This window comes from Equus caballus, chromosome 5 (genome assembly GCF_041296265.1).
Source record: "Equus caballus isolate H_3958 breed thoroughbred chromosome 5, TB-T2T, whole genome shotgun sequence".
In the NCBI taxonomy this organism is placed as follows: domain Eukaryota; kingdom Metazoa; phylum Chordata; class Mammalia; order Perissodactyla; family Equidae; genus Equus; species Equus caballus.
In genome coordinates this window covers 2,320,485-2,423,395 of record NC_091688.1, presented here as the reverse complement: position 1 = coordinate 2,423,395, position 102,911 = coordinate 2,320,485, and the positions used below count along the sequence as shown (strand labels likewise).

Below are 102,911 nucleotides of genomic sequence, written 5' to 3'. Positions count from 1 at the left end.
ACAAACAGAAGGCCGTTTTGTTACTAGCAACATGACTGGCAATGACTGTGAGGGTCGCTTCCAATTGTTAGCTGGCCCCAGTCATCCGCTTAGTGGCCCAGACTCTTCAGGACGTGACCCCAGCTCTCTTTAATCAGCAGGGCATCTGAGAAGTCATCTGCCCATCAACCGTCAATTAAACCTCTGTGAGCACTTGGGGTCACACTTTCAACTCCATCCTTTTTTTAATTTTTTATTTTATTTTATTTTATGCAGATTCCCAGACCCACTGTTTCAAGATTCTAATTCAGTGTGCCTGAGGGCCCAAGGGAATCTGTCTTTTTCTTTTTTTTTTAAAGATTGGCCCTGAGCTAACATCTGTTGCCAATCTTCCTTTTTTTTTTCTTTCTTTCTTCTTCTCCCCAAAGCCCCCCGGTACATAGTTGTATATTCTAGTTGTAGGTCCTTCTAGTTGTGCTATGTGGGACACCACCCCAACATGGCCTGATGAACAGTGCCATGTCCGCACCCGGGATCCAAACGGGCGAAACCCTGGGCCACCAAAGCAGAGCACGTGAACTTAACCACTCGGCCACAGGGCCAGCCCCTCAACTCCATTCTTAAACAGCATGCTCCAAGAATGCCTTCCCCTTGTAAGCAATCAGGGTGGCTGCTAATGTTAACCTCTATGATATATGTGATGTAAAATGTCATACCTTTGCAAGCAATCACAGCAGAGTTCGTTATGGACCTTAATCAGAAGCTCATTGGCATCCAGATCTCTGTTTTTGGGACACCCGCTCTCTGCTCCAGAGTGTCCTGGCTGCCTCGGAGTCCAGGCACAGACGTTTCCCCATGCACTTCAGTTAGGTCAGTCCCTGGGGCTTCGACTAAGAGCCTGCGTGGGCTCAGGCCCGCTGCCTTTCCTTCTGCCTCTTCCCCATCGCTCGACTTTCCACCCTGCTTTCTCAGCTGAGGTCAGAAACCCTCTCTGTCTGGGATCTTTTGTCTGAGTCCACCTGATCCTAACATTCTTGGACCCAATCTGCCTAAACGTCCATAGGGTCTGGTTTCATCGCTGTATGTTCATTCCCCTTTGTCCCATGGTATTTCGTATGTGCTCTTCCTTGTCCCCACAACCAGGTCATACAAGCCTCGAGCCCCCACCAGGATGCTCAAGTCTTCTTTTTATGTATCCTCCTCCCACTCCCCCGGGCCCATCCAGAATTCTGCAGCAGGTGCTGTGCTGGCTGCTGCAGTTGTCCCCTCTCCTGGTGTAGGAAATGTCTCAGCAGTGTCCCATGCTTCAGAGTCTCCAGGGTGGAGGGGGCCCAACCCTCGAACATCACCCTGGGGCGGCAGATGCAAATTGGCTATAGTCAGTCCCCATCGGGGCTTGCTGCCTGGCATCCCGGCATCTGCCAGCCTTCAGGGCTCCCAGGTGTCTCTTATGAAACAATACCTGGGCCAGCCCCTGCCTCCACGCTGGTGAGGCTGCGCAGTGAGCTGTAGCTCTGCTTGTTTAGTATGTGCATTCGTAGGTTAGGGCTTGGAATTGGACAGATGACTTGTGTCCCCGAGATCCTGCTCCTGTGGCCCGGCTTCTCCCCACCCCTTCTCTGCTCCAGGTCCTGGGCTATCTTGACCTGCATGACCCGCACATGTGCAGTTCCCACTCCTTCAGCTGGCCTTGGGCACCAAGCTCCTGCAGGCTGATGGAGGGTGGGCCTGGGCCTGACCACCTTCATAGTCTCCAGTGTGGATGGGCCCACCCCTCAAGCCACCCAGTGGCAGCTGCAAATTGACAATAGTTCCCATTTGGACTTGCTACCTGGCGGGATCTTGGTTGTCTCATTGAGACTGCCCAAGTCAGCCTGCCCTGGCCACGCAGCTCGGCCTCCAGGGGAGACGTGCATCTGTGGAGGTCACGGCTTGGAAGTGGGCTCTCGGGGCGCTGTGACTTGTCTGAACCTCTTCAGCTCACTCGTTGTATCGTCCTTGGCAGATGGGACCAGGGAGCTCTGTGCAGTCTCCTTCATAAGAGACTAATCTCTCGGGGGGCGCCATCCTCGTGACCTGATCTCCTCCCAATGGCCCCACCTCCTGAAACCATCACCTCGGGTGTTAGGATTTCAACATGTGAACTTAGGGGGGCACAAACATTCAATGCATAGCAGGAGAGGGACAATAATGGTAGCTAAAAGGTGGAGGGACATGTAGACTGGCAAAATTTTCCAGCCCCACAAACCCACACCAGAACCATTTCTTGAGGTGATCTTGGGGAAGAGAAACCCAGGAGTCAGATGAAAGCCGTCCACCGCCCTCAGTGCCGGGGCTGGAAAGGTCGTTTACAGCCAGCGGAGGAAGCTCAGCTAACCAACCATCTCTAAGACCTGAGTGCCATTCATCTGGGGTTTGAATCTGGCTAGGAGTATTCCTAGGGTTCCTGTTTTTTGAGAGGTTTGTTTAGCTATTGTGAGCAAAATTTTATTCACTTCATGTTTTAATTAGCTGTTGGAAAATATATATTGTATATTTATCTAGACACTGCTTACTGAGTGTTATCAATTTTAAAACATTTTAAATTAATTCTCTGAGGTTTTCTAGGACCAGGACATCTGCAAACAGTGACAGATTTTCTCCTCCTTTCCTGTAGTTAAAGCCCTTGTCTTTGTTAACTGTTTCATTGCGCTGAACAGAACCTCTAGCACAGTGTTGGACGATCAAGGAAACGACAAGCTGCCGACGTTCTTCCTCTGCTCTTGATTTAGGGCTGCATCCGGGATCTTACAGATAAAAGCATGCAGCCTGCTGATTTCAGATAGGCTATTCTTAATCAAGTTAAGAAAGTGTCCTTTTATTCCTAATTGGTTAAAACAAAGAAACAAGCAAACCAGAAGAGATACTGAGTTTTATTGAGTTGCATTTGGGAAGATTTTCCTTGGAATAACAGCTTGCTGTGCTGGTTGGTGTTTGCCAGGACTCTGTCTGTGACCTTTTGTTCCTAAGAAACAGCAGATGCGGGGCCGGCCTGGTGGCGCAGCAATTATGTTTGCACGTTCTGATTTTCGCTGGCCTGGGGTTCGCCAGTTTGGATCCCGGGTGCGGACATGGCACCGCTTGGCAAGCCATGCTGTGGCCGGCGTCCCATGTATAAAACAGAGGAAGATGGGCACGGATGTTAACTGAGGGCCAGTCTTCCTCAGCAAAAAGAGGAGGATTGGCAGTGGTTAGCTCAGGGCTAATTTTCCTCAAAAAAAAAAAAAAGAAAGAAACAGCAGATGCAAAGGATGAACGATGGCGAGCTTTCTGGGTGGACTATTTAAAGTTCTGAGGGCAGAACAGGATTAATCAGCAAGATACAGCACTAAAAAAGGGACAGAACACTGGGCTAGGCCAGAGGAAAGAGAAACTAGTGGTTGCCATTTTATTTAAAACTCGCAAAGATGTTGTTTATCTTCAATAATTAAAGAGCTCAAAGAATTATTTAATCATAAGATTGTTGAACAGAACTCTACTATAGCTGATTAAAATTTTTTTAAAAATTTTCTATGGAGAGAGACTTCACCACTTTCTCTTCTGATATGCTCCAGTATTTTCATCTTAACCTGGTGTTCTTTCTCACGTCTGATCTCAATCTTTCCTGCTGAGATACAGGCCACCTCCTGCACCCACTCATGCCTTGTTGAAAAAAAGAAAAAGAAAAAGAAACTCTCCTACAAAATCGGTGCAGGAATTCCTCGAGAACTGCATGCCATTAAAAACCTCGAGCTCACAAGGCCACTTGAGTGTATTCCACCTGCTCAGAGACAGCAGGGTTCACAAAAGTCCAGAGGCTGGGTTTGTGGCTTTTGGGATTGACATTGACATAATCTGTGGCTTCCTTCACGTTCTCATAGTCCAGGGCAGAGTCATTTTCCAGTCCTCCAGGGTCTGAAAAGGTCACTTGTGTGTAATTCACATGCTTGGTGTCCTTAAGGAAAAAAAACCCAGAGAAATGTGGGTCAAGATTCCTCTGACATTTGGAGGAGGTAGGACCCCAGGACTGAACTGTCACTCAAAGAGGCTCGCCCTAAGCTGGATGGGAAAGAACCTGGGTCCCAGGCAGCTGGATCTGAGAGCAGGGCCAGGGCAAGGAGGAAGATTGACAATGACTTTGTTCCCCCCTCTGCAGAGAATGAAGGGGTTTAAGGAAGAAAGAGGTGGAGACTCAACCCAAGTGAGGTCAGGACTCAGAGCAGACTTTGGCCCAGTGACTGGGAGATGGGGAGAAGGAGGTTTCCCATTAGCACTTTAATTTCACAGCCCACTCTCACCCACTTAGTTTGGATGATCCATGCTGATAATGGGCGTGTGAGTGAAAGCCCGGCCACCCTCACCGAAGAATGCTGTCATGACTCGAGAAGCCCCTCCTTCCTTGCTCTCATCCCTGTAGCTGAGGTGGCCTGAGTCCCCAGGGTCTTACAGCAGGGACCCCAGACTGCATACTGAGGGCTGGGATCACTAGGCGTGTCCATTACCTGGCGGGTCGGAGGCGAGCTGTCGTTGCTGTCAGAGCTGTCAGAGGATGGGTTGCTGTCATCTAGAGAGAAATAGAAACTGTTCGTCTAAAAAAAGCCAGAGGGTGTTAGGAAAAGATAGAGACAATGGAAGGGAGATTGAGACCAAGACAGAGGCAGAGCCAGCAATGCAGAGGAGTAGGGAGGACAGATACAGAGCCCCCACAGAGGAAGAAGGCATAGAACAAAGAAAGGGTTGGGGGGAGAGCCTCCAAACATAGCCAGGAACATGTCTAAGTGTGCCAGCGTTGCCGCTGCATCCAGCTCCATCTGAAACCAATAGCAGACACAGGAGGCTTGACCGTGCTTGGGAGGAGCAGGCCGGGGGGGACATGCTGAGACGAGGTGGCCCAGTGCAGACAGCTCTGGTCTCAGAAGTCACGGGCACAGGTTCTAGTCTCACCCCGTCACCAACTCTAGGCAGATTACACCCCTTTTCGCACCCTGGTCTTGTCCTCTAAAAACAAGACGGTTGCATGATGCTCTCTGAGGTCCCTGCCAACCAAAGTGTCTCTGATTCTGGCCCGGCTCCGGTGGAGTTTGATCAGGGGTCATGATGAGGCCGGCGCCTCTCCCATTCGGCTGAAACTCTGAGTTCATGTGAGCGGCCTCTTCTGTTCCCACATGCACTGAGGCCGTATCTCAGCATCAAGGACGCCTGACAACCAGATTTCCCCAACTGAAAAGATAAAACCAGAAGCACGGAGCAAACTCGAACCAATGAAAAAAGTGCGATCTCTAGTGAGTGAGTCTCCAGGGCCGGTTGTCTTGCCACAGAAACAGCAGTTTCCACTGTGTGAATAGAGACCTGGTGGGGTCCCCAGCCCTGGGATGGAACACGAGAGGCTTGGGTTCCTGCTGGTTCACTTGCCAGAGGGGGACATGGATTTGAACCATCACCAAGACTCCTATTTATTACAATGCCCAGATACCCATGAGGATCTAAGACTGTGCGGAAGGGTCCTCTGGGAATGTGGCTGAGCCGGCTTCTGGATCAGCCAAGGACAGCGGCCCGTGGAGGGAGGTAGTAGCCACAGCTGGAGGCAGGCAGCTGAACTCTTAGCTCTACCGCTAACTGGCCCTGCAGAAGAAAAGCGCCACAGAATTACAGAGACCGGAGCAGGAACAGGCCCCAAGCCCCTCTACAGTCTCTCACACATGACCAAACCTGGAAAGAACTCAGACCCATACAGACCCAGTGAGATCCGCCCCACGATGGGAGGATCAACTTGCTGGAAAAGCTGGGAGCGAGGCCTTTCCTGAGGCGGGTGTGAGGAGCCCCTGGGCTGGGGGTTGGGGCTGGCAGGGACAGACTTGGGCTGCTGCCGGAGGCTCCCCGGGTGTCCAGACAGAGCAGAATAAGCTTTATGACAAGTTCTCTCCCGCCCCATTACTCACGCCTGTGACGGGGCTCAGACGCAGGGGTGCTTCTCTCCACCCGAGTCCCCTTCATCCCCTTGGCAGCAGGTGGGTGCTGGTGGGTGGGGCTGGGCCTGGGGCCCTGGTGCCTGGCCCTTTTCAGATTCCGCTCATTCTTGTTGGCTAGGCGGGACAGGGCAAAGGTCAAAAGGGACAGTTTGCTGGGTTAGGCACATCCTACCTCTGAGCACAGCTCTCATGAGGGCACCACTTTCAGAGGACTCTTCGAATCTTGGTACTGCTCTGCTCAAACCCTGCAACGTCCCTGCCCCCCTTGGAGGAAAAGCCAGGCTCCCAGCTGGGAAGGCGCTCATGGCCTCACTCCTCCTTCTTCTTTCCCGCCCGCTCCTCAGCTCCAGCTGCCCGGGCCTCTTTGCTCCTGCTCTTCTGTGCCATACACTCTCCTGCCGCAGGGCCTTTGCAGATGTAGCTCATGCCCTCACTGCCTGCAGATTTTTACTTGAGTCTCAGCATCTCAGGGATGCTGACCACCATCTACTTCATCTCTCCTCGCCTCGCTTCTTTTTTTTTCTCCCTAGCACATTCCATAATCTAACACAGATGGTTTCCTTTATCTTGTTTGTTGTCTGTGCCCCCACGGAATGTAAGTTATATAGGGACAGGGATTTTTGAGTTATTCCTTATTGTATTGAATGAATGGCAGAATGAATGTCTGGAGAAGCCTAGACTTCCTGTACTGGAAAACCCTCTAAACATCGCCCTGCCAGACCCTGTCTTTGCACAGCTGAAGCAGGAGTATTTTCCTTCCCTCGATTGTAACACCGAGCCAGAACAGAGCTTCTCCACTTTCTATTGTAAATCAGGAGAATTTAAGCTACTTTCTTATTTCCCTTCCTGCTCAGCCCTTTGGTGGCCGTGGTGAGGAAGAAAACCAGTCGGGCTGGGCTGAGGGACCCCACCCTTGTGGGCAGAGCTGTCTCCAGGCGCAGGGCCTGGGGAGTGGAAGGACTAGCCATCAGGCCCAACCAGAGTGGGGATTACACTGTGAGCGGTTGGCAGGGTGAGGGGCGATGGGGCCAGTGGATCCACAAGGAAGTTTTCAAGTGATATTTGGGGGCCCCAAGGGGGCTCGTCCTGGGGCAGGCTCTAGCAGGTTTCCTGCGGGTGTCTAGGAAGAAAGAGAATGCTGAGCCAGCTACCCATGTGCCTGCCAAGCAGGCAGGTGATGGCTGCAAGGAGGCAGGACTGGAGGATGAGGGACACCCCTGCGATCACGAGGCCGTGCCAGAGCTTCATGTTGCTGTGGGGAAGGAGAAAGTTCAGAGTTAGAGGTTGCAGAGATGCTCACACAGCTGCCAACCCATCCCTGCCCCCAGCCAGCAGCAGCCATCTGGTGTCACAGTGTGTCTCAGGGCAGGCCTCTCTGGACAGTAAGGCGTGGGGAGCCAGTGCCCGCGACCAGGCTGGCTGGAGCTGTACTCACTCATCCAGCATGGTGAGCTTCTGCAGGGCAGCTGCACGTTGTGAGCGGGGCTCAGGCTCTTTCGGGGGCAACAGGAAGAGCCCTGGGAGGAACCACCCTGGGCACCTTGTCTCCACTTAGTGCCACTCGCAAGACCGTCCAGAGACCTGCAGGAAGCAAGGCGTCCAGTCAGGACTCCTGGGCTAACGCCCCAGTCCCACTCGGGCACATTTGGCTCCCAGGGGTCGCTGCTTTCCTCTCTCCAGAGTTCAGTTTCAAATTCTACAAAAGAAGCAGCGACAGTCTTAGTACCTGACAGCCAGTGGGCACTCACTAGGTGCCAGCCACAGTGCTGAGCCCCTGGCACGCCACCATCCTACGTAACTCACACAATCCTGACCTAGGCATCATCACCCTCCTTTTATAAGGAGCTCTGTGGGGTTCAGAGAGCTGAGGGACATGTCTGAGGTCGCACAGCTGCCAAGTGGCCGGGCCTCGATTTGATGTCTAAGCCCCAGCCCACATGCTCACCCCTCTGTCTCTGCTCCCGGAGAGCCTTCACCTGCTGCTGGATGCACAGAGGGTCCGACTTCAGCAAATACGCTGGAAGAGAGTCTGTGAAGAAGTCCAAATCTTAAATAGACACACACAAACATACCCTACAAGCCTTCATTGGGTTTTAGGACCGAGACTGTGGATGCTGTTACATCCTCACAAATGTGTCTGTCTTAAAAATCAGCTTATGCATTTCATCAGCTGCATAGGGAGTTTACCCTAAGACAAAGGCAGGATAATTCCACAGCCTTTGAAATGATATTTAATCAGCACAGAGATGGGGCCGCAGAACCGCCCACTGGCCTACTGCAGACTGAATCTTAAAACCTTTTACAGCCATTAAGGCTTATTTTCCCAATCAAGGTTTTCAAGCGCTAAGGGCAGTGTAGAAAGTCTTGAAAATATTGTTTTTATTTGTAGTTCTCATACTGTGGCTTTCTAAACTCGAAACTTGGACCAAGAATCAAGAGAGAAAGGCAGAGATGGGGAGGGTGGGTAAGGGCTGTGGATGTTGGCCAGCTGGAAGTCTCCAGAGAGAAAACACAGGCACACCTCATTTTATTGCACTTTGCAGATACTGTGTTTTACAAACTGAAGTTTTGTGGCAACCTGTGTCCAGCAAGTCTACCTGCTCCATTTTCCAAGAGCAGTTGCTCACTTCGCATCTCTGTGTCACATTTTGGTGATTCTTGCAATATTTCAACCTTTTTTCATTGTTATTATATTTGTTATGGTGATCTGTGATCAGTGATCTTTGATGCTACTATTGTAACTGTTTGGGGCCCTACAAACCACGCCCAAATACGGTGGTAACTTAATTGATAAACATTGTGTACGTTCTGACTGCTTGCGGACGGCCGTGCCCCGTCTCCGTCCCTCTCCTCGCCCTCCCTGTGCCCTGAGACACAGCGATATTGAAATTAGGCCCAAATAACCCTACAACGGCCTCTAAGTGTTGAAATGAAATGAAGAGTCACACATCTCTCACTTTAACTCAAAAGCTAGAAATGATTAATCTTAGTGAGGAAGGCATGTCGAAAGCTGGGATTGGCTGAAAGCTGGGCCTCTTGCGCCGGTTAGCCAAGTTGTGAACACAAAGGAAAAGTTCTTGATGGAAATTAAAAGTGCTAGACCAGTGAACAAGCAAACGATCAGAAAGCCAAACAGCCATATTGCTGATCTGGACAAAGTTTTAGGGTCTGGATAGAGGATCAAACCAGCCACGACCTTCCCCCTAGCCAAAGCCTAATCCAGAGCAAGGCTTAACTCTCTTCAGTTCTGTGAAGGATGAGAGAGGGGAGGAAGCTGCAAGAGGAAAGTTTGACTCCAGCAGAGGTCAGTCCGTGAGGTTTAAGGAAAGGAGCTGTCTCCATAGCATAAAAGCGGGAGGCGAAGTAGCAGGTGCTGACGGAGAAGCTACAGCAAGTTCTGCAGAAGGTCTAGCTGAGATCATTAACGAAGGGGCTACGCTAAACAATGGATTTTCAGTGTAGATGAAACAGCCTTGCATTGAAAGAAGATGCCTCTAGGACTTTCCTAGCTAGAGAGCAGAAGACAATGCCTGGCTTTAAAGCTTCAAAGGACAGGCTGACTCTCATTAGGGGCTTATGCAGCTGGTGACTTAAGTTGAAGCCAATGCTCATTTACCATTCCAAGAATCCTGGGGCTCTTAAGAATTAGCTAAATCTACTCTGCCTGTGCTTTATAATTGGAACAACAAAGTCTGGATGACAGCATCCCTGTTGACAATATGGTTTTCTGAATACTTAAGTCCACTGTTGAGACCTGCTGCTCAGAAAAAAGATTCCTTTCAAAACATTGATGCTCATTGACAACGCACCTGGTCACCCCAGAGCTCTGATGGAGATGTACAATGAGATTATTGGTTTTTTCATGCCTGCTAACACGGCATCCATTCTGCAGGCCATAGATCAAGGAGTAATTTTGATTTTCAATTCTTATTATTTAAGAAATACATTTCATAAGGCTATAGCTGCCACAGGTAGTGATCCCACTGATGAATTTGGGTAACGTAAATTGAAAACCTTCTGGAAAGGATTCACTATTCTAGAAGCCATCGAGAACATGTTTAATGTGATTCATGGGAAGAGATTGAAATATCAACGTTAACAGGAGTTTGGAAGAAGTTGATTCCAACCCTCATGGATGACTGTGAGGGCTCAAGACTTCAGCGGAGGAAGTAACCGCAGACGTGGTGGGAACAGCAAGAGAACTAGAATTAGAAGCGGAGCCTGAAGATGTGGCTGAATTGCTGCCATCTCACGATAAAATTTTAACAAACAAGGAGTTGCTTCTTCGGGATGAGCAAAGAAAGTGGTTTCATGAAATGGAGTCTACTCCTGGTGAAGATGCTGTGAAGATTGTTGAAATGACAACAAGGATTTAGAATATTACTTAAAGCAGCGACAGAGTTTGAGAGGACTGACTCCAACTTTGAAGGAAGTTCTCCTGTGGGCAATGTGCTCTCAAACAGCATCGCATGCTACAGAGAAATCGTTCATGAAAGGAAGAGTCAATTGATGCAGCAAACTTCATTGTTGTCTTATTTTGAGAAATTGCCACAGCCACCCCATCCTTCAGCAACCACCACCCTGGTCAGTGAGCAGCTATCAACATCGAGGCCAGACCCTCCACCAGCAAAGGCGTTATGACTCACTGAAGGCTCAGATGATGGTTAGCATTTTTTAGCAATAAAGTTTTTTTGTCTATTTTTTTGCTGAGGAAGATTCACCCTGAGCTAACATCTGTGCCAATCTTCCTCTATTTTGTTTGTGAGTCACCACCACAGCATGGCCACTGATGAGTAGTACAGGTCCATGCCCAGGAACCGAACCTGGGCCACTGAAGTGGAGTGTACTGAACTTAACCACTAGGCCACAGGGCTGGCCCCTAAAGTACTTTTTCCTTTGAGAAGGAAGATTTGCTCTGAGCTAACATCTGTTGCCAATCTTCCTTTTTTTTCATGTGAGCCACTGCTACAGCATGGCCACTGACAGACAAGTGGTGTGGCTCCGTGCCCAGGCACTGAACCAGGGCCGCCAAAGCAGAACACACCAAACTTTAACCACTAGGCCATCAGAGCTGCCTCAACAATGTTCCATTTTAATTTTTTTATTTGCCTTTTTTTTTTTTTTTTTTTTAGGAAGATTAGCCCTGAGCTAACATCTGCTGCCAATCCTTCTCTTTCTGCTGCGGAAAACTGGCCCTGAGCTAATATCCATTCCCATCTTCCTCTACTTTATATGTGGGACACCTGCCACAGCATGGCTTGACAAGCAGTGTGTAGGTCCACACTTGGGATCCGAACCGGCGAGCCCCGGGCTGCCGAAGTGGAACGTGCCAACTTAACTGCTGTACCACTGGGCCGGTCCAACAATGTTCTGTTTTTAAGGTTGCTCTAGTGCTTTAGTCTTATCTCCTAATTAATGTCTTATTTGTCCTTAACCACAGAAATTATTCTCCCTCTTCCACAGAAGGGGACAGCCAGGAAGCCACCAAGACTATGTTCTGAAACCACACTCAATGTTTTAATTATTTAGGCTCCTCTCTCTCTTTATTAAAAACTGGGCAACTAATAGATACTTTTAGTGGAAGAATTAAAAGTGCAAACTATCGAAGCATTTCACAAAATCACTCCAAATTTCATTCCACAAAATTTTCTATATATTTTCCTATACATGTGTGTAAATATATGTGCACACATATGCTGTCTTTTTTAAACTTGGCATCATGGTGACTAGCAGCTTTTTCCTCTTCACTTACTATATCATAAACACATTTCTAAATCAGAAAAACCTCCATTAAAAAGCTCCGACCTGGGGGCCCACAGGCCACATTCAGCACCTAGATGATTTTGTTTGATGCATGCTTTAAAGATTTGGATTTGGCCCTAAGAAGGCACATGTACTCTTCGGTCCCTGTCTCACCCCGAAGGCACTTGAATCTGCCACCCTTCAGCCCTAGAACGTCATTTTAAATTACCACCACTCCACCGTATCAGCGTTTCTTAGCACTCTCTGACGCTGGGAGCAGACAATTCCTCGCTGTCTAGAACTGTCTTGCCCACCGCTGGACGTTCAGCCTCCTGGGAGACCACCAAGACCACCAAAACCAACAGGTAATGTGACAACCAAAATGACCAAAAATGACCCCACACATTTCCAAATGCCCCTTGAGGCAGTTGCTTTTGCCCTCAGTTGAGAGTCACTACATTAAATAAATGTTTCATTATTTTAAAACCAATACCTTATTTTGGCTCTTTATACAAAATCATATTGCCTACCCTTCCTTCCGTCATTTCACTGTATTGTGAGCACCTTCCCAGCCAACGACACTCGGTGCCTGTGTCAGTATAGAGCATCAACGTCAAACTGACCTCAATATGGGTCCAAGTTCTCTTCCCTTCTAGATGCGAGCCATTGAACTTCTCAGTGCCTCAGTTCCTGCACCTGTGCACTGAGGAGGATGACAGCATCTACAGCACCAGCACAGAGGTCTTGTGTGGGCTCAGCGAGTTACGCTGTTGGTAAAGACTGTCATACGGTGCTGGGCACGTGGGAAGCCCTCAGTAGTTGGTAGGTATTATTCACCCTAAAACCCTTCATCAACATGGTGTTTTGAGTAGAGCTATTAAAACAAGGTTGATCTCTTCTAGGAAACTTAGGCATTTTTTTTTTAGTACAGTTTGAAGATAAGATCTGGGACAGGATGAGGTATGAAAATTATGGCAGACGTCATTATTTGAGTGGCTAATGGCCCCTAACCACATGAGCAGGTCCTTCCTTGGGGTCTAATTGCAGATTGCTGATCAGGCAGTTGCCAGAAATATCTGCTCGTTTGCGCACACACACACTTAGTAAACAGCCTGGAAATGAGCAATTTATGGTAATTATGTTGTGAAAAAATGCCTGGACCATGGGAGAGTGTGGTACGCCTCATTCCATCATTAAAATCAGGACTGTCTGCTGCTGAGTTTCGATGCCCAGCCCCACACTGATGAGCCTGCCAGGCACCTCAAAACCTCTCTTGAGCAGAGTGCTGACAGCATTTCTCCTGTTCGCTTCAGACCCCAGCGGAAATTCTGACACCTCCAATCGGGGCTTGATTCCATTTACTGCTTCCCCTTCTGCTGATGCAGGAGCCCTGGCACAGCCTTTCCAGTAGGTGCAGCATGACATCAGAGGTGAATAATAAAGATGCACCTTTTCCTGCCTGACACCAGGCTTTCTTCGGATAGGTTCATTTTAGAAAGAACCGTTTAAAACAAGGGCACAATAGAAGATAATTTGTACCAAAATCATGTGGATTAAAGTAATCGCAATCAATATTGCTACATTGACCTTATTCATCTTTTAAAATTAAATAGCTTTAAAGGTTTTTTGAGAGATTTTTTGTTGCCACCTTCATTCATTTATTGCTTTTAAAATTAATAATTTGAACTATAACAAAGCTGTATGGTATAGTGGAAAGAGAACAAGACAGGGAGATGAGAGCCTGGCTCCTCCTCCTGGCTCTGTCACTTGTTAGCTGTGTGACCTGGGACAGATAGAAGTCTTTTTCAGGCCCTAAGGGGCTAAAATTAAGGGGCTAGGCCCTAAGGCTCTTGCTAGCCCGAAGCCTTCTGTTCTTTAAAGACTGAAGTAGGGAAAGGAAAAGGGAAGCAAATTTGGATGGAAGTGGAATATTTTAAAGGAAAAAAGCATTATTTTCCATTTTATAATATCATCCAGCCTCCTCCACACGTCTGGACTTTTCTCCCCTAATTTAATATATGGTTTTGAATAATCAAGAAAAGGAAGAAACATAAATAAGCCAAACTCAGAATGAATATAACCACAGAAAGACAGGATCTCAAAAATTGTCAGACGACTAAGATTTTTGTGATGAAATCTCAATAAAATTAACGATTTCCTAGAAAAAGATAAATGAGCAAAATTGATCCCACGAGGCACAGAAAATTTGGACCAAAAGCAAAACAAAATAACAGGAAAGAAGTTTGGGGAGCAGCACGGTACCCAGCTGCCAGAGGCAGAGAACTTGGGGTCAGACGGCCCGGAGCCACATCCAAGCTCATTCTCTACACAAGCCTCATCCCATATCTAACTTCTCAAAGCCTCAGTTTTCTTATCTGTAAGATAGGAACAATAGTAAGTAATTCTCAGGATTAAATAAGATGAATATAAATGATACCTACTTCTGAGGATGAAATAAGGTGAGGGGGTGTGAAGTAGTTAGTATAGCTTTTGTCACATAGTAATAAGCATGCAGTAAATTATAGCTATTATTTAGAAATTAAAAGCATTATTGGAATTATGTACTCAAAATCTGTGTCCAAATAATTTTACAAATGAATTATTTGAAACGTTTAAGGAACGTGTAATTTTTGTGCTATGTAACCTGATTCAGGCCGCAGAAAAAGGTGGAAAACTCTCCAGGCTCATCTCCTTACGAATTCAGAGATAAATATGATAAAACCAAGAATTTACTCCAGGGATGTCCAGAAATCAGTTATTACCATAATGAAACTTGCACTGAGTGTTTCCCTTGATCCTTTATTCTCTCGCTCCACAAGAATAAACGTCATCACCGTTTCCTCCACGAGGACGCCAAGGCTCAAGAAGTTGAGTGACTTGCCCTGGCCCCTACCTCCAGCTGCGAGAGTCAGATTCCAAACTCAAGACCATCTGACGCAAACGCCTAACTCTCAGTCATCACAGGGAACTGCCTCTGACACAACGTGAACACGACGGCGAGAGATCAAATTTGAGAAGTGATGATCTCAGTAAAATGCCAAGAACATCTGGTGACAAAGAATACTCATTTCTTTTTTTTTAAGTTAACACAGTAAGAACATGAGGATTATTTCTTACTGTAATAAAGGCTATCCCTTCTATATCAACAATCAACATGTACTGAACGGTAAACTGTTTGAGCAGTTATTCGAGAACAAGCATGTCTGCTGGAACCATTTTTAAAAGTTCGTCCTGGAAATTCTAGTTCCTGGAAGTTGGAAGTTCCTCCAACCGCCGGCCTATAATAATCATAAGGGTATTGAATATTCATTAAGCATGTTTTGTGACACTTTCAGTTATGTAACTCATCTAATTCTCACAATCACCCTAAGAGGTAGGTGCTATTCCTCTTTCCATTTTACAAAGGACAAAAATAGGATACACAGAAGCTGAGCACATCGCTGAAGACAAGGGAAAACTTGATGGGGCTTTGTGCCCAGGCGGCTGGTGCCCGTCGCTGAGCCAGTAACTGACACATGAAAGAAGTCAAAGTATTGTTTGGGGCGAGGAGAAGTCAAATTCATCCTTTTTTGCAAAAGATGTGATTTTATACCTAGAAATCCCAAAAGAATCAATTGAAAAACTAGTGAAGTTAATGAGAGTGCTCAGGAAGGTCCTGAGGGCGTGATAACTATTCTAAAATCACTGGCTGTTCTTTCTATTCTATTCTATTCTATTCTATTGGGGGGAGGTGCAACGTCAGCCTTAGCAATCGTCTCAATAGATATCTCTAAAAATAATTTTAATTACCAGAAAGTTATTTTGAAGAAAATAATAAAAATTTACTGAGCAATCTAAAAGATTTAAACTAATAGAAAGACGTGATGTTTCGGATCAGGAAGCTAGAAGACTAAAAAAAAAATCACTTTAAAATTAATTTGTTGATTCGGTAGAATTCCAATCAAAATTACAATGAGAATTTTTTATGACTCAAAATTATTCTAAAATTCATCTGGGAAAAAATAACAATCAAGAAGAGTGGAAACGTTTGAAAAGGAATCGTGGGTGAGTTCCTGACATACTACTTTTTAAGAGTAGTGTAAATTTGAAAAAATATGCCAGTATGTACAATAAATATATCATAAAACTGGTTCACAAAGCAGGAGGAGGAAAGGAGGGGGTTATTTAACAAATGTTGTACACAGGATAATGAATTAGCTACCTATACAGAAAAAAAATAACTTACATCCCGATATGATATAACAAAATAAATTCCAAAAGAATTAAGGATGTAAATATTTTTAAATTGGCACATTAAAATTAGAAGGAACTAGGATTGGATATTCACATATTCAATGATATTTGTTATGTCCCCAGATGAGAGAAAACTTTCTCAGCTTATATGCGATGGAAGAAATCACAAAGCAATTCAAGAAAAATAGATAGATTTGGCTCTAAAAATATTAAAACTTCATATGTTAAAATAAACAAATTAAAGGCAAACAGACAAAAAATAGAACAAGTATGCACAACAGACAATTTTTAAAGATTTTACATTTCTTATACAAAAATTGCTGAGAAAAACCCTAGCACCTCGAAATGATAAATGGGTAAAAGGCGTAGAAGAGATCATTCATAAACAATCCCGAACGGGACCAAAGCTATTATTGCGAGGGGGCTCTACCCACTGCTGATCATAAAAGTGAAAAATGGGAAACAATCTAATTGAAAAACAAAAGTTAAATAAATTAGGGTGAAGGTATAGAATGGAATATTACACCAGACGTTTTAAAGACTGTCACCTGAGCTAATGACTGTTGCCAATCTTCTTTTTTTTCCCACTCTTTCTCCCCAAATCCCCCCAGTACATAGTTGTATATTTTAGTTGTAGGTCCCCCTAGTTGTGGCATGTGGGACGCCGCCTCAGCGTGGCCTGATGAGCGGTGCCATGTCCGTGCCCAGGATCCAAACCAGTGAAACCCTGGGCTGCTGTAGCCGAGCGCGCGAATTTAACCACTCTGCCACGGGGCTGGCCTCAAGCACATATTTTAAGAATATTAAAACAAGCCCAGAGGCTGGCAGCAAGGCCAAGTGGTTGAGTTCACTCGCTCCACTTGTTGGCCAGGGTTTCGCAGGTTGGGATCCTGGGCACAGACATGGCACCGCTCATCAGGCCATGCTGAGGCGGCGTCCCACACGGCACAACCAGAGGCACTCACAACTAGAATATACAACTGTGTACTGGGGGGCTTTGGGGACAAGAAGAAATAAAAAAGAAGAAGATTGGCAACAGATGTTAGCTCAGGTGTCAATCTTTTAAAAAAAACAAGCCCAGAAATTCTGTGACTTAAATTAGCATAATATCAAATTTGTCTACATAAAATATTTATTTACACCTAAATCGTATCTCACCGCGTTAATAGAACATTGAGATAATCAACTAAATGTCTGAATTTCAATCAATCACATTTATCTATTAATTTTGTGGTCTGCGTTCATGGTCCTGTGTGCAATACTCCGATGGACGTGAAGAGAGAATGCCGTCTGGGCTTTCAAGAGCTCTTATTGTCCTTGGAAAATCAAGACACAAATATGTGAAAAATCAAAAAGCAAGAGATGCCACAATGGAGTATGACAAATTGGTGCCAATAATACATAACATTTCAGAGGAAAAAAAGTTCCCCACGAAATAGAAGATTCAGGGAGGCATCCCTGAGAGGGAATTATTTGAAGTCCAGGCAATGGACGGACGCAGAGTGGAGGGAACAGCAAACCAGCAACAGGTGTCTGCCACCCCTGGCTGTAGGGGACTGCGTCTGTGGAATCGATTGTCTTCAACCAAGTTCTATAGAGATTTGACCACGTGGAAATGTGATGAAGAGGGAAAAAGCTGAGGACACTATAAGGCAACTTCACGAGTAAGAGCAGGAAAATGGTGAGGAGCAGGGGCTCAGTGGCTGGGGTGACCGCGTTTAGCGTTTCAGCTCTGGCCTTCCTAGCAGTGATTTGCTTTTTCTCTCCAGGCCTCAGTATTTTATCTGAAAAATGTGGAGGGTACCTGTTTCATGTTTTCAAAGATTTTACTTTTTCTTTTTCTTCCCAAAGCCCCCCAGTACATAGTTGTATATTCTAGTTGTGGGTCCTTCTAGTTGTGGCATGTGGGACGCCGCCTCAGCATGGCCTGATGTGCAGTGCCATGTCTGCACCCAGGATCCAAAACAGCGAAACCCTGGGCCGCCGAAGCAGAGTGCGCAAACTTCACCACTCAGCCACGGGGCTGGCCCCATGTTTCATTTTTTTTAACTCAGAAACGTTGTGTGTGTACTATGTGTCAGCATCAGGCAAAACCTGTTGCATAGATTATTTTATTTAATCCTCAGATCAGCAACCTTATGAGGTAGATACTATTGTCCCTATTTTACCTAAGAGAAAACCAGGCTCCCATGCCCCGTGGAGGGGACAGAATTCAAACCCAGGCTGTTTGGGGCTGGGGCCTTCACCGTGCTGCACACAGCATTTAAAAAGCTTAGCTGACAGCCTGGCATATATCGGTGTTCAACAGGGGGTGATCCCCAGACCAGAACAGAGGATTCAACCCAAAATCAGCTTTCCTGTATAAACACACCCATTTCCACAGGGGCCTGTAAGGAAACTGGGCTCACTCACGGTTTTCAGGTGGGACATGTAAGCAACCCAAAGTACAGAGCCATATGGTCTTGGGAAGCCCAGGGCCTGTGACTGTCGCTGTGTCCACACACCAGGGGACAGACATGGTCACAATCCCCAGCCGTGAGAGGGGAGGAATGGGATCTGCCAAGGACCACGGGGAAGTGGACAACAGAGGGCCAAGGCGTCACCTTTGTCCTGGGTGTCAGAGAAATCGCCTCTGGATTCCCTTCAGCGCTGGTCACCATGGCAGGGCCCTTGCTCCAGGTGGTTGGGGCACATCTGGAGCATGAAATGAGAACCCAGATCAACATTCCAGCTCGCAGCCCCCCTGGGCATGTCACTGCCTCTTTCTGAGCCCGTTTCCCGGTCTGTGAACTGAGAGGATGGCTAAGTAGATCCGGCTCTGACATTTTGTTGTTCTAGAATTGCATGAGGCCAAAATGGACATAAAGGATGAGACTCAAATTAACCATAAATAGCTGCTTTGAGTTTCAACTAGATAAGCCAAATCTCTAGTAACACGTATTTAAAGGTGCAGGCATTGCCAGGTTTTTAGGGAGAAAACAACTTATCCCAAATTCCTAACTATAGTAATTTTGGGGAAAGTGATTTTACGAGCAATTACTTGAGATGAACGTGACTTGAGGGCAACTTAAGTTCCAGCACTAAATCAGCGAGTACATCGCAGGCTTCGAGCAGGATACCGGATTCGTTTTGCTAGTTCCCACAAAGCTCCAGGTGAATCGGAAGGGCCAACTTACTCTGTTTCACAGATTGCCCAACTAAATTTCAGAGAAATTCAGCACCCTCTACAGATTACGCTCAGTTTGTGAGTGCTCTGGTGGCTGAGGCCATGTCTTGTCCGTATTTCACACTCCACAATTCCTGGCACAAGACTCAGGGACAACGTGTGGGGAAAAGCGCTTTGTAACCTTCTGTACACATTGCAATTAAATCAATTTGCATATAATAAACACGGTTTAACCTTGGGGGAGCCCCTTAATGTCCCTGAGTCTTAGTTTCCTCCTCTGTTAATTGGAAAGTCAAATGTCTCCCTGGCCGAGTTTGTCGAGAGGGGTAAGTGAGACCGCGGAACCTTCCAGCACCGTTCCTGCCTCCCTGTTGGGTCTCAAGGCAGGCCCGGCTTCACGGGTGTGCCACCTATGCAGCCTAGTGGGGCCCCATGCTCAGAAGGGCCCCATGCTCGGTTCAGTGCTCTGCTGTTGCCATCTTTAAGTTCTTAATAACTTTTTAACAAGGAACCCCAGATTTTCGTTTGCACCGGGCCCCGCCAATTACACAGCCAGTCCTCCTCAAGGCACTGTACTAGGCAAAGGTGCCAAAGCTCACGCAACAAAGTCAACACACAGAGCAAGAAGCAGGGCTGGCCAATCACCAAGTCTTCCTGGCGTGCCCATTCCATACTTCCGAGCTCCCCGGCTGCAGAGATGGTGGAGAGAGACCCGCTCTAAGGACGCTCTTCTGTGCTAAAGTTCTCCAGAAGAGTTTTCTTTCGCTGTTTTCACTTCGGTCAAGTCACTTAACACCTTTGTGCCTCAGTTTCCATAAAGAGAAGCTATTAATAGCACCTACATCTTCAGGGTTGTTGTGAGGATTAAATAAATTAATCTATGTAAAGCTCTGAGGCCAGTTCCTGGAACATAGGAAGCTCTCTGTGAGGGTCAGCTGTTACTCTTCGCTGTGGCCGTTGCTGGCTTTTCCTTGCCAGGATGTTTGCATGACTTTTCTCTTTGAAGCATGCATTTTCTGACTCTCATTCATAACATTTTTATCTGCCAGGCCGGTCCCCTTCCCTCCACACACACCAGTCCTTGACCACTCAGAACGAATCTTAAAGAAAACGCTTCCGCAGGGAGCTATTCTCTGGGATCTGGTTCCCTGTCGACTTTAAAAGAATTACTTAATAGCTACTGTTGACAGAGCACCGTGCCAGGCACTATAAATTCATTGTCTATAATCCTTATAGCAACACTGTAAGGTAGATGGTTTTATACCCATTTTACAGATGAGGAAATTGAGGCTTACGGTTTAGTAGCATTCTTTGGAGCAGTTCTGCCTGGATCCAAAGCCCACGCACCTTCTAGCCGGAGCCCTGATGGCCACGGCTGCTACTGCAGACAGCTCTCAGGAGCAAAAGACTTAAGTCCACAAAACGCCAACTGCCAGATCTTAGGCTCAGCGCAAGCCGACTGCATTGAATGCCACACCCTGGTCCCAGCACAAAAACAGAGCATCCCCTCTGAAACCTCTACACATTTATGTCCACAAACAGACACACACTCCTCAAACTGGTTTAAAATCCTACCTACCCAGATGATACTTACCCCTGGGACCTTGAGCAAGGTCTGATCCCAGCTTGTGCTTCAGCGATGTCCTGATGGAAACATCTCCCCCACCACCCCCAGCCCCACCCGGAAACTTCTCAGCCACTGGAGGTCAGTCACAGAGGTTTCATCATTTCCAACAGGGTGGGGCATACTGCTCAGGAGATAATCATCTGGCTCGGTGGAGCAGAGCAGGCTGAAGCACAGATAACCCCTATCTCTGTCAGCACGGCTCTGCCCTGTCCCCAGGCACACAGTTTACTCAGATGGGGAGATTAGTAGTCTCTTTCGCTCCATACGAACACACACTTAAATACTACGTGCATTTAAGTATGCACACAGCCTGCTGGAGTGGAAAGAGCACTGGAGGAGGAGTTGGGAGGCCTGGGTTCAAGTCCCAGCCCTGGCACTAACTTGCTGCATGACCTGAGACAAATCGCTTTCCCATCAGGGGACTCATGTCCTTCCTCTATAAAATGAAGAAGTAGATATCTAGATATTAGCAAAAGTCCCTTCGGACTCGGCTCGTCACTGAGTCTGCATGCGATGTGGCCGTGGGCTAAGAGAGCATGCGGGGTACGTATGACAACTGACGAGGATAATTTTTCAAGGGCGACTTCTTTGCCGTTAGGCATTGAATGGTGCCAACCTCAGATGGCTGTTGCGTTTGGTGTGATAAATAGCACCAGGAAGGGAAGGACGGGCGATGCAGGCTTTTCAGGGTCTCAGGCTGAACCCCCAACGTCTAAATTTGGGAGTGAAGAATAAGAGGGGGACAAAAGGACCCTGACATAAAACAAAGAAAGCAGAACTTTACAGGACTCTGTGATGTCATTTCCCTGCTCGGGACAAGTTAACCGGTGTAGAATAATGGCTTCTGAGTCAGAGAAATTCAGATTTGAATCCTGCCTCTACTACTTGGTGGCTGGGTGACTTGGGAAAAGTTACTTAGCCTCTTTGATCTTCAGTTTTTTCATCTGTAGAATCAGGTTAATAATAAATACCTAATTTTTAAAAATCTCATAAAGTGTTTAAAGTTAAACAATGTAAATAAATAGACAAAGCACTTAACAGAAGGTCCTTTCCGTGGCAGACAACAAATGGTAACTATTTACATTTATATTCTCTAAATAAGAGTTAGGAAGCTGCCCTTCCGGCTGAGTCCCACGCAGTGTTTCCGACCCGCAAGGTGCCATTAGCTCACTGTGGAAATATGTCTGTGGCTGTCGCTACAGTGTTCTTTCCTTTGCGTAGTGTAATCTAAGGATGTGAAGCCTCATTATCACTCAGGACTCAGGCATGCAGGAGAACGCTGGAAGCTATATTGAGTGACTTCCTAACCGGGCTCTCCACACCCTCCAGGTTTGCCCGGCCGGTGTCAATGTACACTGCTCTCTGCTCCTGACTCTGCCACAGTCTCTCAGGAATTAGCTCCAGCCACAGGTGACCCACAGGAATCACGCCAGGATTCTTGACTCAATACTTTGATTACCCTTTTACACGAACCCACTGCAGACATGGCAGCAGCCAGAGTCCCGCAACGTTTCTACTGCTCTGGTCTTCTGTGTGGACCACTCCTGGATCAGAACCTTCCATGAAGCCACTCCAGGGCTCACAATGTCATGTAGTTGTAAAGGACCTTTGAACATGACATATTTTGGATCCTCCATGTGTTCATTTTAGAGGTCTCCATTTGGGGATTAGGATGGGGCATTTTTATCACGTCAGAGACCATGCACCTTGATTTAATAGTTACGCTTGTGGACACACTCAAACTAGGACAACGTTGCAACAGTGGAAAGTCTGTTTGACTTGGGCCTCAGTGACCTGGAGATCTGAGGCATTTAACTGACCTCTCCGGACTACGTTTTTCTTACATACAATTGTAAGGAGTTTTGCTTAGATCGTCTCTAACATCCTTTCTGCTCTGAAATTCCAAGGCTTTGTGTATTATGTGTCATTCATGGCTCTGTGCTAAAGAGCAAAGTGAACATTATTGAGGGTCTATGTCGTATCTTCTTGGCATCTCCAGATGTCAGATCTCTGCCTGCACCTATTAGGTCCTCAGCAAATGTCTGCGGCATGGATAAAGGAGTGCGTGATTAAAGCGTGCTGTTACACGGGCTTGGGGCAGGCACCCGTCGCACACTCCCTCCTCCGTGCAAATACTTGCTGAAGTAGACAAGAGGATCTGCTCACAAAGGACCTGGGCTGCTCTTGCCTGGAGGCCACTGGAAATGGATTCTCACTGGTTCTCCTTGGGGAGGCCCATGTCCAGGGCTCCATCTGCCAACCCCTCATCTTATGGCCCTCCTATCTCTGCTTTGAGCTGTCAGACTCCAGCCCCAAAGACAGGATTCGAGGGGAGATCAGAACAGCGATAAATGAAGTTATATCGTGTGTACATCAACAGGAAGCTATTTTTGATAGTGTATCACCCGGTGGCAAGGCAGCGGCAGTCAATAACACACTTTCACCTCCCACCCCCGACACACTTTGTAAGACCGCATCCTTTCCAAGCCTTTTTCCCCTTGCACAGCATCTCCAGCATCTGTGGGACACAGTGTCTCCCAGAGAACACAGGTACTCTCTGTGGAAGAATTACCTTTCTCTCTCCATTTTTATGGGAGGAGAATGGTGTGTCAACAGGATTAGGGAATTTTTGACAAAGGGAAAAAACCCTGCTCACTATCCGATCACCATAACACATTTTTGGACAATGGTTTCCCTGAACACTTGCTTTCTTTTTTCAAAAATAATTTTCCACATTGTTTTCCACATTATATGAGCTTTTAAAACCCACAATTCTGGTTATGTCACTCTCTGCTTAAAACCTTTCAGTAGCTTCCCACTGCACTTAGGATGAAATCCAGGATCCTGCACAAGGTCTGCAAGACTCCCACTCTCCAGCGGCCGCCCGCCCTTCTGGCTGCATCTCAGGCACTTTTCTTGCTTTTCTTTCTTCCTGCTCTTCCAGGCTCCCTCCTGTCTCAAGGTGTCTGCACTTGTGGGTCCCTCGGTGCCCAAACAGTTTTCATGGTATTTTTAATGGCTGCCTAATATCCCACGTTGCTGGTATAACCCCAAATTCCAAAGCATTCCTCAGGTCAGCAGTCGGTTGTTTTCAAGGTTTTTATTATTGGAGACAACACCATCACGGATAACTTTGTACATATGGATTTTTCTTTTGTCGTTTATTTTAGACTATTTCCTTAGGATTAAGTTCCAGGAGTGGAGATCTAAGTCAAAGGAAAGTGACTTTATACAGGGCTCCTGCATCACATTGACCTTCTGTTTTCAGAACACGTATTCTATCAGCAGTATGTGAGCACATCTATTTCGCCACAAGCTAAATAGCAATGAGTTGTCATTTTTCAGAAATTATATAGTGTTATTTCCAGGGGTATCTTGATTTTTTTCAAATCTGTTTATTATTAGTAATCAAATGTTTTACTATTTAATAAGCACCAGCAGCTGGACCAGTTGCCTCATGTACACTAACTCATTAATCCTCACAACAAACTTCCAAGGAAGACGCTGTGGATACTGTTTTCAAACAGGGAAACTGAAAACTGGGAAGGTTAACTTGCCCAAATTCTCAGAGTTGTATTAAATAGCAGAATCAAGATTCAAATTCAGATCTTTGACTGTTATTTCAAAAGCCATTTGCTTTATGCAGCGTTTCTCTGCGTTCCGTGTCTGCTGACTTTTTGTATCAGTGAGCTGCACAGGCATTCACAGGCCATGGCCGAGGCCAGCGCCGCACCCTCGTTCACGTGACATCACACAGGGAGCACCCAGCCCCGCGCCTTCCAGAGTGGGCCATCTACAGACAGGAGATTTTTGCCCCGGCCACCTCCGCCACCCCCGCCCTTTCCTTTCAGACTGAACTTTTTCTTGATTAAAGGTCTCACTCCATAAACAGAATTTTAACCTCAGTGACAAATGTATTAAAATGCCTGCCTCACAGAATTGTTCAAGATTCAATGAGCCCACATGAAGTACTCTGTTAAGTGTAAAACACTGCACAAAAGTGAGGCTTTATTATCTTTTAAAAATAGCACAGAGGGGCTGCCCGCCGGTGGCACAGTGGTTAAGTTCGCACATTCTGCTGCAGTGGCCAGAGGTTCGCTGGTTCGGATCCCCAGGGGAGGCGGGCGGGCGGGCGGGGGGATGGGGGTCGGGGGGGCGGCTTGGCAAGCCATGCTGTGGCAGGCGTCCCACATATAAAGTAGAGGAAGATGGGCACATATCTTAGCTCAGGGTCAGTCTTCCTCAGCAAAAAAGAAGAAGATTGCCAGCAGATGTTAGCTCAGGGCTAATCTTCCTCAAAAAAAATATAGCATAGAGGGAATTGGAGAGTGACTGCTAAAGAGTGCAGGGCATCTTCTGGGGTGAGGAAATTTTCTAAAACGGATTATGGTGATGGTTGCACACCTCTGTGAATATACCAAAAACCATGGGACTGTACATTTGTAATGAGTGAATTGTATGGTATGTGAATTCTATCCCAATAAAGCTGATAATCAAAGAGAATCATATAAAATATCGAGAGCTTTGCTACTATGGCCACTGTGCTATTCCCTCCAAATGCTGCTGCCATTCATTCATTCATTCACTCACTCTGCAGATATTTCTTGATAACCTGCTATGCACCTGGCCCTGTGCTGAGCACTTGCAATACAGAAGTGAAGGAGATGGACGTGGTCCCTATCCTCACGCAACTGGCACCATGTGCTTCAGACGAGGATTTACCCTGAGGTGTGATGAATGTTATGGAGTGTTAAAGGGAGCCAGAGAACACACAGCAGAGATTCCCCTCACACAGTCTCTGTCAGAGACGGCCTCAGCTCTGACCTGGGGAGTCGGGCGAGGCTACAGGCAGAGGAAAGAGCATGAGTGAAGGCTCAGTGGGAGAGAAAGAGCGCAGTGCATTTGAAAATTGAGAGCCAACCATCATGAAGGGAGGCCGGGGTGGGAATGAGAGTGATGAGGCTGCAGGTGGCGGGGTAGGGGCGGGATACACAGGGCCTTGTAGGTTGGATTGACAAGTCTGGATTTCTGCAATGGACAACTGAAACCCATTGAAGGTGGGTTCATGAGCCAAAGAGAGGCAAGATCTGAGTTTGTTTTTAGAAGAACCTTCTGGTTGCAATGTGGAGAATAGACTGGAGGAGAGAAAGACGGAGGCAATTAAACAGATTTTTAAAATATGTAGGAGGTAGAAATGATAGGATTTGGTGGTTGAACTACTTGGAACAGAGGTGGGAGGAAGAGAATTCCAAGGTCGCTCCTAGAGTTTTAGCTTGGGCAGGTGGCTGGGTGGTGGTGAGGCAGAGAGTGACGGCGGAGCAGCGGGCCGCCTCCTGTTCCTGAGGCACCGAGTGTGAGCACACAGGGCCAGTACACACAGTGCTGAAGGGCCCGGGCCCTGCAGCCAGACTGGCTCTTCCACCTTATTGCTACAGGGGTTACATAAGCTCTCTGTGACTCAGTTTCTTGGAGATGAGAGTAACAATAGCTCTCTCAAGTGCCGTCGCGAGGACTCCACATGTGAAGACTTCCAGTGTGTGTGTAAGACTATAGAAACGCTTACACACTGTAAAGACGACACACTTTTATCATTATTATTATTGTCATTACACACCCAAGAGGTGAAGTCCAGTTGGACGATGCGTCTGTCTACAGTTGGAGATGTGGCTTTCAGTGGCATCAGCACGCAGGTGGCACTGAAGACTCTGGGGGCAAACTGAGAGGGCACAGGGCCAGGAGAGAGCCCTGAGGTGCTCCAGTTCAGAGGGACGGACGGAGCCAGCCAAGGAGACCCCAAACGTGTGGCAAAGACACAGGAGGAATGCAATGGGAGTGCATGGACTCCAAGCCTCACGGAATATCCATCTAACATGCCAGGGTCTCTGGCTGTCCCCCCACTTTCCTTGTGTGGACAAGATTGTCCCAGCTGGGGTGTTTCCAAGGGACATTGGTGAATTCAGAAAAATTAAGTTTTTAACATCTATGCCCAGAAACATATTTTCAGAGTATATTAGAAGAGTACACTATTTTTACAAAGCCTGAAATATATCCTCTTATAAAAACTTGAATCCTTTTGGAATGAGCGCTATCCCTCAACACTCGTCAGTTTCATAAGCTTGGACCTCTCGAGTGTGTCCTTTCTTCCGTCTGCGCTAGCCTACTTTGCACACAAATTTCCTTCCACTGTTTTGTGCCTATTTTAACTCCCCACCTAGATGATTGGCTCCTAAGGAAGTGAAAAATTAGGGGGCCACGTAATTTAATTATTTCTTGAGTTCCTGTTTAAGAGGAGCTGTTGCTAAATGGTAGTTGAGGCAGGTTCTCAAAAAAAGAAACGTAACCGGTAATGGCCACTCCCTTCTACTGATGGCAAAATAGTCCTGCTGATCCAGTGCATTCAACTAATCAATGAGAAATAACTTCTTATAACATAATCAACTGTAATATAATCAGCTTTTAAGAATTCTTCACATTTTCTACAGCATCTTCTAGTTTACAGAATATTTTCATATAACATCATCAGAAATACCTATCTGCAAAGTAGTCATAGATTATTCCAATAATCTTTGAAATTACTATTTCCATTTTACTGATGAGAAAATCTGGACTTAAAGAAATTAGTTAACCTGCCAAGCGTTGTACACGATAAGTGAAGGGCCAAGACTGACAGCTGACAGGAAAGTGGTGAACCCAGTGGGGGGTGGGGGCAGGTGTGCAGTGGGACTGTCCATCCTGGAACCAGGCATTAAAGGGGTGCATTGTCTGTAGAGAATTTAAAAATAATAAAAGCCAACTAAAGGCAGTCTGCTTTTTATCATCACCGTGCGCCCGTGATTCCTAATAATGTCAGTAACAAACTTCTCTTTGCAGGGCTTTTTCTATCCCGTAACAGAAACAGTCAGAGAGCAAGCGAGCCTCATTTCCAGTCCCGCGGAGAGGATTTCTCTCGGGACTTTGCAAAGCAGCTCTTCTTCCAAATGCCTGCCCTTGTGAACACAGACACGTTTTCCTTGGGGATGTTAGAGCCTTACAGAATTATGCCTTCCCGGGAGAAGTAATCACCGCCATATGGCCAAACGTCTGGAAGCGCCTCGGCCTACTTAACAAAATTTCTCAAGAATCTTCTAGATGAGCAGCACCCATTCACTGATTCAGCAAAAGGCGCTGAGCAGCTCCTCTGAGAGCGCTGCCGTGCGGGAGCCGCGGGTGCGGGTGGGGAGCAAGGAGAGGAAGCCAGCGCCCACCAGGCCGCTGGACTGGGAACAGCTTCTCTGGAGGAATTTGTCTTAGTGTCTGAGACCCGGGCCTCCTTGGAGCGTAACTCACTTGCCCTCTGGGCTTTGGCTGGAAATGTCCAGAATTCTCCTGTCCTCACTGAGAGGGGCAGCTGCTTGCTCCAGGATCACAAAGCTAGCTCAGTAGTGGAGAGTTCCAGCTGCTGGCAGCCCAGATCTGAGGGGTTTCCTGGAACCTAGAACTCTCAATGATAAACCGGGACAAATGAGGATGGTTGGTCATTCGTCCTAGTTGCTGAGACTTCCTAATCATTATTTGGTGCTCATTTTACTGTTGGAATCACCGCGGGGCCCAAGCTTGGGGCGTAGACAGCCTGGACGACATCTTCGTTTTGGGTATCTGCGGGAGCCAGCGTGGCGGCAGGCTCACCGTGAACCCAGGGAGAGCTCAGGGCAGGGCTCTCCATGGCAGCAGCACGGACATTTACGCAGGATCATTCCATTCCGGGGGGCTGTCTAGGGTGTTATGCGATGTCTAACAGCAGCCCTGGCTTCTACCCACTAGATGCCAGAAGCACACAACACACATCCCCTACCCCACTGTGACAATAAAAAATGTCTCCAGATAGTTTCACAAGTCCCCTGGGAAGGGGACCAAAATTGTCCCCCGCTGAGAGCTATGGGTCTAGAGAGACGTCTCTTGCCGCCTTGCTAAGAATTTGGGGCTGTTGTGCACAAATCGAGGCTGGTAGAGGGGGCGTCCTGGCTCCAGCCTGGGCACAGCACCCCCTTGCCCACATGAAGTTCTAATGGCTACACTGAAGCAGAGTTAGGCTGGTGGCCGGGATCCCCCGTGACAGCGCACCTGGGCAGGTGCCCTGTAAGCACGCTCTTCCCACAGGGTGTCACAAGGAACACTTCCTATCCTTTGGGGTGCTTCCTGGGGAAATAAAAGGGAGTTGAAAGACGACCACAGGGCTGCTCACAAAGTGCCCTGCACACTGAAGGCTCTGAGCAGTCTTGCAACAAACAAGCCTGTTTAAATTTCACAACCCAGAATCATTCTGAGGTCAACCCATCCACTAAGATTTAAATACAGCCGGCTCAATCTCCCAGCTGGAGGGTTTTTGGAAATTCTGGCGCCCTCCCTGAGATTTCTGAGAATTCCGGAGGGTCTGTGCCCTTGTGGTCACTTCCGGCTCTGAGTCCAGCCCCGCCTACATTGTCCAGCTCGCTCATGTTGCCCCTCTTACCGCTTCCCTCTTGTTTCTGCTCTGTGCTGACCAAGGCACCGATTTCAGTCCCCTTTCCGTGACGTCTCCTTGCCCAGAGCACCCTCCAGGCGGTGGTGTGCTCGGAGGGCTGCACCGAGTGTGGAGTGGTGCCAGGCTTCGCCAGATGGGATTTTAGCCCCTTCCCCTCAAAACTTCCCAGGTGGGAAGCCCCCTCCATGCCTGCCCGACTCCACTCTCCGAATTTTAATGGACAAAACCACCTCACTTCCCTTCCTCACTTGGTCCTAGATCTACTTTTGCACTTTCAAAGCCTTCTTAACAGGTGACCACATAGTTCATCGTCCAAACTATGACACTTCTGAGAGTGAAAGGGGACCTAATGGTAATTTCGCTGGGACAACAGACGTGCACCAAGAAAGTCCCCAGCACAGCAGGGCACGTGGTCACCACCCATCTCTGCTGAAACAAAGCGCCGGTAGCTCCTGGCCTTGCCCTTCATCCGCTCAGGAAAAGCCTTTCACTACAGTGTTTCGTTTCTGCCTCCTCCTCCCCTCACCAGTCCCTGGATGTGGACCAGAGCCCTACAGGGTGCGTTTTCTTATTGTTGCGAGCTGTGCCACCTCCTTAGAAGACAAGCAGCTGCTGCTGTCAGCTTTGGTTCCAAGCGAAAATTTCTTTTTCTCCATTACTCTTTGCTTATTCATCATTTCCCAAATTTATTTGGTCCTTTGGTTTAATCTATCCTTCCTAACACCCATTAACATCTCCCATAACTAGAAAAACACAACGGGGTAGGGGGTGTGTGTTGTGTGCTTCTGGCATCTAGTGGGTAGAAGCCAGAGCTGCTGTTAGACATCCCAGGTCTCACTTTCTCACTTCCTTTAGGTCAAATGTCAGCGAGGCTTTCTCTGAGCATCAGTGCAAAACAACAACCCACTCCCAGCTGGGGTTCCCCACCTTCCATGACTTAATTTTTCTCCATGCCTTATTTCTCCATGCTTTATTTTTCTCCTTGCCGCCATCTGGCAGTCTGTGTATTGGCTTGTCTGTTTGTTTACCGCCTGTCTCTCCCTCCTAGAAGGGAAGCTCCGTGAGGACAAGATTTTGTCTGTTGGGTTCACTGCTGTTATTCCCAGGGTCTAGAATACGGTGATATTTAATAAATGTTTTTAAATGAAGGAAAGAAGTGAACCAACTGCCCAGTTCCAGACATCGTCCACAGTTCCCCCGGGAGCTGTCCCTGGTCAGTGGCGGGACATGGACCCACTTCCGCTAGGTGCTCCTCCCCAGCTCCTTTCCCAGGTGGCCCTCCGTTCTCTCGGTGAGCTCACCAAGCCCCAGCCCTCAGTAAGAAGCACCTCACGCGCACCTGCAGCCCACCCGTCCCCCGACACTTGGTAGACCGTCCAGCAATTCTGCTGGGCAGACACACAAGGCAGTCAGCCATTCAGGTCTCCATGGACGTGAGCGTCACTCACGCGTTAACTTCCACAGGGCGTTCATTCCTGACAGGGCGAGACGGGAAAGACAAAACCGAGCAGCCGGGCCCTGAACGGCACCGTCTCCTCCTCAGCCCTACCCTCAGGAGGGGCAGAGCTACACTGGGCTCCTTTGTTGGCCAGTCTGCCTCAGGAACCCTCTTCGGGGGCTGGGAGTGTCTGGAAGCATGTCCCTTGTCCCTCATATGATACCCCTTTCCACCAGAACTGTACTTTGCTTCCAATAAATTAGAAGAAATACTCAGCCATCTACCTCCAACAGAAATTGTTTTATGCATTTTTGAAAACACACACACACATACATCTAAAGCAAAAGCGGACTGAGGTTCCAGCCGGGGCACAGGTCTGACTGTCCAAGTGGAAGCATCTCATCAGCTTCCCGTCAGTGGAACAGCACAGAGGTGTATTCCACTTGGTCTGGTGATGTTCTCCTGGGGTGATCAAAAGGGAGCACATTGGCATAGATGGCGAAGTCATCCTCTTTCCAGGGGGCCAGGTTGATCACATTGCAATATATGGCATCCGCATGGCAGGACAGCTCCTATAGAGGGAGGACCCTGGTTAGAGGCGGAAGGTTGGGCTCCAGAGACTTCCAAAGACCAAACCAGCTACCGGACATCCCTACAGGACAGCAAGTGGAACTCCGGGCTCTTGCTGAGCAAGCCCTGGGTTCCCTTCGATTTCAGAAACATTTCTTTTAGGGCTGTTCTCTGCCTCATCCCCACCACCCCCCATATTGGGTCTATCTAGGAAACAGCATGAAATCAGGGCAGAGATGACTGGAAGCCCCTTGAGGTGTGATCTGACTATTTTCCTACCGAGGATTTGTGGAGAAGGTTGGTCTGATGCCTCAGTTGTTTCTTAAATAGTCCTAGAAAAATTAATAAACTCAGAGTCAGCCTGGGTTGGGGTAGTAACCATCTTTACTTGGTCAACTCCCGGACTTAGTGTTGAGCTTTGAAATGCAAAATCCACCACGTTCAGCTCATTGGGCTCAGAGATGAGCCAAGCGCCCAGGTAGAGATGGGGGAGTGAGCTCTACTGGTACACGGTGTAATTTTGGTTATTGTTTAGATGAGACTATTTGGCGTCAATATTTCTCTCGTCAATGCATATAAACCACAAGTGTCTATGCAGACTGCTTATATATGGCTTTCAGCATAAAGAATCTGTATCATAAATAAATCTTGTTGCTATGTACATAGTCCTTGGCAACTCTAGAGAACAGACCTTCAGCGTGCCCACTCCTCCCATCCCCCAAGGCTGCCCCATGAGAAAGACACCCCCATCTCTGCCCCCAGTGTCTCCCCTTTCTTCATTCCGAGTTCCAGGACCAGCTCCTTCAACTCACTCTCGTGCCTCCATTTCTTCAGGGTCATGGACAAGAGACCCACTAGGAGCAAGATGAGGGCCATGACGCCAACGGAGACAGAAATGGCTGTGGCTGCTGTGCCTAAACTGAGGGAAGCAAACGAGAGCGATGAGGACGCCGCAGCGGCTCTGGCTAGCTTTAATGACTGTCCACAAATTGCCCTGGGGCCTCCCTCCTCCAGGAGCTCTTCCACCTCTGGGCTTCCACATCCCCAGTAGCCAACCATCTCTTGCCTCCGTTTGAAGCCTCTCTTCTCTTCCCAACCTCCAAGGCCATGGTCCCACTCACACCATCCCCACATCAGGGCCAAGCAGACCCCTTCTCCAACTCTCCCGCTCCATAGCTCCAGCCCCTCTCTCACCCACCCGCTGAATTCTTCAGTTTCAGTCTCTGGCTTCAAGGTGGTGATATTCTCTGCAGAAAGGGAAAGAGAGGAAAGGGAAAGGAGATTTAGGGTAATTCTTACCCACATGCTATAGACTGAATATTTGCACCCTGCCGAAATTCATATGTTAAATTCTGACCCCCAATGTGATGGTATTAGGAGGTGGGGCCTCTGGGAGGTGACCAGGTCATGAGGGTGGAGCCCTCATGAATGGGATTAGTGCCCTTATAAAAGAGACCCCACACGGCTCCCTCGCCCTTCCACCTTGTGAGGACACAGTGAGAAGCCGACAGTCTAAGAACCAGGAAGCGACTCTCACCAGACACTGAATTTGCTAGTGGTAATCTTGAACCTACCAACACCCAGAACTACGAGAAACAAATTTCTGTTGTTTATAAGCCACCCAGTCTGTGGTAATTTGCCATAGCAGCCCAAACGAAGACAACACACACGCAAATGAGCTCTATGAGATCTAAATGGTAACATTAGCCACTGTCTACTGGAGACGCAACATATGCCAGGCACAGTCATTATCTCATTTAATCTTCATAGACAGACAATGAAATAGGAACAATTATTATTCCTGTCTTACGGTAAAGAAACCAGCTCACAGAGATCAGACTTGTTCAAGGTCACAGAGCCAGTAAGCGGCAGAGTTAGGACTGGAAGCCCTGTCTCTCTGACTTTAAACTGTGCGTCTAGGAACCCTACACTTTACCGCCTTTCTGTGATCCCTTACTTGCAAGTTCTACCTTCTTACAAAGGGTAAGGTGACCAGATACGACAGGATATCCAGAACAGAGACAACCAGGACCATGCAGGTGACTGGTACCTGGGGAGGGGCATGTGAGGTGGCTGGCAGGGGTCAGGACGCCAGAAGGTGGGGCTGGCGCTCAGCGGAGATGGCAGGAGCGAGGGCCTGCCATGGTCTGTGAGGGCGTGGGGTGCTGTCATCCCCACTGTGAGAAAGGTCTCCTGCGTCGAGGGATGGACACACCAAGTCCATCCCCCTCCAGTGGCAGTCTGCCCTGGATTCTCAGTTAGAAGGAATCTTAAACCACATGCAGCCTGACCCTCCCGCTGTGCACATGAGGAAATGCAGGGTGAGCCGCTCGCCCAGGGAAGTGCTGGAGGCAGCACTTGGTTCATGTTTTTGACCCCAAACCTACAGCTCTCCACCCCCCGTGCTCAGGCCCCTTCCCGTCCTTCCCATGACCAGGAGCTGTGTGATTCAGCCTTACAGCAGGGAGCCCCTCTCCGGACACATGTCTTGGGGAGACAAGACTGCTCAGACACCTGAATGCAGGACTGCCGCCAAGACAGGGTGGAGGGAGCACGGTGGGTCACCGGGACAGTCCGACACCCACTGATGACAAACAGCATCTGGGTGGAGCCACCAAGAATTACCGCCTCTCAGGGCATGAAGCCCAGAGGGAATCGTGTCAGCAGTCGGACGCCTCGCTTCCTCTCCGTCTTTCTTCCCGTGCCCCTTCCGGGTAAGAAAGCTAAGCTCACAGTTTCTCTCTGACAGCTCCTGCCCACCTTCTGCGCAAAGTGGAGGCAGCAGACTTGGAAGTAGATCTTCCCAGTACCCATGGCACTGACGCCCGAGATGAGGTCTCAAGTCACAGGGCTTGACGTGGGGGGAGTGGGAGCATGAGAAGTCATATGTAAGCCCCGAGCTTGAGAGGCGAGCCGACAGCACCAGCTGGCCGGGGTAGGACACACCTGCTTACAGCAAGGAGGACAGACAGCGTGAGGGTGTCCATCCAGGATCAGAAAGGCAGCAGCACATCGTGGGAAGGCAGAGGAATGTCAGTGGGGGCGAGTGGAACAAGCATGAAGGATGATGCATGAAACAGCCTGAGACTTGGAGTCCAGAGACCTGGAGCTCAGGCACTTCCGACCTGTGTGATCTTAGGGCAGTCACTTAACCTCTCTGGGCCTCATTTTCTTCATCTGTGAGATGGACATAGTATGAATACCTACCTGGCAGGGTTGTTTAAGAACTAAACGGTCAGACCATCATTTAGCAGTAAGTAATAGCCACTTTGCCTAGGGCTGCTTTTCCACTGGTCTTACCCAAGAAGAGCAATGGTGTGGAGCTGTTCAGGAAGGCACTGCTGGCTCTGGAGTGCTGGAACCCACAGGTGGTCCGATTCATTGTTCCAAGGAGTCACCCAGAGGTTCTCGTCCCAGGTCCTGAGGTTCTGGGACAGGTGCTCCCCTCTAGCTGGCAGCAGTGTTTCTCAGAGTATGTAGCGGCAGCTGGCAGGTGCAGGGCCCCAGGGAGCTGGCAGCTCTCTTCCCCTTGATCTCTTTCATTCCTCCACGGGAACCTGTTGGATGGGGAGAATGTTCCAATTTCACCACCAGAGGGGAGGGCCTCAAAAGGCATTGAGATAGCCTTTCTCTCTTAAGGAAGGCATCTTCAGACAGGCCTTCCCCAAGTACGTGGTCCAAAGTTGGCTCCCCAGCCTCTCTCTGCCACGTCACCCTCTGATCTATTAGCAGATGGATTTACTTCGATCATTTACTTCCTTGCTTGATTATTGTCAGTCTCTCATCAAGAATGTAAACTCCACAAGAACAGAAGCCTTATCTGTTTTGGTCACCACTGTATTCCTAGTGCCTGAAAAAGTGCCTCACATTACAAATATATTCAATACAGATTTATTGAATGAATGAATGAATGAATGAATGCCAAAGACTCCTTCACAGCACCCTGACCAGGGTCACCCAACCTCGGCTGGAACTGCGGCGAGCCTCCAGCACAGACTCCGGAACCCCTCAGTTGATGGCAATCTTTGGCCTCTGAAGGAGAAGCTGACGTGAAACAGCCCGAAGCCACTCTGAACCAAGCCAATGGCAGGATGAAGTTGGTGGTGACTGAACTGGGAAATGCCAGTTTGGGAAGTAGAAGAGCTGTGCCACCAAACACCACGGGTGACGTCCTGATGTCCTGGAGGAGGATGGCCTGCCTGGCCACGTGGGTGGCCCGAGAAGATGGCAGGGAAGACACGGGGCCACAAGCCGCCCTTGCAGGCTCTAATATCTTGCCTCGGCCTCCAGCCTCTGCTTCCGGTATGACGCGAGGAGAGAGGTGTATTTAAGACCAAATGAAAGAGGATCTGTCCCCATCTGTCCTCCACCCACCACCACGTCCCCTCAAACACGTCTGCAGAAACAGTCGGGAAATCCCCTAACGAGCCGAGAGTTGGAACCAAGTGCCCAGGCCACACAGGGGAGTCACTTAACCCCCCTGGACTCAGTTTCCCTGTTTGTGAAATGGGGCAAGAGTAAGAAAGAAAATAACGCACGGCTACAGAAAAGACTGCTTCTTTTCACAAACGCATCTCATTGTCCCCTTCTAGTGTCCCCTTACACAGGTCCTCGTATACAAAGTACATTTCTTCTAATAATCATACTATTGCTTAAGAAATACTAAGAAGTCTTTTGAGAGGTCAGCCTTTCTAACTGTTAGAATTGTTTTTATTTTTGATTTTGGAAGGAGGAGGGGACATCATAATCTTTTCAGTCTGGGGCTTCTAAAAGTTTTTGTTTTATTAGATAGCGTTCACACAGTTTAGAATTTAAAAGGTACAAGAGGACAGCCCTTGAAAAGCTGCTCTTCCACCCTTGGCCCCAGCCGGCTAGCTCCCCTCCCTGGAGGCAACAAGCATTCCCAGTTTTGTTTGGTTTTTTAAGATTTTATTTTTCCTTTTTCTCCCCAAAGCCCCCCGGTACATAGTTGTATATATATTTTTTTAGTTGTGGGTCTTTCTAGTTGTGACATGTGGGATGCTGCCTTAGCGTCACTTGATGAGCGGTGCCATGTCTGTGCCCAGGATTTGAACCGGCGAAACCCTGGGCCGCCGTATCAGAGCAAGTGAACTTAACCACTTGGCCACGGGGCCGGCCCCCAGCATTCCAAGTTTATTGGACGCCTTATGTGTACAGGAGCAAACATACAGACACACACACACATAGACACATACTTACACAATACAGCTTTCTGTCCTACAGATGATAGCATACTATATACATTGTTCTGCCTCGTGCTTTTTCACTTAATATATCTTGGAGCTGATTTATTATCAATATGGACACAACTTTCTCATTCTTTTTCAGCTGCCAAGTGTTCTGTTCCATCATGGACGCCCACAGTTGACTGAACGCGTCTCCTAGTAGTGCACATTTAGATCGTTTCCAATTTTTGCTCTTCGAATGATGGCCCAGTTATTAAACGTGTTCAAACGTCGTTTGGCACACGTGTGAAGATATGTTTAGAATTAGGGGAATGGTTACCAAAGTAGGGTTACAATCCAAATGTTAAGAAGTCAATGTTACTTTGAAAAAATCCAAAATTGTAGTGTCACTCAATGTACCCATATTACTACCCAGATTTCACTCTAAATGGCCTTTGGCTGTTTCCAAAAATCAAAATGCTCCTCAAAGAACAAGGACCTAAGACCACGAGGGCCTTCAGCAGAACTGCCAGCGCTGCGGGAGGCTGTCCATGCCGCCGCGCCAGCAGCGCCACTGGAGTAAGGGGAGCGCTTCCCCGGGTGACTAGGACAAAGGGGACAACCCTCAGCGACACAGATATTTCCACGTATTTCAAACAAGATTTACTGAGTCCCACCCACAGTCTGCTTACAACCGAGGCTACAAGGATGAACAGGGAACGGCTTTGCCATCAAGACACTGACGGTCCAAGGCAGCGGGTAGCTCTCAAAGTGTGGTCTGGGGGCCACGTGGGGGTTCCAACCATCCTTTCAGCGGGCTGCTGAGGGCAAACTTATTTTCATAATAGCACTAAGATGCTGGCTGCCTTTTCCACTCTCAGTTTCTCTCAAGTGTGGAGTGGAGCTTTCCAAAGGCTACGTGACACGTGACACGACAGCAGACTGAGTGCAGAAGTGGACCCGCGACTCCAGCTGTCTTTTACGGAGCCAGACGTTAATAACAAGATTGGCAGAAATGTAAAACAACCCTCTTTTCTCACTAAATTTTTCATGTTTGCAAAAATATGGTTATTTTTCATAAAACTGTGTTATTATTTATGTAATGGTTTTAGTACCACTTTTTAATTAATTAAATAAATATTTTAAAATTTTCTTAGTTTTAATTCCAAATATGGTAAACATAAATAGGTAGAACCTACACAAACAATAGCTCTTTGGGTTCCTTAATAGCTTTTAAGAGTAGAGAGGAGCGCTGAGACCAAAAGTTTGAGAAGCACTGCTCTGAGGACTCGTGGTGTTTCTCGAGCAGAGGGTGGGAGAGCGGCATTTCACCAACGGGTGGGACATCGAGGGTGCAAGAGAAAAGATGCAGGAGAAGAAACGGGTGTTCTCAACAGCAGTATGTGTCAAGGAGGACAGACATTCTCTTGGAAGAGGAAACTCCCTGGGGCCTCCTGGCCGGCAACGTGGCAGCTGTGTAGACAGCTGTGCCAGAGCAGACAGAGCCAGGTGCCGGGGGCAGGTCCTCAGGTCAGGGAGCCTGGAGGAGGCGGAAGCCACGTCAGACCAAGAGGCACAGCCTTGCCCAAAACACTTCCTCACTGGCTGCTGGTGCCCGCAGTTCCAGTGAAGTGTTCCCCTCCCTGAGTCAAAGGCAAATTCAGAACAAAACCATGTCAAGCATTGTTCAAGCTCACGCAAATGTGTAAGTAACCATCCAGTTATTGAGCTGGACTGGGGGGCTGCTGTTTCATAAAATGAGAGCGTGCAGCTGTGGCAGGAGTGGGGTCGTCTGGTGGGCGATGGGTGTGGAGAATAAAGGAGACCAGAAAGTATTCAACAGCTAGACCATCAGACCCGGGACAGTGACGCCACCAGAGAGGAGTTCAATCTGGCTGACTCTGGGCAGCTAAAACCAAGGAAAAAAGTCCAATCCAGCCAATTTTTTGTAACATATGTTATGTACCCAGGAGTATAAGACAGGTTGCAGGGGTGGAGAGCAACTGGACATGGGACCTGGGCTCAGAGAGTGCTATCCCACCTCACCCTCCCACCCCAGTCTAGGAGGGACATATCCACTGAGCCCATAGCCCTAACAGAAAGCAGGTGTGTGGTCAGTGCTAAAATGGCTATTGGATCAGAGAGGAAGGATAAGTCATTTCTAACTTGGGTAATGAGGGAAGGCTGCATGGAGGAGGTGGCATTCGTGCTGGTCCTAGACGATGGGAAGGATTCCTATAGGCAGTGCTGAGACTATGGACATTCCAGGGTGCTCTGAGCAAAGGCAGGGTAGTCAACGCGCAGTCATTTTTCCCTCCACAAACGTTTGAAAAGAGAAGGTGCACACGTCACCTGAGGATGAAGGAAAGCTGTCACCTAGGATGGTGGAAGAAAGGAGCAACAGGACCTGGGAAGACAGGATGCACGAAACACAGCTCACACACTAGACTTCAGGAGCCCTGCGTGGAGCGAGATCATTCTGATCTACTTATCTTCCCAGTGTGTAGGCCAGTGCCTAGAACAGGGCAGGCCCACAGTAGATGCTTGATGGATGGACGGAAGACGGGACACACTCCCGTTCTCCAGGCTGGCCACACTACAGAGCGCTGCTGTAGTCAAGCAGGGCCACCAGGAACACAGCAGGCGAAGATGGTTAAGTTAGCTTCCTCTGAAGTAAAGATTCTCACCTTTTCTGGGACTTTAACTGTTTTTCTGGTTGTTTTTGCAAAATTTCATTTCTCAAAATAGAAACCCTGTGTCCTCTTGAGGTTTACAACAGAGCCATTTATTGGTTGGGGGTTGCTTTAAAGATCACTTTCAGGTTTCCAGTTTGCTCAGTGGCTTATTTGCAAGCCTCAAACAGTTGCCTTGAGATTCGGCTTCCCAAGAAAATCAGAACGTCATCCTCTTGGGCTCCCGCAGAGGATGTGAAACGAGCAGCTGTCCACAGGCAACTGAACGGGAACTGATCCCAAATTCATCAAAATGACTGCCCTTTACTGGCCCGGCAGAGAGAATTCATTCGATTGGAAATCATAATAGAATTTCTTAAGAAAGCACATTTTATCAAGTGCCAAATGGAAACCTCAGGCACATCTCCTGATTTCCTTCACTGCTCAGAACCAGGGCCATCCCTGCGGCCTCCAGGCAGCAGTGTGAAGGATTGGGCACACTTACCCCATCTGTGGATGAGGTGACTGAGGAGGCCTAGGGAGTGAGGAACGAACTACCCAAGGTCACAGCACACAGCGCGACCAGCATCCAAACACGGCCTCAGGATCCCTCAGCCCTTCTTCCATGTCCTGCACAGCTTGTTTCTGTGTCTGTGGGAACGCTTCATTAACTGGAACGGCCACATAAACGTTTAGAGTAGCCAAGGATGGTTGTTCAAGTAGTTTACTGTTCAAAGGCGTGACATCTAAGGGGACTATCCACATCCGAGACATTGTTATTATTTTAAATTTTTTTCACATTTTTATTTAACTACTGATTCCAAAGCAGGTCATTTATCTTCTTATTACAATAATTTTCTGGCAGATAACCGTAAAATGTCTTATCTAACAAGAATCCCCTTATTGTGATAATTTTCTGACAGATGGAAATAAACGTTTTGCTAACAGTGTTGACACTTGCTTCTTCATAAGTTGAAGTAGAAGGAGACCTCGCTGATTTAAAACATCTACAATGACTAACACTTCCAAACAAAAAGCTGCTCTTCCAACTGTTGTTTTGATTTTTATCTAAATTTTAAAAAAATCCTCTATTAGTATTTATTTGTGTATTAGCTAAATTTGAAATTTTGCATTATAATTCATATTGTCTGCCTGAACAGTAGCTCAGAGTTTCTCATTTTAATCTAACAAGTTTTCACTATGACATAACTCACTTTTGTAGTAATTAATGTTCATTTACCATTACGTATCCACAAAGTAATTATTTTACATTCATAAATTAGAGACTTGTATATAGTGAAGTGCTAATTAAAGCCTAGCTATTGTTCATGGGTTGTTAAAGGAAATTTCTTCAGGACAAAAATTAACCATAGTTAAATTTCATAGCTCGCTACACATTATTTTTTAAAGTTACAAATTCTAAAATAAAACACTAAGCTTATATATTATTTCTCCCAAGATATTAAGAAGAAAAAAAGATATCAAAACAAAAACAGAAAATGAAAAGCTGCTTATAGAAGAAATGAAATAAAACTATTTCGTATTGTTGAATAAATTTGGAGAGGAAAAGAAATGGTAAAAAATAAAAATAAAAGAGTTCAGAGCCATTGGTTTCAGTCCACGTGTCACAGAAATGTGAGCAGGATGTGACCTGACCTCTTAGTTACGTTGCCGACCATAACTGAGGGATTTCAAGAAAAATTTAAAAACATGCAAACAGTCCCAATACATGGCCACATGATTTGAAAACGAAGCAAAGGCGCACTCTTGTTGAAAATTATCCACCACGAGTAAGAAAGTTTTACTTTTCAAAAGATATTGTAGGTTGGAAGTTTTGGGAAATATAACAGACACAATTTTTTCCAAAAGGTGAGGAGAAAAATCACTAGATTCTGGTTACTTTATAGACTTCAAAGGATTCTGTATTTTGCCAGCTCTTTGAGAATGAAAAATCAACTAGGGAAGAAGGAGAGGTGCAAAGATTGGGGGCATTTAGCACTTTTTTCGTAAACAGGAAGAATCTGAAATGAACATCAATAGTAGGACTATGTATTCAAACTTCAAATTTAATTTGAAAAATATGGAATTATTAATGCTGCAAAAACAGATTCCATATGATGAGAGAAATATTGGCATGCTCCTGTGGAGCACAAAATAAACACAATTCTGTATTTAGCAAGACATTATGTAGCATTCAGAGGAGCATCTGAGAAAATCTATGAGCATTTTAACAAGAATTTTCTTCCTGTGCAGAAATCATAAAAGATTAATAATAGCATTATAGTGGAACATTTATCCAGGATACAAATGCCAAATAACCTTACACATTATTTAGCAGACAGAAAACAAAAATCAAATAATTCAAATGTAGCAGATTTGTTGGGCTGAGATCATTTTGAATATTGTAAGAAATGCTAGATATTGCACAGTGCAATGACAGACACATCTCCTGATGTAGGCCACATGGAATAGTTATTTTCAGATTTGTAAATTTTCAAAATGCAAATATATTTGTAAGAAAACATTTAAAAAATTTTGTCCATGGTAAATGATATAGCTTGAGAAGGATTATGTGGATTTTCAGTAGACCACCAACAAAAACAACTGACTCTGGCCCATAATAATTTGAGGGGGCAGGGATAGTACAATGATGAAAAAGATTTATGACAAACTCAATGGATTTCAACATAAGATTCCCCAAAAGATTCTAAGGCTGCCCATTCTTTAAACCCAGTAATGACTAAGGCAGCAAAAAGTTCTTCTGACATCACGGAATTCCGTTACATCATCCAAGAACTGTTTGACCTCAGTGAAACATTGGAGAGTATCGAAAACAGAGGAATCAAATGTAAACTTCAGACTACAGTCAAACATGTAATGGAAAAGTCAATTTGAAACCATTGTGACCGAAAAAACTCAGTTAGAGGCAGGATGGAACATTATTTTAGAAATCATGGATACTGGTAAAGACAGAGATTCTAGAACACAAGGCAAACCCATACACTTGAAAAGATATTTTAAGTATATTTGCTCAGCACTAATTTGGCACAAAATTTATGATAACATATGCCAAATTTATGGCAACACAAATATCAAAAATCAAAAGTTAATGTAGATAATGTCTTTGAAAACATCACTGAGATTAAGAACTCTAGGAAAAACACGAAGTTTTACCCAGTTCATAAAACAAAGTCTCTGGCACCCTTCCTCCCTCCTATGCTTCCATCAGGACTAAACTGAGATGTCCCCTCCTCCAGGGAGTCTCCCTTCTCCAGTCCTCACCCCTCAAGATCCTAGGCTGGGTGACCCTCCCACAATGCACTGTCACCAAAGCGCTTGTCACACGAGTATAATCCTCTGTTACCTCGTCTGTCACCCACTAGACTGCCACCCCTGCAGAAGAGCCAGGTCTCACCAATCGTTGCACGGTGCTACAAACCCAGTTCTGCCACCAAACCGACACCCAAGAAATGTTTGGACAAAGACAGATGTAAATAGCCAGACGCATACATCTATTAAATATGGTCCATCTCACTAATAACTGAAGAAGTTAAATTAAAACAATAATTTGGGGGGCCAGCCCTATGGCCAAGTGGTTAAGTTCGCACACTCTGCTTCAGTGGCCCAGGGCTTCACCGGTTCAGATCCTGGGTGTGGACATGGCACCGCTCGTCAGGCCACGCCAAGGTGGCATCCCACATGCCACAACTAGAAGGACCCACAACTAAAATGTACAACTATGTACTGGGGGGGTTGGAGAGAAGAAGGAAAAATAAAAAATAATTTTTAAAAAAAGAATGAAAACGCTCAGCCCTGGCAAGTGTTCTGGGGACAGACACTGGCAGGAAGGCAAATTGTTACAATCTTTGTAAAGGACAATTGGTGGTGAGTGTCAGAAAGCCCTGCAAATGTTCACACTTCCTTGACCCGGCAACTGCACTGAGAGGAATCTATCCTGACGAAACAGCCAAGGACATGTGTGCAGGGCTTCCCTAAGACAGGTGACTGCTGAGTCATTACGACAGCAGCAGTGGAGAAACACCCTTAATACCCAGGAACGGGGGACTGCGGAGTCAGTTGTGGGACCTCCATAAGGTGGGATATGATTTAACCATTAAAGTGATCTGTGGAAACAAACTTGTTGACAGGGAAAGAAGTTCACACTGTATTGCCAAGTCAATAAAAGGCAGATAACACAAGAGAATGTCAAATATGCTCCATTAAAATGAATCCTCTGGGCGAGTGCGTCTGGCTGCTGTGTGTGCCTTCTCCCACTTGGCAACACATTATGGCCTTCTTTCCACGTCCACATCACGCAGACAGGTAGAAACCAAAAACCATCTCTGGGTGGTGAGATTCCTGGTGATGTTCCTACTCTTCTCTCTGACTTTGTGTCTCTGCAGTGAGCTTGTATTGTGTTAAAAGAGAGAAAGAGGAGAGGAGAGGAAAGACAAGAGGAGAGAGCAGGGTGGAGAGAGAGCTGGCCCCGGGCGGGCGGCAGGCCCTCATGAGGTAGATGATGACAGGTTCTTCAAGAAAGGAGACATTTGGAATTAGGAGATGTGAGGGAGGAGATAGAGTTGAGAACTCAGGAGCTCCAGTTTGGAGATGAGAGAAGCTTTGGAAAGTGAAGACGGTTTTTAAAAAGAAGAGTTCAGAGGGAACGGAATTGCCAAAAGGCAGTCTGAGCATCATTGAAGCTGCCTACGAACCAGCGCCTGGAGGAAAAAAACCTCACGGCAGTCAACTTCTTACAACCCCTGGGTTTCCCGTCTCTGCACAGAACGTCTCCTTTCTTCATCTAACAGAGCTGGTAATTTATCCTGCCGCTCGCACCTCTTTCGAGTAACTCCTGCTGCTTTCAATGTAGGTCAGCGAAGCAGCTTTGCAAAGAACCTGTTTTCTTGCCATAAATCTGTTTTGATGTATGATGAGCAAGGGTTAGCCTCTGTCCACTTTCCTGGGATTCTATTTTAAAACACTTTCCAGTAAATGTCACCTTAATCGAGTGCACGTGGCACCTGAGACTCACTGGAGTCACGTTATATTTAGCTCATTTTGAAATGCAAAGCCACGTGCAGCGTAGATGTTCAATAAATACACACCGTAAAGCAAGAGGGACGGCTGTGAAAGAGAGCGGCCAGTGAGAGCACAGCTGGTGGCTCGGGAAGAATCTGCTGCCGGAAGCAACGACTTGAGTGGGGGGTGTCATTCCTGGTCCCAGACCCTCCTGGCCCCCAGCCTCCAATCTGACCTGTCTCTCTATCACCTGTCAGACATTCCAGCCAGTTTTCCTCGGTCTGTTTCTATCTGTGCCACTCGTAGGCAGGGCTTGCTGGATCACGTTTTCAGCATCTGACCATGCATGCGCCTGCAGCTGCGGAAAGCAGGGCCCTCGCAGGAGCTGTGCCCTCCTCACCCCTCCTCCACCCGTGCCCCACCCAGCACACCCACAGCGCTGCCAAGCTCCTCCGCCAGGATTTCACGCCTCCTGTCCAAACAGGGATGGCGCTTTGCCCTCAACAAGGGCGCCTGCCTTTCTCTCTCAGCCTTGATGAGATTAAGGTCATGTCTGCCTTGGTTTTTGCAGATGTAGCCCCTTTTCTGAAGGTGGTGGTCTTCTAGGGGAGTATAAATAACAAGCTTTAGCAAAATAGGAAAAACATCTTTGTCTTGTTCCTTCCATCAAAGCTGCTGCTTGCAAGGTTAGGTTACCCTGCAATGGCTTTTTCTTATAGATTTTTACAGAAAAAATTAACTTGAAGGCAACATATATGCCTGACAATCTCAGTGGTTGACAGGCAGAAAGATCTTTAAAAGAATTTGTTTGTTGTTTTTTTCCAGAAGTAACTTAACAGGGCCTCTATTCATATAAAATGTTTCCCTCCTTTTATTTATGGCTGCACCGGGGCGACGAGAGTCCTGACTGGCTGGCAGTCACAGGGGGAACCAAGAAACAGAAGCACCCATTGCTAATAAGCACACTTAGCAAAGAAAGAGCTTCTCAAACCCTTACCAACAGTTCTTTCTGATCCTTTTCCCCAACACACCTTCAACCCCAGAACCAAGTTTCAAAGGGATTTTGGTAAAGGATGTATTCCCTAATCCTTTTTTTTTTTTTTTTTTAACATCCAGGCCTCAAAGACTAGTAGAGAATTAATTGATGGCTCTGCCAAGCTGGACAGATGACAATCACTGCTCATGGAGAAATCCTCTGAGGACTAACCGCTGCAGGACGCTTCCGCCCACCCTCCGAGGTGGGGAGCCCGTGGGGAAAATTAATCCTCGCCGCCTTGCCCGTTGCACTGGGGCGCTGAGTGAACAGGCCGGGGGGCCAGGCCCGGGCCACGTGGAGGGGCCCGCCAGCCACTCGCTCTTCACTCTCAGCGCTGACAAGAGGGCCATCAGAGCCCGGGGTACAGCACCCCTCGGGCTGACGCCTCTCTGATAAACGGCTTTACAGGGAGGGTTCATAAGCAGGTTAGGAAGAAACCTGGCCTTCCTCTCTGATCTGCTAGACAGATAATGGGGATTTCTAGTCATTAGAGCAATGATGCCGGATAGGAATTCCCACGTGGCCGCCCTAGGAAACCCCTCTGGAAAACTCCACTGCGGGGCTCATCACAAGCCCCCTAATCCTGGAAAATGAACTTGAGGTTTCCTGCCCGCCCCCCACCCCGTCCCCACACACGCAACATGGACTCCCTTGGCTAGAATTTCGTTTTCAGCACATTCAACAGAAATTTGGACATAAGGAAATGTTCTCAGAGCGTTAAAAAAATTTTCTTATTTAGAAAAAAAAATCTTCTAATTCCAGGTGTAACCTCTTAGGGATTAGTCAATGAGGGCAGCCTAATCTGGTTTCCCAGCCAGCGGGCTTGGGATCACAGGCTGGCAAGGTGCTTGTTTAACAGGAGCCAAAGCTACCATCCTAGGCCACTTGCTAAGTTAGGGACCACACCAGGCCTAGGACCCACCCAGGGTTCTGAGAGCCAGTCCTGAGCTCGTTCCTCACACAGTCCAGAAACCTGTGTTGAAGAAGAAATTATCCAGGGTCTCCTTCATGAGCCCCTTCCATGTGCAGGCATAATAAGATCCACAGAAAAGTGGGGGAACCCTTGGTGACTCATTTCAAAGGATGCAGGAGTGAAGCCACGTGCTGCCGGTGGGGGGAACCTCACCCATCCAGCCAGGCACACCAGGTTTCAAGGACTGACCCCACGTCTCTCACAAGGCGGGTGAGCTGGGGCAAGTTATCAGAGCTCTCTGAGCCTCAGTTTCCTTATCTGAGAAAGTAAATAATGCCTACCTCACAGAGCTGTCATGAAAACAAATTTAAAGGAGATAACATTTATGAAGCTGGTAGCCCTGGTGCCCCTCCTGCTTGCTGCCTCCTGAATCCTTTATCCCAGAACCAAGGGTGTGATTTTAGATTACACGGCATGAGCAACACGTTTGCTAAGGTGTAATCAGCGATTTAACAAACATAAATGTGCCAGAGATCCCGCTCAGGCCAATGAAAGACTGAGGGCTTCAGCCTCCCGGGAGAAGGGCACCTCTAGTCTGAACTGAGAGCTGAGGGGGGAGAGCCGGCGGAGGAGAGAGGCCAGGCGGCACAGACCAGAGATGTCCCACGGAAACAGTGTGAGCGACAGATAGAATTTAAGATGTTCCAGTAGCCACGTTCAAGAAAGTAAAAGAAAATAGGTGATGTTAATCTTCATGTTTTATTTAGTCCAGTATATCCAAAATATAATTATTTCAACTTGTACTGTTATAAAAATTATTAATGGGGTATTTTATGTCCTTTTTTCTTACAGAGTCTTTGAAATCAGTATGCGTTTACACCTACAGCACAGTTCAGTTCAGACCAGCAGCATTTCAAGGGTTCACCATATGGATCAGGCAGGTGTAGACAAATCCCCATGCACCAACCTCGGTGCTAAGTGTTGGGAGGCCGAAAGCTTTCCACTAGAGCAGGAGTCCTGCCCTCAGGGGGCTCACTGTCTAGTTTGAGATGTAGGGCAGATGGGGGAAATTTTACCAAACAATATACATTTGCCTGTAGGTTCCCAAAGTGCTTATCCTAAGGCGCTCAACCTGCAGTTCAGTCTTTTTCCTCCAAGCCTTAGACAGACCCCAATCCCAGGGACACTATCCCTTCCCATAAACAGCGGTCAGATCACACATCTGATTTGGGGTTTGGGATGCGCAGCGCCCTAGGGAGCAGTTTAAGGGAAGCGGGTGCCTGGCTTTCCAATCTCTGGAGGCCACATAGTGCCCACTTCCTACTGGCCGAGCCCAGATCCCAGACAAGTAGGAAAGAAACTGAAAGCAAACGCTTGGCCCTTCTCGGAACGCCTTACCTGTGTCCCCGGCGAGCAGCCGGCGCGGCAGCCGCCGTCCATGCAGACGAGGCCGCTCTCAGCCGCGCTGCTCGCCGCCCCACCCCGTGGTCCCTGCCCCTCCCCCAGAGCCTCTGCGTTTCCTCCGCCGCCTGACAGGAGAAGCCAGTGGCGGCGGCAGCTTGCGGAGCGCTCTTTGAGCAGTGCAGGCGTGGACCTCGGCAAAACCACAGACCCAGACTGGCTTTAGATCCCCTACCATTTTTTTTGGAAACTTTCTCCCTTTCTGCACCCCACCCCTATCCCCACCCTAAGTTCCTTCCTTAACTATTTCTGCTGCTAGACTAATTCATACTAAGGAGTTACTGACTCAGTGGGCCATCTTTCCCAGGGATTTGCATTTTTAAAGACAAAATAATAATAAAAAGAGTGGCTCAAATTTATTGAGTGCTTCCTAGGTGCCAGGCCCTGTGCCAAGAGGATAATGCCTCACTCTGGGGAATGACTGGACGATGGTGGAATTTCAAGCAAGGCAACACCAGGCGGAACAGGGGTGTTTAGAATCACACTCAGTAGACAACTCTTAGGCACCCTTTCAGAGTCGGGGAGTCAGTGGCGGGTGTAGGAGACCTGCACTATTTTTTTCCTTAACTTGTAAATTGTAGAGCTGTCTTCTTTGTTTACGGATTCCAGGGTACACAGATTCAGTTTCTTGTTTTCATTCATTCAGCAAATATTTATTGAGTGCCTACTCTGAGCAGGGCACTGGCCTCGGTGCTGGAGGTACAGCAAGGGTCCAGAGGGCCAGAGCTCTGGCAGCTCGCAACATGATGGGGAAAGACAGGCAATAAACAAGCATAAAAGAGAGTTACAGATTGTGCTCATCCCCGAAAACAAAATGGACAAGGGAGTGAGATCAAGGAAAACTGGGCGTGGGGACGAGACTCCTCAGATGGAGGCTGCTGGGGAGGCCTCCTGGGGCCGTTGTGGGGTTTTCCTGCTGCTTCTCAGCCTCCTCTGCTGGTCCCTCCTCCACCTACCTGCGGGCTCAGAGCATGGTCGTGGCCTCTCCTCTTCTCCATCCATGCCCTCTCCCAGGCAGCTCCCCACCAGGTTCCTGGCTTTCACCGCCTCCTGCATGCTGATCTCCCAAATTTGTACCTCTAGCCCCAGCAAGTCTTGTGAGAGCCCCAGACCCGCAAATTCAAGTGTCAATCTGATTTCCCCCCTGGAAAGTCTACCAGCATCTCAACATTAATATGCCTGAAGGAGTCCTGATTCTCCACCTCCCTGACCATTTCTGCTCCCCTGCTCCTGTGCTCCGTCAGTGACTCCACTCTCCAGCCAGCAGCCCAAACAAAATCTTAGTTGTTATTCTTTCTTTAAATTTTTTAACTTTTTGAACAGGTGATTGTGGGAGGCACAATAATGGCCCTGTAGATGTCCATATCTTAGTCCCTGGACTCTATCATTATGTGACTTTACATGCCTAAAGGGACTTTGCACATGGTATTAGATTAAGGATCTTGAGATCTGGAGATTATCCTGGGTTAGCTGGGTGGGTGGAGTCTAATCATAGGAGGCCTTCAAAGCAGATGGCCTTTCCGGGCTGTGGGCAGAGGGAGGTGCGACTGTGAGGAGGGCCAGAGACACGCGGCACTGCTGGCTTCGAAGACGGAAGAAGGAGCCACAAGCCAAGAATGTGGGCAAGCTCTGGAAATTAGACAAGGCACAGGAATGGACTTTCCTCTCTAGCCTCCAGAAAGGAGCACGTTCCTGCTGCACCTTGATTTTAACCCAGTGAGACCCAGGTCAAACCTCTAACCTACAGAACTATAGGATAACAAACGTACACTGTGTTAAGCCACTGTGTTTGTGGTAATTCTTTACAACAGCAACAGAAAATCACTAAGGTAACATAGTCACATGACTCAAAATTCAAAAAGTACAAAATGGTATACAATGACAAGCTTCCTTCTTGCCCTGCCCCCACCCACCTAGTTCCTCCCAAAAGTTCCCAGTGCTACCAATTGTTGGCGTATCCTCCCAGAGAGATTTTGTGTATATACAAGCGAATATAAATATTTTTCCCCTTTAATTCTATACAAATGGTAGCATACTATACATGCTGTTACACATTTTTTAACCCAACAATATATACTAGAGGTTTCTCTTTGGAGCTTTTCTTTGTTTTATTGTGGTTCCACAGCGTTCCATCCCATAGCAACACCGTCGTTGTTAGCCAGTCTCTTCCTGAGCCTGTTTCCAAGCTCTCCTAACACAGACAATGCTCGATGAATAAATAGCCTTGGACCAGCAGCATTCTGCACAGGACCAAGTGTAAAGAAGCTTGTTAGGCCTGACAGGAAGATCAGACAACTCTCTTAGTGTCCCGCAACAGACGTCGTCTTAATTGCATCTTTAGTACGTGTTTTCCTTCTGTGGGTTCCAAGGCATTTCATGGACCTGGAACAAGACAAGAGATTCTAGGAATGGAGAAAAATTCACTTTAAACAAGACCGTGAGGTTAAAATTCTGCCTTTATCTATTTAGCCCCAGCCTAAATCCTACCCTGAGAGTGCCTGAGAAGGTTCCAGAATGGGGACTGATTCAGAGACCAGCAGTCCTGGGAGAGGAAATAAAGCCCTAGAGAGAGGAGCCCGGCCCTGTCACCAGACATCAGAAAACGAAAACCCACAGAGACTGCAAAGGCAAGGCATCCGATTCATGTCGCATTTGCCCAAGCAGACTCTCCCCTCCCCTTAAGATAAAATGTTACTCAGGTGTTTGTGGAGCACGTGCTGTGGGCCACGCATTTTCACACGTGCTTTTATTTTCTTTTCCCAACAACCCCACCTTACAGAGAAGGAAACTAAGGGTCAGAGAGCTTTTCCACTTTCTGGACTTCACATGGCTGAGGCCCTGATCACACAGTAAGAACTGAGGACAGGTGGGAGCCCTGACAAATCCGAACGGTTAAGACACGCGTCAGGGTGGATGATCTTCACAGAGGAGTTCAGTCGCTTGATGTGCACAGTCACGTGGATACCAGCTACAGATGGCAGCCTGGAGCGTCGTGGGATGGCAGACTCTATGGAGGAACGTCCTGGGTTCAAACCTGGTTCCATCATTACCAGCTGTGTGACCTTGAACAAATTCCTTTACCTCTCTGGGACCGTTTCCCTCATGCGGCTGTTGAGAGAATTGTATGGGTGAGGACATGTGGAGCCCTTGGAGCAGTGTGTGGCATTAAGTGGGCACTCAGTGTCAGGTGCTCACCCTGGTCCATGTGGTTCGGCCAGGGTGCTAGTACTGAGTGCTAACGGTGTCAAGTGCTGGGCTAGGTGACACATAGAAAGCATTTATCCTGAGAACAGCCCCATGGAATCCTCACGTCCTCCTGCAAGGAAATCACTCTTCCTTTTCTACAGTGGAGGAGTCTGACAACCAGCCCGAACAACCCCAATGTCACACCTCCCATCCAAGGGCAGGGCTGGAATCTAAACCCTGCTTTGTCTGCTTTCCATCCTGTGCTCAGGAACAAGCCCAGGAGTGGTGCTGTCAGGGTGAAGTCCTGCTCCCTGGCAAGCCCGAGGCATGAACTGCTCCTCCTGCTGACAGCTACGGGGACTCGCGCACACTCATGCACACACGGTATTCAGGGGAGAAACGTCCCGGATGCCTGTGCCCTCTGCTGACTGTGCGGCAACACTTTCTGGTCTGAAAAGCACTTTTCTAGAAAAGAGTTGACAGTGTTTTTGGAAATGACTCTGAATCCTTGACATGGAGGGCAAGATTCTGCAGACCTTGGGTCCTTCTTATTTCCAGTTGCCTGGAAACAAGAGGCTTTGCTGAGCGAAGTAGATCAAGCCATGGGGGAGAGGAAGAGTTGGGGGCCCGGCGCTCTCTTTCAGCAACAAACGAACAGTTCCATCACCTTAAACTGTGAGTGTCTGGGTGGGGGATAGCTGGGGGGCTTTTTGCACCTGTCAACAATGTAATAATGATCCTTGCTGAGAGGCTCCTTGAAGGCAAAACAAAGTTTCTGCAAAAAAGGAGCCATGACAAGATTTCTCATCACACAGCTGCTCGCCACTGCACTCCACCCTGCACACACCCTTCTCTCTTTTTACAGTACAAAGGCCTCAAATTTTCCACCATGCAGGAATTATTCTCCCTCCCTCTCTCCCCCTTTCCTCCGCTCTCTCATCCTCTCTGTCTTTCTCTTCCAGGAAAAAGTCTCGAATGTCAGACCCTAGCGATCATGCAGTACAGATGATCGACTTTAAAGCTGGGCGACGCTGGGTTCGAATCCCAGCTCTGGCACCTTATTCGAGTCGCTTTAACCCTCTGTGCCTCAGTTATCTCATCTGTAAAATGGGCTTTAAAATAATACCTACCTGATAGGATTGGTGTGAGGCTTGAATGAGCTAATGCTTGTAAGGTCCTTAGCTCAGCTTGGCACATAGCCTATGCCCCTAGAATGTTCCTTGTTATTATCTACCCTCTTCGTTGTACAGGCAGGAAAACTAGATCCAGAGAAAAGAGATTTATCCAAGTTTATATGGCCCATTAGTGGCAGAGCTAAGACTAGATCCAGGCATCGCATCCCAGCCCTTTTTCTTTCTTTCCTTCTTTTTTTTTGGAGGAAGATTAGCCCTGAGCTAATATCTGCCACCAATCCTCCTCTTTTTGCTGAGGAAGATTGGCACTGAGCTAATATCTGTGCTCTTCTTCCTCTATTTTGTATGTGGGACACCTGCCGCGGCATGGCTTGATGAGCAGTGCTAAGTCCACACCTGCGATCCAAACCGGCAAACCCTGGGCAGCCAAAGCGGAACCTGTGAACTTAACTGCTGCACCACCAGGCCGGCCCCCGGCCCTGTTTCTACTGTACCACACAGAGCAGAAATTTTCCTTCATTCATCAACTTCAGGCAAAATGAGGTTGGGACATTTTCCAATTGGTCATGTCCGTGCTGGGCTGATGGTGTCGCAGAGCCAGGGCCAAGCGGGTCCTGGATCACTGGCCCCCTGCCATCAGGAGCCAGCTGAGCATGTGGGGGAAGCAGCCGTTTATGTGTGACACCAGTGCATCGTCTCTCGGGCCCTCAGGCCCTGACAAAGCTGATTCCCACAGACCACTGAGCAACCGTTCTCTTCTTAATAATTTGTCTTCTGAAAACTGAAGCTCCAGAAAGGAGAAGTTGACTAGAGAGTGTCACCACCAACAGCTTTCAAATGTTCTGGAAACAGACAAAACCTCTGATCCAGCCAGCCCCCAGTCCACATCCGCTCCTCCCTCTCCCTTTCCTTAAAGGACACACGCACGCGCGTGCACACACACACACACACTCTCCATCGTGCACGTGCCCGAGGGCTTTTGTTCCCTGGGGAAAGTGTTCAAATGACCCATAGCAATATTCGGTTCCAGCATGGAAGGAGAGGAAGGAGTCAGTAACCTGCAGACAGGGCAAGAGCAGCTCCTGGTGTTTCCAGAGAGAACAGAATCCATTAGTTCTGAAAATGTTCCATGCTTCTGACTCTAGCCTGCGTCAAACTTTCCGAAATCCTGCCAGACCCTGGAGCTCCTCACAGACAATCCACACTGTCTCTGTTCCAGTCGGTAGCCAGGTGGCCCACAGCTGCTCAGACCAACCAACTTTCTTTTCAAGTCGGAGCCAGCCGAACCCTCCACTCACAGCAAACAGAGGCAGAAGGCGTGTGGGAACCGGCCTGGAGCATGGGAGAGGAGGCAGGAGCTAAGGCAATTGACGATAATTCTGTAGCAGAAAGATCAGTGGACTGGAAGTGGGCGAGCCTGGGTCCTAATCCTAGCTCTGCCGTTAAACGAACCGCACGCTCTTGAGCGGGTCGTCTTGCCTCTCTGTGCCTCACTGTTCTCTGCTCTGTGAGTGGGCTTGCCTTCATGGTCCAGAGGGAGTCTTCCAGCACAAGCTTTTGTAGTGACGATCTTCAGTCCCGATGACACATTACAGTTTTCCAAGTACTTCCACATACTTATTTTTTGTATTTTTAATCTTCCTTAAAACTCAATGGTGTAGCTAGAGTATTTGGCAGATGGCCAAACTAAGATACCTAGTGGTTGGGCAATAATGGGCAAACCATGGCAGAGCTTAATGCTAAAACCAAGAACCTTGATTCCCAGCCACGTCTGACCCACACCCTCTTCTGAGGCAGACCTCTCTGCCCAAAGAAAAGTCAAAGAGAAGGACTCCTGCAAAGTGGGTCAAAGCTGAGGAGGCTTTGTTCCCTTGGGGTCAGGGCAGTTCCCCACGTCCTTTTGCTGTCTTTTTTTAACATTTTTGGATCCGAGGCAGGGCTCAGCTTAGCTCCAGACTCCAAGCTTGTCTGCTTGCTGTGCTTCAGAGATGGAAAGCAGAGCCCACAGTGGCAGCGAAGAGACTTGCCAGATCACTGGCTGGTTAGGGCAGAGCTGACCTAAACCCAGGCCCCCTGCCTCCTACTCTAGAGCTGGGAAGCGTTGGCATGCATGACAGTGGTGATGGCCCCTGCTGCCCTGGCTCAGAGAGTTCCATTGACTTGGGTCAGGGTTGGGGAAGATGTTCTTTCCCGTCCCCTTCCATCCCCACTCAAGGTGATAAAGACCCCTCTGTTTAGGGGGCATGATGGCTGCAGGGATGGGCTGATGGCGATAATTAAGCGTGCTTGGGTAACTGAGCACTGAGCCCTGCACTCTCTACCCCTGCCTGGGTCCCACTTGACAGACCAAGGATCCTGCTGCCTTTGGGCACTCTTATAGGCTGAATTGTGTCCCCCCAAGATTCGTATGTTGAGGTCTTAACCCGCAGCACTTCAGAATGTGACTGCATTTGAAGATAGGGTCTTTAAAGAGGTAATTAAGTTAAAATGAGGTCATTAGGATGGGCGGGCCCTGATCCAATATGACTAGTGTCCTCATAAGAAGAGGAAATTAGAAATCAGATACACACAGTGGGAAAACTATGTGAAGGGAGAAGGTGGCCATCCATGAGCCAAGGAAAGAGGCCTCAGGAGAGACCAACCCTGCCAATCAATGCCTTACTCTTAGACTTCTAGTCTCCAGAAGCGTGAGAAAAGAAAGTTCTGGTAAGCCACCCAGTGTGTGGTAAGTTGTGATGGCAGCCCTAGCAAGCCAATACAGGCATCTGCTCCAGAACACCCCCAACCCCGTCGCCCCCCACCCTCCAGAGCTGCCTCTGTACTCTCTGAACCTCCCCCACCCCGGCCCGGAGTCACCAAGTCCTTGGGAGCAGAAAAACTGGCTGCACAATGCACGACCAGATCTTCCCATTTCAGGGGCTTTGGGAAGAGCTGGCTTCTGCTTCAAAGTGGACTGGAGGAGGGTAAAGTGCCCTTGCGGCTCCCCAGGGAATGAAGAGAGAATAGGAAATACAGAAAGAACAAACCGATTAATATTTTGAGTTAGAATCCTTCCCCACGTGTGGCAATTGCGCTTCCGCCCCTCAGGAGCCTTCAGCCAGACCGCTGGAGGTCACCAGTCAACAGGGTGGTTCCCAGTGTCCAAGGGCACGTTGCTCTCTCAGTTAATTAATACAGGGTTTCTTGGGGTCAGAGTAGGGTGACGGATGCCGGGAGAAGCTGAGGCTTGGACTACCCTCTTCCCTTAGAGGATGCATAGACCTCCAGATCCCACCCCAGACCCACACGCTTTCGCAGGAGGGAAAGGAGCTGAGCGGTGGAGGGGAAACGCCCTATTACACACGCTGTGTTTGCGCTGGGCCTGGCTATTGACTCCAGGGGCCTTATCATTGGGTCCTCAGACTGGGCTGGGCAGGGCAGGTCTGAGAGTTAGGGAGATTGAGTTCCCGCTGCCCGGTGGCACAGAAGAAAGGAAGGCGCAAGGAAGGCCGCTGCCGAGCAAGGAAGAAGCTGCTGGTTGGGCCCGCAATGAAAAGGCTCGTTCTTTTGCTGCTGGTGCTCCTGGACCTGGGGCAGGCCCACGGACTACTCCACAGGTGAGGCCGTGTCCCCCGCACTGTGTGCAGCTGGGCAGTGCCCTGCCCTCATGCTTAGGGCCGCCCTGGGAGAGGAAAGCTGATGGGGAAATGAAGAGGAAAAGAACCTGAGAGCTTGGAAAAGGTTTACCAAGTGGCCACCTTGACTATGGCCTCAATCTCCAGCCTGTGACAAGCCATCCCTCTGCCTCCACCTTTGATGGAGCCGCTGCCCAAGGCCCCGGGAACTTCTCATGTTGGAAAGAGCAGGAACCTGCAGCTGTGGCTTGTAGCTCAAATGACCTGAGTACTTACCCAAGGGACCGACCATGGCTGCCCCCAGGAGTTTTTCTGTCCCTTTAAATCAGCCCCTCATGGGGTTCGTGGAAAATTGAAGGCTATCCCACATCTCCCATTTTCCTACAAGATCTCAAAGAGCCCATCTTCAGGAGGGATGGCCGTTTCCCACCTCAGATTCTCAGAGTCTGCAGGGCCAGAGACAAGACTGGACAGGCTGGGGGTGGAGAGGGCCCCGACTGACCAAAAACCCTGGCACACGGCCTTGCACATCCCCTCCTGTAATTCCCGAGTTAACCTCTGGAAAAATGGGGTGAGAAGGGGGAAGGGTCAGAGAGAGGCAGACGTGTGCCTCCTCCTCACATCAGGCTTTGTCCTCAGGGTGCCGCTCAGGAGGCATCCGTCCCTCCGGAAGAAACTGAGGGCACGGGGCCAGCTCTCCGAGTTCTGGAAATCCCAGAATTTGGACATGATCCAGTTCACTGAGACCTGCACGATGGACCAGAGTGCCAACGAGCCCCTCATCAACTACCTGGACGTGAGGCCTCCTGGGGCGGGGACTAGGGGGCGGGGAGAGGGGAGGAAGGCTCGGCCCGGGGCACGGCCAGTGTCAGGCCAGCAGCACTGAAGGCCGGCGGTGTGGATTTCTCCTCTGGGATGACCCACGTGGGCTGGTCCCCTGGGTCCCCGTGGACTTGGCCGAGCAAGCCATGGTGTGCCTGAGTGTGTAGAGGTCTGTGGGGGAGGAAAGGGCACGCATGCCAAATGGAAGGGCGCTGCTTCTGCTCTCAGCTGTGTGGCCTTGGGCAAATGACTGAACCTCTCCCAGCCCCCATTCCCTGATGGCAGAACAGAGGCATTTCTGCCTCCTCTGCCTTGTTCACAACGGTACTATGACAATCAGGATACCGAAAGTGAACACTACCGAAGCCCAGGGGCCTTGACCTGATTTCCTCCCTCATGGCCCTGCCTCTGCTCCTTCTACCTTTTATTGCCATCTTCCAGGCTCTGTAAGCTGCAGTCTGTGCTAGCCTGGGCCCCCGGGTGAGCACCCTTAGCCCTCCCCCCACCACCCACACTCTGCTCCCTTCCCTCCCTAACTTGTAGATGGAGTACTTTGGCACCATCTCCATTGGCTCCCCACCGCAGAACTTCACTGTCATCTTTGACACCGGCTCCTCCAACCTCTGGGTCCCCTCTGTGTACTGCACCAGTTCAGCTTGCAGTAAGTGAGACCAGGAGCCCTAGCGGGAAAGGCTGGAGGCCAGTCATGGGAGCCAGGGCCTGCCACTCTGTGGGAGGGGAGCTTGGGCTCCAGAAACTGGCCATCCTTGTCACACCAGCCTCCCCTCTCCTTGTCTGAGTTTCCTTGAGACTGCCTGCAGCAGAAACAGGGCTGGGCCAGGGAGAGAGCTAAAGTCTGACTGCTATCCAAGTTAGCAATTTCCATGCTAACCAGAATTAACAGGGGGAAACTCAGCCATCAAAAATACAAATCTTAGAATACACAATGACTCACTCCCCTTGCAACACTCAAAAGAATGCAGGGGAAAGTTCCATTCTGATGGCTATTTCTGGGCGGGAGCAGGTTCTGGTGCAGATTGTTCACTTACTTCAAGGAGGCTTGGTGGCCTACCTCCCAGCGTACCAGAGGTGGGGCTGCTGGGGCACAAGGCGTGGGTGAGTCCATTTGGCCAGAGGTAACTCAGAGGTCTTCATGAAGACTGGAAAAGGAAGCGCTAAGGAAAGGTGTCTCAGTCTGTGCAGGACAAGTTCTGGAGACAGAACGTCTCAGGAAAGGTGATGACTAGGTGTCCATGGCTGGGCAAGGAGTTGAGAGTAATTTCCTTGGATGGCAATTGTTTACTCCTGAGTTTCTTCTGGAGGCCAGGTTCTGACCGACACTGGTTGGCAGAGACTGCCACTGGCGCCTGATATGTGGCACTTATCTTGGTATGCCTCATGAGGTCACTGCAGGCGGTCACGCTTGCCCAGGAACAACTGTTTGATCCTCAGTTAGGCCACCACATGTGGCTGGAGAGGAATGTGGCAGCCCACTAGAGGGCCATGATCTACCTCCAGAGGCCCCCACCAGTGCTGGGAGTTGAGGGAAGAGACCCTGTATGTCTGGGTGTCGGGGTGGGGATGAAGGCAGTGAGCTGATGGCCTAGGCGTGAACAGCATCCTTGCTTTCCAGAGACACACACCAGGTTCTACCCTTCCCAGTCCAACACATACAGCATGGTGGGGAGTCAGTTCTCCATCCAGTATGGGACCGGGAGCTTGTCTGGAATCATTGGAGCCGACCAAGTCTCTGTAAGTACAATTCCTTCATTTTTCCTTTCTTGGTCAGAAACGTGGGAGACAGAATATTGTTCGGAGCTCTTAGCAGAGCAGTTTCAGATCCGCGATAGGAAGAGGTAGAAACAAAGAGCTGGCTTCTAGGGCAAGGGAAAGGCCTGGTAGCGCCCCCTGCCTGAGATGGCGGCAGTGCGCCAGTCTGCTCAGTGTGCAGTCCTGGAGAAGCAGGAAGGGGAACTCCCGCAGGGAAATGGAGCGCAGGGCTGAGATCCTGGTGTTGAGGTTCCCAGCTGGATCTCCTGGCCTGGGGAGCAGAGGAAACAACTCCAGACCTCCATCTTGAAGGATAAAGAAGTCCAAGCCAGGGGTTAAGGTGGGAACTCAGTTACAGAAATAATGTGACAAAGGAGGAGGTGGGGGCTGATCCCGGTGACAAGGCAGAATCCCAATTGTCAAAACAAAGGCCCAAGGTCAGTACCAGACTCAGTGCTGAGCTCGTGAGCTTCTCCTTACACTCCCTCTCACCGAAGGTCCTCTGGGTCCCAGAACTGTGGGAACCCAACCAATATGGGGACAGAGAACCAGGGAGCCCTGGTCCTGCCCCTCTAGGTTTATGGGCAGCAGGACACGCCCAGGCCTTTGGGGAAATAGAGGCTGACCCTCTCCTGATGAGTATTGTTCCAGTTCTGGCGTGGTCCTGAGGCCAGCAGGGCCCAGGCTCCATCAACATCTCTTCAAAGTGGGTGGCATAGGACACATTATTGAGCAAAAAAATGTCAGGAGAAAAACACACACCATCTCTGCAGAAATATCACATACAGATAAAACAATACACTGTGGTCTCTATTAGAACATATGGATAAGTACAAATACCTATTTAAAAGGCTACATCGCAGACTGATCATCACAATCACCTCAAAGCAGAGAAGGGCCTGAGACTGGCTGGAGAGCGGAATTGTAGCCTTTAGCTTCTCGCTCACCTGCTGGCTCACCTGGGTGGTGCAGGGCAGCCAAGCCCACAGCCACTCCAGCTGCAGTCGGTTCCTCCTTCAGGTTTCCTAGCTCCCAGGCCAGCTGCACGTTTAACTCTGGGACAACCAGTGTCAGCTTGGGCTTCAGACACCCCCATCCTTGAGGCTTAGAGACAGTGAGAGAACAATATGGGTTCCAGTCCACCCTCAACCTCGAAGTTCCAATTCACCCTCCTCTCCCACTTGACATCTGTCTTCCCTTCCTGACTCCAAGACTTTCGACTCCAGGCCGCAGCAGCAGGACAGAAGCAGCATCCGAACCTACACTGTCCACCCAGCGCCTGCAGTCGCATGGAGTCCGATATCTGGAATAGAGTTCTCTTCATATACAGCCCCTAATGGCTCTCCTTCTCTTGCCAAACCCCAACTGATACACGTAATGAAGACATGGCATGCTAAACTTTGCGGATGCAGCCACTGCAGTCCTTGAGGGACAATGATAGCCTGGGGGTGCATATATGAGAAAAACCAAAAGTCAATGATCTCACCGTCTATTTCAAGCAACAAATAAACAACAAGACAGCATGCAAACCACAAATAAATCAAACCCAAAGAAAGTGGAAGGAAGGAAATAATACATACAAGAATAAGACATCAATGAAATAGAAAAGTCACACAATAGTGAAAGTCAATAAAGCCAGGAATTAACTCCCTACAAAGATTAATAAAATCGGTAAACTCCTAGCAACCTAATCAGGAAGAAAGAAAGAAAATACAACTTAACAATATTAGCAATGAGAAATGATAGATTACTAGAGACCCTGCAGACATTAAAATGATAGTAAGAGGACAACAAGAATAATTTATTTAAGCAAATTTAAATTTTTAAATTTGACAATTATTTAAAAATTGGCAAATGCCTTGAGAAATACAGCGTGCCAAAACTGGCACAAGAAAAAAATGAGAAACTATGACTACTCTAATACCTATTTAAATATTGACTCCATTATTAAAAACCTTTCCACAAGAAAACTCCAGGCCCAGGTAGCCTCGCGGTAAATCCTTCCAAACATTTAAGGAAGAAATAGCACCAACCCTGCACAAACTCTTCCACGTAACTGGTAAAGAAAGAACGCTTCAGAGCTCACTTTATGAGGCCAGAATAAATTTAGCAACAAACTTGAAAAGGACATTATAAGAAATGAAAATTACAGACCAACCTCTTTCTCATGAATGTAGATGCAAAAGTTTTAAACAGAATATTAGCAAATAAAATCCTGTGATTGTAAAAGGAGAAGGCATCCCAAGAGTCATTTTTTCAAAGATTTTATCACCTGAGAAAATAGAAGGAGAAAATTGTATAATCATCTCGATTGATAAAATTCAACATCTATTTTTGACTTAAGAAATACTCATAAGACCTAGGATTTAGGGTAACTTCCTTCATCTGATAGAGATTATCTACGGAGAAGCTCACAGCAAACTCCATACTTAACTGCAAATGGCTAAGAGCCTGCCTCCTCCCTGAGACGAGAGTGAGAGGAGGATGCCCACTCTCGGGCCAGTGGGGCAAGAAGAGAGAAATCAGGGTGTTCAGATTTCAGAGGAAGACGCAACACTGTCATTATCTACATAGGACAAGATTACGTGTGTAGAAAATCCAAAAAATATCTGCAGACAAACTCCTGGGATTAGGAAGTGAATAGAGCAAAGTTGCTAAGACTTTGCTCAGACGTATGTTCATCCAACAGAAATATGTACACATGTTCGCCAAAAGTCATGGATAAGCGGCACTATTAGCAAAAGTCAAAAACAGGAAATAACCCAAATATCCATCAGTGGTAGAATGGATGAATAGTGACGCTATATGCATACCATGGAATCCTAATGAACAAAGTGAAATAGCATGCAGTAAGCCTCATGTTGAGTGACAGAGCCAGATACAAGAGACTTCACACCATATGATTCCATTTATGTTAAATTCAAAAATAGGCAAAGTCAGTAAACACTGTTAGAAGTCAGGAGGCTGGTTACCCTGGAGGAGGAGTGTGGTGATTGGCAGGGCGCACGAAGGGGCTTCTCGGGGGTTGTCATGTCCTGTTTCTGGGTTTGGGAGGTTGCTTGCATGGGTGTGTACAGTCTGTGAAAACTCCTTGAAATGTACACTTACAATTTCTGTATTATATGTCAATAAAAAAAGTTACTATAAAAAATTAAGTGGGAATACGGCAAAAATCGTTGTCCCCATTTAATCAAGGAAAGTTGAGTAGGAGAAGAATTAGCTTCAGAACAGAGGGAGAATCCAGGAACCGGAGACCCTTTGCCAAACGTCTCCCATGCGACTTTCCTTTGGGCTTTCTCCCTTCAGGTGGAAGGACTGACTGTGGTCGGCCAGCGATTTGGAGAGAGTGTCACAGAGCCTGGCCAGACCTTTGTGGACGCGGAGTTTGATGGAATTCTGGGCCTGGGTTACCCGTCCTTGGCTGTCGGAGGGGTGACTCCGGTGTTCGACAACATGATGGCCCAGAACCTGGTGGACGTACCCATGTTTTCTGTCTACATGAGCAGGTGAGGCCCGTCCAGCCTGCCCGCTTAAGGTCTGTTATGACCACGGGGAGACAAGACGGTGCAGCCGAAAGAGCACTGGACTTAGCAGTCACAACACCGGGGTTGGATCTCTTGCTTGGCCTGTGACCAGCTGTGTGATCTTGGGCAAAACTCTTAACCTCTCTGAATATTGAGGAAATGGGTTTGCCTCATAAAGTCGTTGTGAAAAGCACTTTGTAAACTGTACCACACTGGGCTAATTTAAGGAATGCCTGGAATGGGCTGTTCATTTATGCAGTGAATAAATACTTCTCAAGCCCCTGTTATGTGCTGAGCATGCTGTAAGTGAAACAAGAAAGACCGTCCCTGCCTTCTAGAAGCTTAATTCCAGGGGCGGAGGCAGGAAAGGTGTTAAAAACTAAGCTGACGATAAAGTAGTTGCACGTTAACAGATAGATAAACAAACTGTGGTGTGTACGTACAGTAGAACATTATTCAGCCTCGAAAGGGAGGGAGATTCTAACACATGCTGCACACGGGTGAACCTTGAGAGGTGAAACAAGCCTGTCACAAAAGGACAAATACTGTCTGATTTCCCTCAGGCGAGGCCCCTAGAGCAGTCAAGTCCATAGAGACAGAAAGAAGAATGGGGGAGGGCCTGGGGAGTCGTTGAATGGGTACAGAGTTTTGGTTTTACAGGGTAAAAACATTCCGGAGACTGGTTGCACAGCAATGTGGATATACTTACACGATTGAACTGTACGCTTAAAAATGGTTGAGACGGTAAATTTTATGTGTGTTTTACCAATTGATACAATTAAAAAACAGCCGCATGCTGTAGTTGGAAAAGGTCCAGAGGCTCGCCTGCCTTTGGGCACCCTGGCCTCGGGGCCTGGGAGGCATCTCACCCTCCTCCCCACACAGGAAGGAGCTTTCTTACCTTTCTGACTCCTTCCCACTGAGGCTTGGTCTGAGCTTATCCCGTGTCAGCATAAGCCCGTTTCCCTTGTTCTCCTCTCCCATGTGGAGAGTCTTGAATTTCCTCCATCAAACTGCTTCCTGTCCAGCGTGGCTGCGGAGGGAACAGGCCCCCGTGAGTGAGGAAGAGGGCAGGTTGTCTGGCCCCCTCCCCCTCCGCTGTCACGGCTTCCTGCTCCCTTCACACCTGGGAAGACATGAGTTGAGATGGGAACCAGCAAAGCCATTGCAGTCAGATTGACCTGGATTCAAGTCCTACCACTTCCGTTCCTTCAGCTCCCCAAGCCTCAGTTTCCTCAAATGGACACTAGGTTGATATGAGAATTAAGCGAGATCAGGCAGGTGAAATTCCAGCCAGTGCCTTGCATAAAGCCATCAACAAACGTTAGTTCTTCCCCTCAGCTCTCTAAAACTGCTGTCCTCAGATGCCCACAGACATCCGTCCCCTTTACCGTCTTGCCTTGCAGTGCCCCACATTTTGTATTTTTCTGATCTTTTTCTTCCGAAAATGAATCAGTTTTATGTCCTATTTACTCAGAATCCTGTTAGGTGCCAGAACACAATCCAAGAAATCAACACCATTGAAAATTAATAAATATTCAAGGTCTAGTAAGTCATGCTGGGCTCCAATTCTCTTCTTTGCCTTAACACAAAGGAGTGAAGAATGTGGGAACTCCTGGCGTGGCCACAACGCGGTGGGAAGATGCTTGGGGGAGAGGTGTCCGTGGGGGCATCTCAAGTCCCTCGGGGTGCACACACTCAGGGCGGCCCGGCCTCGGTTCTGCGTGAGTGCTGCAGGAGCAGACCTGGAGTCCTCCCCACCTCCCCAGCCCTTTTAGCTCAGAAGCAGGAGGACACGTGCACGTGGTTGAACAGAGCTGTTTCTATCCTTTTGCCCAAAAAGGCCCAGATTAATCAACTTCCGCTCATCGGGAGCCCTGGTCTCAAAGCCCAGGCTGCCATTTCCACCTACCCAGGGACTTGGTGTGAGTGCCCAGATCCAGGAGCAGGGTCCTGGCTGAGGCTCGTCCCTGTTTTCCAGTGACCCTTCCTTGACAATCAGCCTTTGTTTCCATGTAGTGACCCAGAAGGCGGTGCGGGGAGTGAACTGATTTTTGGAGGCTATGACCACTCCCATTTCTCTGGGAGTCTGAACTGGGTCCCGGTCACCAAGCAAGGCTACTGGCAGATTGCCCTGGACGCGTGAGTACCCTCCACAACGTAGTTATGGTCTGAGGCAAGGACACGAAACAGGCACAGCTCCAGCAGGACGAACTGAATTGACCGGAATGAAACTGCTGGTGGCTGGCAGCCGATGCGGGGGCTCCCCGAGTGAGGCCAGAAGAGTGGAGCCGCGGAGCCAGGCAGGAAGGGCCTCGGCAACTGGGGCGGCAGGCTGACGCGCCGCTTCCTTCCTTGGAGGTGTGGTGCGCCTCCAATTCGACAGACAGTAAACTCAGTCAACATTAATTAACACCCAAGGCAAGGGCTCAGTGACATGGGGGTGCAAAAGTGAACTGGACTCAGATTTTGCCTTCACAAAGCACGTACAGAAAATGAGACATACACACAAACTACTGGCACGTAGAGTGGAAGGTGGTCAGGGCTCCATGAGATGTGGGGTCAAAGTGGCCCAGCAGACAGGGCAAGGCAGCTTCTTCCTGAAGAAGTCCTCAAGGCTTGCTTGGAGGGATGGCCCTCACTGAGCTTGACATATATACACAAAGAGAGACATGGAGCCCTGGGGGAAGTGGGACTAGGTGCCTGCCACATAGCCAGGACTGTGCTAGACAGGCAGGAATTCAAAGAAACATAGTTCGAGTTTCAATTCAGCCAAGAAGTTCCTGCAAGGAGCCAGGCGTGGGCTAGGCGCTAGGGAGACGAATGCAAAAGACGCTCCGGTTCACTGTCTGCCGGGGGTTTTCAGACGGCAGGGACTCACCCATTTATGGGTCATGGCATCATTTTAGGAGACCATGACCTATATTTTAATGAAATGGAGTAAAATGGAAAATATCAGAGTGCACTTCACATATTAAGGTGAAGCGTTGTTTCATGAAATTTTTAGTTTTTGTATGTGTGTGTATATACTGGGTGAAGAATTGAGTGTATTTCTTGCTGTGGATCTCAGTCAAGAAAAACCTGAGAAACATTCATGGTGAGAGAGACCAAAATGGAAATCATGAATGTGCTGGCACGTGTCAGACGTCCCAGCAGAGAGTGGGAGCTGCTGGGCGCTGGGAGGAAGAGGAGCGGGAGATGCAGGCCCTGACACGCGCCCTTTGCCTGCAGAATCCAGGTGGGCGGCACTGTGATGTTCTGCTCCCAGGGCTGCCAGGCCATTGTGGACACAGGGACCTCCCTCATCACAGGCCCCCCGGACAAGATCAAGCAGCTGCAGGAGGCCATTGGGGCACAGCCTATGGATGGAGAAGTGAGTGGCTGCCCGAGTGGGGAGAGCATGGGAGCGGGGGAGCTAGGCCTCCTCCTGGAGGATGGGAGGCCTCTAAATGGATCCTCTGTGTTGTGTTTTAGTATGCTGTGGAGTGTGTCAACCTCAATGTCATGCCGGATGTCACCTTCACCATCAATGGAGTTCCCTACACTCTCCAACCAACTGCCTACACCCTGCTGGTGAGAACTGTTTCCTAATTCTGCAAGTCACAGGGCCTCCCAGACACGCCGGCTACTTCCCCTTTTCAACAGTTGCCTGCACTCAGACTGCATGGACCCCGAGCCCCCTGCCATCTTATCCTGCACTGACGTGGCGGCGTTCCCTCTGGGAGGGACGCAGCTGCCTGTGTGGGCCGCTTGTCTCTAATTCCCTGTAGCGCCACGAAGCAGAAGCGAACCTTGGACAAGCCATTTAGTGAGGTTTTCTGACATCGTCACGTAGGACTTTTCAACTGACAAAGTTTAATCCTCTCAACCATCGAGTCAGACTGGGATGTTATCATCCCATTTGACAGATGAGGATGTTGAGACTCAGAGAGGTAAATGATTCCAGGTGCTTGGGGGGGGCGGACGCAGAATAAGGTTATAGCTCTTCTAACATTCAAATTCACATTCTCCTCAAATAGGAAAACGCCTTGTTGCAGTAGATTTGTAAGTTTGGAGGGCGAGGGAGAAAGGGAACTCCTAGGTGTTATGTTATGCGTGATCACCTCACACCACATGTGGCCGGATTTTCAATATCGCATTCTCTGGCAGCGCCCTTGAACGCACTAACTTTGACCAAGAGTCACGCCCAGCATCAGGGTGACTGCGCCAGAATGGAGGCGCGGAGGTGAAGGCCGAGGGCGTTGGAATTCACCTACCCCCACACCTTGCTCTCCATTAACTCCTCCCAAAGCCACCAAACAGGAACAGACAACGCAAGTGAAAACAAGAGTTTTGCTTTAAAACACAGCTTCATGTCAAGTCCCCTACAAAGAAATTCTGGAGCTGCCGCTGTGACAGCACTCCGAGGACAGGCTAGCCATTTCACCTGGGCCAGTGCACCAGTCTGTACACCCTCCACCAGCCCAGCACCTACACTCTCCCACCTTCACCCTCTGTGAGTCCTGCTCACCCCACACCCTTCCCTGTGCCCCATATGGTGCCGTTGCCCTTTTCTGCCAACAGATTTCATCAGCGCCACCTCAATTCCTCAAGAATGCTGTAAGGACTTTGCATTTTTACCCCCGTCTCTCAAGAATGCTCTTTAAGCCCTCCACAAATTTTCCCGGCAACCTCAGATTTCATATGGCTGTTGGAAAGACCATGCCTGCCTGTTAGAGCCCAAGTTGGCCAAACTAAAACATGAGGTTGCGGGAACTTACACTTTTCTCACGGAACAATGATGCCTACTTGCCTTACGCCTAAAAGGAGCCACTCAAATGACTCTTCCCAGAATATCAACAAGAAAATAGCAGTGGCCAGCCACTTATAGAGCAATTTCTCTCCCCTAAAAAGTTAAGTTGAACTTCTCTAGAAACTAAAGAAACCAGAATTTAAGCCAAGATCTTCTAATGCCAAACCTATTGCTCTTCTAGCCTTGCAACAAGATCAGTTTCCCCAGTAGTAAAATGGTGATGGGGGATGGGAGTGTATAAAAGATGAACAATTCTCAAAATTGTAGAACTCAGAAGCCTAGGTAGACATATATGAAATAGTGCAAACACGTTGCTGAGCAGACAGGTAGAAGTGTATAAAGTGGGAGGAAAAACCAATTAGCTAAAATTGTGAAGCAGCTGTCCAAGGCAATTTGATGTAGCCACCACCACCACACAGTACAGCCTCTAGGCAGCACTACTTCCTTCTTACTCTCTATGTAACTTACATTCTTCTTTCCAACCCCAGGACTTTGTGGATGGAATGCAGTTTTGCAGCAGTGGCTTTCAAGGTCTTGACATCCAGCCTCCAGCTGGGCCCCTCTGGATCCTGGGTGATGTCTTCATTAGACAATTTTACTCGGTCTTTGACCGTGGGAATAACCTTGTGGGGCTGGCCCCAGCAGTCCCCTAAGTAGGGGCCTTGTGTCTGTGCCTGCCTGCCTGACACCCCTTGGGAACCCAGCTGGGTCGGTTAGGTTGGGGCCTTCCTCACAGCTGTCAAGTAGTCATTTTCAATCAGATAGGGTTGTCCCAGAGCTGCAACTTGAACTAGGACCAAACAGAGCCTAAGAACACACACACACTCACACATACACACCCCCTCCACCACCACCATGATGGAAGCATTAAGTTGAATGTCCACACCTTTGATGGCTTTTGGCTGACCTTCTATGATGGAAATCCCCAAACGCACGCACAAACAGAGATTTTAGCACAGTAAGTCCCTGCGCTCTCCACCCGGCGGCAGAACCCGCCTGCACGTGGCTGGGCCTGTTTTATCTGCTCCACCACCACTCCTCTCTCCAGCCCCACGTACCCGGATTATTCTGAAGCAAATCCTTAGCATCACCTCACAAATCATCACGTCAAGGATTTATCCATAAATCCTTCTAATATTCTTAAATGTGCAGTCAGTGTTTGAATGTTCTCTATTATAAATGTTTGGTCGTTTTTACAGTTGACTTGTTCATATCAGGATTCAAACAAAGTCCACAAATTGCATTTATTTGAAATGTCTCTTATGTCTTTTTCCATCTGTAGTGTTTACGACATTCTGAATTTTGCTGGTTGAAATCCAGAGGTGTCGGGTACGGTGGTTCTCTGAGCCAGCTTTCCGGTGAAATGGTCATTAGATCCAGAAGCCTGGTTTTGTGGCAGGAATACTTCACAGATGGTGCTGGTGCATCCCATTGTGCCCCATTAGGAGGCAGCTGGTGCCTGGGGCCTCTCTGTTCATCGAGTTAGGACTAGGGAGTGGGTTCTGGGGCTGTCAGCCTCATCCATCCATGAATGACAAACTTCCCTTCAGGGTTTGACCTAAAGATTTCAGCAGCCATTGATGACCATTGCTTAGATCCACACTCTCATTAGGGGTCGCAAAACAGGGATTTTTCTAGTTCTATTTTTCCTTCTGTATTTGTTACCTGGAATTCCCCTATAAAAAATAACTCTTTCAGGGCCAGCCTAGTGGAACAGTGGTTAAGTTCACACACTCTGCTGTGGCAGCCTGGGGTTTGCCAGCTCAGATCCCAGGTGTGGACATGGCACCACTTGGCAAGCCATGCTGCGGCAGGCGTCCCATATACAAAGTAGAGGAAGATGGGCAGAGATGTTAGCTCAGGGCCAGTCTTCCTCAGCAAAAAGAGGAGGATTGGTGGCAGATGTTAACTTAGGGCTAATCTTCCTCAAAATAAATAAATAAATAAATAACCCTTTCAGCAACTATTTGCTCACTATAAGGTAGGGCTCATAAAGGAAAGGCAAGATTACTTGTTTTTTTCCCCCTCTATCTATTGGTTTTCAGAATATTGAGTGTGTCTCAACACTCCAGTATTTTAATGCTCAATCACCCCCCCCCCCTTTAGCCAGTGTGCGCTCCTTCAAATTACTTCCTGTGAACTTTTGACTTGACCTCAATACAAAGAGATCTTCCGGACCCATTTTCCCAAGGTGTCCTGGTTCCTTGTAGTGTGGTCATGTTTGCTGTAAATGAAAACATTTCATAGTACAAGGTGTGTGTGTGGTGAGGGGCACAGGGGAAGAGAGGCTCTGAAGGAACCCTTTCCACCTTTGGGGCCCCAGGTGCCGTCCTGAGGGAGCTGACATGGAGAGTCCAGGGCTGAGGTGCATCCCCATGCTGATGGGATCCGTTGGCACCAGAAACAACTTCTCTGTGAGGCTGTGGGAAGAGTCCATGAGCTCACCCAGATGGACGCACTCGGCTCGTAATGTTGGCTTCCCTTCCCCTATAAGTATCTTGGTCAAAGTAGATTGCGGCCACACATATATACACAATTTTGTTTTGTTTTTACTTTTTGTTTTTCTAAAGTATTCCTTTCCGAGTTAGCTCATAATGACTTGATCCCAATAAGCTATTGAAGCAGTATAGTAGCCAGTTAACATCACGGGGTCTGGAGTCCGTCCCACAGCAGGTGTGGGACCTCTGCGCCTCATTTGTCCATCTGTAAAATAGACATGATGACAGTAACTATCTCACGGGGTTATTGGGAGGGGTCAATGACAATGCCTGTGTGCAAACACTTAACTAGTTTATACGCCTGTGCTTACAAGGGGCCAGACCGTCACTCAGCTCAGGCGAATCTCATTAAAGGCAGAAGGCCCTAGAGTGAAAAGGCTTTATGACTCTTCCTCTAAAACAAAGCACTCTGAGAGCCACGTGGAGCCACTTGTTAGACAGCATCCCTGCAGGCTTTCTTCTTAAGGGTCGCTTCTGTAAGGGTAAGCTACCCTGGTGTGTTGAATGCCCCAGCCTGGTGCCCCCGGGTCTGGGAGCCTGAGTGATGAGGGCCTGGAGTGTGAAAGTGATGCTTAAGCCACCCCTGCGGGAAGTGAAAGCCCGCTCTGACCAAGGCTGCCCTGACCCAGTTCTGCTCTGAGCACTCGGGTCCCTCCAAGGCAGAAGTGGTGCTTTCAGCCGGTGTGGACTGAACTGCCAGCTGTGGAAACCTACTTAGCCCTATTAGCTGCTGTGGCTTCTCCAAAACTGACCTCTGCTCTTTGTGACGTTCGCATCAGCGGAGTTACCCCTGAAATCCAGGTCCTTGTCCCATGTCCCACATCTGATACTAGGTCACAAACCTCTCAGAGGTGGGCCGGGAGCTTCACCGTGCCGCGGGAATGGTTGTTAAAAGATGCTGTCCTCGTTTCCGAGGGCTCCCATAACCAAGCACCGCTTAAACAACAGGAGTTTACTGTCTCACAGTTCCGGAGGCCAGAAGTCCAAGATCGAGGTGTCGTCAGGCGCGTGCCCCCTCTGAAACTGGCAGGGGAGAATTCTTTCTTGCCTCCTCCTAGCTTCTGGTGGTGGCTGGCAATCCTTGCTGTCCCTTGTCTCGTAGCTGCCACACTTCACTCTGCCTTCGCCGTCACACAGCGTCCTCCCCGTGTGCCTCTGTCTCTGTGTCCCTTCTCTCACGATGACACCAGTCATACGGATTGAGGGCCTGTCCTACTCCAGTGTGAGCTCATCTCCACTGTTTGTGTCTTCAACAGCCCTCTTTCCAAATAAGGTCATTCTGCTTCGGCGTGTCCTTTAGGGGAGAATTCAACCCCCAGCAGATGCGTTGCTAACTAACTGCCCTTTAGTTGACCTGTGACTTCCTAAGGTCCTTTCAGGAGCTTTTAGTATTTTGTCTTTCTTTTCTTTTCTTTTTTTCCCCCTCACAACAAATCTGTGAATGAGACAGAGTGGGTTTTATTACTCTCTTTTCTAAATGGGGAAATTAGAGCATACAGCAATGAGACGCTTTGTCGGAAGTCAAGGTGCCGGTGGACTCCGTGGCTCCCCGCTCCTCATCCGCTCCTCTAGCCTGCAGGCCTCCCCCAAGCCCGGGACCTGTCAGCGCAAGAGATCTCTGGGGCCAGGACGGCAGGCAGATGCTAACGGGGCCCCTCAGTAATATTTACTTTGTAAAATAAAAATGCATTTGCTGCTGAAAGGTCGATGGTTGCTGATCCCAAAAGGAACCAAACAGCTTCCTCCTGTCTGCTCCTCTGCAGAGACAAGGCCTGCTAAGAGGATTCTGGGGCACCTGCTACTTCTGTGGGTCAGGCACCACTTCCCTTGAGGAATCAGCCCTCTCCTGTTGTACGTGAGCCTGGTGGGCTACAGTGCTGGGGTTCTGTCGTCAATACCAGCGTTCCAGGGGAGAACACAGGCCTCAAGTCACACCCAGCAGATACTCTCTCCTGGGAATCTGAGTGTTGAGTGGGACCCCCAGGGAGGATGGGCGCTTGGAGCCGAGTTGTGCTGTAAGAGAGGTAGCTCCCAGGCCCCTCACACAGAGAGTGCCAGAGCTGCCCTCCCCTGTCCTACTAAGGCCTGGGCGCTCATCTCTTCTTACTGTTCTCAGTGGAAGGACTCTGGCCATGCATCTTACAGTAGGAGGCGACCGGGCTGACTGTCCTGCCGTGGAGTCAGCAGTCTCAGGACTGTGGTCTGAGCCCTTCTCTAAGGAAACCTCGAGAGCGTGGCTCAGCGTCTCTGGCTGGGGAGCTCGTAAAAGAAGAACGTGTGCGCACAAGCATAGTGAGGGTACAGGAGCCACGTGAGAACTCACTCAGCACCCACGGACCCGCGGTGTGCAAAGACTCCAGGATTGGGAGCTACAAGCCCAGGCCTCGGGGCCATGATAGGCTCCCACTCCTTGGCTTCAACAGCTGCCTCGTGTCTTTTCAGTACTTGCCAGGTTACAAGGGAACACTAACTTCTGTAACAGATAAACCCCCAAATCACAGTGACTTAACACAATAAAGGTTCATTTCTTCTTCTTGGAGAGTCCAGCTGAAGAATCGCATGATTCAAAGACCTGGGCTCCTTGCATCGTGTGGTTCCCACATCCCCTGGGACCTCAGAGTCATTCTTTCTGTCCTGCAGACAGGGAGAGAGTCTGGCAGATCCTGCAAGAGGTTGGGGCGGGCAGGTCTGAAGGAGGCCGAGGAACGGCAGGACACTCCCTCTACAGCTGAGCAATTTGAGCTCCGTGAGGGCGGGGCTCCATCCTGTTCACCGCTCTACCTGTTGGCTGAAATGGAGTCCACGGCCACGCCCATCTACAGGTGCCGGAAAATGCCACCTTGCTAAGGCCTGGGGGTGTGAGCGGCCTTTAACGAACGCTGGTGGTCTCTGCCTCATCCGACCTCAGGCTGGGATCGTTTTCTTTCTCCTGCTTCTTACATGTGCATGTGTCTTCTCTCTCTTCTCTCTCTCTCCACCCCCCCCACCCCACATCCGTGGACGTGGTCCCTCTGCATGGGCGTAATCTGTGGAGACAACCCCGTGTCTACATTCCTAAGTAGACGATGTGCAAAGCTATGACTTTTTCAAATCACCTCCTGTGTCTTTGTTCCTTGCCCTGCGCTATTGAACCTGAGCTCTAGTCCTTCAATTCACTCATTCACCCAACAAATATTTATGGAGCCCTATCTGGGTCCAAGTTCCTTAAGGGGAAACTTTTTTTAAAAGTCTGAGTCAGAAGCTTATGTTTAACATTTTATTGGGAAGTTCAATTCAAAGGAAGCAAGAGAGAGGAAAGGGGAAGCGGGGACGAGAGAGAAGGGGAGTGAACACTGGGAGGTGAGTTTCCAGGCTGACTATAGAGTCACGACAAACACAACCGTTGCTCAGCTCCACAGGCCATCTCCAGGGAGGCATGTGGACTGAGGGTGACTCAGAGCGGTCTGCCGGCCAGGCGGTGGTGAGGGGCAGGGGGCCAGTTTGAACTCCTCCCTGCTGGCATCTTTTCCTCGTGTCTCTGTTGGTCAGAGTCTTTCCCACGGGAGTCTGGTCCCTGCACTTCCGATCCATATTCCAGGCCTCTCCAGGAAGCTGCTGGGAAGCCAGGGCCTCTGGGATCCCACCAGCCCGGGAGACGCCCAGCACCTGCTTCTTCTCGGTTGGCACCCTGCTTACAGCCTCCTTGACCTGAGGTGGTGGTGCTCATAGATATGGGACCAGGAAATGCAGGAGCCATCACCAGAATTGCTCTGGGCAGAAGCCAGCCAAGGGGCTGGGGCTGGGTGGGGGAGGGGAGTCGGGGCCAAGCACCAAGCATGTACCAGGCACTGTTGCATGATCTGGGGACAGAACCACGAACAAGACAATAGAGTTCACCCCCATGGAAACTAACTGGTGTCATGGAAATGTCCTGCTGGCATCTCAACCTCAGTGTAGACGACGTGGAAGCCCCGTGTCCCCTTCCAACCCCACTGTGCTTCCCATCTCAGTTAGTGGCATCACCATCCCCTCAGTTGTGCTGACTCAGTCGGCAGAGCCGAGCTTCATTCCTCCATCTGCCTCATGCTCCTTCCCACGCCGCCCGGCACACCTTCAGGTCAGTTAACATCTACCGAGAGCGCTCTAAATGCCCGCAGTGAGAGAAGGAAGGCTGCCTTGCTCCCACTGGATGCACCACGCCCAGCGCATCAGCCGAACGGCTAAGCGAGTCAGCCATCCTCACAGCAACACTGTTGGTTCTGCCACAAAATCGCTTCTGTGACTCGTTTCCTGTTCCCCACACTCCTCATCACGACCTTTCACCAGGAGTATTTCAAGGACCTCCTCGTCTCTCCTCCTTCCAGACACATTTCAGAAGCCCAGCTCCAATCACATCCCTCCTCTGCCTCCGACTTCCCAAAGGCCTCCCTCTGCGCACCACATGGACTCCGAGCTGCCTCGACTTCCAGAGCTCTCTGGGGCCTTGCCTCAGTCTGACCTCCTGTCCTCCCCTCACATCTATTCCTCCCCGGACCAAATACAGCTATCCCCATTTTCTCACTTGTACGCTTTTGCTCCCAAGATTCCTTCTACCCTGCTCACCACAGGAGCACGTTTCCCAAAGTGGCTCCTTTTCAACAATTGTTAAGATGATAATGAAGCGATGTCAGACACAGTGCCATGAGAAAACAGACAGAGCTCTAAGTCCTGTGGGACGCCGGCTGGGAAAGCAGTCGGCCTGACTCGGAGCCCGTTTGCACACGCTCTCTTCCGCCAAGCAGAGGTTCGCATCTCCTCTCCCTACCACCTAGGGCCCACCCACCCCCGATGCCTCTTATACTGAGCCTGACTCCCTCCTCCACTTACTACACATTCCTACCCGTGTATCCTTCCAGCTCCCATTCGAATCCCTCCTTCCATGAAGACTTTCCCTCCTTTAAATCCCCACAACACTTTAGCTGCATTTCTTATGTCATTATTTGCACCATGTCTTATTTCCACTGATAAAATGCAGGTTTCCATTTTATGTCCCCCAAAGGGCCTGACACACTTGGCTTGTTGAATGAACGCACGCAGGAGGGAAGGAGAGGAGAGGCGATGCCCACAGCGTCAGAGCCTCCCCGCAGGGTCGAGGCTGGCCGGCCTTCTCCACTGCAGCATGTGTCAGAGGACAGGGCAGGAAGGAGCTGACTCCTCTGTGTGGACAGAGGAAGTGGGACTAGAGCCTGAGGGTGGGGGGTGACTCGGCTCCCAAAGGTGTTAGGGACAGTTCTCAAACATCCCCTATAAGTCTAAGTTTCAGTCCCGTGTTCAGAGGCTGTAAGGGCCGGTCGAGGCCAGTCCTTCCCCTACTCAAAAGCAGCCGGAGTAGCAGGCCCCGTGGCCTGTGTTCTCTGACAGGGGCTCAGATGCGCCTCCACACCTCCACGGACACTGCCTCTCTCTCACACACACGCGCGCACACACAAACACACACAAGTGTTCCTTTAGAGCCGGGTCTCAGAAAAGTAGAAGAATGTGGGGGTAAAAATCCTAAAGGGCAACACCTTCAGCACAAAGACTCTGTCCTAGACCAGTGGTCGTCCTGGGGGTGCGCTCCCGTGCCCTTTCTCAGGTAAGCAAAGAAATTCCACTGGAAATTCCTGAAAACGAAATTCCACTTATACTTCGTGGAAATTGTCACACCCTCCCTGCAGGCATTTCACTAATTGAAAGGTGGAAATGAGCCTCCACTGGAGCTTCCGTTCCACCAGAAACTTCCTCCCGGGCCTGTCCCAGCACCGCGCGCCCGTGGAAGTGTGGGTGAAGGATACCGAGTCCGCCCTGAGGAGCATGCAGTCCAGTTAAGCAGACATAGAAAGGAGCCATGACGCAGCGTCAGACACACATCTTGGATATGAGGAAGAATTTTTTGACAGGGAAGATTATTAAACAAAGGAATGGGGTGCTAAGGAGGAAAACCCCCACCTCAGAAGGAATGTGGGGATGGCAGGGAGCATCAAATGTGTGACGAGACTTGAGGGGATCCCTTGGGATTCCTTGGGATCTGGTAACCCACATAATTTGAGCATGCTTAAACTCACTTTATTCCCCTTTTATCTGTCAACCGTAGTTACCCCAGGCATGGTTCCAGGCAGCTCAAAGAGACACCCAAATTAGCCTCCTGCTAACAGCACTTTATTACTGCAGGTTGGGTCACACATCCTCATCTGAGAGGCCCAGGGAGATGTCAGGACTTGCCTCCCATCTCACCAGTCCGGGAGGGGGCGGGGTGTGGTATGGTGGTGGTGGTCGTGGTGGTGATGTGGGGAAATGTGGTGTGTGCACGGGGTGAGGGCAAGGTGTGAGGACCAGAACCTCTCCCCACCAGGCTGGTGGTGGAACCAAATCCACCACACCACTGATACTTCAACAAACAAAAGGGCCTCTTACTGGGTGGCTTCCAGTAGCAGAAGTTGCTAAAACCAGCCAGAGGGTTTTTATGGTGCCCACAAACCAGCGTTTTACTTTGCAGGCAGGCCCTCTGACCCACAAGCTCCCACCCTCAAGCCTTCCATTCCTCCTTCCCCCCAGAGGCCAGAGTCCCTATAAATTAAGTCTCACGGGGCCCCAAATCCAGTCAGCTCTGAAGCCTAGCTTTCCCATCTCACTCCACCCCCTCCACCCACATAGCTGAGGTCACCCCGGCCCAGCCTCTTTTGCAACTTTCCCAAGTCTGTGCATGAGAGGGAGAGGAGGAAAACGCAGAAGGAAGTGTCTTGGCCTCAACAAACTCTTTTTTGCTCCCAAAGACTTTTTCCTCTGATCCGGCTGAGACTTGCTCCAAGAGGAGACCCCTGGCTCAGAGAGAACTCTCGCCCACCCTCAGAGGCTGAATGCTGAGCAGCTACAACTGTAAGTGCCCTGGAAGTTCTTCTCGGTTCTTCTGTCTGTCCCAGCAGCCCCTGGAGTACTCAGGTTTTGGAGGGAGGAATGGAGGCAGGGGACGCAGGGATGAGGCTTAGAATCAGGCAGCTGTAAGGCTTAGATCCAGCCCCAGGACCCCCACGCTGGAGAAACTCCCAGAGAGTGGCCGTGAGCCAGGCAGGAAGGACTCCCCGCCCAGCCCAGGGAGCTGGGGCCGGGCTCGGGGCTCCGCACCGGCTGTCAGTCTCAGCAGATGACAGGGCTGCTGGCTCAGCCAGAGGAGGGCCAGCCAGGAACCAGAGTCCTGCTAGCACCCAGAGTCCCCTTGCCACATGGAGAGGGTACCTTCTGGGATGGAACACATGTCCACCAAATGATCTCCTCTGGGAGAGGGGAGCTCTTGGAGTAGGAAAGGGTCCCTCTTGTTCTAAATAGTAAATGTGTCCCCAGCACATCTCTGCAATGCTAGGCAAGCCAATGAACAGAGTGATACAGACCTAGATTCCAGTCTGAGCTTGCCACTATCTAGTTGCCCTTGGGTCAGGAATCCACCAGGTTAGGATGACATTTTGTAAACTGCAAAGTACCCTATAATTGCTAGGCATTATATAGTAATAAAAATAATTTGGGGGGCTTACCAATCAATCCTCCACCACACAAGTCCCCTGCCTGGCAGGCACATAGTACATGTGCTGCATGGATGCACAGACAGATGGATGGACATTTAAATAAACAATCCATCATAATGTTATCTATTAGATAGATGGATAGTTAGACAGTTGGATGGATGGATACATGGATAGATGGATGCATGCATGGAGATGGATGGATAGAAGGATAGACAGATAAATGGATGAGTAGATGGAGATGGATGAATGGATGGATGGATGGACAGATAGATGGATGGATGGATGACCATTTATTGGAGATTCAATATTCCCAGCATGGGTCAGGCTCTTTGGATGGGTACGGAGAGATATGAGGCACTGTCCTGCCCTCTGGGCACTGACAGTTTACATGGTGAAACAAGACTAATACTCCCAAAGAACTTAAAGAACAGGAGTGCTGAGCATCTGAAACCAGGGCTGCGGGTGCACTTTCCGGAGGGAGCAAGTCTAGACTGGCTGGCATGTAGGTGGGTGAGGCAGAGTTGTGAGCCTTCCTGGGAGGCAATAAAGCCTTGTGCTCCCTGGATAGCCTCTTTTAAAAGACAAACTTTACTCCTAAGATTGTAAGTCCCACTAATGTTTTAGAGTGGCTAGGTTTGTCATTTTCCAAGACGTGGGAAGAGGGAGGGGAGGCACCGAAAAGTGGAGTAAGATAGTATGAGGTGGGGGGAGACTTTGCCTGCTTCAGAGTTCGCACCCACCCTGCGCACTCCCTCGTCCCTCCTGCCTGTCAGCAGAAATGACGCGTCAACCCAACACGAGCGAGGCAGGAAATTGTACCTGGGTCCTGGCTGTGGCCATGGCGTAGAGAGAGAAGGGAAGGAGGAAGGTGAGAGCAGAGCAGGTCCAAGAGTTCTTGTAAGTCTGGTCCCAAGAGCTAGGGCTTTAAAAAAAAAAATTGTGGGAGGGCATCAACTCAGTCTTTCTTACTCCCCAAGGACTGAGTGACACTGTGGCGTTGGCATACCAGGCAGGGCCAGGGCTCTGGGCTTAGGAGTGCTGCCAGGCAAGACGGGGAGAAGACTGAGTCGAATGCGATGGAGACGCTCGCCTGCAGATTCTGCTCTGTGTAAACTAGGCTGGCTGAAGTCAGGCTTTGCATTCCAAGCCTGCTTTTCACTGTTATTTAACAGTGAAATGTTATTTAACAGTGAAACAGGGTCATGACTCAGCCCGGCCTCTAGGAGGATGCCCTGGTTTGAAGCATCTGACTCAGCTGAGGGGGCTCAAAAGAACAGCCAAGCCCAGCCAAGGGCAGGGCACAGAGGACATGGGAAAGGACTTGAGCCACCATTGGAAATCTGCTTGTGCTTCCTTGGTGGGCCCAGCCAGTGTCGACCCCTGAGCCGCCCTCCTACCATGCACACAGTCCTGGTCACCCTCTGTTGCTGCTAGTTATCCTGGCCCAAGGACAAGGAATTTTATTGTCTTTTATTTTTTTCAAACAGAAGTTCTCAGGTATTTCTTATGGACCCACCTACTGGTGCAGGAGCATAGAAACAAAAAGAAAAACAATTTCCCAATAACACATGTCCAACTGTCCAGGTTGTGGTGATTTTTCTTTTCTTTTTTTGGTGAGGAAGATTGGCCCTTAGCTAACACCTGTTGCCAATCTTCCTTTTTTTGCCTGAGGAAGATTGTCACTGAGCTAACATCTGTGCCAATCTTCCTCCACTTTGTATGTGGGACACCACCACAGTATGGTTTGAAGAGCAGTGTATGGGTCCATGCCCAGGATCTGAACCCGTGAAACCTAGGCACCTGAAGCTGAGCGTGCGAACTTAACCGCTACACCAACAAGTCGGCCCCAGTAGTGGTGATTTTTAAAGCCTGACATGGTGAGATGCTAGTGACCTTGATACAGCATCAGTATGTGTGCCATCTTCACGTGCAATTCCTTATAGACCCAGCTTGGTTCTTCTCCAGTGTCTCCTCTTAGAGTTGTACCTCGTTTTATTACCAGTTTTCTTCCAAATCCGCTAGGGAATGGGACAATTCTGCTTTTGATTCTTGGCCAGGAATTGCTTGATCCTGAGAGTCTTGTGAGAGACATGGTGAGGAACGAGCCAACCGCACACACCATGATGGTGCAGAAGGCGAGAGAGCCAGCCTCAGCAAATTCCTGCCCTTCTGGGTGTGGCATAGGGGAATTGGCAGTGGCAGCACACTTTGAGGGCACATGCGGGGGAAGGGACCAGGGTGGTGGCGGGGTGAGGGGAGCTCAGAGTCAAGGTGGAGGTGAGTTACAAGGATCTGGGGAAGAAAAGACAAGTAGAACTCAAAGGGAAGACTTTCAACCTCAGAAGGGCTGGCAAGTGGCAGAGGAATTGAGCACTTTTTGTGTGGACCCCCAGGAGAAATCTACCCCCTGTAGAGGGAAGAAGCTCTGTGGAGGCAAGTCTGGCTTCATTTTTCCATGACTGTGGTGGCAACGGCTCAAGCACTGGGGGGGATTGGGCTAGAGGGCCGTTGAAGCCCTTGCTATAGTCTGCTGGAGCCAGCTCCACACTGATGGGTGGAAATCAGCCACAGAGGGAGTGTCTGTTCACACCACAGAGAGGAGCAAGCACTACAGAGCAGGTCTCCGCTCCTCCGCCCCACGTGGTTAACCATTTAACTGGGTCTTCCCCAATTTGGGGAGCCTGTTGTGCTGTAAGAACACGAGGCATGCTACCCTGCAAAATAAGCTGCGGCCACGATGTCCATTCTACTCATGCAGGAACAGACTCAGCAAGGTTAATTAAGTAACTCACCCAAGGTTACGAATGCGTACAGCTGCGATGAGAGCTCTGACTCCAAAACTCATGATCACTCCATGCAACCAGCCTCCCTCTCCTGCCGCAGACACGGAAGTGATTTGTCCTGTCAGGAAGTCACACTCAGATGACCTTGGGCTGCCATCCATCCACGCGCTCTTTTTAAAGAAATGTTACGTCTTTATTTGATGTTTTTTAATTACGGCTTAGGGTTGTGTAACAAATTTTAACACAAGATATATAAAGTCAAACAATGTTTCCTGGCCCCTAGTCTACCTTTCACCGCCTCGTGGGAATCATTAGTGTGTATCTATCCATAGCTTTCTCGTGTGTTTGCAGGACAAGCATAAATATATTAGCCATTAGGCACACACATAGGGTTGTTTGTTTTTATATAACTGGGATCATACCATACACAATGTTCAGTGATATTCATTTTTTTACCTAAATTATCATCACATCTTTCCACTTCATTACTTCTCTCTTTTTAAAACGACTTGGTATTCCAGAGTATGAATGGATCATAATTTATGTAGAGTCTCTTACTGATGAACCTCCCGGTTACAACGATGCTCTCCTGCCATCCTCTTTCTACAAATGTGTGTTTGAGAGTATGTGTATTTCTGTAGGATAGATCTCTAGAATTAGAACCTAGGCTATGTGCATATCAAGCTTTGATATTGTCAAATTGCCCTCCAGGAAAGACTGTGCCAAATCATACTCTATCAACAACATACAAGAGTGTTTCCTCTACGTGCTTGTCAACACTAAATATTATCATCACTCTTTTTAATTTTTGCTACTCTTGTGGGTTAAAAAAAGGTATTTTTAAATTTTGCACGTCCTTAAAAGTTAGTAAGTTTGAGCATCTTTTCAAAGCTTACTACTAACCATTTATAAGACTTCCACTGGCTACTTACTCATATTCCCATATTCTTTGCCCATTTTTGTGTTGTATGTTGTCTTGATCCATGGAGTACTTTACACATAGTGGATGTCTGTTATACATAACACACACACTTCCTATCTCCCACGCAAAAGCTTCCCCTTTACCGCCCTCCAGCCCTGCTGCACCGTGCCACACCCCCGCCCCGCACCACCCAGCCCCCAGCCTCTCTGACGGGGCACCGAGCCGCAGGGTGCGTGAGCCTCACTCCAGGTTTGCGGGAGGCAGTAGAAGCTAGCGGTTGACAGTGTGGTCTCTGAAATTAGGCCTGGATTCATATCCAGCCTCTACCACTTAACCGGCTGTGACTTTAGAGATGAATTACTTAACTTCTCTAAACGTCCTTCTTCAGTGGGAGAGTAGAGAGAATAATAGTATCAACCCCACGTGCTATTTTTTGTGTGCTAACAGTAGTGCTAAAATAGCTAACACTTCTTCGGCCCTTAATCTGTGCCAGTAAATCTATTATGATAATGTATGATACGTATTAAATGTATTATAATAATGTATTCATACATTTAAGCTCAGAAAGATATGCATATTGTTTATTCACATATTTGCAGAGCTCGGCACTATGCCAGGCAAATAAGCACGAGCTCACGGTATGAGCCGCCGGCAGTGTGGCCGTCTGACAGGCAGCATGGCCCTCTCACAGCGTGGGAGCACGCCCCCCTCCGCCTCAGCTCACCCCGTCCCGGCCCCGCCATCGGTCCTCAAGCAACAGCTCCAGTTCAGCAGCCCCGGTCTCTGGCTCCCACTGTACCTTTCCGCACTTTGCCTTTCTCTCACTCTCCTCCAACTCTTGCCAGAGTTTTGCTGGGCTCCCCCAAACTGAGCCCAGTGCCCTAGATTCTGTGGCTTCAAACTTTGTCACCTCAGGAGGTCAGAGGCAACATGGTGCAGAGGAGCCCTCTCTGGCCCTGGATTCAAACGCCAGCTGGTCCACGTAGTGCCTGCGTGGACTGGACGAGTTACGAGTGCTTGGCTCCTCTGAATCTCAGCTGTACTCGTCTCTTAGGGCTCTTAGGAGGATTCCCTAAGCTCTACAGAGCGTGCAGGGCAGCCCCTGCTGGGGCTCGGCCACTGCCAGTTCCTTTCTTACATCTGCCTCCCGTTCTGTTCTGACTCCCTTTCGAAGGCTCTGTGTTGGTTTCTGAAGCTGAGTCAGCACGTGGTGCCAAAACCTTTAGGACAGAGCTCACCAGTGCTCCCTCCCCGCTTCCAGAGCGGCAACTCACGCTTAGAGACCCGTCCCTTTCAGGAGCTTCTGAGCCACCTCTCCCTTGGCTGGTTTCCTTGTGGGGAGCAACATCCATTACAAAATGCCAATGTCAGTTAATATCCTGAATTCTCTTCCACTGCATGCCTGGAGCATAGGAAATGTTTGCTGAATCAGTGAATGAGTGAATTAATGAATCCTTAGTCGGATATTCATGACCCGTCTTAATCTCGCTCCCTCTCCAGGCCTTCCTGCCTCCACTCCCTTTACCTCGCCCTCCCCTGAAGGAAACCGTCCACCTTCTCCACTCACCTGTTCCCAGGGCTTTGACCCATTCATTCCCTCCCTCTGAAATACCACCTCCAACCATATGTCTCATCTCTTCTGGGCCCAGTTCGATTGCTGGCTTGGCCCTGATTCCCTGAATTCCCTCAAGACTTTCCCTGTGCCCCTTGAGGGACACGTTACACTTTCTCTCCAGTGTAATCACCCAGCCCCCATCCCTTCTCCCCTGATAACTCCCCAAGGTGAGTTCCTATTTGCTTTGTCTTTGTGCTCCTCCCAGTGTCAAGTGCAGGGCTTTGCATGCAGTGGACATGTAGGCATTTGTTGAATGAATGCATGGACCATTAAGAAGAGCTGTCGCCCACCATGCCAACCCAGCACTCCTCGGTTACAGCAGAAGGTCCAGTGCCACCAACCTGGCTCCTGGGAAAGCAGCTCTGAGCAAAGCCTCAGATCACCTTTGGTCCAGGACACGGCTCATGGAGGGACACAAACAACCCGAGGCCTCTGGGGGTCTTCTATTTTAACTTTTCACAAACTAGGCACCCCAGGCAAAGCTCTTGTGGCCCACTGAGTTGCAGCTCCAGATAGAGCATTTTCCTACCAGAAGGGACCTTGAGTCTTTGGGTCCCAACTGGCTCATTCTCTAGTTGGAAAGTCCAGATGCAGAGAGGGGAGGTAACTGGCCCAAGGTCACACAGTAGCAAAGTAAGAACTAGAACCATGGCCTCAGGACATCCAATTTTGAGACTTTCCCGAGTACCAGGGGCAACACAAGCTGGCCAACTTTTGGCACCCCAGCCAGGCAGGGTCAGTTTCCCCAGTATGCCTAGCACATCCAAGTAATGAAGACCCAGGAGTTGGGAATAGTGTACACCTATGTGTGCACGTAGGGTGGAACCAAACAGCCAGGGAAGCACAGTCCCCTGCAACAGTTTTGTTTTATCTTATTAAAAAATAAATAAACATATATATAATTTACATATGTGTATATATAAAATATATACATATTTTTCTCTTACAGGAACAACACATTTGACATGTTTGTTGTAAAAAACTTGGAACACACTAAAAAGGATAGAGAACAACATTAAAATCATGTAATTTCCTACCACCCAGAATTAACCAATTAAATTTTTTATATATTTCTCTCTAAACCATTTTCTCTGCAAGTAGGAACTCGTTTTAAACTTTGGGGTACTATTGTACGCACGGTTCAGTGCCTTCTGTTTTCATTTAGATCCTATGGCATAAGCACTTCCCCACGTTGTTATATTATGCTCCAAAATTCCATTTTAATGACTACTTAATAATGCATTGTGTGCCATGATTTATTTAGCCACTTCTTTATTTTTTTTTTATTAATTTTATTTTTTCCTTTTTCTCCCCAAAGCCCCGCAGTACATAGTTGTATATTCTTCGTTGTGGGTCCCTCCAGTTGTGGCATGTGGGACGCTGCCCCAGCGTGGCCCGATGAGCAGTGCCATGTCCGTGCCCAGGGTTCGAACCAATGAAACACTGGGCCGCCTGCAGCGGAGCGCACAGACTTAACCACTCGGCCACAGGGCCAGCCCCTAGCCACTTCTTTATTGTTGGACGTTTGTAAATAATACTGTGTAGAACATTCTTGAACGAGAGTCTTTGCCCGAATTTCAGATTATTTCCTTAGGACAAATTCCTAGAAGTGAAGGGCAGGAATATTTTTAAGGCTCTCAGTACTTGCTGCCAAGTAGCTTTCCAGAAACATGTACCAATTACAACCCCACCAGCTGCATTAGAGAAGAGCCTTTGATTCTGCGATTGCAGCAACACCTCGGGCAGGGGGGAGGGGCGCTCTTCCATCCAAAGCCTCTCAGGCAGTCCTGACAATGGACCCCTTGTCCTGGCCCCATCTCCTCTTCCCACGCTGCCCTCCATCCCTGGCTCCAGGCTTGACTGTCTGTGACGCCTCTGTTCAATCCCATCCAGCCTTCTTGGCGCTCCTGGCTGCCTCTAAGAGCAGGGCTGGTAGAGCTGAAGGGTGAGAGATGTGCCCGTCCCGTGGAGCCACCACCCTTCCACCCTTGGAGAGGCCCCCAGGGGAAGTGAGGGGGAGGGTGTGTAAGGGTTGCTGAGTCATCCGTCTTTTTTGGAGAACAACCCCATCCAAATCCTTGGCCCAGGGCAGTGAATTGCACATCAAGGAGGGGAAAGTAGAGGCCAGCCTCAGTGACAATGGCTACAGAGGACTCTGGCCAGCATGTGGATGACTTCTGTTTCCCTACAGGCTCTGAAGCCCCTCCATGAATCCCCGGAAGAAGGTGGACCTGAAGCTCATCATCATTGGAGCCCTGGGGTAAGCCTAGCTCAGCTCAGAGGTCTGGGAGTTGGGAAGCAGCCCCATACCAAAGGGTAGTGAGACCTCCTGGATGTGTTCCCGCCTGCCATGGGTCCCCTTCTGATTCAGAGTGGCACCAGAGTGGCATCCCACCCTAAGGAAGGGTGTTCAGATGGGTGAAAGAGGCTGAGCGTCAGGCTCCCTGGTTTCTGGTCCCAGCTCTGCAGTAACTCCATAGTGACCAGTTGTGTGAATTAGGCAAGCTGCTTAGTGTCTATCTGCCCTGCCACCTCCTGCTACAGACAGAAAATACCCGACCCTCGCTGTGGGGCACTCAGCCTCTGCGAGTCTCCCTGCCCCTTTGACTGCTTCCTGCTCTAGAGTCCATTCCCTAGGCCCTCGCTATTCAAAGTGTGGTCCTTGAACTGCAAACGTTAGAAATTCAGAAGCTCAGGGAGAGATGGTGGCCAGGGGGGCGTGGCAGGATTTTGAGAATGGTTTGGATGTGTGTGTTTGTACATGTGTGTTCACGTGTCTGGGTTCTTTTCCTCAGGGTAGGAAAGACCTCCCTCCTCCACCAATATGTGCACAAGACATTTTACGAGGACTACCAGACCACGCTGGGGGCCAGCATTCTCTCCAAGATCATCGTACTGGATGACACAACTTTGAAGCTACAGGTGAGCAGCCCTCCCTTTCCCTTATCAACATACGTACCTGGAAATCACCCCACTCAAACAGCAGTGTGCACCAGGAGCTAGAATGATCTAGAGCAGAGATCAACAAACTTCAACTCATGGGCCAAATCTGGCCCACCACCTGCTTTTATAAATAAAGTTTTATTGGAACACAGCCATGTTCATTTGTTTCTTTTGGTCTATGGCTGCTTTCCCATTACAACAACAGAATTGAGTAGTTGCAACAGACAGTATGATTGGCAAAGCCTAAAATATTTACTATTGGCCCTTTACAGAAAAATTTGCTGATCCCTGACCTAGAAGGAGTGCTAATCCAGGAGTTGGGAGACCCCACTCTTAACCTGAGGTTCCCTGGAAAACTTGGCAAGTAGCCTTGGGCAAGTCACTCCAAGGTCCAAATCTCTCAGGTGGGAATAACAATGCCTGTCCCGATGACCCAGGGGAAGAATGAGAGCTCGGATGTGGAAGTTCTCTTGGGACACTAAATGGCAAACGGCAAAGACACTGTAGTGTACGTGGCCGACAGGGTCAAGGTGCCTGTATATGAAATGACCACATGCACCTGTGCCAGGGCTGTCTGCTCCCTACCCAAAAAAGGAAGTTTTGACTTGATGTGACCTATTTAGGCCTACCTCCAGCCACTCATCACAGCCCCCTGTGGTGGCTGCTCTTCCCCTTCAGATCTGGGACACAGGCGGACAGGAGCGGTTCCGCTCCATGGTGTCCACATTCTACAAAGGCTCCGATGGCTGCATTCTGGCTTTCGATGTCACCGACCTGGAGTCCTTTGAAGCCCTGGATACCTGGCGGGGTGATGTTCTGGCCAAAACCATTCCAATGGAGCAGTCCTACCCCATGGTGGTGCTGGGCAACAAGATCGATCTGGCAGACCGGCAGGTACCATTCATTCACTCATTCACCAGACATTATGTGAGTACTGACTCTACGCCAGGCACTGCGTAAGGTCCCACACATAGAGCTGAATCAGGCAACGTCCTTACCTTAAGAATTTCACAATCTAGTAGTGGATACAGACACTTTAAAAGACAAGTATGATACGCTATGGTAAATGCAACAATAGACATATACATTGGATATTTGGGGACCACAGTGAAAGGTCATCTACTTAAGCCCAGAATACAGAAAGGGCTTCCTGAGGGAGGAAGGTTCCAGGCTGAAGAAACAGCATGAGAAAGGCAAGAAGTAGCATGATGTAAGCTGAGAACTGAAGGCGATTTTGTCTACGGACAGAGAGTGGAAGAATTAAGGCGTCGGAGGTAAGCGAGTGGAATTTGAATCAACCTGTAGAACGATATTTCTACCCAGGGCCAGGCAGAGGGTCTGCAGGGATAACTTCTTGAATCTGAAAGTTCTCTGAGAAAGTAGTAATATATTTTTTTTATTAGCTTAAGCATATTCTGGATCAACTGGCTAACCTCTTGGCAGCTGGTCTGCTCCATGGCTGCAGCGACCCCACTTGTGTGGGTGTTTACCGTTGCAGGGACATCAAGGAAAGCTCTTTGCATCATTGCCTACTAATGAGAAAAGAATAGAGGTGGACTTAACAGAAGTGGCACAAAAGATGCTCTTGTGCCAAGCAATGCCAAAATGACACCAAAAAGAGCCATATAAACAAGGTTGTCTTAGTGTTTCAAACAGAGAAAACAAATAGGGAACTGAGTCATCATATTTGAACTACGTTTTCACAATGATTAAAATAGAGAAAAGTAATAGGAGAACTGAGGCATCACTTGGAACCATGGATGGAGGTGGATGGGTGGATGGATGGATGGGTGATAATGCTTCCGACTAAGCCACACCTACATGAGGAAGGGCCTCCTGGACAGAGAGAAAGAGAGGAGTCTGGTTTGGACATGCCGAGTTTGAGGAGCTTATAGAACGACTAATTGGAGATGACCAGTAGGCTTTAGAGCACATAAGAATGAAACTTCCACGGAGAAGTCCGTGCTGGAAATAGAGAGCTAGGCGTCATCAATTGTGTGGTGACTTTAGGTTGTAAACTTAGTGTCAATCTCTAATTACAAATATCCAATCTCAGATGACAATCGAAGTCCTCAGTTCATTCAAAGGCAAGGTGTCCCCCTTTCTTTTTCGCATCGGGGCCAGCTATAGGTGAGAACACTGTGTTCCAGGAGGGGAGTGTGTCCTTGCATCTCTTTGCCAACTTTGCATGTCCATACTTCCTCTCCTTCTCTGGACAATTCTGGTTTCAGTCTTTGCCAGGAATGAAGCCAGGAGAGGCAGGTCAGGAGGACAGGAGAATGCTTATCTGACTGGTATTGGCATAAGATGGTTTGTGCTCTCTGGGCCCAGCAGGTGTTTCCAGCTGTCTCTTCCATGGGTTCCTCCTTGGGTCCTTAAGAAACCTCCACTGGGAACATGTAACTGTACCTCCCATGACAAGGTCCTGCATTTTCCTCCTGTCTCTCCACGACTCCTCTTTTTCAGCCATCTTCCACCCCATTCGGGTAACCTCCTCCTGCAGGCAGTCCTCCTGATGGAATTTACAACAGCTCCAGGCTGGCTAGCTCTCTATGGAGGCCACATCTCCTTCACAAGGCACACGGTGCCCTTGGGCTCCACTGTGGGGACAGGACAATTAGTGCCCCATGCGGCCTGCTCGCTCTCTGACTTAGATCCCTCCCCTCAGAGACAAGGCAGACACCAACCCACTGTAGCCAACACACTCCGAGGTCATACGTTAAGCTTTCCAAGTGGCCTCCTTGAAGCCCTATTTTGGCTACAGATGAGGCCTTACCCATCCTCCTCCTTGTGGAGGGTATACCCACAACACAACTGTCTCTGGAGAAATCCTTTCTCATCTTCCTTTTCAATCCTTTCACATCCATGCTGTGGGTTTTGGAGTCATCTAACAGATTCTCAGTCACGAACCTTTGGAAACGTGCCAGGTCCCAGGGGTGGTCTGTCTCCCAACCAACTTCACATCTGACATCCATCAAATTGTGGTGCCTCGGCCACACTTTCATGTTCACACCTTGCTTCGTACATCTGTAGGCTGTGGGGAGGGCAGCTGAGGGAGTCCAAGACTGAGAGTCTGACTCTTTCTCCGTGAAATCAGAGGCAACGTCTTCTGCTGAGAGAGAGGAGGGAGGGAACCAAGTAGGAGTCTCCAGAATCATGGCGAAGCTTTGCCAGTTTCTCTGGAGAGAAACAGGTGAAGGAGGTCATCAAGGACAAAGACGAGGACGGTGGGTGACACTAAGGGCTCGGCTGGAGGAGGAGACTGGGAGTTTGAGGTGGGGTCTATGTTGTGTTTTTCTTCAACAGCTGTGCATGGGATAAAAGCCAGACACGAGGGACCTGGGACTAAGGTTTTCCCAGACAAGAGTAGCTGAAAAATAGAGCTGTGAGGGCTCTGAGCGACCATGACGGAAAGAAGAGAGACAGGAGAGGGCCAGAGGGCCAGGGGCGGCCGTGTCAGAGGTTGAAGAGAGGGCAGAAGGAGTGAGGGCATGAGAGAGTGGAAGGGAAAGGAGACTGAGTCACAGAATGGGAGACGGAGTTAATATTTCCCGGAGGTCCTGGGTCGGGCCTGGGAAGAAGAGGCGGAAGTGGAGAGAAGTGAATTCTGTTGGAGGAGAAGGAACCGCGAGGCTATCGTGAGAGGTGGAGGCTACAAGTTGAGGCGGACAGGAAGGCTCACCAGATCGCCAGTGTTCAGGGAATGAAGAGGGGCCTGGCAGGATGGGACGTGCAGGTGACGACTCCAAGGGGCCAGGGGGTCCCATCCAAGCCTCAGGGGGATGAGCTTTGTTCTACAGAGAGAGGAAGAATAAAGGTTTGAAAGAAGCAGTGAAGCCCCAGGCAAGCCCAACCCCACCATGGGATCTGTGGTGAGTAGGGCACGGAAATGACCCCCACTGGAGAGGGCGACAAGGGGACGGTGACTCCAGGAAAAGCCAGGGTTCAACCAAGACAGGGAGGCGAGAGAAGATCCTAGATTGGGGAGGACGAGGGCAGCTTCAATTTTCACAGGTAGGCCCAGGGAAGGGTTTGCAGGGAGGTGGAGAGGAGGAACCAGAGGCGAGGAAGTGCTGAGCAATAATGGAATGAGGATAGGGAAGCGGAGAGGAGGAAGTGGGAGTGGGCACAGCAGAGGGACTTCAGGCACAGACCCAGGACCACAGAGCCAAGAGATGAGGCTAGGAGGCGGCCTCCTCAAACGTCCTGCCTTTGGCAGGAGCAAGCAAAGGGTGCTGTGGGCGGCGGGGCAGGCTAGCTGAGAGGGGGGCCGGGAGGCACGGTCTCATTTGCACAGGGTTGAGTGGATGAGGGCTGAGGGCCAGCTGAAGGAGCACCTTCTCCGGGCTCATTCAATTCAAGCTGGTTGTGTGTCCTTGGGCCAGTTCCAGCTTCAACGTCTGTGAAATGAAGACTAGACACACTTGCTTGAGGAGTCAGGAAATGATGCCTATAAAGCACACGACAAGATTAACAAAGGGAAGGAATTATTACCCTCCTTCTCATCTCCCAGGCATGGGCTGGGCAGACACGGGGGCCTTTCCCACTTAGTAAAAAGAAAATGAATATTTAAAACATATATGCCAGATATGGGATGATGAAAAAGTTCTGGAGATGAGTGGTGGTGAGAGTTACACAATAATGAGAACGTCCTAACGCCACTGATGTGTACGCTTAAATATAGTTTAAATGGTAAGTTTATGTTTACATATATTTTACCACAATTTTAAAAATATGTTATCAACAGGATAATTTTTAAAGAAATTACTGGCTTAGATTTTTTTTGAAAATCCTTACTCCTTCTACAGAAGGTAATATTGAAAAAATATTAGTTTATTAGAAAATCTATGCTGCTAGCATCTATGCTACAAGGAATTTACTCACTAGGATGTGAATTCTTTGCTCTATGCTCAGGTAGGCATTTCTGACTTACCACTGATTCATCTCATCAGGATTATGTTTTCTGAAAATATTCTTTGTTATTTTTCACAGTGGTTTAAGATGTATTTGACAGGTTAATTTTAACACATATTATGGATTATTTTAAATGCATATAAGATGAAAAAGAATCAGAAATAAAACTTTGCAAACTGGACTGATTTTGTCAAACAATTGGCCTCTGATGAATAAGCAAAACTGTAACAGGAAAAATAAAATGTTAATAGTATGTGGTCAGCCAAAAGCAAGTTAATGGAAATAACCCTTTCAAAATGTTCATACTTCCCACGTCCTCAGGTACCACACCCTGAGTTTATTTCTAAGTTATAGATAACTGTTATTTTATAGATAAAAAATGAAGTGACTTAAGCAATCACCAAACTGTAACGAAAGTTGGAAGAGAAAAGCGAAAGGTGCTGTCTGGGCGGCTTTCTTTCCAGGGCAGCTTCCTGAGGCTGAGTGGGAGAGGAGACGGGGCTAGAAAAAGAATGTGAATTTGCAACGTAATCTCAACTGAAATTTTGGAGTGTACTTAATCATTCTGTATAAGCCGGACTGAGAAAGAGCCAGAGGAAGTGAGATAAATGCCTGTCATAACCGGGCACTCTCCGGTGGGAGAGAGGGCCAGCCAAGATCAGCGGGCTGTGGCTGCGTGCTTGTCTGCCTAGCTCTGCTGCTGGATGACCTTGGGCACCAACCAGGCTTCTGCTTCTCATGCCATGAAATATAAAGACTCTCCCTGCCTCCTGGAGAAGTAGAGGCACTTAACTTCTTTTCACTTCGTTTCAATTTTTACTGCAACTTCTGAGCACCAGTGACGTGCCCAGTAAAATGCTCATCACCTGGTGGGAGGTGGGGGCTGGGGGGGGGGGAGTAGGATGTAAAGAAAGATGGAGCTATAAGAAGTGTAAGTTCAGTCCTTGCGCTCAAGGACTTCAAAAGATACAAAGCCCTTTGCGTTCCTAAGATGCCTTCCAGGTGTAGCGTGTTAATTTCTCGTGCTTACTTACTTGCGTGTTGCTAGTGAGAACAATAATAAGCAGCAGCCATCCTTGATTCTTCCTCCAAATAGTTCAGTGTTTTCCCCGAGCTGTGAGGCTTCTAGGTTGCTCACTAGGTCTTAGGCATCTACGCTCCACAGAAGGGAGCAGCCCTGACCGATTCTGGGGCTCCTCCTCACAGAGGCTGGAGCATCTTAGAGATGAGAGGCCAAGACCAGAGCCTGGGGTTTCTCCCCACTCTGCTCAAGTTCAAGAACTCCTAGGAGACTGACCAGGCAGAGCCTGGCGTGGGAGGTGGAGGTGTCGTCTGGGCTCCCCAAAGGGCAGGCTGCTTAGCTGACCTCAACCTCCATCCTCCAGTCTTAGGTAGCGAGCCTCACAATGCCAGAGCGATGCTGATGGACAACAGCATTGTGGACAATGGCATTGTGAAGGAGAGCCATGAGCCCCTAGGCCCTGCTCTCACTCCTGTGGCCAGGGAAGCAAGGGCCAAAGAGAGAGGGGACAGCTATGGTTTCTTTAATCCCAGTGAGATAGACACTCCTAGAACCTGCAGGAGTGACAAAGGACAGTCTCTGATCTCCCCCTGGCTGCACTGTTCTGGGAGAGCGGCAGAATGGTCCTTTCTCCATGAGAAAGACCTTGGCTCCCTTGAATGAAATGAAATAAGGGTTATAAACCATCAGGCACAGCCAATGTTCAATATGCGGTCATTTCCCCCACCCTGAAATAATCAGTCAGGCATTAAACTCATGGTACTGTCTTTGGAAGTAACCCACAGGGCTGCCGGAACATTTCCTAACCCAACATGCTCAACTGCGATGGGCCATTTGCACTGGGTAGAGACATATCCATTCGCTCAGCTTGTACTGAGTGGCTCACGGTGCCAGGCCAAGAGCTGAAAGGGTCCTGACCATGAGCTCGAGGAAGCTACAGTGCAGTGGGAGAGACAGAAAAGCAGCACCGCCCCTTGGCAGCGCCCTGCAGGGGACAACTCAGGCGCCATGCGAGCCCTGAGCTCGGGCCGCATCCGAGCTCTGCTTTTCTCAGCTGTGTGATCTGAGGCCAGTTGCTGAATCTCTCTGAGCCTCAGTGTTCTTATCTACAAAGTGGAGCCAATAAGACGAGTCTCACAGGGTAATTAAGAGGATTAAATGAGTTAATATGATCAGATGTCTAACACAGTACCTGGCCCATGGTAGGAGCCTGTCAAGTGTGCCTAGGATTCTACCCTGGGAAAGAAAGCTTAGCAGGGACCTGAGTCTTCGCCCAGCAGCAGGCCCCCTGGGCGTGGGCCTGGTGAGCCAGCTCAGGGGAAGGCAGTCCTCCCTCCCTGGCTCGTGTGCATCACATCCATCTCCCTTTGAGGGCACTGAGGATGGAGCCACTGGCAGGAGGAAGCTCCCGGTGGAGACCTTAAGAATGGAGCATCCTGCAGCGGGCTCTAGTTCTGCTGGGCCTGTGTTCAAATCCTGCTCCGCCCCGTACGCTCGGAGCAAATTTGTTAATTCTCTAGTCCTCAGTTTCCTCATCTGTAAAATGGAGCTAACAATAACCACCTCATAGATTTATGTTAAAAAAATAACGTGTAAAGTTACAGACACATAGAAGCTTCTCAATAAAAGGGAGTGGTGGTGGGGAGGATGGGGCTGTGAGGTGGTAATGATGGTGGGGACGTGATGGTGGGGACGGTGAGGATGATGCTAGAGGAACAGTGATTATCTCTTCCCCTCGTTCAGGTGCCACAGGAGGTAGCCCGAGGCTGGTGTAAAGAGAAGGATATTCCCTATTTTGAAGTCAGTGCCAAGAACGACATTAACGTGGTACAAGCCTTCGAGATGCTGGCCAGTCGGGCTCTGTCGAGGGTAAGTAGCACCAGGAGGGCTGCACCCTAGGATGGGGGAACTCAGGAGCTTCCAGAAAAGAACATATTGGGCACAGGTGGGGACGCGGGTGGGGCAGCAGCAGCACAGCTCGTCGTCTTAGTTGGTTGCTGACCGGGCTCAGCAGTAGTCCAGTCCTGGAAGCACAGAATGCCAGAGGCAGAAAGAGACCGGACAGCACGCGGTCGGCAGTCCCTCCATCTGGCCGATTATCAAAATCATTTGTGGAGTTTCTAAAAAATCCCAACCTGTACTCCCCTGGAGATTGTCGTTTAGCAAGGGTTTGAGAAGTGATGCTCTAGGTCACTCCTCTTTGGTGGGAGAGAGGCCCATTGGTGCCCAGCACTTGTCCAAGCGGGGTAATCAAGCCTGCAGGAGCAGCTGACATCCTCCAGTCAGAGACGGGTCAATGTCAACCCCTTGGTGTGAGCATTCAACAAGCGTGTGCTGAGTGTGTCAGACGTTCCGGGCCCCTCGCCTTCGTGAGGGAGACAGAGGCACAGGAGTTGTTGCGGTATGGTAACTGGGGACGGACGTGGTGAGGGGCCCAGAGCAGGGGTGCACAGCTCACACTGCGGGGCGGGGAGGAAGCTCAGGGAAGGCTGCCTGGAGGCAGGAGCAGGGTTTTAAAGTCGGTCTGATGTGGGGTTTGGAAACTCGGAAGAGAGTCCCTAAGACATTAGGAAAGCTCCCGACCCCAGTCAAGGACCCCTTGGCTTTCACGGTAAGAGTGGGACCCAGAAAGAACCAAAGAATAGGAGAATCCTTTCAAAATCTGCCTGGCTCGCAGGGAGGGGGAGACCAGGTGGTGTGAAAAGGGACTTAAATGGTGATGCTCTGCTCTTCCTTGTCCCTCCCTGGGGGGTCAGAAATGTCAGGACTCTAATGACGATTAGCTCAGTGGAGAGAGGGCCCTGTGCACAGCAGAAGGGGCCGGTCAGAGGACTGTGATGTCCAGGGCTGTGTAGACTAGCCCGCATGCCAGGCCTGAGCACTGCCGGGGATAAGGAGACTCGCCTCGTTTTTTCTTCTCAGGCACCTCGGGGCAGGACTGTGTCCTCTACAGTGGGAGCACCCTGGGTCAGGTCTGAAGCAATGGGCCAGGATCACCAGGATGCAGCAGCTGGGGCCTCACGCCACCTCCTGAGGTCCAGGGTCTTAGGCATGAAGGGTTTGGGTGACATTCACCAGCTGGGTGCCCAGCCAGAGCCCGGGTGCCATGGAGGAGACAAAATCAGAGAAGGCATGGCTGCTGTCCTGGACGTTGTCCCCTCAGCGGCACTTGAGACGGACCACCAGGCACGGTTTCACCCGCCATACAGGAGGCTGTGCCCCACTCAGGTCCACGCCAATGTATCAGGAGCCACTAGGCAGAGTGAGGGCACACCTGCTTGCTCACTCACTCGCACACACACGGCGCCAGCTGTGGGAGGAACATGAGTGCTGGGAGCTTGGTGACTGCAGAGAGCCGTGGCAGACCAAAGAGAGGGGATCCCCTTAAGAAGAGACCCTTGAGCACGCAAAGCCCACCTCCTGGAGGAAGCACCCCCTCCTCCGCCCCATCCTTCCCCCTGAACCAGGCGGGTGGGTCCCAGGTGAGAAGTGGCCAGCTGGGCAGGGAGAGGCTTGTCAGACCGGGAAGGAGCCCTCCCTGGACCTTGTTGGGACTGGAGAGTTGGGAGGGTGGCCAGAGAGGCAAAAAGGCTCAGCAGAAGCCCTGAGTCTACGGTAGGGCGTGATCCCTGGACGTGGAAGGACGACGACTGACTGGGCCTCTCCAGGTTCTGGGTGGGGTGGGGACGGGAGGTGGTCATGGTGAGAGAAGGCTGGGGTGTGGGGATGTTTGCGGGGAGAGCTCTCCAGCAGAAATGAGGAGCGGGCTGTCATCATCTCTGCTAAGGGCAAACGTCACCTCACTTGTGCCCCTGGAGAATGGAAAGTTGTGGGTCAGGGTTGGAGACCAGGAGACCTAGGCCCTCACCCAGCCCCCAACACTCTGGGCTCCTGGAAGAGGCTGGAGGAGGAGGAAAGGAAGAGGGAGAGTGGGGAAGACCAGTGCTCCCCTTTCTGGGCCTCACGTCCCCAACAGCACAGCAGGGAGGGAACAGAAAGCAGAACAACCACTGGCCATTGAGAAACAGAGGGTGGCGTGCTTTTTGCCCCTGAGGATGTGAACGCTGACTTCTCTCTTCCTCCTCCAGTATCAAAGCATCTTAGAGAATTACCTCACAGACTCCATCAAGCTCTCACCAGAAGACCAGTCCCAGAGTAGATGCTGCTGACCTTCCAGACAGAGCCTGCCCTGGCCTGGTCCCCTCAGGCCCCCACCAGCCACACCGCCTGCCCGAGCTCAGCCAGGAGGCCCGGGCCCCGCTGCATGGCCCTTGACGCCCTCGCTCTGTACTGGCCCCTTGACATCCTCGCTCTGTGCTGGGCCCAGAATCAGAGGCAGCGTCTGCCTCAGGCTGATTGTAGTGAGGACAGCTGGGCCCTCAGAGGTCCAGATGAAACCCAGAAGGTCACAGCCAGAGCCGCGCCCTGGAGGAGTCCCAGCTCCCTCGCTGGCTCCAGCCCTCCCCAAATACACTCCTGCTCGGGAACGCGCATCTCTGCAGACAGGCTTGTCTCCGGAGGTCTGTGCTATCATCCTGTGGACTGGCCTTCCTCACCCAGGCCCCCACACCCTTCCAGAGCCACGGCACAGCTTTGGACAAGGGTGCAGCTCAGCCTCCCTCAGTACCAGGACCAGGAAGTGAGGGTCTGGAGCCCACGTGGGGGCCTGCCTCAACCCCCAGCAGCAGCTGTTCAGGCTGGGACGCCCCTCGGCCCCTCCAGAGAATAGGACTGAGGGAGCCAGGAAAAGAAGTGGGGCCTGGTTTATTCTTCCTCGCTGGGCACTCCGGCAACACCTGTAAACCTCTCTGAGCCTCAGCTTGCTCATCTGTCAAATGGGGTGGTGTGTGCCCTGCCCACATCAGTGCGGTCTTGGGGACCAGAAGCTCCACTTAAATCTCATTTTCTCGTGTTGATATGCACATATTTATTCCTTCAACAAGTATTTTTGAGTATCCACCATGTATGATGCACTGAGATTCAGTGACAGGTGAGACAGACAACATTGACTGCTCCTTGACCCAACATTGTGGCGAGAGAGAGAGGGACAACAAACAGAATTTAAATAGATATTCTCAAATAGCAGGTAAGGCTTGAACAAAGTGAAACAAGGTAATGGGATAGAGGACAGGGGCTAGGTTTGGGTGCTGTTTCAGACGAAGTGGTCCAGGAGGGCTTCCCTGAGGAGGTGACATTTGGCCTGATGGCTAGAGACTGAGAAGCTGGCTGCCACCTGAGATCCAGATGAAGAGCATTCCAGAGAGAGGGAGCACAAGGCCCTGGGGCGAGGACAAGCGTGCTGTGTTCCAGGAACAGGAAAAGGCACTCCTTTACCTGACGCCTCAAAGCCACTGTCCCAGCGACAGGCAAAGGGAACCTGCCTCCTGGATGGCTCCTTGAGCCTCTGCCCACTGGCCACCAGAGGGCAGCAGGGGTCCTCTCCCAGGCTGAGCTGAGAGGGGCTGCTCCACGGACGCTAGAAGAAGCTGCTAAGCTTTCTTGTGCTGATGCTCAGAGCTTGTTAGCAGGTTCTGGGCGTGTTCAGTGCTTCCAGATCTGAGGGGCAGGAGAATCTCAACTTCTTAAGCCTAGTAAGAAAAACTGTGGCATCAATGACTCAGACAAGAACTCCTAATGGGTGACCAATACTAGAATGTGGGCCTGGAGAGCTCCTGGATTCTCTGTTCCTGCAGAGTCTAAGGCCATATCTTTTTCTTCCAGCTACAGACAGCATAGGTAGGGTCCAATGTGAAGGGGGCTGCAAGGTGACCTCCCAGCGTCTCCCACAGCCACCACAGAAGCCTCTTGTCTACACGGAAGTGTCTTTCCCTGGGCTCCGAGCAGGGCTGGGCATGTTGGCTAATGACTTCCCAGTGTCATCTGACTCTGAAGATCCACCTCGAGCGAGGGGAGTCGGGGGTTAACGAGGGCGTTGGGGAGCCCCTTCTCCCCACCCCCAGCTGTGGAAGAACTGGCTCGTCCTGGGCAGCAGCACAGACCTGGCACAGGAGCAGGCGGCCCGAGCGCGCTTCGGCTCCACGTGCTTCGTGGGGCGACCTTCTCCACATCCCGCGGGCTCTCCTGGGAGTCGGCAGGACTGTGGCTGGACGTGTGGGGTGTGGGTGTGTGCACAGCAGCTTGTGCACTGTCATGGGCGCACAGGCCGTTTCCAAATGTGGGCAACAAGTAATAAATGTGACCTTCTTTGTTTTTATCCTTCATGGTAGTTAGTTATTGATTTAAAAGGGGAAAAAACCCGTGTCTCTGTAGTTCAAAATTCAAAAGATTCTAAGGGAAAGACAACAAAAACTAAAACAGGACCAGACATATAACTGGCGGGGCCCAGAACAAGATGCAAATACCCAGCCCCTTGTTCAAAAATTATTAAGAATTTCAGAACAGTGACAATGGATCATTAAACCAAGCACGGGGTCCTTCTGAGTACAGGCTGCGCACACCTGTGAAGCCACCCTGAGTATGGCTTCTATGTTTTCAGTGCCCTCCAGGATGATAGAGCGCCTGCCAGGCCCACTTGGACAGCAGACACACTGCAGCCTGAAATGAAAAGATCTGCCTTTGCAAGAGCCACGTGGAGATTCAACGCCAGGCCCAAACCACGCATTTTTCATCTTCCCCAGAGTCAGGAGCCAGAACAGAATGTCCCACGTGGGGGTGGAGAGTGGGAGCCTGAAGGCCCACAGCATCCCTCCTATCACAACTAGGGGATGTGCCGACCAGTCCCCTGGGCAGCGGGAGCTGAGCTGACAAACTGCAGGCTGCCCCCACTCCCCACCCCGCACCCCACTCCTGAGTCCGAGACTGGCCCCCGTACCCACCAGTGGGGCAGGTACTGGAGAGGGAGGCAGCATGTGGGGTCTGGATGGGGGTGGGGCAGCCATCCCTTCAGAGAAGAGGACCTGGACTGGCAAGTCGGCTCTGGCCCAGGCTGCTCTTCCACCACAGCCAGGCGCGGAAGGCCAGCTCCAGGCTGCTGATGGACAACGGAGACGATCCAGCCCAGGGCTCTGGGTGGCACACGCCCTTGGGGCTTGGGAAAAGAGCAGAAGCAAATCATATCACCAAATAAACCTGGGCCGGCCCAACTGCCCAGCGGGTTTTGGGGAAATGCCAGCTTTTTCTGCTGTTTGCTCCCTCTCGGCAGAGGTTTCCTCACTGCCCCATCCACGCCACAGCCAATCCCAGCAGAGTCAGGGACATGGCAGGCACCACAATGTGGTCTTGCTCCCAGGAGTGCACAGTCCAGTAGTGGCCACAGAACACAGCCATGCTAACAGTGACACCCAAAACTAATGGCCAAGCACGGCAGGCCCAGCTGTGACAGTAGGCTCTGGACACGAGGACATGTATGCTGCGTGCACACCTGGGGGCTCCCTCTAGGATGTGTGCTGGGGGTGGGGTGCAAGGACCAGGTTAGGCAGGACGTTTAGTTCAAGTACCAGGACTCTGTGAGGTAGGGAGTGTTCGCATGTGTGTTTGCATGTGTGGTGCAATGTGTGTCTACGTGTGTGGGGTGTGCGTGTGTGTGGTGTGTGGTACATGTGGTGTGTGTGAATGATGTGTGGTATGTGTGTGTGTGTCTATGTGAGTGGTGCGTGTGGGGGGGTGTGGTGTGTGTGGGGGGGTGTGGTGTGTGTGGTGTGGTGTGTGGGTGTGCATGTGGTATGTGTGTGGTGTGTGTGCATGTGAGTGGTGTGGTGAATGTGTGTCGTGTGTGCATGTGGTGCATCATGTGGTGTGTGTGTCATGTGCTCCGTGTGTCATGTGGTGTGTGTGTGGTGAAGTGTGTGTGAGTGGTGTGACATGTGTGTGAGTGGTGTGTGTGTGTGGTGTGACGTGAGTGGCGTGGGGGTGTGTGTGTGGTGTGGTGTGTATGTGAGTGGTGTGTGTGTGTGTGCGTGTGGTGTGACATGAGTGGTGTGGGGGGTATGGTGTGGCATGTGTGTGAGTGGTGTGTGGGGGGGTATGTGTGTGGTGTGGCATGTGTGTGGTGTGTGTGTATGAGTGGTGTTGCGTGTGTGTGCATGTGATGTGACATGAGTGGTGTGGGGGGGTATGGTGTGGCATGTGTGTGAGTGGTGTGTGTGGGGGGATGTGTGTGGTGTGGTGTGGTGTATGTGTGTGTGTGGTGTGTGTGAGTGGTGTGTGTGCAATGTGGTGTATATGTGAGTGGTGTGTGTGTGGCGTGTGTGTGTGGTGTGGCGTGTGTGTGTGTGGTGTGATGTGTGTGTGGTGTGGTGGAGAGCAGGTAGGGACTAGCATGTTGCAGGGCAGAACGGTTACCATTGGCTCCTGACACAGGAGGAGGTCACAACAACTGCAAGGGGTGCAGGGGCACTGGGCCCGGGCAGGCATCATGACACGCTAGGGGGGAGCCCAGAACAGCCCGCGGGGGGCGCTTGCCCGCGTTCCAGGCATGAGGCCTCCTCTCCCTCCGCTTCATGTCCCACAAGTCCAGTCAACAGCACTGCACCATTCTCTTGAATCCAGTCCCTTCTCTGCCGCCCCTGCCCCACCTGGGTCCGCCGACCTGCAGGCCTTGCCTAGACCACGCTCCCCCTCCCACAGGCCTCCTGCCTGCCCTTTTGTCCCTTTCCTAGACACTCCACATGGCAGCCATCCCAGTGCTGTCCACAAGGACAAAGTCCCTCTGTGGTCCACAGGGCCTTCTGTCGTGGGCCACTGCCTGTGCCTCCCCCAGTGCTCCCAACGTAGGAACCTCTCTCAGCACCGGGGACACCTCTCACCTCCTGCTGGCCAGCGGGGGACCTCTGTGGGGAACACTGGCCCCTCTCTGGCTCTTCCCCTGGCTAATTCCTCCTTAGCTGTTAGCGATCAGCTAAAACATCATCGTTTCCTCCAGTAAGGCTTCCCTGATGCCAGACCAGGTCAGGGCTGGCCAGCTGCCCCTACAGCTCCTCCCCTAGGCTGGGAGCACCACAGGGCAGAAATTTTCATCGGTTTATTCACCATCGTCTCCCCTGGGCCCAGAGCAACGCCTGACGAGTGGCTGGGACTCAATAAATATTTTTGGAAGGAATGCACCTGCCACTCTTTATCATAGCTGTTGGTCTGTTCACCCTGAGCCTGTACTCCCTGAAGGCAGGGCCTGTTTTGACTCATCGTTTTCACCCCAGCACTCAGCATAGAGATTGGTGCATAATAGATGATGAACAAATATTGTGGAATACGATAGAATACCACACAGCTATGAAAATAAACGATGGCGAAATGTTCTGGGTAATGACATGGAATAGATATCGAAGACTCATTGTTAAGTGAACAGGCAGCATTGTGGATATAGTGTGCTATCTTTTCTATAGTCGGAGGCTTAAATTAGACTTTATATTCATGTTTGCTTGTACATAAAGAAAACTTCAGAAGGATGAATAAGAAATTAATAAAAGTGGTTATCTTTCAGAGAAAGGACCAGGCACGTGGGAGTCAGGAGCGGGGGCAAGACTTTTGTTTGTATGATTTTATATTTTGAATTTTGAACTCTTTCAGTATTTTAATCAAAATTTTTAATCAAAAATTTAAAAGAAGGAAGATGAATATTGGTGGAAGGAAGAACATGTGGGGAGAGTGGCAGAACTCCAATCAGGCCCTAGCCGCCTCCCATCAGTTACACCCACAGCCTGAATCCAGGGCTGACAGATGCCGTTCCATCCGCCGGGAAGGACACACACCTAAGAAATCCCCCAGGCCCACGTGCTCTGGCCAAGATGCCAAGTCTCCCAGGTGTGGGACGATCACGTCAAGGTTTCTTGGTTCCCCTGTGTCCCGTAGGAGGATCCCGTCTCCTGGGATGTTGGTCAATAACTGAGCAAGTGTTTCCAGCCTTGGAGGCTCAGCTCCGGAGGTAAACTATCAAGTCTGTGCGCTGCTATGTGAATGACTACACTTAGGGAACACTATTTCCCAAGGTTAATCTCAGGGCTTACCAGTTAGTTAACACCCTGGAGCCCCCTTTTCTAAACTTAACACGACCCCTGAAAAGACTCTGCTCTAGCTTCTAGGCTCCAAAGTAAACTGGTACAATTGTTTTCTTGGCTCTACTGAGTAAAAGGCACCACACACAGGCCCTAGGACCCTGAATTCCACCCCTGCACATGTGCAGCCTTGGCTGGTGAGCACCAGAGGACGTGGTCAAGAATTTTTTGTACTATGGTTTGTAATAGCAAAAAAAAAAAAAAAAGAAGAAGAAGAAGGAACTGAAATGATCTAGACATCCTTCTACAGGAAATTGGGTAAATAAAACGTGGTATATTCCAACAATGGCATTTCACAGCAGTGGAAGTGAATACACTAAAGCCACACACATCAGTGGGTGAATCGGAAGCATGTGGAAGGCAGCAAGCCACGGAAGAAGATACACTGTGTGCCATTTACACCAAGTTCAAAACCAAGCAGAACTAAACGGCTTATCCTCACACATATTTATCACAAATGCACCGGTTAAAACAACAGAAAGCAACCAAAATACCTACAAACAAGGGAATAATGAACTCAAAATTTAGACAGCGTTCACCCTGAAGGGGACTCAGGGTGGGGGAGGCAGGGGAATGCAACAGGGGCCAGACGCACAGGCGAGCGGGCAACGTTGGGAGTGTCTGTGCCTCCAGCTGGGTTGTGGGGCACAGAGTCATTTTGTTATTACACTTTGCATCTCAGATTTTTGTCACACGGTGACTCAAACAGCCAAAGTTGAAACTGTCAACCACAGCCTGAGCTTTGGCGTCAGCGCCGCCTGAGTTTGAGATCTGACTATCTTCCATAGCTGTGTGACCATGGGCATGTCACCCAGCCTCTCAGAGCGTCCACTGTCTCCCGGGTCGGGGGAGTAATAATGCTGACCTTGAAGGGTCCTGGTTATGTCTGTGCCTCACTCGTGGTAGATGCTCAATACACGGTGGTTGGTATGGGGTCAGGAACAGCGGCAGGGGTGTTGGTTTTAAATCTATTTGTGAATAAAGGAGTAGAACTCTGGCATCCCTGTTAGGCTAAGGGTAAAATAAATGCGACCTGAAGGAATGAATGGGTGAGCCAACAAGTGAACTCATTCATTCTGTTCTTGCCTCCACATCCCCTCCCCTGGGGGACCTCTGGGACTCACAACGTCTGCTTAGCATTGCGGTCGCTTGAAACAAAACTTGAAATATAATTCTCACACCCACCCAGAGACTCTGGAAGCAGGCAACTGGCAAGCTTAGCCCCAGGAAGGGCCTGCAGCCACTCTCCAGACTGGACCACAGATCGCTGCCCGCAGGACCCACGCGGCCCTGGCCCCCGTGGCCCCTGGGGCAGTGCTGGCCCGCAACAGCTGCTGGGAGGCCAGCTGCTCTTTGGGAGGAGAGGCCCTTGTCGGCGGGGAGCTCCGAGACACTTGCAGCCTCGGATCTGTCACTCCTGAATCTGTAGGAGTGTCCCTTGACCTTGAGGTCTCAGCAACATTTGTCTTATATACAACAACAGCCCATGACAGAAGAAATTTCAGTGGATTTCCAAACCCTGAAAATAGGAGCGACTGATATTTTTAGACCTGCTGAGACTCTCTGCCGGTCTCTGATCTGAATTTTTTTTCTTTTTCCTGTTTCAGGCTGGATCTCGGGGAGGGAATGACCTGTGGAATCATGGACAGCGTCGTAAATTTGAAGTCAGATCATCTTTTTTTTTTTAAAGATTTTATTTTTCCTTTTTCTCCCCAAAGCCCCCCGTACATAGTTGTATATTTTTAGTTGCGGGTCCTTCTGGTTGTGGCATGTGGGGTGCCACCTCAGCGTGGCCTGATGAGCGGTGCCACATCCATGCCCAGGATCCGAACCAGTGAAACCCTGGCCTGCGGAAGCACAGCATGCGAACTTAACCACTTGGCCACGGCCCCTGAAGCCAGCTCATCTTAACCAAGACTTTGTGTGATCTTGATCCAGTATCATTTCTGGCCTCAGTTTTCTCCCCTGTAAAATGGGGGCAATAATTATTTCTCTCTTACTTCACAAGGATGATATAATGATAAAAGAAGACCATGAGTATGTTGGTGATTCGGAAACTATTGTAGGGGAGGAAGACATTTCCTCTATCTTCTCTGGGTTCGTCTGGCCGGAGAACGAATTAAATTCACATGAGACAGAATAGCAGGAGAAAATTTAACAAAGTTTATAACATGTACCCATGGGAGAGGTCAGGCAAGCTGAGCAACTCGCCAAGAAGGCTGAAGCCCCCACCTTAAATATCATAAAGGAGGATGTTGGGGGTGGGGAGAGTCAGTTACAGGAGGTTACCAGAAACAGGAATAAGATTATTATGCAGATTT

The 102,911-nt window shown here is 49.4% G+C and overlaps 4 protein-coding genes, 1 long non-coding RNA gene and 1 pseudogene across 14 annotated transcripts; 2 read left to right on the top strand and 4 right to left on the bottom strand.

Annotated features, from left to right (window-relative positions):
• Positions 1-2,875: 2,875 nt before the first annotated feature.
• RHEX (regulator of hemoglobinization and erythroid cell expansion) lies at positions 2,876-20,987 on the bottom strand. 6 transcript variants are annotated; one of them, XM_005609600.4, is made up of 8 exons: positions 20,702-20,801; positions 18,545-18,635; positions 7,912-7,995; positions 7,402-7,547; positions 7,118-7,218; positions 5,937-6,080; positions 4,500-4,561; positions 2,876-3,952 (listed from the first exon to the last, which is right to left on the bottom strand). In XM_005609600.4, exons 4-8 carry the CDS (start codon positions 7,410-7,412, stop codon positions 3,752-3,754), a joined length of 519 nt encoding a protein of 172 aa, XP_005609657.1. In that variant the 5' UTR covers positions 7,413-7,547; positions 7,912-7,995; positions 18,545-18,635; positions 20,702-20,801; the 3' UTR covers positions 2,876-3,751. The 6 variants fall into 6 exon arrangements, with proteins under 6 accessions (XP_005609657.1, XP_070122653.1, XP_005609659.1 ...); XM_070266552.1 differs by lacking the exon at positions 20,702-20,801 and adding an exon at positions 20,403-20,596; XM_005609602.4 differs by lacking the exon at positions 18,545-18,635 and having other exon boundaries at positions 20,702-20,808.
• Positions 20,988-30,953: 9,966 nt separating this feature from the next.
• LOC111773429 (uncharacterized) lies at positions 30,954-47,558 on the bottom strand. The gene is made up of 6 exons (XM_023640431.2): positions 47,467-47,558; positions 34,543-34,799; positions 32,441-32,489; positions 32,055-32,161; positions 31,522-31,574; positions 30,954-31,244 (listed from the first exon to the last, which is right to left on the bottom strand). Exons 2-6 carry the CDS (start codon positions 34,622-34,624, stop codon positions 31,086-31,088), a joined length of 450 nt encoding a protein of 149 aa, XP_023496199.1. The 5' UTR covers positions 34,625-34,799; positions 47,467-47,558; the 3' UTR covers positions 30,954-31,085.
• A 6,237-nt stretch (positions 47,559-53,795) lies between these two features.
• On the top strand, positions 53,796-67,617 carry CTSE (cathepsin E). The gene is made up of 9 exons (XM_001491038.5): positions 53,796-55,444; positions 56,102-56,258; positions 56,828-56,945; positions 57,918-58,036; positions 61,361-61,560; positions 63,598-63,720; positions 64,810-64,951; positions 65,053-65,151; positions 66,859-67,617. The coding sequence occupies exons 1-9, from the start codon at positions 55,377-55,379 to the stop codon at positions 67,021-67,023; spliced, it is 1,191 nt and encodes a 396-aa protein (XP_001491088.1). The 5' UTR covers positions 53,796-55,376; the 3' UTR covers positions 67,024-67,617.
• LOC138924002 (uncharacterized) lies at positions 59,375-77,510 on the bottom strand. Its single transcript, XR_011438430.1, has 5 exons — positions 77,389-77,510; positions 77,202-77,304; positions 62,480-62,611; positions 60,213-60,326; positions 59,375-59,496 (listed from the first exon to the last, which is right to left on the bottom strand). It is a non-coding gene; the product is annotated as an uncharacterized lncRNA (long non-coding RNA).
• On the top strand, positions 75,106-102,630 carry RAB7B (RAB7B, member RAS oncogene family). 5 transcript variants are annotated; one of them, XM_001490878.5, is made up of 6 exons: positions 75,106-75,741; positions 83,894-83,962; positions 84,498-84,624; positions 85,324-85,539; positions 92,324-92,449; positions 94,669-96,799. In XM_001490878.5, exons 2-6 carry the CDS (start codon positions 83,910-83,912, stop codon positions 94,747-94,749), a joined length of 603 nt encoding a protein of 200 aa, XP_001490928.1. In that variant the 5' UTR covers positions 75,106-75,741; positions 83,894-83,909; the 3' UTR covers positions 94,750-96,799. The 5 variants fall into 5 exon arrangements, with proteins under 5 accessions (XP_001490928.1, XP_005609656.1, XP_023496197.1 ...); XM_005609599.4 differs by lacking the exon at positions 94,669-96,799 and adding an exon at positions 102,198-102,630 and having other exon boundaries at positions 75,464-75,741; XM_023640429.2 differs by lacking the exon at positions 94,669-96,799 and adding an exon at positions 97,077-97,706 and having other exon boundaries at positions 75,464-75,741.
• On the bottom strand, positions 78,320-80,830 carry LOC100629681 (large ribosomal subunit protein eL39-like; annotated as a pseudogene).
• Positions 102,631-102,911: the final 281 nt, after the last annotated feature.

Excerpts from the sequence above, each read along its gene's own strand:
- LOC111773429 (XM_023640431.2), bottom strand. The coding sequence starts at position 34,624 with ATGAATCGGACCACCTGTGGGTTCCAGCACTCCAGAGCCAGCAGTGCC. Across the intron at positions 32,490-34,542 it reads CACACCATTGCTCTTCTTGG|AGAATATCACCACCTTGAAG; the intron begins GTAAGACCAGTG and ends CCCTTTCTGCAG. Across the intron at positions 32,162-32,440 it reads GAAACTGAAGAATTCAGCGG|TTTAGGCACAGCAGCCACAG; the intron begins GTGGGTGAGAGA and ends TGCTTCCCTCAG.
- RAB7B (XM_023640427.2), top strand. The coding sequence starts at position 83,910 with ATGAATCCCCGGAAGAAGGTGGACCTGAAGCTCATCATCATTGGAGCC. Across the intron at positions 83,963-84,497 it reads ATCATCATTGGAGCCCTGGG|GGTAGGAAAGACCTCCCTCC; the intron begins GTAAGCCTAGCT and ends TCTTTTCCTCAG. Across the intron at positions 85,540-92,323 it reads TCGATCTGGCAGACCGGCAG|GTGCCACAGGAGGTAGCCCG; the intron begins GTACCATTCATT and ends CCCCTCGTTCAG.
- CTSE (XM_001491038.5), top strand. The coding sequence starts at position 55,377 with ATGAAAAGGCTCGTTCTTTTGCTGCTGGTGCTCCTGGACCTGGGGCAG. Across the intron at positions 56,259-56,827 it reads CCCTCATCAACTACCTGGAC|ATGGAGTACTTTGGCACCAT; the intron begins GTGAGGCCTCCT and ends CCTAACTTGTAG. Across the intron at positions 63,721-64,809 it reads TGGCAGATTGCCCTGGACGC|AATCCAGGTGGGCGGCACTG; the intron begins GTGAGTACCCTC and ends CTTTGCCTGCAG.
- RHEX (XM_001489497.6), bottom strand. Across the intron at positions 6,081-7,117 it reads CCTGCTTGGCAGGCACATGG|CCAACAAGAATGAGCGGAAT; the intron begins GTAGCTGGCTCA and ends TGTCCCGCCTAG. Across the intron at positions 4,562-5,936 it reads GTCTGAGCCCCGTCACAGGC|ATGACAGCAACCCATCCTCT; the intron begins GTGAGTAATGGG and ends ATTTCTCTCTAG.